The 144,179-nt window shown below is 37.5% G+C and overlaps 1 protein-coding gene across 1 annotated transcript; it reads left to right on the top strand.

The window, feature by feature from the left end:
* Positions 1 to 43,660: 43,660 nt before the first annotated feature.
* Positions 43,661 to 131,194, top strand: LOC131077921 (uncharacterized). The gene is made up of 5 exons (XM_058015512.2): positions 43,661 to 44,518; positions 46,646 to 46,734; positions 102,942 to 103,053; positions 104,354 to 104,406; positions 130,853 to 131,194. The coding sequence occupies exons 1-5, from the start codon at positions 43,759 to 43,761 to the stop codon at positions 130,994 to 130,996; spliced, it is 1,158 nt and encodes a 385-aa protein (XP_057871495.2). The 5' UTR covers positions 43,661 to 43,758; the 3' UTR covers positions 130,997 to 131,194.
* The last annotated feature ends 12,985 nt before the right edge of the window (positions 131,195 to 144,179 follow it).

Here is a 144,179-nt window from a genome sequence, read left to right as displayed (position 1 = left end):
TTAGCATCCTTGTACACAACATGACCCATTTGTGACACCATATGACCGCTTAGGACACTATATGGTGTCGTTAGGGGTCATATGGTGTCATGTGACCCCATAGGACACCATATGACCCCTTTTAACATCCTAGTACATGACATGACCTCTTATGACACCATATGACCTCTTAGGACACTATATGGTGTCATTAGGGGCCATATGGTGTTGTAAGGTGTCATATGGTGTCCTAAGGGGTCATATGGTGTCATTAGGGGTCATATAGTGTCCTATGACCCTTTAGGACACCATATGACCCCTTTTAACATCTTAGTACATGACATGACCCCTCATGACACCATATGACCCCTTAGGACACCATATGGTGTCCTTAGAGGTCTTATGGTGTCCTAAGGGGTCATATGGTGTCCTATGACCCCTTTTAACATCCCAGTACACAACATGACCCCTTGTGACATAATATGGCCCCTTAGGACTCCATATGGTGCTATTGAGGGTCATATGGTGTCCTAAGGGTTCATATGGTCTTGTTAGGGGTCATATGGTGTCCTAGGACTCCATATGGTGCTATTGAGGGTCATATGGTGTCCTAAGGGTTCATATGGTCTTGTTAGGGGTCATATGGTGTCCTAGGACACCATATGACCCCTTTTAACATCCTAGTACATGACATGACCCCTTGTGACACCATATGACCTCATATGGTGTCGTGTGACCCCTTAGAATACCATATGACCCCTTTTAACATCCTTGTACATGATATGACCCCTTGTGACACCATATGGTGTCATCGAGGGTCATATGGTGTCCGAAGGGGTCATATGGTGTTATATGACCCCTTAGGACACCATATGACCCCTTTTAACATCTTAGTACATGACATGACCCCTTGTGACACCATATGACCTCTTAGGATACCATATGGTGTCATTAGGGGTCATATGGTGTCCTAATGGGTCATATGGTATTCTATGACCCCTTAGGACACAATATGATCCACTTTAACATCCTAGTACATGACATGACCCCTTATGACACTATTTGACACCTTAGGACAATATGATGTTCTAAGGGGTCATGTGGTGTCCTAAGGGGTCATATGGTGTCCTAAGGGGTTGAATATGGTGTTCTAACACATGTGTGGACCCTTAGGACCCCATATGACCCCTAATGACACCATGTGACCCCTTAGGACACCATATGACCCCTTTTAACATGCTAGTACACAACATGACCCCTTATGACAAGAGATGGCCCCTTAGGACAATATGATGTCCTAATGGATCATATGGTGTCCTAAGGGGTCATATGGTGTTCTAACACATGTGTGGGGCCTTAGGACACCATATGACCCCTAATGATGTCATATGATCCCTTAGGACACCATATGAACTATTTTTACATCCCAGTACATGACATGACACCATATGACTCCTTAGGACGATATGATGTTCTAATGAATCATACGGTGTCATAAGGGGTCATATGGTTTCCTAAGGGGTCATATGGTTTTCTAACACATGTGTGGGCCCTTAGGACCCCATATAACCCCTAACGATACTATATGACTCCTTAGGACACCATATGACCGCTTTTAACATCTTAGTACACGACATGACCTCTTATGACACCATATGACCCCTTAGGACAATATGATGTCCTAATGACCCCTTACGACACCATATGACCCCTTTTAACATCCTAGTACATGACATGACCACTTATGACACCATGTGACCCCTTAGGACAATATGATGTCCTAATGGGTCATATGGTGTCCTAAGGGGTCATATGGTATTCTAACACATGTGTGGGCCCTTACAACCCCATATGACCCCTAACAACAACGTGACCCCTTAGGACACCATATGACCCCTTTTAACATCCTAATACATGACATGACCCTTTATGACACTATATGACCTCTTAAGACAATTTGATGTCCTAATGGGTCATATGGTGTCCTAAGGGGTCATATGGTGTTATAACACATGTGTGGGCCCTTAGGACACCATATGACCCCTAACGACACTATATGACCCCTTAGGACATCATATAACCCCTTTTAACATCCTAGTACATGACATGATCCCAGTCATATGTTGTTCTAACACATGTTTGGGCCCTTAGGACACCATATGACCCCTAATGACACCATATGACCCCTTAGAACACCATATGACCCCTTTTAACATCCTAGTAAACGACATGACCCTTGTCATATGGTATCCTAAGGAATAATATATTGTTCTAACACATGTGTGGCCCCTTAGGACATCATATGACCCCTAACGACACCATATGACCCCTCAGGACACCATATGACCCCTCAGGACACCATATGATCCTTTAGGACCATACGATGTCCATATGGTGTCCTAAGGGTCCATATATTTTTCTAACACATGTGTTGCCCATTATGACACCTAATGACACCATGTGACCCCACAGAACACCATATGACCCCTTACGACACCATATGACCCCTCAGAACACCATATGACCCCTAACAAAAATATTAATAATATATTTTAATATTTAGATTTATATATTATAGTATTAATATATAACATATTTATTATATATTAATATATTGAATATTAATATATCAATATATTAGTTATTATTATATTAATATATTCATATATAATAACATACAAAATATTATGACCGAAGAAGATACCCAGAGTGGAAAAGGAAAAGGAGAAGGAGGTGTAGTCCTATCCTGAATCCAAGAAATTGTCCTTTTTTTCTAGACAATGGTAGTTGGAGTGATTCAGTCTCCTTTTTGAAAGCGAGAGGGTTTTTTTCGAAATGGGTTGGGGAATGGCTTGTGCTTAGTCGAGTGAAGTAGTGGTGTGTAGAAAACTAGCCCTTCAAGCTGGAGATTAAAACCATGTGGAATGGCTTCTTCCTAGGCATTGCGGAGGATGGATCTAGTAAAAACTGGGTTTTTTAATAATGACCCCTTTTTCATGGGAGACAATGATTCATTTGTGAAGGAATGGGAGATGAACTTTAATCCATTAAAAGCCCATCTAGAAGACGTTTCAATTTGGTTGAGACTTTACAATCTCCCGAGGGAATATTGGAATGAGGACACATTTAGCACTATTGGTAACAAGATAGGGTTCTACATTAAATCAGATGAAGAGATAAAAGAGAAGGATTTCAACATGTATGCTCGCATCTGTATTGGATGGAAACCACACTTTCCTTTACTGTCCATCATCGAGATTAACACTAATGAGGGTTGCTAGAGTCAACAAATTGAGATTGAGGAAAATATGAAACATTGCAAACTTTTTAAGAGAAATGGACATTCGACTGATGTGTGTCTAGTTGATCACAAGGGTAAGGCAATGGATGGTAATGAGGAGAGGGTTGTGGATCACGTTGTGTAGGAGGAGGTTAATACTATCTAGAGAAAGAAGTTGGCAGATGGGGCCTCGACCGCATCTAGTCTTGTTCAAGATAACAAGATCAATGAGGGGAGTCAATTAGACCCAAATGGTGAAGGACTCTTGGGACCAGGGGCTAGTCCTGTTATAAGTAAGGCCAAAGTGGCTCATATAGTAGAGGAAGCCCAAGATAGGGTGGAAAAAGTCATGGAATCATTGGAAGCGTCTAAGAAGGATCACACCGAAGGTAAGGATGGCCATGAGGAGACTGGTGGGAAGAAGGAAGAGGAGGGGGGAGTCTCAAGTAAGACCAATAATGACTCTAATGGTATGTATTGGGAGGATGATGAGGATGAGTGGGTAATGCATGAGGAGGAGGGCATAGTGGGAGTCCGTATGATTAATCAAACAGATTCACAGATCTTGAAAGCCTATTTGGGGGAGAAGAAATCCAGGGGGTGGAAGACCAAAAGAGTTTGACTTTGACTGGCAATGCTAGGCAGTGCCAAGGGTCAATGTAAATTACCAGTAGGGAAGGTGGCCACCCTTCCTAGAGGGAAATGAAAATCATAAGTTGGAATGTCAGGGGATGCAATGCCCTTGACAAACGTTGTTTGATCAAATGTGGTTGTGATCAAATGAAGTCGAAGTTATTTTTCTTACAGGAAACGAAGTTGAGTCTGAAAGAAGCAAGCACTTGGTTAAGGTATTAGCAGTCATGGGAAGCGATTTTTCCAGAAACAAATGGCTTTGTTGGTGGTCTTAGTATCCTTTGGAACCCGATTTCCTTAAAAGTGGAATAACTAATCAATGCTCAATTCTAGCAACTCTGCAAGGTGCATTCTTTTAAATTAAATTGTGATTTCTTTGTCTTAAACGTCTATGACCCTACTAAGGCTCATTTCCAACCAAATGTTTGGCGAAAGTTATCTCTGATATTGCAAAATTTGGTAAATGAGATGATCATCTTGGGGGTAGATTTTAATGCAACTTTGGAATTGGCAGATAAGGTCGGGGAAAGGTGGGTTTTAGAAGCTCACGGGTGGAGTTCCAGAATTTTATTGTGTCTAATGGTTTGAAGGAATTCAAAACTAGGGATGGTGTCTTTACTTGGACAAACAAAAGGTGGGGGCCAAATCACATCATTAAGAAATTAGATAGATTCTTTGTGGGGGGCAAATGGAACCAGAGAGCATTATTGTTTGAAGCTATTGTTAAGCCAATTGTTGCCTCTAACCACTTTCCAGTAGTACTACTTGTGGTGCTCGATACTGCACCTATCAGATATCTATTTAAGTTTGAGAAGATGTGGCTACGGGACAAAGGCCTCCCAGATATTGTGAAGCAGTGATGGGTTGAGGCCCCAAGGATTGTGGGAACTCAGGCTTTTATATTTTTCAAAAAGTTACAGTTTGTGAAAGAGAAGTTGAAAGAATGGAACAGGGTTAAATTTGGAAACATATTTTCTGACAAATTTGTTTTGGAGTTGGAACTTGTTGGGGTTTAGGTCACCATCATGAATCAAGGTATGATAGAATAAACCTTTATTAAGGAAAAGTTACTAAGAAGCAATATGATGAAATTCTAGTTAGGGAAGAGTAGTTTGGAAGCAGAAGTCATGGGAGTGCTGGTTAAAAGAAGGGGATCGTAACACCAATTTTTTTCACGATTCAGTCAAAGTGTAGGGATCTTGGAACAACATAATGACTATTAGAGAAAAGAATAACTTTATGTTGGAGAAGGCAGAAGATATCAATAAAGAGGTGGTAGCCTTCTTCCAAGAGCTTTTGAAACAAAACGAGGAGGTGAATGTTTAGAAGCAGGAGGCGTTGTTGTCTCATATACCTCAACTTATAACTGATAGTAAAAATTGGTCCTTGTGCAAACCGATCAGTATGGAGGAGATAACAAAGGTTGTGTTATCAATGCCTGGAGATAAAACTCTAGGTCCAGATGGGTCCCCTGCTTTCTTTTTTTAGAATTTTTGGGATGTGGTGGATCGGGAAGTTCTGCAAGTAGTGAAGGAGTCTAGGGTTAGTGCTTATGTGGCCAAGGAATTAAACTGCAGTTTCATTGCTCTCATCCCCAAAGTTGAGAAAGTTGAGACCTTTGGTGATTTTTGGCCTATATCCCTTTGTAATACACTATACAAAGTGATCACAAAGGTCATCATGGACAGGGTGAAACCAATTTTGAAGCTAATCTTCTTAGAAGATCAAAGTGGTTTTGTTATGGGTAGATCAATTATGGAGGGTATTATCATCACCCATGAAGCTATTCATACGGTGAAGAGAGAAAAGGTAGACCGCGTGATGATTAAATTAGATATAAGGAAAGCCTATGATATGGTAGATAGATCCTTTTTGTTGTGGGTAATGAAAAGTTTTGGGTTTGCTGAACCTTTGTTGAATTGGGTGAATGCTTGCATTGAAGGACCTTGGTTTTCAGTTTTAGTCAATTAAAGTCCTCAAGGTTTCTTCCAATCTTCATGAGAGCTAAGGCAGGGGGATCCTTTGTCTCCTTTCTTTTTTATTATCTTGGCGGAGGCCTTGGGGAGACTTATTCAGAGCTTGAGAAGTAGTGGTAAGTGAAAGGGTATATGCATTGCTACTGGGGTGGTCAGACATACACCTACTTCTTATCTTTTTATTGAAATTTTAGTACTACTACATTGAAATTTTAAATTTTTGTCAAATACAATTTTTTTATTCAGAAAACAACTAGCTTAGAAACTACATTCAATTTCTATAGATTCTTTTCTTAGAGATTTTTAAAATAATGTTCATAACTTATTCAAATTTTCATGTCAAGTTGCATAACTCTGATTTTCTAAAACTTCATTGCCACTTAAGGGCCTATTTTGGCCCAACATGATCTTGCACATACCCAATCTGGTGGGTTAAAATGTAGTCTGGTATTCACTCTTGTCAAATCTCTTATGAACCTCTCTTCTTCCAGATCATTCACCGGTAGATTTTCTCCTTCTTCTCTCGCCACCTCTTCTTCTTCATCATCGCTTACATCTTCAACATGTCAACCTCTTTTGTAGGTCATTTCAACAGCTTCCAATTGGACAACAATTCCTCTTAACATTTCCATCACAAGAGGGTTTGCATTTCCACACACTCCACCACCTCTAACATTTCCTCTTTGAGTCATCTTTACGCAAGTCCTCTGCAACTACAGGTCAGATCCTCAATCCGCTACCCCACAAAAAAATCCTTACAGGACTCCACAATCTCTGGAATGAAAACTCACTCTGATACCACTTGGTGCAGTCACGGAAAGAGTGAGTCCTCAAAGAGAATAGTTTGGTCTGTGCAGCAAGAGTAACACAATAGAAGCAATGCGATGTGATAGAGACAATGTAGAAACATACTTTATTGTATCAAAGAATTCAAATACAACTGGCCGAGAACATGCAAGCTTACAAAATTTGGCACACAAACTTGATTACAAACATGCTCAAATATAGTATCCGGGCTCAAGAAAGAATGCGAGCCAACTCCGAACCTTCTCACCTTTAGATTGATCTTTTATATTTGTCTAACTATATCTAACTGCTTGATTATATAATTGATTTATATGATATTCATAGCTCAAGGATGATCTGCATCAGCCTTGTTGGCAACAATGCAACAAAATAATAGCGGGGGGTGAATCGGTTTGCACAAAAAAATTGTCTAACTTAAACTCAAATTCAGATATGATTAATAATAGTTAAAGAACAAATCATAACCACATCAATAACACACATAACACCAATATTTTTGACATGGAAAACCCAGTTAAGGGAAAAACCACGGTGGGAACCTACCCACAATGCGATAATACCCTATTAGAAGTATATGAAATATTACAATGGGGAATGCACATGCATTCAGGCACACTGCCTAGAGCTCATTGCTCAAACACAATAGCAAAGATGGCTAAAACTCTTAGGAAGACTAACTATCTTACAAAAATATTTGGATTACATCCAGAAAATCATGAATTGACAGAATAACATCTCCTCATGCCTAGTTACCATTTCGGTTAAGCTCATATACTGCTCTGCTACACTTCTTCACACTTCTTTTTCACTACTGAAAGATTAAAACATTATTCGCACATTAAACACTCTTACTAATATTGTAGATACAACAGATACATCCACAACAAGATATTACATCAATTTATACATATCATCAACCTATATTTCAAGGTCGGCTCAACCCTCAACACAAATTACAAAACATATCCACACATGCTACAATAACACACGCGGACCAAAACAATATCGGCTAAGACATAGTCTGGACCCAAATCAATTCCTTGAACATGAAACACCTCCAAGAATTACACCATGAACATCAACACGCTACAATCATCATCAATGTCACATAACACAAAGAACACCACCGGATCAATAAAATGATCAATAACACGCATAACGATCAATGTAGACCAACAACACAAATAAAACATGATCTAGAAGCATCCACAAGCAATGTGAATTACCACAACAACAACAAAAGCATCACCACTTACTAGAATCTTCATCATCATTACACCGTACCTCAAGAGCATACGCTAAAATGACTATCAAACTGAAAAATTCACTTGCAGACCTCCAAATCATGAACCATATGAATTAAGGACACACATGAATTTCCCAAGCACTGCCAAATCTGCAAACTAAGATATTGCAATTTCAGAGCAATGCGGAGCAAAAACTAGAACACTGAACACCATAAACAACTGAACAACTAGCCTCAATACTAGACCTCATAAATCGACCAAATCACCATGTGGACCACATAAACTTCTGTTGAATCAACTAGAGATACTTATCATAAAACCCTTTTATCCACAACAACTCATCTACAACACACTATCCAAACCGACTCATTTAATATGACTGCAACACTGGAACACACAAAGGAATATGTTGACATCAGTGACAAAACATTATTCTAGCAAACTTCTCAACAATATCCAACAATCTCCCCCTTTGGTTTTGATGGAAACATTTGAATGTGAAAAATAATTAATGCAAACAAAGAAAACAACAACCAAGAATCTCCCCATACAAATACATATATGTTCTCTCTCCCCCTGAGATTAGTACATGATATGACAATTATTCACATGACTCTCTCCCCCTTTGACATCAATTCTAAAGGCACATATTGCACAAATATGTCAATAACATCCACAACTTTGAACCTTTGAACCACAATATTGACTACTCCCCCTGAGTAGCATCCACCACTCATCAATCTGAACGTAAAGATATCTCTATGAAATCCACCAGACGGATGCAACTCAATGCATCTTAGTTCTCATCGGGAGGGGCAATTACCCCTAACTTCTCTCTAAGATACTCAAAGGTATCTTTAGGCAAAGGCTTCGTGAAGATATCTGCAATTTGTTCCTTTGTAGACACATACTCCAATCTAACTTCCTTCTCATTCACCTTCTCTCTCAATAAATGAAACTTGATTGATATATGCTTAGTCTTGGAATGCAATACCGCATTCTTAGAAATTTTGATAGCACTTGAATATTCACAATATATAGCAGTAGGCACATCTTAAACAACTCTAATATCCTTCAACATTTGCTTCATCCAAATTACCTGAGTATAATTGCTAGCAACAACAATGTATTCAACCTCTGCAGTAAATAAAGAAATGGCATTCTACTTCTTACTCATCCATGAAACCAATCTCTTTCCTAAGAAAAATGCACCACCACTAATACTCTTATGGTCATCAACATTGTAATGCCCCGCCAGGAAACCCCTAAGGGTTTAGGTTAAAAACACTCGAATAGAGTGTAAATATTTTTTTTTTATAATAATTAGGAGCGTTGATGAAAAGTTACAACATTAAGATAATTAGGAGTTATCTAAAACTTAGATACCATAGCGGAAGGCTTAAACGAACCTAAGGAGTTTCCCAACGCGATTACATAACCTTACACCTAGCTCAACTTGCGTTAATTGATCCATTAAATCTGGATATCTTAATTGTGAGATAATGCATAAGACATGATTATATATATATATATATGTTCAATGATATGACCTCTTAGAATTTTAGGAAGCGTCCATTGACTTTGGGAGGTTAGGAGGCCATCGTGAGGTTATCTACTCAATGCACATTAACACCTATTTAATTTAAGAGGCCTCCCTTAGGGTTCAATGTGATAAATATAACAAAGTTCATTCATTGGTTTTAAGATAACCACCCACATTTGATATCTTTCTTAAATATTAAAAGTTTGGTTAATAAGATGAGATACATTCATTAAGGATTAAACTGCAATTAATAGAGTGTGGTCCCTTCATTTAATTTCATGCATAGCCAACTAATGAGTTGTAGTTCTTTTATGGAGAATAAAATGTGAGTAGCCATAGAATTCATTGAAGTTTTAATAATGCTAATAGATGGCTAAATTCATTAAGGTGAAAATGTATTAGGACCACATGAGTTCATCCTTTTAAATTAGAATATAGTTAGCAAGATGGTATTCATCATTACAGGATTAAAATATAAGTTCGTAGTGACGTTCTTCCATTAGGATTAAAATATAATTATCTTATTGCATGTCACTCCTTTTTAATCACATAAAGTTAATATGAAGAGATACTTTTGGCTATGATTAAGATACATCACTATACGAATATTTCCCCGTTTTAGTTTCATTCTTAGTAATCATAAGAGATCCTTTTATTAAGGTTATAATATGGATATCTAGTTGAGTTCACCCGATTATCAAACTAATATGGTAAGGATGATTTGTTGAGATTTAAAACATGAATTAGTTGAACAAATTCATCCAATATAGTGTAACATAACTAACATGGCGTTACTCATTTAATAAGGTAAGAGGGTAAATGCCGATATGATGTACGTCCTTTAGATTTCAATCTAGGAATTAAAATGTTAATTCTAACTTTGGTTTCCATTCTCATTTGTTTGATTTACATGCTTAATAACAAGTTAATCCAATTATGTAACCTAGCAAGATTCTTTCCACTATTACTACTCTTAATTCACATTATCAAAATACTTTTTCCATAATCTTAATTACAATCTTCCATGAACCTGATTACTACATTTGCCAAGATGAATAATTTTATGCACTTAGAATTAAATTCGTTAGTTTTTCCATCATACACTTATACAAGATAACAACCATCCATGATAATTTAAAGCATGAAACATAGGAAGCTAAAACATCGCATAACACAGATATGATCTCGGAGTTCACCCCTAAAGGGCTACATCTCCGAGTCTGCTCAACTGCAAGACCCCTTTGGCAATTAATATCGTTAGGAATACATAAATTACATGTCTTTTACATCTTTGCCACTTAGGCGGATACCACCAATTTACAAATGACCACTTTGATCCCCAAATCCTAATTGACTTCCACGTAGAGGCAGAACCAACAGAGCATGCAAAAAGGAAGTACAAGGTCCATTGCCCAACAGTACCCTATTTAGAGACCTAAGACTTAACAGGTGTCCCAATGACAACACGACAGGGTCCAAACAAATACATCAAGGTTTGCCATCACTTTAACAAAGCAAATACAAAACTTAAACTTATAACTTTCCAAATCGATACATTGTCAAACTTCCATTCATTCTACTAGCATGTCGATGAAGTAATAACAAAATATACAGAGATAATTTAGATTCAAATTTCATACTCTCCTATACTTTAGTTTCCATTTCTAAAATTCTCGGAAGATCTTAATCATTCAAATCGAAAGACAATGCTTATTTAAAAGAAATACAACGTCTTATTAAAATATATTTCATAACGTTAGCAATGGTGTTTTATTTCAAAGGACTCAAATACAGACAATATTTGATCTCTTCTCCAAGGATACTTCCCTATTAGATTTGGTTCCAAAATTAAATGTAACCAATATAAATTTAACAATACATGACTAATGAATTTTTTATTTTCTTAAATAAATCAACAAATTCATATATACACAAACTTCTTGTTTAATATATATATATATATATTAGCAATATTTAGCGAATTAAAAACTAATTTCAAATAAAATAAACCTTTCTACAAATACACTACAAAATCCTTTTATACATACCCCATGGCATATATTATAATATATTTTTTTGTTTAAAACAAATTATATATAAAAAAAATATCATAAAACAATTTTTATTTTATTTTATTCTAAACCTACCTACGGGCCCCACCTCCCATCTCGGGAGTGGGTGGAACCCGCACGCAGGTCCCTGCGGCCCACAGCGTGGACGCAGGTTCCTGCGAAGCCACACTGTGGACGCAAGTTCCCTGCGGCCCACAGCATGGACGCAGGTCCCTGCGAGCCACACTGTGGTCGCAGGTCTCCCTGCGGCCCACAGTGTGGACGCAGGGTTCCCTGCGGCCCACATTGTGGTCACAGGTAGACTGCGAGCCACAACAGCGCCGCGGGGGAGGGGCGGGTTGAGCTTCGGCTCCCCCCCCGAAATCCTTATTTTTTTTATTTTTATTTTGGTTAATATATGATCCGACTTACAGTCGGATTTAATCATTAAAAATCTTCAAAAAAAGAAGATATATATATATATATAAATAACGAAATCTCCCATCATTTTTTTTTTTTACAGACCCATTCATTTTCCAGATTTTTCCAAAATATTCATTATGGGAAGAATATTTCCTCATCAAGTTTAAAACCACAAAATCTATTAACAAACAAGAATTTGATCCAAGAACTACCAATGTTTTCAAAACTGAATCCTACATTTAAACAACAATCATGGAGGTTTTGGAGCAAGAAATCTTCAAGACAAATTTCGGAGATATACCCACAATTTTAAAAGCAACAAAAACGGTGCATTCGAATCCTACCTCCAAACGCATTCCGGGAAGAGTTTTGATGAAGAGCTCCACCTGCAACTCCAAGCAAGAGAACTCCATTTTCTCCAACATTTTTCCCACCTCCATTTCCAAAAAGATCCCCCCAAAAGAGAGAACCCCCAAAATGTTTTAAAAGCTAGGTTAAAATGAGAAACCCTATTTTTGCCCTAATTTTCAATTTCGAATTTAGGCATTTATTTTTAAAATAAAAGAGAATGAAAAATGGAAATCATTCCTTTCCATTATTCAATCCTTCTTATTCGTTTTTGTTTTAAAATTAAAAAGCTTCCATTTCTTATTTAACTCTAACTTTAAATTTCTTCATATTACTTTAGCCAACACTTTATATTTTGAACTGTTGACCAAGGTAGGGCATTTTGATTAATTTAATTTTCTAAAAATCAAACTTTTATACTATATCAACTTTACAAGTAAAAAAAAAGAAAATAATTTTCTTTTAAATAATAAAATTTATCCTTTCTATTCCAAAATGCGAAAATGATGAATTTATTTCTATTTCCCAAACGACTTTAAATCTTTCCTTTCTAAAACGCATAACTCATTAAATCCGTTATTATTAAAATTAACTATTAAATTGACTCGCTATAACATAATAAAACGACCTTTTTGAATAAATGGCTAATCTAATGAAAGAGTCTTATTTATTCTAATTTCTCAACTACAAATGCGTAAATGAGCACATTAATCCAAGTTAAATACCTTAAGCTTGCTACAATAATAATTAAAGCAATCTCTTTAAATTATCGATTAATCATATAAAAGAATCTACCTATTTTTATTTTTTTTAAATTACTAATGAGTACCTCTACTCATTAACTTGAATTAAAATACTTAGGATAGCAAACTCCACTTACCTCGCGCAAGGCACGCAAATCGAGGAAGTCCACCAAATCACATGACATGCAATCCAATGAAAAGAAAGAGACCCACAAACCACACATGCGATGCTCACCTGACCATGGCTAAGGCAAGACAAGAGTTTAATGACCCCCAAATCCGAATTCTAAGGATGAAGGAGGCATACTCAACCTTGCAAATCCCAAAGGAGATGAACCTCGCCTTAGGCGGTGTCGTGCCTGCAATCTCCTGCACCCATGAATCACGCAAGCATACATATACATATACATATTCAATGAAGGCGTTAGCTCAAGATTTTTCACAAGAGTTAGGAAAACACTTACTTTTACACAAGAATCGACGCAAGAGCACAATGATAAATTTGCACAATTATTTATATTATCTAAACTACACATTGCATCATGGTTAACCTACCATTCAAGAATGCCACATAGGAAGTCAACCAAGGTCAAATGGGTATTACAAGTCCGACTAGGGTAGGGGCATTACAAACATCACCTGCCTAATCAACATCAGTAAAAGCACTCAAAGTAAAGTCATCATCTTTAGGATACCACAAACCAAAATCAACTATCCCTTTCAAATATCTAAATATCCTCTTAACAACTACAACATGAGATTCCTTAGGATCAACTTGAAATCTAGCAACAAGACATACAACATTCATTATATCCGGCCTAATCTGAGTCAAGTAAAGAAATCCACCAATCATAGACCTATATCTCGTCTGATTTGCTTTCAGAGAATCGTCATCCTTTTCCAACTTATATTCGGTCACCATAGAACTACCAACAGGCTTAGCATCATCTAAAATAAACTTCTTCAACAATTCCTTTAAATATTTAGATTGATATATAAAAAAACCTTTACCTCACTGTGTAATTTGCAATCCTGAGAAGAATTTCATCTCACCAATCATAGACATGTCAAATTCATTTGGCATATCATCAGCAAAATTCTTGCACAAAGTATCATCTCCACCAAAAATAATGTCATCCACAAATACCTGAACAATCAAATTATTATCATGATCAATCTTGAAGTACAAATTACTGTCAGCAGTACCTTTATTAAATTCAAGCTTCATCAAATACCTATCCAATCTGGTATACCAAGCTCTGGGGGCTTGCTTGAGTCCATACAGTGCTTTCTTTAATCTACAAACCATATCCTTTTCATCTATCAATTAAAATCCATCTAGTTTTTCAATATAAACTTCTTCTTCCAACTCACCATTAAGAAAGGTTGACTTGACATCCAGCTAATAAACATTAAAATCTTTGTAAGCAACATAAGCAAGAAATAATCTAACAGCTTCAATTCTAGCTACCGGAGAAAAAGTCTCCTCAAAATCAATACCTTTCATCTGAGAATATCCCTTACAAACAAGTCTAGCTTTATTCCTAACAGCTTCACCTTGTTCATTCAATTTATTTTGAAGGACCCATTTAGTTCTAATTACATTCTTATCCTTAGGTCTGGAACCAAGAATCCATGTATTATTCTTTTCAATTTGATTCAATTCTTCTTCCATTGCTTTTACCCAATTTTCATCTTTGCATGCTTCATCAACATCCTTAGGTTTAATCTTAGAAATCAAGCAATACTCTTCAGCAATTCTTCTTCTAGTCATCACACCTCTATTCTTATCACCTATGATCTGATTCTCTGAATGATTCAATCTTACATACCTAGGAGTCTTAGGATTTTCTTGATTTTTGGACTCTTGAACTCTATCTTTTGCACTAGCATTTGCACCTTCTCTTTCATTCATAGGATTTTCTGGAACACTTTAAATTTGATTCTGGGTCTGCACTTGCTTTCCCTTATCTAAACTGACATCTTGATCATCCAAATCATATCTGCAGGATCTGATCTATCTTTCATTGCATTCATCAACTTTCACATTAGCACTCTCAACTATCTTCCTCAGTCTCTTGTTATAACACCAGTAGGCTTTTCTTTTAGTAGAATAACCAAGAAAGATTCCTTCATCACATCTAGCATCAAATTTCCCTAGATCTTCATCTCTTCTGGTATAGCATTTACTTCCAAAAATTCTAAAATATCTAATAGTAGGAGCATGACCAGATCATAACTAATAAAGAATCCTACCGGTATCACCTTTAATGTTCATCCGGTTAAGAGTATACATGGAAATACTCATAGCTTCTTTCCAATAGATATGTGGAACATTTCCTTCAATCATCATGGTTCTAGCAGCTTCCTGAATTGTCATGTTCTTCCTCTCCACAACACTATTCTGCTAAGGGGTCCGCAGAGCAGATGACTATCTCTTCACCCTATGCTCTTCACAAAATGTATTAAATTCACCAGAAGTGAATTCACCACCTCTGTCAAATCTCAAACACTTCAGCTTCAACCTAGTCTCAGTCTCAACCATAGCTTTGAAACTCTTGAACTTCTCCAATGCTTCATACTTCTCCCTTAAGAAAGTAACCCATGTCATCCTTGAATAGTCATCAATCAGCAACATGAAATACATGTCTCTCTGCAAAATTCTCACTCTAGGAGGATCACACAAACCAGTATGTACAAGATCCAATAATCCAAGAAGTATATTGTTTTCTTTTGAAAGTAACTCTTGTTTGCCTCCCTAATTGGCATTCCTTACATACTGGATTAGAAGGCTTTACCAACTTAGGTATATCTCTTACTGCTTAAGTAGAACTTATCTTAACCATGAAATCAAAATTTACATGACACATCCTTCTATGCCATAACCAACCTTCATCAATCTGAGAGATCAAACAACTTTTACCACTGGCATTCAAGTGAAAGAAGTTACCTTTAGTCTTTGTACCTAATGCAATCTCAATTCTGGAACCACTTAGGATCTTACACTTACCATTCTTGAATTGCAAATCATATCCCTTTTCAACCATCTGTCCAACACTTAAGAGATTATTCTTTAGACCTTCAACATATAAGACATCATTAGTATTATGCTTACCATCAAGTGAAATAGAACCTCTACCACAGATTCTACCAACTTTGTCATCACCAAATCTTACTAAACCACCATCATACTTTTCCATACTCACAAACTTACTCTTATCACTTGTCATATGATGAGAGCAACCACTGTCAATAACCCATTCATCTTTCTCTTCAACTTTAGAAGCCAACACTTTCTCCTCATTAATACAACTAGTAGAATCAATAGTAATCGAATCATCTTCCTTGATAGTAATAAACACCCATTCATCACCTTAATTTCTTTTGTAAGACTCATCATTTGTCACACCTTCATCAACAACATAATAACACTTCTTCAGATACTTAGGCTTGTAAGGCTTAAATAGTTTCTTAGAAACTTTTTCTCTTTTCGAACACCTTGAAGAAAAATGTCCTATCTTGTTACATGAAAAACATTTAAGAGGCAATGTATTTTCACACTTACCTACACCTTTAGGAAATCTTCTGGCAATCAGGGCTTCAAGCTCTTTTTCTTCTTCTTCAAGTTCTCTCATCTCCTTCTCATATCTGGACACCTTTGTAGAAATTTATCCTGAATCATACTTCAGCTTCCCGAAAATAGTAGATTTGAATTTAGATTCAAATATAGGAAGAGATTCACCAAATTCACTCAACTCAAAGGTAGCAAGCTTTCCAATCAACATGTCTCTAGTCACAACAATCATCGTCTGGATCTCCTTAATAGCAACAACTTTATATTTGTAAGAAGGATGCAAGGATCTCAACACCTTAGCTACAATCTCTTATTCTTCAAACACTCCACCAGCACATATGATATTCAACATAAGCTCATTCACTTTTTGCATAAAGGAGGTAATATTCTCATCTTCACCCATCCTCAACATCTCATACTTTCCCTTCAAGCTCTGTAGCTTAGCAACTTTCACATGAATATCACCTTCATACAAAGTTTTAAGTTTCTTCCAGATCTCATGAGTAGTCTACAAATCCATTACATTAGTCATCTTAAAGTCAGACAAGGCACTCAACAATGCTTCCTTCACCCTAATATTATATTCAACTTCCTTAATCTCATCCAAAGATGTAGGACCATTCTAAGGAATATTATACACATTCTTAGTAATCTTCCAATAATCTTCATCAATGCATATCAAATGACACTCCATCCAGTTCTTCCAAAGAGAGTAATTCGTTCCATCAAATCTTGGACTATCCTTCTTGTAAGAAAAGGTTGCCATCCCGAATCTCCTCAAATGGCCAAGCTAGTTTCAGAGGATCTAGCTTTGATACCAATTGTTGGCAACAATGCAACAAACTAAGAGGGGGGTGAATTAGTTTGCACAAAAACTTTACCTAACTTGAACTCAAATTCAAATCAGATTAATAATAGTTAAAGCACAAATCAACACCGCATCAATAACACACATAACACCAAGATTTTTGACATAGAAAACCTGGTTAAAAAAAAAAACACGGTGGGAATCTACCCACAATGAGATAATGCCTTATTAAAATTATATGAAATATTACAATTGGGAATGCACATGCATTTAGGTACACTGCCTAGAGCTCGTTGCTCAAACACAATAACAAAGAGGGCTACAACCCTTACGAAGACTCACTATCTTACAAAAAGATTCGGATTACATTCGAAAGATCATAAATTGATAGAATAACATCTCCTCATCCCTGGTTATAGTTTCGGTTAAGCTCATAGACTGCTCTGCTACAATTCTTCACACTTCTTTTATGCTATTGAAAGATTAAAGCATTATTCACACATTACACACACTTACTGATATCACAGATACAACAAATACATCTGCAGCAAGATATTACATCAATTTATACATATCATCAACCTAAATTTCAAGGTTGGTTCAACCTTCAACACAAATTACAAAACAGAACTATGCACGCTACAATAACACATGCAGACCAAAACAATGTCGGCTAAGACATAGTATGGACCCAAATCAATTCCTCGAACATGAAACACCTCAAAGAATTACACCACAAACATCAACACGCTACAATCATGAATGTTGCATAACACGAAGAACACCACCGGATCAATAAAATGATCTATAACATGCACAACAATCAATGCAGACTAACAACACAGATAGATCATGATCTAGAAACATCCACAAGCAACATGAATTACCATAGCAACAACCACAACATCACCACTTACTATAATATTCATCATTATTACACCGTGTTGGAGTAAAGGATCACTGAGAGTGGGGTGAATCAATGATCTATCGACAAATAATTTTTCTGACTTATACTCAAACCATCAGAAGCATATGCAAGAAAGTAAAGTTCAGAAACACAAGATAATCAACCACAAGATCATAACATCAGGATTTTTACGTGGAAACCCAAATGGGAAAAACCACGATAGGATTTGAAACCACAATTCCACAATGGCCAGTAGCAAAACAATATTACAAAAGGGGAATGTACTAGCATTCAAGCACATTGCCTAGAGATTACAGCTCAAGATACAATAGTCCAAAAGGCTCACTATCTTACAAATCATTTACAATGATGAATTACAATTATTGAACTCTAAAATAGCATCAAACAATGTTTGGATGAGTTTCGATTAAGTGCATAAAGTTTGACTATACCACCTCTTCTACTCTGCTCTATTTTTTGGCTCAGTTAGCTACTAGATGAAAATGCGCCAAAAAGGATTTTTCGATCACAACTCGCTCATACCACATCATATCATACACTAAAAAGATCTTCTACACTGGTCTTATATATCTGCAATCACAAAATAAACAATTATCAAGTCAACCTGTAGTGTAACGTGTAAACATGAGTCAGCTTGAATTGGATCACCAAAAGCATATGTGAATCACCCAAAAGATGATAAAATGATTTATCTATGTCGGTCCTATCATCCCATGCATAAATCTCACCATCACAATCATCGAAAAGTTTCCAAACCAAAACTGCTCTGCTAAACCTGAAATACCAGTAATCTGTCACCGAATCACAATAAATTTTGGGTATCAAAATCCTTGATTGTCGGATAATATTTCCAAGGAGAGTTGCCATCAATGACAATCCTAGACCATTATTCATGCATCAGTATCCACCGAATGAGTGTCAAATGCCAACAAACTCCCCCTTTGGCATTGTTGGCAACACTCGTGAAAAATGACTAAGTGTTGAAACCTGTATACCGAATCAAAATTTCTAAGGCTCCCCCTTAGATCAAAAACTCAAAAAACCTATAGCAACCTATCAACCCAAAAAATTGTATCCTTCTATACATTTTTCACTCTGCTCTCCCTATTTGACAACAATGCCAAAGATGGGGTGCTCCTCAAAAACTTATGTACAAGAGTGTATAGTGGATATACTATATACACTTGAAGATATGTGCAAAAATAGTCTTCAAAAATCCTAGGTGAGTATCCCACCCATTCTTCAAGTTGTCCAAAACTGTGATGAATGCACTAAAAACATAGGCATGAATCTCCACATCCTTTAATTTAGTTGGAAGAAGTTGTGCCATAGCCTTCATACAATCTAGTTTATTATTTAACATGGTGTCCATCTGGGGAGCAATCAGGTTTCGGAATACACCAACTCTCCTCAAAATTTTCTTTATTTGCATTAAGGCTCGAGATTTGATCATTTAGAGCCACTACTTGCCCTTTTATGATGTTGGTTAGGGCTACATTTGAGTAAAATGACTGTGAAATTCCAAGTAGCTTACCCTAACAAATACCAATCTGCTTATCTATATCAACTGTGAATTTGGGCAAAATAAGACAAGACTTATATATCTTACCACCTTCAGTCAATGCTTCTGAGATTGTTTGCAAACCCTTGTTTAATCTCACTCTGTCATCCTCTATCACCTTTCAGAATGTCTGCATATGAACCTCCTTAAATCTATCTAATACCCGCTTGGTGGTAGACTTCTCCAGTGATTCAAAATTGGTTTTAACATTATTAATCAATTGCAATAATTTACTAGAGGCGTTAGCATTTGGATCTAGCTACAAGTCAGGTACTACCTTCTGCAGAATACCTACAGACATCTTAATTAACTTCTTGTCCTCATTCTCTGAATTTACTAAGTCTCGACTAGCTTGAGCCTGGACTATTGCAAATACCATTAGCCTTTTTGTCGAGAACATTTGTCTAATATCAATAGGTTTGTCAAAATTAATAGAGATTTGTGGAATAATTATTTTCCCTTTGACCTTAAGAGTGTCAATTGTTGTGACTATTGGGACATTGACAATGATCTGCTCTCCCTTCTCTTGTACCTTATCCTTCTTTACCTCTTCTTTTTCCTGCAACCGGTTATTGCTTAGTAAGAACTTCTTCTTTATCCTTTACTTGTGCACCGGTGTCACCACTTGGTGCAGTAACATCCTTAGGAGTCTCTTCCCCTTTCATCTACATTGTGTCTGAAGGATTTTGGCTATTTGTAGCATCAAGGGTTGAATGGGTCTGGTCTATTGGATATGAGGTGCATCCTTCTGAGATTCATCTTCATTGATTGGTACCCGATTGATCTTTAGAAACTTTCTCCATATCTCTTTTGTTTATTTTCTCACTTCTTCAACCTTACCAACCATAAGCTTGTTCACTCTACTTTTGCTTCTGAATTCCTTCCAGTTGGCCAACTCCATAAGTTTATCAACCTCTTCTTGAGATATGCAAGCACTTGTGTTTATCAATTCTCGCTCTTTCATTTTATTATCTAATCTTCTTGTTGTTATCCTCCTAGCATCAATAATATTATACAAAGCTTTGGGAATACTGTGTTCTAGCTCAATTAATGACTTGTTGAAGTTATTCAGATGCAACACAACAACTTCCTCAACTTCCCTTTGCTCATTTTCATCAAAATCATCATAGTATACACTGATATTCTTAAGATTACCATCCTTAACAATTTCATCAGTTAGTTCTTTTATAGTTAATGAAGCAATAAAGGTATATTTGCCCTCTACCTTACCAGATTCAAGGTCCTTATCAAACTATGTTCTTAGCCTTCTTCCTCTTTTAGGCCTATCGGTTAGAGAGGGTTCTGATTTTGACTTCTTGCTTTTCTCACTACCGGACTGAGGTTTCCTAATTACTCTGACAAATTCACCTTTCTTCTTTGCTTTCTCTGCTTCCTCATCCGACTCGATCTCAGAGGCAACAGGGGATACAACTACATAGGTTCTCTTTGGTTTCTCCTTCTGCTTCAAAACTCCTTTGTCAGATGAGCTTTGACCTGTAGAAGGATTCATCAGAGTAGGGGAAGACTTGGTCTCCTTAGGCTTTGCCTTGGAAGAAATCGGTTCAGCCTTAGGCTTCTTTTCTTTTTCCATTTGTATCACCTTCTCCCTCTCTTGCTTGATTTCCTCTCTAGTGAATCCCATCTGCACAACCACTTCTTCAACCATTTTGGATACTTTTTTTTTTCTTGTCAGCTGGGTGAACTTCTTGTGAAGCTCCATATCTTTCTCCTTGAAGGTGTCAAATCTTGGTTCATTCGAATCCACTGGTTTGGTCAGAAGGTGTTGAGAATAGACCTCAAGTGTTTGCACATCAACCTCATAACCCATTCGCAAAATCTATACAGACCCAGGCTCTGTTGCCTTCATATGGCATTGGCCCTTGTCGACCATGAAGCAGATAGAGTTTTTATACTTCTCCACCACTTTCTTAGGAATACTTTCCCTATCCTTCATTTTGCCTTAGAAGATTTTGAAAAAGCTCCACAGAGCAGCAGTTTGATTCTCCCTATTTCCCAGTCTCTGCACGCCTTTCTTGATTTGGGTGGCCATCGATAAGTCAAATTCCCATTGAACTCTCCCTATTCTGGGAATCTCATTCATGAAATAAAGTGCAAGACAGATGATTAGAGAACCAAATTTAAAAACATTCTTCTTATCTGTTTTAATCTTCTTTAAATTGCTGAGAAGTTTCAAGAAGAACTGAACATAGATCATGCTACACATTTTCTTTCACCATTTGATAAGCTGCATAAATTGTTGTACTGGAGACAAAATTCAATCTTCTAGATTGGTAAACTTTATATATGATGATCATGGATGCAAATATCACATATGTTCCAAAATATCATCAATTGTCATATATTTGTTATCAAATTGCACACCAGATAGCTTTGTGATAGTAGGGTTCGTTACCTTCCTTAAATTAGGTTTGTCATCGATTTGATTCAGGCAAGTGACTGCATGGATGGCTTGCTTGGTTATTTTGTAAGGTTTGTCCAGCCAGATAAACTCATCGTGCACACGGCTTAGAATGTATCTCACCCACTCATCTTCATCGAACAACGAGAAATGAACAATTTGCATGAAACCCTTCCTCTGCAACCAAGCATATTCCGTTTTGAGATTTCCATCTTTGTCCCAGAGGTTTTTGTTATAAAGTTCTAGGATCGCCTCATTTCTGATATCCTCAATGTTGCAATGAATATAAGCTCTTACATTATCAACATGCAGAACTTCATATGGTACAAATAAGAAAGCACCATTCAGATCGTCCTCTACTGACTTAAATGGATGTTTCTTGAATTGGGGCCTCGCTCTTTCAGAAACCTCGACTACCTAAGGTGTATTAATAGAAGAATATGCCATTTTGAGAAATTTAGGGTTTAAGATATGCCTCTGTAAATACCTCATGTTCCTGATGGATGCATAATAACCTTTGTCGGATCACCTCAAAGCTTTTGATCACCTTGGAAACTGGTTCGCCTCGCTCTGATGCTTTAACTCTTCACTCACAATGTGAGAAATGATTCACATTTTCCCTTTTTAACCTCGCAGCCCTAATTTTAAGTTGACATAAATGTACTGGTAAGGTTCAACCAGATGCCCTGTTTAGCATAAACCATTCAACCGGATTCAAAGATTGATATGAAGAATTCTAGATAATCATCTGCAATCAACCATGATCGATCACAGATCTCTCCAGTGGGTTTTGCAAGTTTTGTATGAAAATGCCATCCCCTAAGGCCAAAAGCCTAAGTTACCGGATGAAGATCCTACATCGGATTCGGGTGCAGATCCACTATCTGTCTTGGATTCATCTTTTCTAACCCACATCTTCTCATGCTTGTCTCTGATCTCTTCTACCTTCACTTTGCCTTTCTCATCTGTTTTGTATTTGTTTACCGGAGCATTCTTGCTTTTGCAATACTTTGCAATGTGATCAGTTTTGTTGCATGTACGACAAACAACATTTCTCTGCATAGGTCTGAAATTCATCTGATTTGGTCTCATTATGCACTGGTTAGAGATATGTCCAAACATCCCACAAGCATAACATCTCTTATTATGAAAGTTATTCAAAACTGCTCTGCACGTGTTTGACTTGTGGCCAAAATTATTGCATATGAAACACTAACCAATAAAGGTAGGACCATTGTTCATATTATTCATTCCATTATTCATCCTACTTCTGCATTGATTCGCCATATGACCAAATTTATTACAAGTAAAACATCTACCATTGAATTTATGAGCATTAGGTTGTCTTACCGGAGGATTTTTGTTCTTCTTATGATTAGTTTTTGCATTGCCTTGTCCAAATCCAGAGGATTCTCCCTTCTCAAATCCAAGTCCTCTCATGTCCTCTCCATGTCTCTGACTTTCCAACATCTCATCAAGCCTTACTGAGATAGCATTGAATTTGTCTTTATATTCATTTGTAATAGTTGTTAAACAGTTAAAATAACCGGAAGACAATTGAGAGGGGGGGGTGAATCAGTTGTCATAGATTACCAGAACCATTAGCAATTTAAACTTTAATACCGGAACCCAAAATATTAATATCAGAATAGAAGTTAAACCAATTAAGCATAAACAATAATCACAGAATAAATACCATTCACATAACACCAATATTTGTACATGGAAAACCCGGTAAAGGGAAAAACCATGGTGGGAAGCCTACCCACAGTCAGATAATACTTCTGCAGTATGTGAATTACAATTGAGGGGCCTACACTTGCAGGAAGGCCAACAGCCTAGAGCGCACTACTCATCACAAAAGGAGCCTCACTGACTACATAGAAATCTAGACTACAATCCAGAGAAGTGTTGAATTGCAAAAGATAGCATCTTCGATGCCTGAATCCAGTTTTGATTTAAGCTCAATATTGGAGGATTGAATCCTCTTACATAAACCCAATTTGATCTCCAATGATCGACCAACTCCTCTGCCTGAATGATATTACATTATTCGCACATTACATTCCTTGACCATGACCTCTAATAAATACTGTGATGATCTAAAATGAGATCTTACATCTATATATACAAACCCTCAACCATAAACAATTAGGTTGGCCACCAGAAAATAAACCAATTACATAATTATAAACCATGTCGGCCTTAGACCAAACAAATAATATCAACACATAAGACATCCCAAAAATACATCAATAGGTCCTATCCACATGTTACATTAAAGTCGGTCCATAACCTAGATCAACCGAGACCCAGTATAGGTCCACACGCTATAGCAATGATCTCCATCCACCAAGTCTCAAACATGATTACCAACAGCATCCTAAAACTCCACCAGAAGCAGCACCAACACCACTTATGCAATTCATCAAAGATCTCCACCAAAAGCTCCGTCGGTGAAACCCTCGTCGAAACCAGAAACTAAGCTCTTAAGCAAGCAGGATAGCATCAGATCACCAGACCAAAACCAACTATCCATATATGAGCATGAGTATCATGAACAAGCCAATTCCATCACCAAACTATACCGGATCATACCGGATCATGTCAGATCCAAGTTAACCATAAACCACTCAACCTACCGAGACCATAAGGGTGCCAGTAAAGCATCCAAACAACTAGTGTTGGCATCAATGACAAAACATCAATGCAACACATAATCAATTCAACCAAATGGCCAACAATCTTCCCCTTTGGCATTGATGGCAACACTAGATGTGAAAAATATCTAAGTACCAAGAAGTCTCCCCCAATGGAAGATAGCCAACAATCTCTCACATACAACTCTGAATATCAATAGCTCTCCCCCTATGAATAATATCTCTGTAAAGCTCTGAATTTCTCCATTTTCTTTTTCACGTCAATATCACTCCCCCTTTGACATCAATGCTAGAAATCTGACAAAAATATCAAAGCAAAAACATAAACCATTGAATCACAAAGCTAACTACTCCCCCTGAGCAGTAGCATCCCACATCAGTGCTGGAATGAATAGTATCTCTGATAATGCATGTCGGACTGATGCCAAACCGCATCAATCAAGTCTCTACCGGAGGGGCAAAAACTCCCAATCTATCTCTCAGGTACTCAAATGATTCCTTGGGCAAAGGTTTAGTGAAAATATCTGCAATCTGCTCTTTAGTGTTCACATAAACTAGTCTAACTTCATTTGCTTCCACCTTCTCCTTCAAAAAGTTATACTTGATAGATATGTGTTTTGTTTTAGAATGAAATACCAGATTCTTTGATATATCAATAACAACAGAGTTATCACAGTGAATAACTACCGGTGCATCACAATCCACCTTTATATCCTTCAACATTTGCTTCATCCATAAAACTTGTGTACAGTTAGTAGCAGCAACAACATACTCAGCTTCAGCAGTAGATAAAGAAGTGCATAACTGCTTCTTGTTGATCCATGAGACCAACTTCTTTCCAAGAAAGAAAGCTCCACTGGAAGTTCTTTTCTGGTCATCAACATCTCCAGGCCAATCAACATCTGTAAATGCACATAAAGTAGAGTTATCATCCTTAGGGTACCACAAACCATATTCTGATGTACCTTGCAAGTATCTAAAAATCCTTTTCACTGCCATCTCATGATTTTCTCTATGATCACTCTAAAATATTGAAACAATACAAACAACATTCATAATGTCAGGCCTAGTCTGAGTCAAATAAAGCAAACCTCCAATCATAGATTTGTATCTTGTAGGATTTACCGATGCAGAAACATCTTTTCTTGTCAATTTCTCACTTGTAACCATAAGAGTACTTACCGGTTTAGAATCTCCCATACCAAATTTCTTCAACAATTCCTAAGCATATTTAGTTTGACAGATGAAAATACCTTTGTCAGTCTGAATAATCTGCAAACCTAAGAAAAATTTCTTCTCACCAATCATAGACTTCTCAAATTCTTAGAAAATTCTATGCATAACTTATCTTCACCTTCAAAAATAATGTCATCAACAAATACTTCAATAATCAATATATCATCATTAGTGATCTTATAATATAAATTACTGTCAGTACTGCCCTTAGTAAAACCAAGCTTCAAAAGATATTTATCCAACCTTGCATACCAAGCTCTAGGTGCTTGTTTCAATCCATATAAAGCTTTCGTTAACTTGCAAACCATATCTGTATCATCTGATAGTGAAAAACCATTAGGTTGTTCAATATAAACTTCATCATCAAGATCCCCATTCAAAAATGCACATTTAACATCCATCTGATAAACCTTGTAGTTTTTATAAGCAGCATAGGCAAGAAATAATCTTACAGCTTCAATCCTAGCTATAGGTGCAAAAGTCTCTCCATAATCAATTCCTTCTTTCTGAGAATATCCTTTACAAACCAATCTAGCCTTATTCCTTATAACTTGACCATCCTCATTCAATTTATTCCTAAAACTCATTTTGTTCCAATAACATTTTTATTTTTAGGTCAGGGAACCAAGGTCCATGTGTTATTTTTCTCAATATGATCTAATTCTTTTTCCATAGCTTTCAACCAATGTTCATCTTTACATGCCTCAATTATTGATACCCGTTCAACATGTGAAATTGAACATACCTCATTAGTTGTCAGTCTTCTTCTTATCATCACTCCATTGCTCTTATCCCCAATGATCTGATCTTTTGAATGATTCAATCTCACATACCTAGGAGTCTTCCGACTTTCTATTCATCTTCCCTGTTCTTCAGTTACTGTAGAGTTCTCTGATACTACCGGAGTAACTGGTTCAACTCTTTGTTCCGATAAAGGTGCTATCGGTTAAGATATAATCATTTCCACTACCGGTTCCTTCTCATAAACTCTTATTTGACTTTTGTTCAGCTCATCTACTTTGACATTATCTCTCTCCACAATTCTCCGCAATCTTTTGTTATAACATCTATATACTTTGCTTTCATTAAAATAACCAAGAAATATGCCTTCATCACATATAGGATCAAATTTCCCAATGATATCATCTCTCCTGATATAACATTTACTACCCAAAATTCTGAAATAATTAACTGTAGGTGTATTGCCAAACCATAATTCATAAGGTGTCTTACTGGTTTCTCCTTTGATATGTACTATGTTGAATGTATAAACCGATGTACTCACTGCTTCTCTCCAGTAGATATGAGGTAGACTAGCTTCCATCATCATTGTTCTAGCAGCATCCAAGATAGTTTTGTTCTTCTTTTCCACAACTCCATTTTGTTGAGGTGTCCAGGGAGCATAAAATTGTCTCCTTATACCATGCATGTCACAAAAGTTATTAAACTCACCGGATGTGAATTATCCACCATGATCTGATTTCAAAAATTTAATCTTCAATCATATCTCAGTTTCCACTTTAGCCTTAAAGATTTTAAACTTTTCAAATGCTTCAGATTTTTCTTTTAGAAAAGTAACCCACGTCATTCTAGAATAATCATCAATGATTAGCATGGAAGATCTATCAGCTTGAAAACTTTTAACTCTAGTAGGGCCACACAAATTAGTATGTATAAGATCAAGAACATCATTTGATTTATCTTGTATACTCCTAAAAGAGGTTCTGACTTGTTTACCCATTTGACATTCTTTGCATACTGGATTATAGGGCTTCATAATCTTAGGTATATCCCTAACTGCCTTAGTTGAACTGATCTTCACAATGCAATCAAAATTCACATGACATAGCCTTTTATGCCATAGCCAACTCTCATCAATCTGTGTAATCAAACATGTCTTCTCACCGGAGTTCAAATGAAATATATTACCTTTTTTTTGTGTACCGGTTGCAATCTCCAAGCCAGATCTGTTAATGATTTTGCATTTTCCATCCTTGAACTGTAATTGAAATCTTTTATCTACCAATTGTCCTACACTCAAAAGATTATGCCTCAAACCTTCAACATAATAAATATTGTCAGTATTGTTCTTACCATCCAATGATATAGTTCCTTTTCCTTTGATCATACATGCTTTGTCATCTCCAAATCTAACTAGACCACCATCAATTTCTTGCAAAGATGGAAACTTCCCTTTATCTCCAGTCATATGATGTGAACAACCACTGTCAATTACCCATTCATCCTTGTCTTCAATTTTAGCAGCAAGTGCCTTCTCTTCAGGTACATTCTCTTCTAGTGTTGGATCATCTTTCTTGATAGCTAGGAACATTCGTTCCTTCTCATTGTCAGATCCACTAGCAGAGTCTTTTGTCGGTTCATCATCAGAATCAATAATGCCTTCCTCATCCGCTATGTAGCCTGATTTGTCTCTGTTTTTCTTGTATTTATACTTGTTCTTATATTCAAGGTTAGGCTTAAATGATCTTCTAACTCTTTCTTCAAATCTTGAATTTCTTTTAGAACATCTAGATGCAAAATGACCAATCTTATTACATGCAAAACATTTAAAAGGTGCTTTACCTTCATACTTACTTCCTACCGATCCTTTAGGTACTCTTCTAGAAAATAGTGCTCTAAGTTGCTCAAACTCGACATCTTCTCTTTTCATATCTTCTAATTCCTTTGCATACAAAGCTTTCTAGTCTTGCTTACCGGTTGTAGATGTAGATGCATGAAAAGTAGGTTCAAACTTCACACCTCCAGAAGGTCCAAATTCTTCAAGCTCAAAAGCAGATAGTTTCCCAACCAAAGTATCTCTGTTGATAGATGTATTAGCCATTGTTCGCAACTCATTAATAGCAGTAGCCTTCATTTTATAAGCCAGTGGTAGGGCTCTCAGTACTTTAGAAACAATTTCATCTTTGCTCAGAGTTCCACCACAATATTGAATTCCCATAACAATCTCATTTACCCTTTCCATGAATGCAGTAATCCTTTCATCTCCTTTCATCTTCTTCCATCTTCAGGTTTTCATATCTCATCCGGTAACCATCAAGTTTAGAAATCTTCATAGTAGGGTCACCTTCATTAAGAGTCTCCAACTTATCCCATATAGCCTTTCTAGATGATTTGTTGGTTAATCCCATTATTTGTTGATCAGAAAGTCCACACAAGAGGGCTTCTCTTGCTCTACAATCATTCTCAAGCTCCTTGTCTAGGTTTTCCGGAGGAGAATTGCCATATCCCAAATTATAGGGTGTGACACCATTCTGTGTGATCTCCCAAATCTCTTTGCCAAGAAATCTCAGATGAGTCTCCATTTGAATCTTCTGTACTGTGTAATTTGTTCCATCAAGCCTCAGAATATCCCTTTGAAAGATAGTTCCAGAAGAAATGGATGAACTTGAATTGTTAGTCGCCATAGGATCTTCCTCAAGCGGTTAATCTTTCTGCAGAGAGGACCAACTCTCTGATACCAATTGTTAGACAGTTCAAATAACCAAAAGACAAATGAGAGGGGGGGTGAATAAGTTGTCATAGATTACCGGACCATTAGCAATTTAAAATTTAATACCGGAATAGCAGTTAAACTAATTAAGCATAAACAATAATCACAGAATAAATACCATTCACATAACACCAAGATTTGTACGTGGAAAACCCGATAAAGGGAAAAACCACAGTAGGAAGCCTACCCACAGTCAGATAATATTTTTACAGTAAGTATGTGAATTATAATTAAGGGGCCTGCACTTCTAGGAAGGCCAACAGCTTAGAGCGCACTACTCATCACAAAAGGAGCCTCACTGACTACATAGAAATCCATACTACAATCTAGAGAAGTGTTGAACTGCAAAAGATAGCATCTCCTATGCCTGAATACAGTTCTGGTTTAAGCTCAATATCGAAGGACTAAATCCTCTTACATAAACCCAATTCGATCTCCAATGATCGACCAAATCCTCAGCTTGAATGATATTACATTATTCGCACATTACATTCCTTGACCATGACCTCTAACAAATACCATGATGATCTACAATGAGATCTTACATCTATATATACAAACCCTCGACCATAAACAATTAGGTCGGCCACTAGATAATAAACCAATTACATAATTACAAACCATGTCGGATTTAGACCAAACAAATAATATCAGCACATAAGACATCCCGAAAATACATCAATAGGTCCTATCCACACGTTACATTAAAGTTGGTCCATAACCTAGATCAACCGGGACCTAGTATAGGTCCACACGCTACAAAAATGATCTCCATCCACCAAGTCTTGAACATGATTACCAGCAACATCTCGAAACTCTACCAGAAGCTGCACCAACACCACTTATGCAATTCATCAAAGATCTCCACCAAAAGCTATGTCGGTGAAACCCTCGCCAGAACCAGAAACTAAGCTCTTAAGCAAGCAGGATAACATCCGATCACCAGACCAAAACCAACTATCCAAATATGAGAATGAGTATCATGAACAAGCCAATTCCATCACCAAACTATATCGGAGCCTACCGGATCACGTCGGATCCAAGTTAACCAGAAACCACTCAACCTATCAGGACCAGAAGGGTGCCGATAAAGAATCCAAAGAGCTAGTGTTGGCATCAATGACAAAACATTAATGGAACACATAATCAATTCCACCAAATGGCCAACAGTAGCAAGTTCATTTCTTAGGGCAACAATATGTCTCTCAATTTCTTAACCATTATTCCTTGATTGTGTCAACTCAAGCTTCAAGTGATCATTCTCATAGGTAAGCTTGAAGCATTCATTTGCTATGTCCTTCAATGATTTAGTCAAATTCTCTTCATTCTTCTTCCGGTCTTCAATCTCCTTAGTTAGCTTCATCACAATGGATTGCATCTCATTCTTCAATACATCATTCTCTCTAGAAAGCTTGTCACATTCATCGACTTCGTCCTAATTTTCCATGCTTTGATCTTCTTTCTCCTTTAGCTTGTCCATTAGTTCTTTCCTCTTGTCTCTTGAAGTCTTGACCTGATCTTTCAAATCATTAATGAAGTCTTCAACTTCATTTAGGTTTCTCTTTAAGGTTCTTATCTCATTTCTTGCTACATCAAGATTCTCAAGTGCCACACAAAGTTGTCTCTCAAAATCGGAATCCATTGATTCAATCTCCTAAACCTTCCTCAAGTGGTTAGGCTTCCTTGGAGGAACTAGGCTCTGATACCAATTTTTGGAGTCAAGGATCACTGAGAGGAGGGGGGTGAATCAATGATCTACTGACATATAAATTTTCTAACTTATACTAAAACCACCAGAAGCATATGCAAGAAAGTAAAATGCAGAAACACAAGATAATCAACCACAAGATCATAACACTAGGATATTTACGTGGAAACCCAAATGGGAAAAACCACAGTGGGATTTGAACCCACAATATTATTCCACTATAGCTAGTAGCGAAACAATATTACAAAAGGGGAATGCACTAGCATTCAAGCACACTGCCTAGAGCTTACAACTCAAGATGCAATAGTCTAAAAGGCTCACAACCTTACAAATCATTTACAATGATGAATTACAATTATTGAACTCCAAAATAGCATCAAACAATTCCTGGATGAGTTCTGGTTAAGTGCATAAAGTCTAACTGTACCATCTCTGCTACTCTGCTCTATTTTCTGTCTCAGTCAGCTACCATATCAAGAATGCACACGTGAAACTATGCCAAAAAGTATTTCTTGATCACAACTCATACCACATCATACCATACACCAAAAAGATCTTCTACACTAGTCTTATATATCCACAATCACAAAATAAACAATTATCAGGTCGTCTTGTAGTGTAACGTGTAAACATAAGTTGGCTTGAACTGGATCACCAAAAACATATGCAGATCACCCAAAAGATGATAAAATGATTTCTATATGATGACCTATTATCCCATGCACAAATCTCACCACCACAATCACTAGAAAGCTTCCAGACCAAAACTACTCTGCTCAACTTGAAATATCGATTGTCACCGGATCACAATAACTTTTGGGTATCAAAATCCAGGATTACCAGATAGGATTTCCAAGGAGAGTTTCCATCAATGACAACCTTAGACTATTATTCACACATCAACATCCACCGGATGAGTGTCAATTTCCAACACACTGAACCTCAAGAACATACGCTAAACTAATTGTCAAACTAAAAAATTCACTTGCGGACCTCCAAATCATGAACCATTTGAATTAAGGACATACATGAACATCCCAAACACTACCAAATTCGAAAACTAAGATATTGCAATTATGGAGCAATGCAGAGCAAAAACCAGTTTACTAAACACCACAAATAGCTAAATAACCAACCTCAATACCAGACCTCATAACTCGACCAAATCACCACGCGGACCACAAAAACTTCTTCTGAATCAACTAGAGATATCATAAAACCCTTAATCCGCAACAACTCATCTACAACACATTGGCCAAACTGACTCATTTAATCTGACTGCAACACTGGAACACACAGAGGAATATATTGACATCAATGACAAAACAACGTTCTAGCAAACTTCTCAACAATATCTAACAGGCCCAAGATGAAAACAATTGCCGATGAAGAAGATGCAATGTGTAAAACAACAAGGTCGGCCTCAACCAAAGGAATCCCTCCGAAAGATACATAGTATGAGGTGCGGACCTAAAGGAAGGTCAGCCACAAGCCAAGGAACGTTGGAGGTAATGAAATGAAGCTCCACAAGCTATGGAAATGATCCACAAGATTCTCCATTAGCAGATAGGTGCAAGTGGTTCCGGTGCTCTGAGCTAGAAAACTATCTTAGATTCTAAAAGTGATAACTTGCCGAAAAAAGATCCAAACGTCCCACGAACTTAGGATGAGGTAGGTGAACATGTCCACAATCAAAATCCAGTTCCACAAGATTCGGTGTGAAAATGCAGTAAAACACATAAAGAAATGCTGAAACTACGAAAAACAAAAAGAAAATGTTTTTGGGTTGATGCAAGATTGCCAAGAACCGGGGATGCTCCTACATCACACACACACACACATGTACACACACACACACACACATATATATATATGCATGTATGTATACGCGTGTGTATGTATGCATGTATGTATGTATGTATGTATGTATGTATGTGTGTATACATATCTATACATACATCCATGTGTATACATATATGTGTGTGAATATATGTGTGTGTGTGTGTACATATATGTGTGTGTATATGTATATGTATATGTATATATATATACATATACATATATATGTATGTGTGTGTGTGTGTGTGTGTGTGTGTGTGTGTGTGTGTGTGTGTGTGTGTATTAATACATACATACATACATATATGTATGTGTGTATTAATACATACATATACATATATATATATGTATATGTATGTGTGTATTAATACATACATATACATATATGTGTGTGTGTGTGTGTGTGTGTGTGTGTGTGTGTGTGTTGTGTGTGTATATATACATATATATATGTATATGTATGTGTGTATTAATACATACATATACATATATGTGTGTGTGTGTGTGTGTGTGTGTGTGTGTGTGTGTGTTGTGTGTGTATGTATGTATGTATTAATACACACACACACACACACACACACACACACACATATATATGTCTACATATATATATATATATATATATATATATATATATATATATATATATATGTAGACATATATATATATATATATATATATATATATATATATGTATATATACATATACATATACACATACACATATACATATACATATACACATGTATATGTATATACACACACACACATGTATGTATATATATACACACACACACATATATACATATACATATACATATACATGTCTATATATCTATATATATACATATACATACACAATGTATATGTATGTGTATATATATATATATATATATATATATATATATATATATATATATATATATATATATATATATATATATATATATATATATATATATATATATATATATATATATATAGACACACACACACACACACACACACACACACACACACACATATGCTAACCAGGCATTGAGAGGAAAGGAAGAAATGAAGGGAATGAATGAATTTTACCACCCACTAAATTAATCAGTAAATTAATAAACCCCCATAGAATTTTAGGGGGGGGCTTTAGAATAGTAGGGGGAGAGCCCTACTATTCTAAGGGGCATGCAGAAGCCATACATTAATGTGTTAGCCCAAAACATAGAAATGATATCCATAAGTCGACCACACAAACACTCCTTAACCAAATGTGTCCAAACATGTAATAGGCTAGGCTCTATATCCCACTCACTACTCCAACTACAAGCCTTTGCCACATCAAACCATAATAGCAACCTAGTTAATTAACTAGCATAGTGACCCTTCTATCAATTCAAACTTTTTGCCTAAGAAACATCAATTCTGGAAACTGGAATATGATAAAACACATGTAGACATACTCTCTTTTCAAACCACAAAACATAACTCTCAAGTTCATGAAGAAATGCGATAACAAGTTACTAGAACAAGCTCATTGTTTGGGTAACTTGCGTCAAACATTTTAGATTGGACTTCTAAATCACTTCTATTGATATGAATAGATGCAACATGATACCATAGACATTCCTCAACTGAATTAATTACCATAGCTAGCCATAATACTTTCGCAACTCAAAATGCACCGATATGCCACGACAATATTAAGCATTCTCCAAACTTCAGGATTCCATTGCATTAATGACAAAACTGACTAGCACACTTGATACTCCTCTAGCATCAAGGACAACACTCCTTTGACATGAATAACAACATATATCCAACACATATAACTGTTTTTGTGGGAAATTAGTGAATGTTTTGGCGCATAGTAAAATAATACAATAATATTCTTTCTTCCCCTCTTTACAATGTATGAAATCTCATTAGTAGGATAGTCAAATGAAATGTTTGTATAGATGGAATGTAATGTCTTGATTTTGTATTTGATTATTTAACCTCAATAACTTCTATGACCATTATTTTATAAGTTTTATGAAAGTCAAAATAGTCTTCTAATGTTCTTATTTTAGAAATTGTATTTCCCTTATCTCGGGATTCAATTATCATAATGAATGATTTTTTGTCACATGAATGTTATTTTATTTTAAAATGTTAATGTTAAAGTTCAAAAATAAAATAGACTGCTATATTTTAAAAAATTTCATACTAGTTAATGTAATTGCACATTAATTCTAGTTGACCTTTTCCAACCTCAAATTCTATTGGAATGATTTATAAAATCATGGATAGTTAGGTAATTAGTATGTGACACTTTGTACTAAACAAAAATTGAACAAATTGGAATGTTTTTAGTAACTTTGATTGTTAAGGTTTTGATTGGTTGTGTCATCCATGGCATTGAGATCTTAACTTCTCCCTATTGTTTGACATCCTTATGTATTTTGTGCATTGTAGATGTGTTTGTTGGCATTATTTGGAATGGTAATACTAGTATGTGAGATAACTTTACTTCATTAAAATGTTGTAATTGCTGGACCTCCGACTACTTTCTGGTCGATGTTTGTTCCTCGAGCAATGACATGTAAGGATGTTAAGCACATTTTCTACTGATGTGTTGGAGAGTGATGTGGCGATGAAGTGACACACACATTGGTCGAGGACACCAAGCACATCTACAGATGGCTTGGGTGGTGATGTGAACAACTTGCATTTAATGTGATTAAAGATTTGGCTTCCCTTAAGCATGTTTGGTGTTCCTAGCCAGTGTCTTTCACTTCCATCATCACAAATGAAGTTCACATTTAATTTTGGGTTTTCATTGTGTGCATTTTCGTTGTGCCTCTCATCGGAAACAAAGTTCACAATTAATTTTGGGTTTTCATTGTGCTTCTTGGCTTCTTCTCTGCATTTCAATTTGTGAAAGCTCTCTCTTCTCTGTGTGTGTTTCGATTTACATCCACAAACTTGTAGGCAATGGGTGTTGCTGGAGAAGCGAGGTAATTGTATCTTTCATGTTTCAATTGGACAAATGATGTAATTCTATCTTTTGTGTTTCGGATGCATTGTTCTGCTTGTGCGGATTTTTTAAGAATTTTTGCTTTCTAGATATTATTATGGATAGATTATAATGAATACATCACTTTGATTATGTCTTCTTCATTGTTGATTAAAAGCCATAAAAATAAATTTTTGGGTTTTCATTGTGTGACTCGGCTATTCTGTCGTTTAATTAATTTAGGTTTTTTATTGTCTATATTTTGATTAATTTAGGGGTTTTCATTGTGTCTATCACTTTATTCTCTGCCCTTTAGTTTGGGAAATGTCTCTCTTAGTTCTCTGTCTACATATTGATTTTGTTGTGATTGTGAGGACTTTGTAAGCATATCTGGTTTATACTTAATGTCTTGAGGGTTTTGTGGGTTATATAATTTAAAAAATCATGGTGATAAAAAAATTATAAAATATTTTTTTGGAGTTTGATTGTTTGCATTTTCATTGTGTGTTTTGGTTACTCTGCCACTTAATTAATTTAGGGTTTTTATTGTTTGCATTTTCATTCTCTGTCTTCGCTACTCTATCACTTAATTAATTAAGGGTTTTCATTGTCTTCGTTGGGTGCCTCGGTTACTCTGTCACTTAATTAATTTAGGGTCTTCATTGTGTGTGATTTACATTGTTTGTGTTTTCATCGTGTGTCTCGGTTACTCTGTCACTTAATTAATTTACATTTTTCATTGTTTGTGTTTTCATTTTGTGTTCACGCCACTTTGTCACTTAATTAATTTAGGGGTTTTTATTGTCTATGTTTTCATTGTGTGTCTCAGTTACTCTATCACTTAATTAATTTAGGGTTTTCATTGTCTGTGTTTTCATTCTATGTCTCTGCTAATTTAGGGGATTTCATTGTTTGTGTTTTTATTACGTGTCTCGTCTTGTTCTTCGTACTTCAGCTTCATAAAGGTATCTCTTGGTTCTTTGTCTACATTTTGGGTTGGAGCTATATCCTTGCAATTAAAATGTGTTGTTGGAGAGGTAAGGTAATTCTATCTATCGTGTTTTCAATGCATTGTTGTGATTGTGCCGACTTTGTAAGAATCTTTGGTTTATGCCTTTATATAGCTGACAGCTTGAGGGTTTTATGTGATAAAAATTAAAAATCCTTGTACACAAAAGGGCTAAAAAATTACATTTTTGCATTTCATTCTCTGCATTTTCATAATGTGTGTCAGCTACTTTGTCTCTGCAATGCCTAGAATCAAAATTGACAATTAATTTTGGCTTTCCATTGTCTGCATTTTCATTGAGCCTCACCTTGTTCTCTACATTTCAATTTAAGAAAGGACTCTCTTGGTACTCTAATAAAATTACCATGCTTGTTCTTCAATGCTTAATTCATACAGTGAAAATACTAATATCCACCTTACTTCTTTGTTTTATGGTTGGCTATAGTAGTTTGTGTCGAAGGCTTCCTGTTAATAGCTTTGAAGAAAAAGTAATGAAAAATAATAATCTTCTTTGTTATTGTGGCATAGTGCTTGCATTGTTCCAATTTGCAAACAAAATTCAATTGTTGTGGGTTGGAGAATACTTAGTGCTATGTTGGCCAACCCAAGATATGTACATGCTTCACAACACAACTTTGTAGAGATGATTATTAAGTTAATATATTGTCTTGTCTTGGATCTTGCAAGCCATTTGTCAGTTATTGAAATATAACTATATGAATGTGTGTGTGAATCCGATTGTTTATATGCTTATGGATATACATAGCTAAATACATGTTAAGCGTAGACAAATGCATCCATTTAGGTATTCTCATAAATGTATTGAATTTTTTTTAAAAATCCCATACATAGGCATACACATGGCCATGCATATAGCCATATTCGTATTTGTATTCATATCAATAGAAAAAATAATGTTTTGCCCTCTACTACCTTTGTAGGATGCATGCCAGTATGTTTCCTTTTGCACAGATAAGGAAACTCGTAGATATATGTATGTGTGTATAAATATATGTATGTGTGTTTGAATCTATTTGTTTATATGGTTCTTCATATACATAGATAAATACATGTTAGGCATACACATTCACACATAGACACATATCTACCTATTCTCATATATGTGTTTCAATCAATAACAAAAAAATAAAATTGTTAATTTCTATTGTGTTGGTTGGATGCGTACCAATATGTGCATATACATAAGCATACACATATACATGCATATACACATATAGGCCATACTCATAAATGTATTGGAATGAGCATTGAATTCAAAAGAAGAAATTCCATACACAGGCACACCCATACCTATACATATAGGCATACTCATATATGTATTCAAATTGACGTAAAAAAAATTGTTGTCGCCTACTGCCTTTGTAGGATGCATGGCAATATGTTTTGCATATATGTACTTGTGTATAGCTAAATGTATGTGTATGTGAATCTATTTGTTTATATGCTCGTGCATAGACCTACTCTTTTTGTAAAATGCATAACAAAGTGTTTTCTTTTACATTGATAAGGAAAGTCATGGATATATGTATGTGTGTATAGCTATATGTATGTGTGTGTGAATCTATTTGTTTATATGCTTGTGCATATACATAGTATGTGTGTATAGCTTTATGTATGTGACCGTGAATCTATTTGTTTATATGCTTCTGCATATACATAGATAAATGAATGTTAGGCATACACATTCACTCGCACAGAGCCATACTCAGAAACGTTGTGAAATAAAAAAAGAAAATATGCACATAGGCATACACAGACACACATATATAGCCATGCTCATACATGTGTTCCAATCAACAAAAAAAAATATAATACACCCTACTGTCATGGTTGGATGCATGCCAATATGTGCATATACATAGGCATACACATACACACACAAATAGACATGTACATATAGGCCATAGTCATAAATGTATCAAGATGAAGAACAAAAAATGTATGCACGGGCAAACATATACACATGCATATAGGCATACTCATATATGTGTCTAAAAGAAGCAAAAAATAATAATTGTTGCCTCCTGCTGTCTTTGTGGGATGCATACCACCATGTGCATGTACATAGGCATATACATACACATGCACATATCCATACTCATAAATGAATCTTAAAATAAACAAAAAAAAATGTATATATAGGCATATGCATATATATACATAGTCATACTGATATATATGTTTGCATGAAAAATAAATTCTTTGCTGCCTTCTACTGTCTTTGTAGGATGTACAAATGCAACCAAAACTGATTGCACATGTAATTCGTTCCATAAATGCTGGAGATGATGTTTCATCCCCAGTGGTTTAGATTTTATCCTTTTTAAAATTACTTACTGATCAAAATGAGGATGAGCGGTACAAAGTTGTTCTTTCTAATGGAACCCACATGCAATTAGGCATGATTCCACCCAAGTACAATGATTTATTCTTCTCAGAGACTCTAAAAGTAGGATCCATAGTGTCCTCGACAAGCTATGTATGTAGAAACGTCCCACATTCAAGGTAGGTTGCTCCATGTGCTCTTTGGTTTTTCTCTATTCCTTGTCCATTTATGCTTGCACACCATACATATTATTAAACATCTATTTTTTCCTCCTAATGCAAGACTATACTTGTTTTCAGTCTAGATGTCAAAATTACAAAGTGCCCTTTACTTGGAAGCCTTAGGTACCTTTTTAAAGATCAGGAGGATCAAATGTTGGGATCAAGCACACCTCCTCCATCTAAATGATTCCTGAAATTTGGCATACACTTGCCTCCTACACAAGATGATAAGCCTAAAAACATTAGCCATATAAAAGGCCTAAACCCTCATCAAAATAAATGGACAATTAAAGGCCGTGTAACAAGCAAAAAAAGTGCATCAATTTAATGGGAAGGTATTTAGCTTTGACATGATTGACACTGAAGGGACATAAGTTAGAATAACTTGTTTTAATGATATTGCATGGTTGCATTATGACAAGGTTGAAGTACACAAGCTGCTCATGTTTATGCATTTTTTTACATGACACAGAGTAAAGCTATAATTGATTTTCTTATACACATTTGTTTTTGATATATATTTGTTCATCCACGATGGTTGAAACAATGCTACGACTCTATACTACCATACCACAAGTGAAATGCTTGTGATTTACATACGTTTTATTTCTTTTACTTATGTATTGGAACATTTGTTTCAGTTTGAAAAGTTTCTTCATTAGTAGGCACTATCTCAAAGTGCTCATACATTGGGTTCTTTGGAAGTTATGCATGGACCGATTAATGGTGCCCCACCTACACCCTAGGTAGAGTTGTTCCCCATCATCGTTCTATGCAAGTACATAAGTTGTTCACATTTAAGCATTTTTTACATGGCACAAAGTAAAGCTATAGTTGATTTGCTTATAAATATTTGTTTTTGATATATGTTTGTCCATCCATGATGGTTGAAACAATGCTACATGTCCTTTCATTACTACTGCACAACCAATAACCTAGAATTTTGAGCGACCATTCTATGTAATTTCCCTTCACTTCCACAGTTTCAGTTATATTCTATTCCATTATTTATATTTGCTCCAATAATAGATGAACTTTTAAATTATTTGCTCATTTTGAACACTACCATGTTTTATATTCCTTTCATAGCATTAACATGTGTAATACATATCTGCATTGTCACACTAAGATATCAAATCAATACTACTTTTGCCAAACCAATCCTCTTTAATACAAAGACTGATATCAATTCTTACCACAACTTTTCACCATAAGTACTATTTTATCTCAATGAAAAATTCACCCCCCATCAAATTTAAATCCTTTCATTCAACATCACCTTTTACATATTGCTATCATTAGGTATCTTTTTCAACTTACTATTTCTCAATGGCTTCAAGATAGGTTTTGCATTGCATTTCTTCCAAAGGTTTCACAACCAACACTCTTAACCAATGCTTCAAAAACTGTAAGGCTTCTACTTAATGAGCATTCCTACATATATTTTGAATGTGGATGTTTTAGTTTGCTTCAATTAATCCTAGTGGCCTTTGTTTGTAGATACACAAAACCATTCGTTATGCTCTTGCCACCAAATACACAATGTTTAACACTTCTAGTTGTCACATTATTACTCCCACTGCTACTATTGGTAAAACACATTGCTTAACATTTTTAGTTTCCTCATTTGTAACAAACATATACTTGCCATCTTGTATTACAAAAAATACTAACATTTTGTCATGACAACCACAAGGCTCATCACTTTAAGCTCTTCATAGTAGATACAAACATTAGGCACAAACTAAATTGCATTGGAGTTACAACACTTGGATAGATGATTTCCTTGATATGTGTAATTGTGGATACTTGATTTAAAATATTCTCTATGAGAACCATGTTTCAATCAAAGTGTATGTTACTATTCACGAGCTCATATGTACAAGAGCGTAGAGCAATGTATATGATTAAAATAAAAATAGGGCATATTTATTCCATACATTTATACACTACAAATGTTAGTTGTATTCAGTTCAATGTTCAGGCTTCAATGAAAATTATTCCAAAACATGCCCCCAACATTTTGTAAGAACTTCTCCTTTGTATATGGTGTTCAATGACTTCAATTTTTTGTATTGACAATACATTTCCCCTTTGCACTTCAGTTTCCCTTCGTCCATCATTGAAAGTATTATAGAATCCTGCAGATTCATACTATAAAGATAACACGTTAATGGATACACCACGATAGTACATAAAATATTTTATCATAATTATCTTTGTTTGTTAAATTCATACTAGCCATTTCAATAGTAGGTTCAGTGGACTGCTTACATGGTTTATTTATTTTCCTCCCGCTTGCTTCACTCTACTCTTCTACCTTGATGTATTTCCCTATTGGCTCCCTTTTATTCATCAACTATATTGTAAATGACAGACGTGCCTTTTCCTCGTCCTAATCTTGTAGCTTTCATATCACATTAATCTAATTCAATTATTTGTGGAAATTAATACAGTTCCCTTCTTCCTCATACATACAACTGTTATTACAAGGGAGATATTATTCTTTTGTGGCAGCGTATTATGATTTCCAAAGGCAACCATAATCACATAGATTTCTCAATGCTCTACCAACTTCACAAGAAGAAAACCCACTTGTTGTGTTGGATCCGAGAAAGTGATCCTACCAACGCTAAAATGTGATTGCTTTCACTTCAAAATAAACATTTAATAATTTGCAAAAAATGACTTTAGGATAAACTATTTTTAATGTGTCCAATTGTTATTAAGAAAGAAAAAACAATTCAATGTCCACAATTTATAGCAAAAGGCAACCCACCGAATAATAGTATCATTGTGCTTGTTAAGTACACTTTCAAATTGTTCGTACAAAACTATCCATTGAGGTCTATCACTTACAACTTATGTAGTTTTCCCTAATTCATAGTTAACTAAAATTTACAAAAGAATTACCTTGTCCATGAATGATTTCAATCACAAACCTTAAACATCTAAAGGACATACATGAATTGTTCTTAACTTATAAACCCTTCCGCCAATTTAATTCCAATAAATAAAATAGTATAAAAGTTGATTTTTTACAAATCTTTTAAACAACCAATTCAACATATATTCCCATTCTACACAACTAATACACTACTTAAAAAATATATATACTTACAAACATAAAAAACTAAAAAAACTAAAAAAAAATGCTGAAATTTAGTGAATAAATTGACTTAGCAGATCCCATGTTTTAAAATTTCATGTTATTTTGTTCTCTAAATAATCCTAGAGTACATGGAAAGGTAGATAATTTTGAATGGTATGATGAGGTGTCAATAGAAGCGAAGCTACATTTGTTAGGTTGTGTAACTCCTGCAAAAACCACCATCCTTTCAAATCCATCCACATGCTTATATATGCATCTGCACACCATTTTCCCCTCCATAATTATTTTACTAACATAAATAAAAATAATCACAAAAAAGGTCTCTAAAAATGCATCTAACTATTAATCTTTTAATATTTCACATTAATTTGTTTTACCTTTTTTAATTAAAAAAATATTTATCTTTACTTAATCTTTTTTATAATGATTATTTCTATTTCAACTTGTAATATTATAGCTTGCCAATTTTTCAAATACAATAGGCATAAGAACAATATTTTCGATTGACACATTATACACTTATAATAAAATAAAATAAAAATTATTACTATAACCATGCAAATGGTAGTTATATTTTATTTAAAAAATACAATGATGAAATCTGTTACTTTAAAGGTAATTTGAATTCAACTCAACCATCACAATCTAAAATAAAAAATAAAAAATAAAATTTTTAAAATATAAAATAGAAATGTAAAACTATGGCCAAATGTACACTTCTCCCCGTTAAGCACAAAAAATTCAGTTTTCTTAGAATTTCATAGACCTTCGGCTTCATTATGTGGAAAGCATAAGACGGATCTCGCCCAATGGCGGCGTCTGTAAAAAGATGGCGAAGCGTAGTACGATCGACTTCTCTCAGTTACCCTCTAACTCTGCGCAGGAATTTTTCAGCTTCGTCAAATGGAAAGAGGGCTCCTCCTTTTACAGAGGCGGAGGCGAAACCGGGAGCAAAAGAGGCGGAAGCAGAAGTGCCTTCGTCTTCTTCACTGTTGGAAGAGGTGAGGGCCAGTTTGCGGAGATCCTCTTTCACTCGTACCTCTCCCTCGCTCCCTCCCTCTCCCCCTCCCTCTGCATCAGTCGATGAAATACGGAAGAACCCCTCTGAGTTTCGTTCCAAGTCTGCTACACCCCCCGGGGACGGCAGTAAAGAAAGGTTGTCCTTCGAAGCAATCCGCGACAGCCTTAGGCAACTCCGTAGCAGCGGGCCCGAAAAACCGAAGGTGAATGAGTCGGCGGGATCGTTTTCTCTCAAGGCATTTGGAGAGAGTCTGAAACTACAGCCCTCCAGTTCCCCCCTTCCTTTGGCCAGGGATCCTCCTCGCCCTTCCAAAACCGACTTCATGAAGATGTACAGCTATGATGAATTAGGGGCCAGACTGAGGGAACTCCGTTCCCCGAGCGAGAAGGGCTTTTCTATATCTGAGCTTAATAATCGGCTGCAAAAATTGCGTGAGATGGAAGAAAAGGAGTCCGAGTCCAATATAGGTGGAATTTCCTTCAAAGATTTGAGGGAGAGTCTCGCTCAGCTACGCAAGTCTTCTGAGTTATCTAATAAAAAATCCTCATGTAAGTCGCTACTCAACTTCTTTTGTTTCTTGATATTTATTTAGTCTCCGGTTTAACCAATCACAGGCTAATGCAAATCTTATTCATCTGAATCTCTCTTCTGAATGCACACTCGGTTCTGGTGCTAAGGGGAGGCTCGGTGCCAATGTAGTTCCCTAAACAGCCATATGTCCATACTGTCAAATGAAATACTTGAAAGAAGACCCAGTAGTTGTCCACCCTAACATTGCGTTCTTAATTCTTAATTGTAGCAGTGATTCAAATAACTTATAATTTTTTTAATGTACCTTACATTGACAAGTTCAGTATTTAAGCCATGTACATCAACTTACAAAAGAAAGGACCCAGTAGTTGTGCACCCTAACATGCATAGTGGTGAATGAAGTGATTCCTATTTTTCTTATAGCACCTTACTTGACAAGTTCAGTACTTAGCCATACATCCAAAATTTACATCAATTTATAGAGGAAAAGATCCAGTAGTTGTATGCCCTAACATTGCACTCTTTAATGCACATTGCGATTCAAATGACTCCTATTTTTCTTAGAGCCCTTACTTGACAAGTTCAGTGATTAAGCTATATATCTGAAATGTCAATTTGAATACATTATCTTATAGAGGAAAGGACCCAATAGTCGTGCACCCTGACATTGCACTCTCAATGCACATTGGCGATTCAAATGACTCCTATTTTTCTTATAGCCCCTTACTTGACAAGTTCAGCACTTAAGCCATATATGATATATCTGAAAAGTGAAATGTCAAATAAATTACGTCAACTCATAGAGGAAAGGACCCAGTAGTTGTGCACCTTAATATTGTACTGTTAAATGCACTATGGTGATTCAAATGGCTCCTATTTTTCTTAGAGCACCTTACTTGACAAGTTAAGTGAATAAGCCATATATCTGAATGTCAAATGAATACATCAACTTATAGAGGAAAGGACTCAGTAGTTGTGTACTCTAACATTGCACTCTTAAATGCACATTGGTGATTCAAATGACTCTTATTTTTCTTATAGGGCCTTACTTGACAGGTTCAGTACTTAAGCCATATATCTAAATTGGCAAATAAAATACATCAACTTATAGAGGAAAGGACCCAGTAGTTGTACACCAAACATTGCACTCTTAAATGCATTGTGGCAGTTCAAATGACTCCTATTTTTCTTATAGCACCTTACTTGACAAGTTTAGTACTCAGGCCATATATCTGAAAAGTCAAATGAAATAAATCAACTTATAGGGGAAAGGACCCAGTAGTTGTGCACGCTAACATTGCACTCCAAAATGCACATCAGCGATTCAGATGACTCCTATTTTTTTGCGTCACCTTACTTGACAAGTTCAGTACTTAAACCTCAGGTGTGAGGTCATTATGTTTTGGCTGAGGTGTCATAATATACAAAGAAAAAAGTTAGTGGAATAGTTGTGCATTAAGTCATGTCTTTTTTGTGCAACTATGTGGTACTGTCATCACATGATTTGTTTACTTTTTCTGAGATGACTTGTTTTAAAGAGTTTATTTCATTTTATTAGTCATAAGAGTCACACTAATAACTTTTACATGACTGCTAATAACTTTAAAGTGATTACTAATAATTTTGAAGTCTCAATTAATAGTGCTATAGAGATAAGAGAATTGGTTTTTTAATTCCTTGTTGCAGCCACAACTATTGGAATGAGCTCAACTACTGGGTTATTTTTGCTTGATTATCATTTGACAATTTGAAGTCAAGGTTACCCTACACAACTACTGGCAGTCTTCTCCAACATCTAGATGCATCTAAACCTTCATCTGTGACCTCTAATCATGATCCCTCACCTGCATATTCCATGTTGATCAAATCATAAACTTTGTTTCTAGTTGTTGGTTATTGTTTTTCCACATTATGTAGAAGAAACATAATCACAAAACCTGAAACTCTTTTGTTCAGGTTAATCAATATAATAACCTGGTCTCGATCCTCAGCATACTTTTCTTGTTCTCAAAATGAATAAATAGTAAACCCTAATCCATTTTATTCTGAGATCAATGCTTTCTACAAATTTCAAAATCTGTTATTGATTTTCAAATGTTGATTCTGATATTGTAAATTCTAATCTCATTGCTTTATCATTGTAGTGCAGAGGCTAGCTTTGTTGGGTCAATTGGGTGGGAAACCTACACCATCTTACATGACTGCACCTGCAAAGGATGAATTGGTTCAGCGGGTATTAGTTACCATCTTTATTTTACACTGCTTTCAATTGATATTAATGAACTATATAGTTATACAGTGTTAGGAAGTTACTGGTATAATCAATAATTTAAAAATGCCTCTACAGCATCTTGAATTGTTTTTGAGTTCCACAACTGAGAAACATGGGCTCTCTAGATATGACTGAGAATACTTATAAGATGAAATTCCTAACTATTGTCGCTCACTGCTTTCCTTATAACAAAACATATTTGAAATGATATATCATATGACAGAGTCTAGCATTTGTTTTATGTAATGGAAGATAGCAACTAATCCATAAACGTTACAATTTATCTTGTACTAGAAAGCAAGTACGTACATTGCTATACAATGGAAGGTTTATTTTATAGAGAACATGCAGGAACTATCTGTATAAATCATATGTATTATCTATTATGCGAATACACGTGGAATATGTTAAAGTTTTGGATCTGCACTTATGTTTATTTCTATCTTCTTTATCTGGTTTTACAGCGAGAGTACATAATGCAACTGGACTATGAGACAAGTGTGATATTTGGATATATAAGTGGGGGCTCTATTTGGATCTGTACCCTTTAAATAGGAAGGAGATTTGTAGTTGCATTCCCATCATTGGAAGTAGCTACAACAATGGATATTCTTCCCCAAAATGAAAAATTGAGATTTGGAAAGAGCTACTGCAGTGAATACTTGCCCCCAAATGGAAAACCGTGAATTGGAAGGAGCTACCACATTGAATACTCAATCCTAAATGAAAAACTGAGACTTGAAAGGAGTCACCACAGTGAATACGCACTCCCAAATGAAAACCCAAGACTTATTTAGCATCGAGTGCCCTAAAATATGTTGGAGAAGTACAACTAATAACTAAACTGATATTCATATCTAAGCTAAATTGAACTATACCAGTGATCTGGGTGAAAAAGACTATAGCTTAATACATATAACTGCTATTACCAATCCATATGAAGGCATAAATGCGTTTATAATAAAACCACAGTAGTTCTCTTTAAGGGTCATTTGAATGGTCCTTTAGACATAATTTGCTTATTAGTTGCTATGTTGTGGTATAAAATAAGAACAAAAAGATTGCAGACTAACCATCAAACACATTTCTGAAAATACCATCTACTGATGGTCGTGACTGATCCGAGGAATCTATCAGCATCTTTGTTAACATATGGCGATTCTTATGATTGTGCTTAATATGGCAAGTTAAGTTGTACAATATTTGCAGAATTTCATGCTACACTGGTCATATTATTCTTCTGACCATTCAATGTTTCCAAGGATTCCTACCTCCAGAGCCTGAGAATTCAATAGCAATACTTATTGCCCATTCTTTTCCAATTTCTTTTTCTTTTAATTAGGATATTTGAAATACTTAACCATAAATCTAAACAAGCTTGGACGTAACAAAGAATCCCCTACGTTGACTAGGAATTTATCCATCTACTGGTTTTGTAGAGGTTGAAAAGTTTTTCTTGCACTGTCTTGATCCTTAAAATTTATGTACAACTAATCCCTATTATTAAGACTTACTTGCAGGATATGGTCTGTGTTAGGTTTAGATAGTGGGGGTGGCATTATCTTTTGTTAGTCTTCTTTCTTTAGCGAGATATTTTAAACTATAACTGGTAAGTATCTTTGGCTTAGCTCAACTATTCATTGCATCCCTGTTATAAAAAATGAGACCAAACTTCCAATGTTGCTTACATGAATTTCAGTAAGATCGAATCCCTAGTTCTTCAAAAAATCAGTTCACTTAAATAGATATTCATCTTATAATTTAGAAGTAGCATTCCATATATATAGTTAATTTTACAGCAATTGTATAAACTATAACTGGTAACTATCATTGGCTTAGCTCAACTATTCTTTGCATCCCTGTTATAAAAAATGAGACCAAATTTCCAATGTTGCTTACATTAATTTCAGTAAGATTGAATCCCTAGTTCTTCAAAAAATTAGTTCACTTGAAATAGGTATTCATCTTATAAATTAGAAGTAGCATTCCATAACAATAGTTAATTTTACAGCAGTTGTATAAATATTTCCATTAATATCATTGATCTTATTCATTAATACATGTTATCATTTAGTATCACTGCTAGTGTTTAGAATTAGAAACCACAGTATTGTATTGCAGAAATCAAATAAAGTTTCCAGAAAGGACTAATGGCTAAATACCAATTCTTCAAAAAAGCTATGCCATCACACTCACAAGGAATCATGGAACTTATATGAACATGAACGATAAATGTTAATGTCCTTAATATGAAACCAAGAAAAACTGCCCAAAAATAAAATACACAGAGGGTGCAATACATACACATATAGATCATTCAATTCATTTTCTATGTTCATATAAATGAAGTTAAGGCTTTGTGTGACATCAGGTGGTCAAGATTTAGTTTTTCTGGGATCCACATTTACTCTTGTCACAACAGTCTTCATGTTGTTATGTGGCCTCCATTACATTATCTTGTTTATGCATTTATCTTAGCTGCAATAAGGTCAAAAAGCAACATCAAGAATGTTGAACATAACATTGGATCCTTACAATATAAGTAAATAGACATTGCCTTTTGTTTAGCATAATGGAATTTAAGAAAGATGGTGGCATACAGTAAGACTTTTGTATCACAGTCTCTTTGTTACTGAAGACATAAGAGCTCTGCAATGCATCCAAATACCCATGATTCTCATGGTCAACCCAAAATCTAATTCTAATTTAATTCTTCTTCAGTCCCATACATAATAATAGCTTACTTTTTGACACACAGATGGACTCCCCATGATGGTTAAACAACAATCACTAATGATCTTAGAGCCCCCTTTTGTAGTCTTAATGAAGTACCGATAAATATTTACACACACAGCTATTGTTCTTAATAAATGACAATAATATTTCTCTTTTATACCAGTTTCCTGATTTATTACACTAACCATAACTTGATGCTTATAGGATCTGTTTATACAACTGTAATGTCCCCTACTAGGTTTAGGCCTGTTTAACTATGATTAATCTATTTCAATATATTTATGACTTCAAACCTTGCCAATTTCCATCTCTAAGGATCTGTTGTTGAAATGTGGCGACTGATCAGCAAAGTATTGTACACTCAGCACGTATCCTTGTTGGGGTCCGGGGCCGGGCCGGGGTTTGGGGGTGGCAGCCCCCAAAGCGGGTGAAGCCCGCTACGAGGGTTCGGGGGCCCTCGAGAAATTTTTTTTGCCGTTTTTTTTTTTGTTGATGAAAACCGACATTGTAATAAAACCCTAAAAAGGCCGACTTTGTTTGTTGCCCTAAAAATGCATGTTATAAGCGGCTGTGATGTTTAAGGCATGGTAAGGTTGATGTACTATTTTTGCTGGATAATAAGAAAGATTGGACGGCTGTGTATGGTGGACGTAACCCATTTTGGGTGAACCACGTTAAATCTCTTTGTTATCTGTGTCCTATTTTATTTCTTTATCTTTTGTATTTAAATCTGCATATAATTGTTAGTTCATATTTGCTTCGGATCTGCTTGAAACCCTAACAATTGGTATCAGAGCGAGGTTTTCTGTAAATTGGCAGGACTTTCAGATTTGAGTGGGAGCAATGGAGGATTCCAAATTCAAGGTCGGAAAGTTTAACGGCCAAAATTATCAGTTATGGAAAATGCAGATGGAGAATTACCTGTATCAAAAGGATTTGTGGCGGCCATTAGAAGGAAAGGCAAAGAAAGCGACCACAATGTCAGATGAAGAATGGAACATTTTAGATAGAAAGGCACTGAGATCCATTCGATTGTGCCTTGCACCGTCTGTAGCTTTCAATATAACAGAAGCAAAAACGGCTGTAGATTTGATGGCGACATTGGCTAAGTTGTATGAGAAACCCTCGGCTTCGAATAAGGGATATTCTATGAAGCGTTTGTTTAATTTGAAAATGAGTGAGGGAGGATCTGTAGCGGAGCACTTAAATGAATTTAATACAATTACCAATCAATTGTCTTCGGTAAAAATTACCTTTGTAGAAGAGGTTAGGGCTCTTTTGATTTTATGTTCTTTGCCAGAAAGTTGGAATAGCTTGGTTATGGCTGTAAGTAACTCTGTCTCTAGTAAAAATACTTTGGTATTTGATGATATTGTTGGTGTTATCCTAAGCGAAGAAATGCGAAGGAAAAACACAGGTGAGACTCCAACATCATCGGGTAGTGTTTTGAATGTGGAGAACAGAGGAAGATCAAAGGAAAGAGGAAAAAGCCCTTGGAATGAGAAGTCACGAGGGAAGTCAAAGAAAGGACGCTCTCAATCTAGAGGAAAGAAAGATTGCTGGTACTGCGGAAAGCCTGGTCATCTAAAGAAAGACTGTTGGTCTCAGAAAAACAAAGGAGACAAAAATGAAAATGACAGTAAGGAAGCTAATATTGCAAGTAATACTTTACAAGATGCTTTAATCTTATGTTTGGATAATGTTAATGATTCCTGTGTAATAGATTCTGGGGCTTCATTTCATGCTACACCCCATAGAAAATATTTTCTACATTATGTTCAAGGTGATTTTGGACAGGTATATTTGGGTGATGATGAGCCCTGTCAAATTGTTGGAAAAGGAAAGATAAAGATCAAGTTGCAAAATGGCAATGATTGGTTTCTGCAGGAGGTAAGACATGTTCCTAACTTAAGAAGAAATTTAATTTCTGCAGGGCAACTAGGTAGTGAAGGTTGCATAGTTACCTTCTCAGACAGTATTTGGAAGGTTAGTAAAGGATCATTAGTAGTAGCTAAACGTGCGAAGGTAGGCACATTATATTTGTGTACTAGTAACACTTACTCTACCTTATCTGCTACAGATAAAGTTACTGTAGGGACAACAACAATAGATGTTGCAAGAACAGATTCGATAATGTGGCACCATAGGCTTGGGCACATGAGTGAGAAAGGGATGAAAATCCTTCACTCCAAAAATCTATTGCCAGGACTAAAGAAGATTGATTTAGAGTTATGTGAAAACTGTGTTTATGGCAAATAGAAAAGAGTCAGATTTCTCAAGGTTGGGAAGGAGAAGAAGAGTGAGAAGTTAGAGCTTGTGCATTCAGATGTATGGGGACCGGCTCAGGTATCATCTCTTGGTGACTCTTGTTATTATGTTATTTTATTGATGACTCAACCAGAAAAACATGGGTATATTTCCTAAAGCAAAAATCAGATGTTTTTGAAACTTTTAAGAAATGGAAAGCTTTGGTTGAGAATGAGACAGGAAAAAGGTTGAAGTGTCTCAGATCGGATAATGGAGGTGAGTATTGCAGCAAGGCATTTGAAGATTACTGCTCCTTAAATGGGACTAGAAAGCAGAAGACAGTTCCAGGAACTCCACAGGAAAATGGTGTGTCAAAGAGAATGAATAGGACTATCATGGAATGCGCGAGGAGTATGAGATTGCATGCTGGATTGCCCTTTACATTTTTGGGCAGATGTTGTACATACTGCTGTCTATTTGATAAATAGAGGACCTTCAACCCCTGTGGATGGTGGTATTCCAGAGGAGGCATGGACTGGTAAAAAGGTAAATTATTCTTTTCTGAAAACCTTTGGTTGTGAAGCTTTTGTCCATGTTGATAAAGAAAACAGAACCAAGCTTGATGCCAAATCTCAGAAATGTACCTTCATTGGATATGGGATAGATGAATATGGCTATCAGTTATGGGATTTTGAAAATAAGAAAATAATTAGAAGTAGAGATGTTATATTCAATGAGAAAGTTATGTATAAAGAACAAATGCAGGAAAAGAAGCATGAACAGGACAAGCAAGAATATGTGGTGTTGGATGAGATTCCTGAAAATGAAATGCCACAGGTTCCTGATGCTCAACAACAACAGAATGTCCCACAAACTTCTGCAAGTGTTAGACGTTCTACGAGGTCAAGTAGACCCCCTGAAAGATTTTCTCCTTCTTTGTATTCTATATTATTAACTGATTCTGGTGAACCAGAAAAATATGAAGAAGCAATGCAGGTGGATGTCAAACAACAGTGGGAGCTAGACATGAAAGAGGAGATGGACTCCTTGATGAAAAATAAGACTTGGGACTTAGTCCCTTTACCTGCAGAAAAAAGAGCCTTGCCTAACAAATGGGTTTATCGGTTGAAGGAGGAGGAAGGAGGTTAGAAAAGATATAAGGCCAGACTTGTGGTAAAAGTTTTTGCACAGAAAAAGGGTATAGATTATGATGAAATATTTTCTCCAGTTGTAAAAATGACTTCAATTAGAACTGTACTTAGTCTTGTGGCTGCAGATGATTTACACCTTGAACAATTAGATGTCAAAACAGCTTTTCTCCATGGAGATTTGGAGGAGGAAATTTACATGTTGCAACCACAGGGATATGAGGTCAAAGGTAAGGAGAACTTGGTGTGCAGGTTGAAGAAAAGTCTGTATGGCCTAAAGCAAGCACCTCGACAATGGTATTTTAAATTTGATAGTTTCATGGTTGAACATGGTTATCATAGATGTCATTCTGATCATTGTGTATATTTTAAGAGATTTGATAATGGCAGTTATATTATCCTGTTGCTTTATGTTGATAACATGCTTGTTGCTGGGTCTAACATGCAACATATAAATGATTTTAAAGAGAAATTAGCCAGGTCATTTGCTATGAAGGATTTGGGTGCAGCTAAGCAAATTCTCGGTATGAGGATTACATGGGACAGGAAAAATAGAACCTTGAATTTGTCCCAAAGTGAGTATATAAAGAAGGTGTTGAAAAGATTTAACATGCAGGATGCAAAAGCAGTTAGTACACCTTTGGCTAGTCATTTCAAATTGACTAAGGAGATGTGCCCAAAGGCACAGGAAGAGGTTAATAAAATGTCTAACATCCCGTATTCATCAGCTGTTGGCAGTCTGATGTATGCAATGGTATGCACAAGGCCAGATATTGCACATGTAGTGGGAGTTGTGAGCAGGTTTATGAGTAATCCGGGTATGGAACATTGGAATGCTGTGAAATGGATTCTTCGGTATTTGAAAGGAACCACTACGAAGGCATTATGTTTCAAAGGATCTAATGCTGCTCTTAGTGGATTTGTTGACTCTGATCTGGCGGGTGATATTGATTCATGGAGGAGTACTACAGGGTATGTTTTTACTATAGGGGGAATTACAGTCAGTTGGATTTCTAGGCTGCAAAAGGTTGTTGCACTTTCAACCACTGAAGCTGAGTATGTTGCTGCTACAAAAGCCAACAAGGAGATGATTTGGTTACAATGTTTTTTGGAGGAATTGGGTCAAACACAGGAGGATCGCCCATTGTATACTGATAGCCAGAGTGCCATTCATCTTGCGAAGAACTCTGCTTTTCATTCAAGGACAAAGCACATTCAGCTCAGGTACCACTTCATCCGGACTGTTTTGGAGGAGGGTCAGTTACGACTTGAGAAGATTCACACAAGTGAGAATCCTGCTGATATGTTCACGAAGGCAGTTCCTTAGGAGAAGCTGATTTCTTCATCAGTTTCTGTTGGTCTTCTTGATTGATAATTGTGGAATGTATACCAGTCAAGTCCCAGTGTTTTTTCCAGCGGATGTTGCATGTACAGTGGTGTCGTGTAGTTTCAGTCTCCAAGTGGGAGATTGTTCGGTGTGGAGCCTGATCAGTCTCTGTTGTGACCATTTCACACATCGCCCCATTGCAAATGGGGATCCCTGCTTTTTGCTTTTTAGGGTTTGTTTTCTAGGTCTTTTAAGGTTTTGTCTGTTAGCCTTTGCATTTTGAGTGTCGCCAAGGGGATCTCCTGGATAGCAGGTTCTGCTTGAGTTAGGTCAAGTTGATAAGTGATGTCCTGATCCTGAAATTTGGCTAAGTCTGAAAGTCCTGATCCTGAAATTTGACTAAGTCTGGAAACTGAAAAACCTCAAAAAACTAGATTCTGCAATATAGCTCCTGGAGGTCTGAAACCTTGAAGAAAATGATGAATTTTGGCCAAGATTAGGAATTTCGCTCCTGACCCTCTCCAAGGGTCCAAAGCGAAATTCATTGTAGATTTCGTTTGCCAACTCGCTTGAATTTGAAACCTTGTTCCTGGCTTTGAAAATGATCTTACCTTGCCCTGTGAAGTGGTTTGAAACTAAAAGATTGAGCAATTTAGCCTAGATTGTAAATTTCGCTCCTGACCCTTGCTGAAGGTCCAAGGCGAAAATGTGGTTCAAGTTTATTTCTCGCTAATTTTGGCTAACTTGTTTTGTGCAGGGTTTCCCGGAGAGAAGATTGGACGTTACTGGATGCATTTGAAAGTTTGAAAGTTTGAAAATTGTTGAATTTTGGGCAACAAAGATAATTTCGCCCCTGACCCTTACTGAAGGCCCAGGGCGAAATTCTCCATGAAGGTCATTTTTAGCATTGTTGTGGTCAAGATGAGGTATTAAAGGCAAGAGGAGCGGTGGAATGAGCATGATGAAGCCCCAAACCCGTTTGAAGACCAAAGGATGAAGGAGTTTTGCCTAGAGAAGGCAAATTCGCTCCTGACCCTCTCTGAGGGTCCAGGGCGAAATTCTTGTGGACACACTATTTTATCCCTTGTTGGATATAAAAACCTATTCATAGCATGAAACAAGATAACATCTTCCTTAGCCAAGGAAATTTCGAGATGAAAAGTGAAACAATATTTGATCATGATGGCAAAAAGCGCTCCTGACCCTCACTGAAGGTCCGGAGCTTGATTTTCAAATTTGCGCTATTCTTGCAGGATCAAAGTGATTTTATGATTGGAAGAGATCAAGGAAAGCATGTTCTATCCGTTGAATATAATTTGAGTGGTCAACAAGGAGGAAATCAACCCAAATTTGCAAAAGCGATCCTGACCCTCACTGAAGGTTTGGAGCTAGATTCTAAAAGTACAATTTTCTTGCAAGGACAAAACAAGTTTTGTGATTAAAATAAATGGAAGAGGGTGTGTTCTATCCGTTGAAGATAATTTGGAGAAACAACAAGGCATGGATAAGCTTAAATTTGCAAAAGCGCTCCTGACCCTCTTTGAAGGCCCAGAGCGAAATTCTCAAAAGTTCATTTTTCTTGCAAGGTCAAAGCAATTTTTTGGTTGGAATGGATGCGTAAAGGTATGTTTTACCCATTGAAGAAAATTTGGAGGACTAACAAAAGATGGATAAGCTTGAATTTGCAAAATCGCTCCTGACCCTCTCTAAGGGTCCAGGGCGAAAAAGGAATAAATACACTTTCCTCCTAAATATCAAATGAAATCAAACTCAAAATTCCAGTTAAAAATGCCATTTAAATGTCTAGATGAGGTTTTGGGTGGAAAAAAGGAGGTATGCAAGGTCTAGATTGAAAAATGGCTCCTGGCCTTCACAAAGGGTCCAGGGCGAAATTGATGATATCCTTCATTTTTTGCATTAATTGAACGTCGACATTCCTTGAAATTCACCAAAATCTGCTAACTTTGGGGCATTTGAAAAAATTAAAATTAAATTGGCATTAAATAAAGACATTTTGGCATTTAATAAATTGATTTTAGGCCTTAAAAAATCGAACTTTTATTGTGAAGGCATTTAAAATTAAATGTGGAGCGCACAAGGCCTTATTTTCACTTATTTTGCCAAGTCGGCCCCCCTTTTTTTTGGAAATTTATTTATTTTTAACCTCTTTTTGCCAAGTCGGCCTAGAGGGAGCAAAGGGGTGAGCGCTCTATATATTGGAGGTGTTTTTTTTTACAATTCAAATCATTCAATCATCCTTTCAAGTGCGAATTTGGAGAGCTAATTGAAGGTGCGAAATCTAGCTGGAGTGGAGCGAATTTCTACTAAGTGTGGAGACTAAGGAGGGCGAAATTCATCTTGAAGGCTTTTGGAGAGGTGAATTTCTTGCTAGATTGGAGGATAATTTCCAAATGTTTTGAAGGTATTTGAAGGCGAATTTCTAGATTTTTGAAGAGGCTAGTGGAGTTTATTCTTTTCCAAGCTAGAGGAGGCGTAATTCATCCAAGGGAGGACTATAATCTAAGCTTGTCCATCAAAATCTGGTTTTCTTTCATCTTTTGCCAAGGTTTTGTAGTTAAGCAATCAAAGAGGAGGTATGAAGAATCATTTTTGAAGTTCTTATTCAAGACTTATTGTGATCCCATTGCAATTTTGTAAAATCTAAGTTTTGAAGATCCAAATTCCATTCATAATTAATTTGAAAATGTATAGTTCTGGATTTATCATGATTTTTTTAAAATTAATATCTTAAGTTTTACCTTTGAAAGGTCTTAAATTTCATGCTTTGAGGTTTGATGCTCAAAAGACTAACTTTAATATTTTGTGTAGGCATCAAATGGAGATCCCTAGTTGGAAAATCAAGCCAGATCAAGGGCGACCTCTTCCAGTCAAGCATCGACAAGGACGGCCTTCTTCGATCCGGCATCATCAGGAATAACCTCTTCCAATCCAGCATTCCAAGGCGAGGTACATTATCATCCTGCACATCAAAGACACAAGAAGTCAGAGCAAAGGGTTCGTTGAAGGAGCAGATAGTTCTAGAAGAGTTAATTAAAGCTAGCTTCTCAGCAACATCAAATTGGCATCAACCAAGTGTCAGACGAGGTGGCATCCTAGTCATCACTTCTCCAATTAGATTGGTCCACCTCAGCATGTCCAGATTCAATGTACCTAACTCATGGGAGGTGGCACAAACTTCGATGTACCTACCCCAGCTATCTATTGGTCGAATTTTCCAGAGAAGACATGTGTCCTAAAGATGCAATTTTATCATTGGTCAAGCATTAAATGTTATGTAATGGTTGTAACAAACCCTAATTAGGGTTTTCATTATTGAATCTTGGCCATTGATCTCGAATTGATCTAAGCCATCGAATTGTATTGAGGGCACTATATAAGCCCTGACATTTCATTTGTAAAGGCAGTTAATAAAGACAGATAGAGAGTAGTTAGAAGGTGATTAGCTAGTGGATAGAATAGCAATTAGAGTAGAGTAGAGAGAGAAGGCAAAGATTGTTGCCAAGATGTTGTTGTAAAAGACTTGTAAAACTTCATTGAAGAAATGGTGAAATTTATGGGTTGATTCGACAATTTGCATGGTCTCTATACTTCTCATATTTGATTTTATGTTATTAGATGAGTGGAAGAAATGTGCTTGATTGATGGTGAAATTCGTATATCCATACTACTAGCAATTTGTTGATTGCAGACTTGCCTTGTGTAGTCAACTGGAATCATTCAGCTTAAGCTTAACTTCAATTGTCGCTTCTTCATTGATATGCATCAGCCTGATGGTGTCTATGCCTGCAGTGATGATTTGAACATCATAAAGCTTTCCTTTGAAGATCGCACTAACCTTGTGGAGATGGTCCTGGGATGTCAAAACAAGACTTAGTTAGAATTCCATCAAAGATCATTCATTGCTCTTACATTCGTAGTATTAGGATTAGATCCTTTCCTCGCCCTCATCTTTTTTCCTTTTTTCAAATCAAAGCTAGTAAAAGCCTATGTTCCAGCAATATTAAAAGCAAATCAGATGTTCAGTCACCAAGTGTAAGTCCCCTTGTGATTCCAGCAAAATCACATCATACCACAAAGAGCTTATCTACACGTAGAGATCCTACAGCAAAGAACCTTGAAGTCATTCCGATTGATCCTTTTTGCGACATCTTCAGCATTCGGAGACTTTACTCAAGAGAGGATAAGGTACCCTTTAGGTATTTTATTCTGTGTTTGATAGTGTACAAAAAACATGTCAACAGTCTCCAAGTGGGAGATTGTTGAAATGTGGCGACTGATCAACAAAGTACTGTACACTCAGCACGTATCCTTGTCAGGGTCCGGGGCCGGGTAGGGCCTCGGGCAGGGGTTTGGGGGCGGCAGCCCCCAAAGTGGGCGAAGCCCGCTACGGGGGTTCGGATTGTAATAAGCGGTTGGGATGCTTAAGGCATGGTAAGGTTGATGTGCTATTTTTGCTGGATAATAAGAAAGATTGGACGGCTGTGTATGGTGGACGTAACCCATTTTGGGTGAACCACGTTAAATCTCTGTGTTATCTGTGTCCTATTTTATTTCTTTATCTTTTGTATTTAAATCTGCATATAATTGTTAGTTCATATTTGCTTCGGATCTGCTTGAAACCCTAACATCTGTTTATACGCTCTTGTTACTATCCTGTCTTAAGGAAAAAGGAGATGATTATGTTGCAAAAGTGCTTAGATGACAAAACACAATAGGTTCCTCCAAAGTTTTCAGATCCAAGCCCTTACTCTATCTTGGAACCATGCCCTCAAAGTTTACGGGACGCTGATCCTTACCCTATCTTGGGAATCATCCTAGTGGCTGGATTTAGACTGCACCTCTTTGGAAACAATTCAGTCCCTTCTTCTTAAATACTGACATTAGTAACAAGAATTAGACTATAAGTATACTAACTTCTCATGTATTATGAATATATATATGAAATTAAGTATGAGTGTCATACATATTGCAGTCTATATTAATATTACTGTTAAATTCTGCATAAGAACATTATCAAGTTTCATATATTAAGCGTACATATTAAGCACATCCCCATGCATACCACCAAGAACAAGGATGTTACTGCTTGTGTCTTTATAACAGATCTGATCTGATCTGATCGATGGTGATGTCACTGGATCCTTTTGATTCGTTTCCTTTATATCTCTCAATGTGAGGGAGATGTCACACCTCTAAATCATGTATGCCCTTTGGCAAGAGACACACCCTTTCACCATTAGCACCCTTTGAAAGAGTGCAACTCTTCATTATTTCTGCCCTTTGAAAGGGACACAATCTTTCATAATCAGATCCGCACTTCTGATTTCCAAATTATCCTTCTCTCAAATGAGGTTCTCTTCTCCCTTTTATATCTCATTGTTGAGGGAGTCACAACTTTTCCTCCCATGTCTTTTGACCATTCATTAACATAAATAAATTTTAATTAATTATATTTAATTATATTCTTTTATATTTTAATTTAATTTTTAATATTTAAATTTTATTATTATTATTTATTATTAAATTCTATTTCAAAGTGGGGACATTACAACAACATTCAAGAGGAAACCTTAATATTGGGTTGACACAGTGTTGGCCTCGTTTTTGACCTTGTAGCTTTGACAAATGATACAGTAATTGGCAAGGGAGGTTTTTGGTGCAATATTCTATGGTACACTTTCTGGGAATGACGTCGCAATCAAAAATACTTTCAAGCACTTAATCAAGGTTAACAAGAATTTCACAGTGAGGATTGTCTATATGGAACAGCCTGACTGGAGAAACCACTTGATTGACATACCAGACCAAACATTACTCTCTAAGTGGCAGAAGGTTTTGCTATACCTGCAAAGGACTTGAAGTAGAATTTAGGAAGCAAATAGAGATTACAAACAGTGCACCTATACAACAACTGCTTAATACTGTTACACATAAGTGGAGGAAGCAGCTTCTGGAGAATTTCATTGCCAAATGATGGATATGATACATCCAGGAGTTATTTTCATGCACAAGGTAAATTTGGAAGCAAAGATAGAATATGTCATGATCCAGAATTATAAATTCCTGCAAGAAATATTTTCAAGTAAAAAATCATAGTTGCACGGAGACCCGTCTCCGACCCCCTGGGATGTGTCTCAGAGATTGAGACGTCTCCGAGACGCGTCCCAGTACTGGAGACCTTACCTCAGATGTCTCCAATTGCAGGAGATTTTAAACTGCGGTCTCCGGAAGACTCTCGCTGTCTCCCATGCAAAAGGCATTGACTCCCACATAAATGAAACAAAAACCCCTAAAATTCAAAAGTTAAATGCATCGGAAAGCAGTAAAATAAACACACCACAGAAGAGAAAACATAAGCCAACACAAGGCAGGAGTCAACGTGAGCTAACAAGACGACAAATAGTTGCTATTCAACTATTTGCAATTTGATGCAAAACTCAAAAGATATTCATATTTTCTATATTCTTGTTCTTTTAATTCCTTTATGTAGACTTTGCGGTATGCATGATGGGGATGAATTCTATTAGATCCTTGAGAGTTGGGAATTTTCCGATGATATACATTTTCTTTCTTCATTCTTGTGAGTATATCTATATTCATATTCTTATATATATAATCTAAATTCACATTATCATATATATAATCACATATAATAGCAAAAGGATTTGCAGTGTTGAAATATTCAACTTGTTGGTTTGGGCCGTTGCTTTCAATTTCCTTATACACTGTCTATATTTATAATTAGTTTTACAAATATACACCTATTTTCAGATTTTCTATAAATTATTAAATTTTTTTAATAAAAAAATGGCATCTCCAAGTACCCCCGTTTCCTATTTTGAAAAAATAGCTGTACGAGTACTCGTACCAGTCTCCGGAGCCTCCAAGTACCCCCGTCTCGGTGCAACTGTGTAAAAAATAGAGAATGCTATTGGCATTAGGTTGAAATTCAGAATAAAGATCAAGCGATGTTGGAATAGAAATTCCAAGTCTATTCCAAGAATTTCTTATGTGCTCACTTTTCACTTTTCAGCACATGGAAGTTAACAAACTTGTTAAAGGTTGTTCATTGGATATATATTGTCCATTTAATGCAATGATCACAGGAAACACACAAAATGGATTTAGTTTAAAGGGAAAAATCTTCAAGCAAATATTGTTGTATATCAAACTATTGAATTGGCTGATTGGCAAGTTCTGTAAACATCTGTGCCTCCAACACCATATTTGAAATGTCAAAAGGCTTTAGAAACTTTTAAAATTATTGGTGGTTTAAGTAGTTAGTAAACCTTATACAATGCCAACATATCTGCATTGTCTATCTGTCTGAAAAGGCTTATAAGACTTAACAATGCATTGGCATTTTAAGAAATCTATGAACCTATCAATTGGCCGATATCATGGTTTTCATAACCATATAGAAAAATGACACCTTTTTTTGTCTTCACACTGTTGAGAAATTATACTCAATAATGAAACTACATATAGGGTTGAAAAAGCCTACTTCAGAGATGGCCATTGTTGGTTCCTCTGCAATGCCATCAAAGTCAAGTAATATGTTCGCAGGATTGAAAATGCTTGATTCAGAAGTGGCCAATGGTCATATCTTTTCAAACACAAACAACAGTAATGTGCCATCAAGGTCGAAAAATCCCAATTCTGAAGTGGTGAATGTATCACCTCTTCAAATCCTTGCATGCTACACCCTTAATCTTAGAGTATACAATGGGGTAATGAGTAGTCAGCTTGTGGCTACTTTAATTCTTAATTAAGTCATATTATTATTGTTTTATTTTGTTTAGTTATTTAGGTCAGCCTAGGGCTTATATGTGGTTATCTAAGTTGGATTGGGTGATATCCTAGGCATAAGTAGGGAACACAAAGAGGCAGTGTGTCACAAAGAGGCAGTGTGTCTTATTTGATCATCGGATTGTGAATTGTTTTCTCACTGGAGATGTTTGGAGGTTCGCCCCCTCAAAGTGGCTTGTTATTCTCACCTATTATCAAGTATTTGCAGAATATTTTATATTATCTTCATCTTTTGTGCAAGTTATTTCATTACATTGCATGTCAATTAATGTATATTCAATGGAGGATAATATAAAGAACAATCACAGTATTTTGAGATTGGAAAGAAATGGAAACAGCTCTTGTGACAGTTTAACTTGTACTTGTGTTCTAAAAAATGATGAAGCTTGACAAGCTCCTTCCCAACTCTCAACTTCATGGCCTCCACAAAGTCCACCAAAGCAAAGGTTAGATCACACAGCAGTCTAAAGCAGAGCTAATGGGGCTTATGAAGTGGTTGATCCAACCGAGTACAATTTTGTTTGCAAGAAAGATGTAATCACTGCAATGGCAACTAATGATCTAGAAGGAAGCCCTTTTGCAACTCTGCTTCAATCCAGTTCTACTTCACCAACAAATGCAATTTAAAACAACCATTGAATTTGCTGATTGGCAAGTTCTGTAAACATCTGTGCCTCCAACATCATATTTGAAATGTCGAAAGGCTATAGAAACTTTTAAAATTATTGGTGGTTTTCATAACCATATAGAAAAATGATACGTGTTTTGTCCTGTTTTGTCCTCATTATCCTTATGGCTCTAAGCCACAACAATGCCAATGTTTAGTTTTGTTGCACTTAAAACATATATTGACATTTGCAGTTTTACAATCATATCCTGGGTAACAGTAAAGTGACAACTTGCAGTTATCACAACCCATTTCTAGCATAGCTTGGACAGAAAAGTTGTTAGCATTTTATTGAGAAGGGTATGAGGTTTGCAGTAGGGAATGACAATGAGCTTCCAGACCATGGGGATTTGGGACACATTCTAGAAGAAATAAACGGCTTTATGGGAAAGTTACTAGAAAAAGTTGGCAAAAGGAAGAAGTTGGATGCCCTAGGACTTCTTGAGTTTGACAGTGACTGTAAGTGCATGTCGGTAATAGTTAGTCCTGATAATACTCTGAAATTATTGGTGGAAGGTGCAGATAGTTCTATGCTTAGGAGTTAGGATTATAGACAAGTCTTTGAACACTAATTTGAGCATGGATGTAGAGGGATCATCCTCTAACTTGATATCTTCTGAGAGAGCCATGTATGTAATTATTCATCACAGGGTTTATAGACACTTGTTATAGGGGCTATGAATTTCAGTGTTGAAAAATATGAAGATTGGCATCATCACTATGAAGAAGCAAACAATGCATTAAAAGGTGGGCAGAATAGGTTGGTAAATATTGGGATGATGTGAGAAGCTTCATCTAATGTGATGTAGGAATGAAGGGTTCTTTTGCTACATGCTTAGCTGTGTTGTCTGACTTGTATTAAATAAATATGTAAGCCCTATCACAACATCAATTGTATCACTGCACGTGACGGATTTAGAATATATGATCTCGTTGTATATAATTCTAAGCACAAACAGTTGAATGGGGAGAAGCTAAGGGATGAATGTAATGACAACCACAACTGTAATTGTTATTTTAAAGGTAAGTAAAAGGATTTGGCCCTACATTCATTGAAATTTAATCTTTCTTGGAACGAAGACATAGAACCGTAATGTCCCCATCCTAGTCACAAGCAATGGTTTGAGGAGTTGGCCTATTTTTGGACCCTTGTAGGCTAACAGGGTATGGATAAGGGGGTCAGTGATGCAATATCTTGAGGAGTGGTCAATCTATTTGTTCTAGTTTAGTGTTGAGTTCAGTTTTGGTCTTCATTTCATCAGTTTCTGACATCATATGAGGATTTCCTATTTTTTAGGGAAAGACTGCTAAAAATAGACATGGTCCTATTTTCACTGGCATGGCGAACTGTGGCCCCACCTTCTGACGGATTCAGTTTTTGAGCGATAATGAGGGAGATATGAATTTTTAAGTGGTTCTCGCAGGCAATTAATGTTTTAATGAAATATTAAAATAAAATCATAAAATGCATCACTTAAATTTATTTAAGTGAAAATTCTATATCTCCTAAGTTGGGCATCCCTTTTAGGGTTAAGCTGGGAACCCTAAAAGCAAGTTATATTTTTTAAAACCCTAATTGCTGAAAATTGTACCTTTTGGGTATTTAGGTGGCCAAGATGAAATTAGACCTCATTAATTGATATTGAGCATTTGACATTTCTTTTGAGCACTTGGCTATGGCGGCCAGGGTTTGGACCTGTTTTGGAGAGCGTGCATTATTTAGAATTCAGTAGCTTTGAGATTGTGAAAGATCAATCAAATTGTTGCAGCTTGGTTGGCTTCATTCATAAGTCAAATTGAATCAAATTGGGGCAGATTTGGCTTCTTACAAGGCAGATTTGTTGTAGGTTTTCTATTTGCTGTTATTGCTGATAATTTCTTGTTGTTTGGAAGCCTCTTTTCCCAAACACATAGCTTGCTCATTTATTGGCGTCGTCTTCTCACTGTTTGGGTGTCTTATTATTAAATAAGAGCAGAACTGAATTGTTTACAGAATAAAAATCAGAACTTTGTAAGTTGTTGGTTTGAATCTTTTAATTTCAATAAATTGGCTAAGGACCTACGGCTATGCTTCTAAATTCTCCAATTTATTATTTTAGCTGATTAATTTCATGTATTCTTTCAATATGTATTGAAAATTAAAGAAACCCCTTCTGCAACTTCTGTCTATTTCTGAAAGACCATCTCTAATAATAAAAAACACAAAAAAAATAATAAATTACAGCAGATTGAAGAATTGCACCAGCAAGGGTTCATCACAAGAACCTTGCCACAATTCCACCCTAAAGTCTGCAACAGCACCGCTTTCCAGCCAATACATACAAACAGTTTAACAGAGTACCTCAACAGTCATATGCCCATCAGATTTCAAGGAAGACCCAGCATTTTATTATAAAGTCAGTTTTACTAATGTTTGAAACCCATTTATATTAATGAATTCAATATGCATGCTTATAATAAGATTTTATAATATTATTGTAAATGTTTTATTAAGTTCGCATAGGGGCAGTTATATGGACGTAAGTACTCTTCTTCCCTATATATTGTAAAGGCTAATCATTGAAAGGGTTTTTCTCAGCAGGACTTTTGATTTACCTACATTAAATAGAAACAGAAAGAGTGTTTAGACTTATTCTTTTGAAATCAAATAAAGAACATTGCTGGTCTATGAGCTTGTGTGTTTGCCTTTACTGGTATATAATTTTCTTATGTTAAGTTTGTAGCTTTTCTTTGAATATTCTTTGTGATGAATTAAAATTTGAAAATAATCATTCTCTTTCATTTACTACATTTATCCTATATGCAATAGTGGATGGAATAACAAATTTATTTTCTGATCTAAGAGTCTGAAAACCTTAAATGAAAGTATCTTATGTTGGCTAGCATTTTTTCTTGCAAACCCTAGCTGCAATGTGTTCTCTCAAATAATTTATATAAGGGAATTAAATATTTGTGTTTATTCTCTTTTATTAAAAACCTTTGTATTTTTTGAAGAAAAACTAGATCATGGCTTATCTAAGATTTCTCTTTATTTATTTTTATGTCTTTCCTGCTCTCTAGTTAAAAGCATAGCCTAAAAACACCAAAACCATCATATGAGGGAGCTGATCCTCTCAAACATGGAAAATCACTAATCCAATAGTGATTTCTCCACTATGGTAGGCATTTTTTGCTGCTCACTAGGCGAGTGATGCTATTTATAGCAAAATATTGCAGCGACGTTTACCAACAACAATGACCAATGCTATTTCAAAATGAACTCACATATTATTTATCTTCAAACTGCAGAGTGCTTATATCTGTGACAATGAACACAAGAGGCTTGAATTCACATGACGGAAATGTATTATCATAGGTTATCCTGTTGCTCTCCAGCTCATACATTTCAAAAGGTCTCAAGAAACCATGCATACAATTGCATAATAGTAGATAGAGACTCATAATGATCTCAGGTTCAAATGTATAGTGCCTACATTTTATCATTTAATAATTCCAACAAATTATAATGTCTGCTTCTGGATTAACTCTAGAATTTGCTCTAGAATTACAATTCCAATAAAAACAAGAGATGGGATACGGTTAGAGATGTATCTTTACCAGGTAAGCTCCCCTTTTTACAAGATAAAACCTGATTTACATCCACAAAGATAATGACTAATGTTAATATCTGTCTGATATAATGAATCTGGATCTGATTTATTATAGGCCTGATCCAGTTCGTACTTGCTGCTCCACAAGAGTCTTTCCTTTGATCTGTATTTGTATCCCTTTTTACTGATCACTCCGGATGCTTTTTATCCTGCTTGATGCCTTCATTTGGAGGGTGATAGGTTGTACTTATATCCTCTTATTGGGTGGAGAGGTGTGTCTCTTCCCACAGTGTTATTTGCAAGAGTTGTCCAGTGTTCATTTGCAAGAGTTCTCCCTTGGCTACATGCTTCTTTGTCCTTGTTGTGACCATTTCACACATTGCCCCATTAAAATGGGGACCCCCTCTTTTTGCTCTTGTTTTGCCTGTCCTTCTCTCTGCTTTAGGGTTTTGAATTAAATGAGTGAGTCATCTGGATTAGGGTTAAGCCTTAGGGTTTCCTTTGATATTTTCAAGCCAAAGTCCAGTCCAATTTTGACAGATTATTAAGCACCCTCGCATTGATTGCAATTTTGAATTAGCTTGAGTCTGTCAGGAAGTCAAGTTTGTCTCAAGATAGGTCCAGTTAAGATTTTGAAGGCAAATTCAAGTTGGGTCTCAGCATTTTAATGATTAAATTATACATTTTGTCCGGGTGAATTTTGACCAAATTTTTGAAGGTTTAGTAAATGGCCCCTGGCCTTGGAGATGACCTAATTTTGCCTTGTCAAGTGATTTGAAGACCTAAATTTTGATATTTTGGCCTGCAGAGGTGAAATCGCCCCTGTCCCTCATCCAGGGACCAGGGCGAAAAGTGATATTTTATGCATCTTGGTTATTGACTTGTTTAATTTGTTTTGTGTAGGGTTTCCAAGAGGACAAATTGGACGTAAGTTGAATATTTTGAAGATTTTGAAGACTCAAAAATGATGAATTTTAAAGTTTAAGACCAAATCGCTCCTGTCCTTTACTCAGGGACCAGGGCGAAATGGTTTACTTAGGGCATTTTGGGCCTTAGTTGATCAAATTGAAGCATCAAGGACGCAATGAAAGATGAAATGAGCATGAAGGAGTATCCGGACTTCGTCGTTGGCAACGAAAGATTGAGTTTTGTGCTTAACAGGACAAAATTGCTACTGTCCCTCACTGAAGGACCGGAGCTTGTTTTTCAAAGTTACACTGTCCTTGCAGGACCAAGACAATTTTTTTGATTGGAAGAGATCAAGGAGGGCATGTTTTGTCCATTGAATATAATTTGAGCAATTGGCAAGCAAGGAAATATGCTAAAATGACAAAATCGCTCCTGTCCCTCACTGAAGAACCGGAGCTTGAATGCCAAGTTTGCCCAATCCTTGCAAAATTTAAATAATTTCGTGATTTGAGAAGGTCAGGAGAAGAATACTTTGTTCATTGAATATAACTTGAGCCGTCTACGAAGTTGAAAATCAACCCAAATTGGCTAAGGTGCTCCTGTCCTTGACCAAGGGACCAAAGCGAATATCAAAGGTAGCTCCTGTCCCTCTCCTAGGGACCAGAGCGATTTTCCCTCAAGACATGTTTTTGGCCAAAGTAAAGCGAATTTCAAGATTGATATGAAGGAAAGAGGACATAGTCACTCCATTTGAAGATAATTTTGAAGGTTGCAAAATGCAAAGTGAGCCCATAATGGCCAAGGCGCTCCTGTCCCTCTCCAAGGGACCAGAGCGATTTCCTCATAAGGCAAATTTCCCGCAAAGTTAGAACGAATTTTATGTTGGAGATGAGTGAAAGAAGGCACAATCAACCCGTTGAAGACAATTTTGAAAGTTGGCGAAACACAAGTGAGCTTATAAATGCAAGATCGCTCCTGTCCCTCTCCAAGGGACTAGGGCGAAAATGGTTCTAAAGAGCATTCATTCAAAAAATTGAATAGATCAAACTCAAAGTCACGAATGAAAACCCCACTTTGGATGTAAAGGAAGAAATTTCGAACGTAAAAGGCAAGAAGTCTGAGGTCTAGAATAAAATCGCTCCTGTCCTCCAGTCAAGGACCAGGGCGAAATTGCTTTAAAACAAGTTCTTTCCAAAGATGAAATAAATTAAACCCCAAATGCCAAGCAAGAATTCTATTTTGGACATCCAAGATGAGACTTGGAACGTGAGAAGCGAGAGATACAAGACCGAAATGAAGGGGCGCTCCTGTCCCTCTCCAAGGGACCAGAGCGATCTTGTTAATATCTATTGTTTTCCATTATTGGGCGCCAAAATCATTCAAATTGCATTAAATGCCAAGTTCGATAAAACCTTGAAACATTTTGAAATTAAATTGACATTTAATAAGTGCGCATGGTATTTATTAATTAATTTTAGCCTTTTAAAAAAAATCGAAATTCAATTACAAAGGCATTTAATTAGTTAATTAAATTATTAAATGAAAGGAGTGCGCTTGGGGTTTTATTTTAAATATTTTATAAAGGTCGGCCTCCTTTTTATTTAATTTTGCTTATTATTTGCTTCATTTCCACCAAGTCGGCCTATGGGAGAGTATAATGGTGAGCGCCTATATAAGAAAGGTATTGTGAAACATTTTAATCCATCATTCATTCATTTGTTTAAGTGCGATTTGGAGAAGCAATAGAGGGAGCGAAATCTCATTCCAAGGAGAAGTGCGAATTCTCATCCAAGAAGGAGGGCGAACTTTGTTGGAGGCTAGAGGAGGAGCGAATTTTCCTCAAGGCGTTGAAGACCCACAAGGTGGTGAAATTGATGAAGGAAGCGCCTTTGCTAGAGGACTTCGATATTCATTTTGCCTAGCAAATCTCTTAATTTTTGCATCTTTTTTAGAGCTAGTTCTCCAAGAAGGGTATGGTGAAGATCTTCCTAGCCTAATTTTGAATTTTGAATTTTGAATTTCCAATTGCATAATCGTCATATTTAGGAAATGATAATTCAAAGATTTATCATGAAGTTTCCTAAATTTAAAGCTTAAACTTAATCTATATTTTTTACGTTCCAAGGTATATTGCTCATTATGAAATGTTGTGTAGGTGTCAAGATGGCGACCCCAAAGCCAGGAGCATCCACCAGTCGTCCAGCCCTCATGAAGGAAGATCAAAGGAATGAAGAAATGGAGACCAAGATCATGTCAAAATGGAGCAACATTGGAGATACCAACTTGGGAAACTTCAGTGTGAAGAAGTTTCGAGAGGTCCCTTACATTGGAAAGCCATCACCTGTCGCAAGGAGAATAATTGAGAGTGGCATCATCAAGGCGGCCGACTTCCCTCCAGCAGTCCAGTGCCATGAGCTGATGATCGAGTGTGCCCGCCATTATGACCCACAGTCAAGATCGATCGTGTCCAAGGAAGGAAACACTTTGGCTTATCTTTCAGATGAGGCTATCAATGAAGCTCTCCATCTGCCAGAACATAAAGACATGATTTACAAAAGCTTGGAAGGAGCTAGATCCATGTACGAAGATGATCCAGACACTTGCTTGAGCATCATCAACAAGAATTGGTTACTCAAAAGTCGTCCAAGCCTGAGCAAGATTCCCAACACACCACATAGGATCGACTTCCAGGAGGAGTATAGGGATTTGATAACCTTAATCAATCGAGTTACAGGGGCTCCTCAAGCCTTCTATTTTGAGAAGTGGATGTTCTTCTTCATCCAAGTGATAGTTCAAGGAAAAGGAACAATTCATTGGGCTAGAATTATTAGCTATTGCTTGGACGTACAGTTGAGAAGACTGAAGGCTACTAAATCCTTCCACATGAGCTCGTACATCATATATGCCTTGATTAGGAGTTTTGAATATGCAGGACTACCTCACCACCGAGCAGGCATTGGATGAGGCAACTGATTCATTTGAGGCACTTAAAGATAAACTTAAGGAAGAAATGGAAAAGAGTAGAAAACTTGAGAGAGAGGTCAGTGCTTGGAGAGGCTACTTTAGCCACCTCAGTCAGCCTTTGGGACGTCAGGATCCAGCAGTATCTCCTGTGCAAGCACTTCCCCTTGAATCAGTTGGTGAAGCAGAGAAAGTTAAGAGCTTGGTCCAGCTTATGAGCTCTTGGATTGACAAATCCCATACAGTTGCTGTTGAGTTTGCAACAAGAATGATGCAGACCATTCATCGGGCTATCCAGGTCCTTGAGATCATCCACAACCTAATGATAACAGTAGCCGCCTTTGCTCACACTAAAGATGTTATCATTCCTGTTCTTCAAGTAATCAGGCAAACACCAAGAAAGATCTTAGCACAAGAAAAAATAATGGATGGAGGATGCAGGAACGGGGCGGGTTCATCTTTTCCTTGGGAAAGGACTGAGGAATCCCTGCTGTGTTCTTGATGTTTCACTTCATTGACCTTCGGATTGTCATTCTTTGCTAGGTCCTCCCCTTTTGAGTGATTGGTCTTGTTTGGAGATTTCCCTTTCTTGACCACATCCTTCTTAACGGCAACCTCCTTTTCTGGAAGAATCTGACTAGTGGTGAGACTTTCTTTGATGGCAGGTTGAGTTTTCTTAGTCTCGCCCATTTTGAGTAACCCGCTCCTCCATCCATTATTTTTTCTTGTGCTAAGATCTTTCTTGGTGTTTGCCTGATTACTTGAAGAACAGGAATGATAACATCTTTAGTGTGAGCAAAGGCGGCTACTGTTATCATTAGGTTGTGGATGATCTCAAGGACCTGGATAGCCCGATGAATGGTCTGCATCATTCTTGTTGCAAACTCAACAACAACTGTATGGGATTTGTCAATCCAAGAGCTCATAAGCTGGACCAAGCTCTCAACTTTCTCTGCTTCACCAACTGATTCAAGGGGAAGTGCTTGCACAGGAGATACTGCTGGATCCTAACGTCCCAAAGGCTGACTGAGGTGGCTAAAGTAGCCTCTCCAAGCACTGACCTCTCTCTCAAGTTTTCTACTCTTTTCCATTTCTTCCTTAAGTTTATCTTTAAGTGCCTCAAATGAATCAGTTGCCTCATCCAATGCCTGCTCGGTGGTGAGTGGACCAAGCTCAACGGTTTCTACATCATACTCTTCTGCAAGGATCTCACCTTCGTACTTGTCCACTGCCGGTGTAGCTATCTGCAACTTCCTGGACCTTGTTTCATCTCTGATCATCTTGGACATTTTGGTGGCCTCCTTCTTTTCTGTTACTCCCTGAGAATCTCCAACAAGGCTATCTAAATCAATCACATTATCTTCGTCCTCGATCACAATTACCCTTGTTAACCTCTCCTTCAACCAATCTGGAATGGCGGACCTTGTCTCTCTAACTTGTATTTCTTTAGGTAGTGGCTCTTCTTTTCGGAGAGGAGACGTCGCTTCATCGTCGTTCCGGTCTTCATGTAGCTCATTGACCTGGGGAGATTGACTTGATGAACGTTGAGATGCCTGTCCTTCTTTAGGTTTATCATTCTGAACCATTGACTCCATAGATTCCTCAACTTCAAGTGTCCTCTTCTCTTGTCGAGAAGATGTGCCGGATGAGCGATCTCGATTGGCCTCTTGCTTCTTCTTGGAAGATTCTCTTTTCTCAGGTCTTTCCTTCCTCTTCGCACCTCTATGATGAGGATTGCCTTCACTTACGCTTCTGGGGTGAGGATTGCCTTCGCTTGTGCTTCTAGGATGAGGATGGCCCTCACTTACGCTTGTTCCTTCTGCCGACCTTTCCTCCAAAGTAAAAGTCATTGATATATTTTGCTCTCTCAACTTTTGATGTTGCATATCAACCCATCTGCGAGTACAGGACAAAACTGGAGCCATCAAAGTTTTCAAGTCCACAACCTCAGGTTCATTCCAATCTATCTTTACTGCCTTGTCCTCTCTATCATAAGAGGATTGGATATGTGCCTTTGTGGTAGTGTCCGTGATCCTTGATGAATTGAAAAATCATTTGTTACCTTAGAAGATCGCATCAATTTCAGTTGGGTTGTTATTTCATGGCAATATTGAAATTGGTAGAATCTTGCCAAGACTAGCCTACATTGGGTCATTCATAGGATTAGATTAGAATTTATCCCTTGTAAACTCTACCTTTTGATCTTTTTGAGAACTTGTTAGCTTTAGGAAATTTCTGTTCCTGCAAATCGGAGGACGTAAGGCCCCTTGATGAAACAACATTCACAACGACCACTGGTGCTTATCCACACGTAGAGACCCTACATAAAAGAACATTGGAGTCACCCTGATTGATCCTTTTTTGCGACATCTTCAGCAATCAGAGGCTTTATTCAAGAGAGGATAAGGTACCCTTGGGTATTTTATTCTGTGTATGATTGTGTACAAAATACACGTCAACAGTCCTTAACTAATCCTTGGGTGATTGCACCTCTTGGGAATTAATCTCTAGACTACTGTCATGCGATCCTTGCTATTCCTTAGTCTAATATCATGCGATCCTTGCTATTCTTAATTCATTCGATATTTGTGCTTGGATCTCTGCCTGTTTGTTGATGTGGGTTCTGGAAAGATCACAGGTCTGTAACTCATCCGTGAGAAAATCGTGAAGTCTTATCACTAAGATAATTTTTTGTTGCTGCTATCTTCTACTCATGATGGGGTTGTGACAGTCCACCCTTTCCAAATTTGCTTGCCCTCAAGCAATGATAATTTTTAACCAAATCTTTGTGTATGCGAGGGTTTCAAATCATCTCTTGGGGATTTGTAATTCTTATATCCTCCATATGATATAATTAACTTTGGTAACCTTGGTATTACCCTAAGTTGCGAATTTGAACTAAAACTCACAACAACATAATCTAGAGTTGGAAATTGGCAAGGTTTGAAATTTAGGAGTCTTCCATATATTAAGATGAAGATTAGAAGCATGACACATCTATGACCTAAAAAAACTCTTAGTTTTTCTCATATTCTAGGTCAACCAAAAATAGAAATCTCATGATGATAGGAATATGTTTATAGTAATCATTGGGTTAGACATACTGGAAACACATCGGGTATGAACCAAACATGGAGCATACACATAAAAACACGAAGCATACACATGAATACATGCGGACATAGAACATACACACAAATACACATATTGCTAGATCCCTTCTCATTGACTAAAATGCATCCATTGTTTTATTTTTACCTTGCAGGCTAGCAGAATCAAAGAAGAAAGAAAGAAGTATTTGGATCTGCAAAATGCAAGTGTATCAAAAGGTTTGTTAGGGGCTAGGAAGGGGGCCTGACCTTGCCTTACCACTCCCATGAGCTGGGAAGGGTGCCTAACCCCACCTTGCTGCTTATAAACCACTTAGAGTCAGAAAGAGGGTCTGACCCCACCTTTCTGCTTCCATGAGCTGGGAAGGGGGCCTAACTCCACCATGCTTCTCATAAGCCACTTAGAGCTAGAAAGAGGGCCTAACCCCACCTTTTTGCTCACATGAGCCAGTAAGGGGGCCTAACCCCTAGATTTGTTCCTCCACAAAGCTCCATTTGTTTATTGTCCCTTCTTCTTTCGATTGGGTTCTCTTAAGATCTCCTTCATTGTACCATGTTTTCTTGCTTGTGTTTCCTTTTGCTTCTTTGTTAGACATTGCCTCAATATTACGCATTTGCCTTCCTTTCCCACATATATGTCCTAGCCTCCATTCTTCCTTGCATTTGAAGCACAAACTTTTTCCTTTTGGGTCTTCTTGTCATCTTTTAAGTTTTTCTTGATTACAATTGTGCCCATGTTCCCATTTTCCCTTGCATCGGAAACATAATCCTTTGTTAATGAGCTCCTTTCTTTCATTGTAAGATAGAGGGGGATGAGGTTTTTGTATGAATGTTAAAAGGTTTATTCTTTGTATGGTATTTGTCCTTTGTGGGTGTGATGTCTAAATTTAGTGCCTTTTGGATTGCATCCTCAAGTGATGTAGGATCGAGGGCACTTACCAAGCTTTGGATAGTTTCTTTTAATCCCTTGATAAATAGGTATGCGAGTCTTCTTTGAGACACCTCTGGGACCATGACTAATAGTTTTTGGAATTCAATGGCATACTCTACTATGGTTCCATGTTGTTTAAGCTGTGTTAGTTGATTAAAGTACCGTTCGAATCTTGTGATAAGCCTTTGAGTGAATTCATCGTAAGTGGTTATGTGTTGGTGGCCTTGGGTAATAAGGCCATGATGCCGCCAATCATGTGCAATCCTTGTTAAGTGGAGTATGGCAAATTTAATGGCCTATTCTTTTGGTCATGCGGTGGAGTGAAAGATAGGTGTCCATTTTTTGGACCCATGAACGTGCCCTATGGATCCATCAAAGTTGGGAAGGGTCATTTTGCTTATCCTTTCTTTTAAATCTTTATCAGGTTGCCCTCTTCTCTTATTAGGGGCACTTCGTGTTTTAGCATCATAATAATACCTAAAGGAGACATTCCTCCTAACTTCACGATCTAGAGTATGTTAGTTTTAGTACTTTCAGATTGAATAAAACTCAGAAAATCAGAATTAGTTTTAACTAGGCTAATTAGATTTATTGTTTTCCAGATTTAAGCATAGTAAAGGAAATGAATGCATAAAGACAAAGCACAGTTACCTTGGGAAAACCTCCTAGGAGGAAAAACCCAGCCAGAAAAGATCCTCAGATCTGATTATGGTTTTGAATTCAACTGATAATTACACACTTATCTGGAGTATAGATGTTGCAGTCACAAGGAAGATGACATAGAAGTCTACACAATAAGTTTGCTAATGGAGATCATGATTTGCAGTCCTTCTAATCTGACTTGCTGTGCGTAACAAGGGTAACAGCACCTCTCAAGTAGCTCGCAGTCCTTCTATAGGGTTTGTTTGGGCCTTCAATGGAGTTCTCTATCTCTTGGTGGTGATCTGCTGCCTTTGATGAAGTTCGCTGTCTTCTATTAATGATCTGCTGCCCTTTAATGTAGTTCGCTGTTATCAACTGCCTTGAATATATATTTCGCTTCCTTAGAATATATTTCGCATCTTCTTGCAAAACTGAATGAATAATGTTATGTGAAGTATATGCTTTATTTATAGGAGTAGCAATACTTCTTAATCATGTCGGCCTTCTTTGCAAATTAAACATATTAATTTATTTAATTCCTTTTAAGCGAAATGGATAGGGTCGGCCCTATCATGGAGGCGTGTTGGGTTTGGATGTAGTGTGGAGACCTTTTAGGTGGAGCCGAGAGGTATGGGGCATGGCCCTATATGTTGGAGAAGGGGTTGGCCCCCTTAGGCGGATTCCAATGTTGCCCAAGGCAATTGGAATCCGCCAGCCGTAATTACAAACAACAGAGTATGCTTCCACAATTTCATCAACATTATCAATGGTTGGATTATTGGCTTCTTCCTCTACTATGTGTTCTGAAGGGAGGTTTTGTTGGCGTAGGGGTTGATACCAGTGTTCCATGGAAACGCGTTTCCCCCTCCTAGGCCCAATTCCCCCTGTCCTCGAAGCTCGTCCCCTCGTCTCCCTGTCCCCAACGGCCGTGGAACATTGGTTGATACCCTTGTTGGGATGTTGTTATTTTTAGAGTGGTTGGAGTTGGTATCTGTTGATGTGTTTTTCATGCACATGCGAACACAGGATAAAATACCTAGAGGTATCTTATCCTCTCTTGAGCAAAGTTTCCTGACTGCTGAAGATCTCGCCGAAGGATTAGTCGAGGCAACTCCAAGGTTCTTGTATGTAGGTTCTCTACTCGTGGATAAGCTCTTTGTGGTATGATGTGATTTTGCTGGAATCACAAGGGGACTTACACTTGACGACCTAAACGTCTGACTTGCTTTGAATATTGCTGGAACACGGGATTTCACTAGCCTAGATTTTTTGAAAAAAGGAAAAAAGGATGAGGGCGAGGGAAGGATCTAATTCTGATACTAAGAATGTAGGAGCAATGAATGACCTTTGATAAAATTCTAACTAAGTCTTGTCTTGACATCCCAGGACCATCTCCACAAGGTTAGTGCGATCTTCGGAGGAAAGCTTTATGATGTTTAGATCATCGCTACAGACATAGACACCATCAGGCTGATGCATATCAACGAAGAAGTGACAATTGAAGTTAAGCTTAAGCTGAATGACTCCAGTTGACTACACAGGGCAAGTCTGCAATCAACAAACTGCTAGTAGTATGGATATACGAATTTCACCATCAATCAAACACATTTCTTCCACTCATCTAATAACATGAAATCAAATCTGAGAAGTATAGAGACCATGCAAATTGTTGAATCGACCCATAGATTTCACCATTTCTTCAATGAATTTTTACAAGTCTTTTACAACAACATCTTGGCAACAATCTTTGCCTTCTCTTTCTATTCTACTTTAACTGCTATTCTATCAACTGACTATTCACTTACCATCAACTATTGACTAACTATTAGCCTTTACAAATGAGGAGCCAGGGCTTATATAGCGCCCTCAATACAATTCGATGGCTCAGATCAACTTGAGATCAATGGCCGAGATTTTACAATGGAAACCCTAATTAGGGTTTGTTACAACAAACTCAATTCTGGCCAATGAAATAATTGCATTATTTGGACACATGTCTTCTCTGGAATATTTGACCAATGGATAGTCGGGGTAGGTACATCGAAGTTAGTGCCATCTTTGATGAGTCAGGTACATTGAATCTGGACATGCTGAAGTGGACCAACCCGACTGGAGGAGTGATGACTGGGATGCCACCTTGTCTTTCCTTCAAATGTTGGACTCGAAGAGGTCGTCCTTGATGGGGCTGGGCTGGAGAAGGTCGTCCTTGTTGATGCTGGGCTGGAGAAAGTCGTCCTTGTCCTGGCCTGGTCTTCTTTCATCTGCCAAAACAAACCAAAAGATGATTAAGGACACATGATAAATTCATTTCAACATAGCATTTTCAACTTAAATCATCAACAAAAGATATTAAAATGAAGTTAGTTCAAGACTCTTTCCAGGGACAGGCCCTATAAGAATTTTGCCTTGGACCCTCTGGAAGGGTTAGGAGTGAATTTTGCATTCCTGGCTCATTTAGACCTCCTTTCAACGTTACCTCACAATTAGCTCCTCGCCTGGCCCCAACAAGGTGAAAAATAGCAGTTTCAAAGGATTTCGCCCTGAACCCTTTGGAAGGGTCAGGAGCGATTTTCTTGATTAGGCCTCAATTACCCCATTTTTTCACTCAAAAATCCTTCGGAAGGTGAGCATATGCTTGTTTTAGTCCAACAAAGTCTAGGGATCCATCCTTTTAGCTTCTCATAAGGGAAAAATGGTTGATTTGGAGAATTTTGCCTTGGACCCTTTGGAAGGGTCAGGAGCGAATTTCTCTCTTTACTTGTTTTCCTTTACTTCAACTCATCTTGCAAGGCTTAAACAACCTCTCTCCAGTCTTTTCATGCCTTAGAAATCAAAATCTTGTCTTGACACAAAGAGGAAATAGTGAATTTGATGAATTTCGCTCTAGACCCTTTGGAAGGGTCAGGAGTGAAATTCACTTTTTTGCTTGCCTATTCACACTAAATTTCACTTTCTTCACTTCACTTCATCTGGAATCCCCCATATTGAACCCACTTCTCAACTTGGCAACATTGGTTCGATCTTCACAAGGCCCAAAAAGGAGAATTCGCTCAAGAAACTAGCCAGGGACAGGACCTATCCAGAATTTCGCTCTGGACGCTTTGGAAGGGTCAGGAGCGAAATTCCAATTTTAGCTTAAAATTTGCATCTTTGGTGGATAAACATCTTTCCAAGGCATTCCAAATAGCTTCTCTCACCCTAGTCTAGGCCTGACTTAGCACAAAATTTGGAGAAAAGGATGGTTTTAGTGTTTTTCGCTCTGGACCCTTTGGAAGGGTCAGGAGCGATTTTCAAGTTTTGAGCATGTTCTTCCATCCTTTCAACTTCAATTCACCTCCAAGGCTAAGGGCACATTGCCTCACTCCTATCTAGGCCATAAAAATCAAAATTTTAACTTGTCTTGCAAAGAAAGTAGGTGATCCTAGGATTTTCGCTCTGGACCCTTTGGAAGGGTCAGGAGCAAATTTCTTGGTTTGGGCTAATTTCCATCATTTTCAACACCAATCAACTTCAAAAGGCAAGAGCATGTCTCCTCGCACCCATCCAAGCCATGAAAACCTAACGTTTGACTAGACTTGCAAGGAAAATAGGTGGTTTCAAGATTTTCGCTCTGGACCCTCTGGAAGGGTCAGGAGCAAAAATCACTTTTTGGCTCAATTCCTTCAAGTTTGATAATAATTGACAATTTGGAGTCATTCCTAAGGCCTTCTTTAATCATGATCCACACTAGATTTGGCATGAAACTAAGGGAAAAGATAGGTTTTGCACAATTTCGCCCTGGACCCTTTGGAAGGGTCGGGAGTGAAAATCTCATTCTTGACCCAAAATCATCATTCTTTCAACTTGAAACTTCTTTGCAAGGTAGAATCTCATCCTTCATTGCCCTAGGAACAAGGTTTCATGTCCAAGAAAGGTTAAAAAGTAGGCTTATAAGGAATTTCGCTTTGGATCCTTTGGAAGGGTCAGGAGCGAAATTTCTTTTCCTGGCTAAAATCCTTCATTTTCACAGCTTCCAAACATTCTCAAAGGCAAGATCATGTCCATTTCCCCTTTCAACATGCTTTGGACATCACAATTTGGTCAAATAGGGAAGGAAATGAGGTCTAGGAGGATTTTCGCTCTGGACCCTTTGGAAGGGTCAGGAGCGAAAATCATGATTTGGGCTTGATTCTTCCTTTTTCCAACTCAAAATCACCTCAAGAGGTAACTAAACATCATCCTTCACCCAAGGGATAAGGTCTTAAGCCAAAACAAGGTCAAAAGAATAGGCTTGCAAGGAATTTCGCTCTGGACCCTTTGGAAGGGTCAGGAGCGAAATTCACCTTCTTGGCTAGAATCCTTCATTTTTTCAAAGCTTTCAAACATTTCCAACGTCCAAACATGTCTACTCTTCCCTTCAAAATGCCTTGCAAATCAAAATTTTGTCAAATAAGGCCAGAAATGAATCTTAGGTTGATTTTCGCTTTGGACCCTTTGGAAGGGTCAGGAGCGAAAATCTTCTTTAGGCCAAAATCTTGTTTTTCAAAATCAATCAAACTCCCTCTCAAGGCAAAAACATACCCATTCATCTCCCATCAAGCCAACGCCTAGCCAAAACAAGGAGGAAAACAAAAGTTATAAAGATTTTCGCTCTGGACCCTTTGGAAGGGTCAGGAGCGAAATTCCTAATCTTGGCCAAGATCCTGACTTCATTTTCACATTTCTTCATTCAAACAAGCGTTTTTTCCTTCATTCAAGCCTGGGAATGCGTTAGTTCTAGGTTTTGGTCAAAGTAGAATGTCCTATGGAGAATTTCGCTTTGGACCCTTTGGAAGGGTCAGGAGCGAAATTCGCTTTGGACCCTTTGGAAGGGTCAGGAGCGAAATTTGACATTTTGGACTCTCTGTCAGGATCATTTTATGGAATATAACATTTAAGTATAAGAAAGAAGAAAGATTTTATATTCCATATATACTTTCAGGATGTTTGAGAGTGGTTTCGGACCTCTAGGAGTTATATTGCAAAGTTTAGTTTTTAGAGGATTCTTCAGTTTTCCAGACTTAGTCAAATTTCAGGATTAGGACATTCCAGACTTAGCCAAATTTCAGGATCAGGACATTCCAGACTTAGCCAAATTTCAGGGCATTTGAAGATCAGGATGACATTCCAGACTTCATCACTCACCATCTTGACCTAGCTCGGACCTTCAAGAATGATACCCACTCACAAAGCAAGACACAATTAGCAACAAGAGCAAAACCAGGCCATAAGGAAGACTCTCAAAGAAACCCTAATTGCCTTGTGGACTCACCCTGGCTCAAGCAAAGCCTACCATCCTATTGATCCCCTGGCGACACTCAAAATGCAAAGGCTAACAGACAAACCCTAAACACCTAGAAAGGAAACCCCAAAAAGCAAAAAAAGTAGGGGTCCCCATTTGCAATGGGCCGATATGTGAATATGTCACAACAGTATCCCTCCCATTGGTCTGGTTGGGTCGGGAATTATTGTTATGCATATTTTGGATGGCTTGGAGGAGAAGTTGGGTCTTTCTCTTAGTTGGCTCCATGAGAGCTTGAGTGGTTTGCTCCATGAAGGTCCTCAATTCGTTGACCATTTGTTCACTCATTGTGTTGTTGGTGGATGGAAGTTTCTTCTTTTCTCTTTCCAAGGCCCTTTGAGCCCTTTGGCTAGGTTGCATCAACTATCCTCTGTCCCTTAGGCTGGCAGGAACGGTGCTCTGATACCAATTGTAATGTCCCCTTTTGGATTAGCCCTAGAATTACAATTCCAATGAAAGCAAGAGATGGGATATGGTTAGAGATATATCTTTACCAAGTAAACTCCCCTTTTTACAAGATAAAACCTGATTTACATCCACAAAGATAGTGACTAATGTTATTATTTGTTTGATATAATGAATCTGGATCTGATTTATTATAGGCCTGATCCAGTTCGTACTTGCTGCTCCACAAGAGTCTTTCCTTTGATCTGTATTTGTGTCCCTTTTTACTGATCGCTCCAGATGCTTTTTGTCCTGCTTGATGCCTTCATTTGGAGGGCGATAGGCTGTACTTATACCCTCTTATTGGGTGGAGAGGTGTGTCACTTCCCACGGTGTTCATTTGCAAGAGTTGTCCCTTGGCTACTTGCCTCTTTGTCCTTAACTAATCCTTGGATGATCACACATCTTGGGAATTAATCTCCACACTACTGTCATGCGATCCTTGCTATTCCTTGGTCTAATGCAATGCGATCCTTGGTACTTCTTTGTTCATTTGATATTGTGCTTGGATCTCTGCCTGGTCGCTGGTATGGGTTCTGGAAAGATCACAGGTCTGTAACTCACCTGTGAGAAAATCGTGAAGTCTTATCACTAAGACAATTTTCTCTTGCTGCCATCTTCTACTCATGACAAAATTTCTCATGCGTGGAGTGTACTAAATCAGTGTACTCAACTGTCAACACAAATGCATTGATGAAAATTCTCTAAATGTATACAATTTTACATAATTTCGGTGTCTAAGAAATTGATGCATAAGACCCAAGACAAATAAATTAGTCAAGTACTCATACCAAAACAATATGAATCGGATTTTTGCTAGATGTACCTATCTCCTTGTCATAGCGTGTGTATTGTCGTGCTCAACACTTGTGATCTAGGTAGGGAGAAAGACCATCAAATGGGTGCTTTTCTGCCAACCACAGAGCAATGGATTCCCTCACATATTATCTGATGAGAATCTTGTGAGGAACACTGAAGGGGAGACATCAGGGGAAAATGATGATGCTAGTGTAAATGCAAACTCATACAAGATACAAGGAACCAAAAAGCATAATGCATGACAACATAAATACAAGACTGCTCTGGCCAAAGAATTATTGGATGCTTTAGGATCTGTTCAAGGTAGATAGCAAATGCAAAATCTCCTATCAAAAGTTGGTAGGAAATACATGTCTCCTACTTAGAGTTAAGCAACAAGCACAAACTCTCCCTACATTATTTTGGATTCTAGGAGAGAACTACAAAATAATGAACACGTTTCTCAAGCCTGTAGAGTTGAATTGCAAAATTTTAGTGGAATTGAATTAGATGACCCTGCCATCTTGTATTTGTTCAAGCCATTCTTCGTCATCTATCTCTAAGTGATACCTTGGGTATCAGAACTGAGGGATTAATGAGATATTCTTAATCACAGGATTTATCATGCGACAAATTGGATATTTAATTTCATTGTAAGACTGGCTGGATTAATGCTTACATCAAAATTGCATGTTGGATTAATGCTTACATCAAAATTGCAAGTTGGATTAGTGTTTAGATCATAAGACAAGGGGGGTCAATGCTTACATCATGCGGAAAATTGGAATACTTGTTCATAGGAGAGATTGGAGGAATAACTTAGTCCTTTTATATGGTAGCATTATACCCAATATATAAGAGTTTGAATTGGGAAGACAAGGTAATTAAAAATTTTAACTTCAACCTACAAGCTCATGGGCAATACTACCCTTGGTTCCATTTCTTATGGCAAGGCAAGAGTACTTAATATGAGACTCAACCCTTCATTCTTTTCTCCATACCGACATTGAAAGGATTCAACAGAACTTAGAAAGTTGGAAATGTTTTTAAGGCCTTGGGAATTGTTGTCATTGAATTTAATTGATCCCAAGTTCAAAATTCACATCATAGACCTAGTGATATGGGTCCGGTAATTTATCATACCCTGAAATAGCATATTGGGCTTCTTTTCCTCTGACAATTAAACCAGTTTGGAATATCTTGATTCTTTTTGGGTCTATTTTGATATCAGACCTCAAAACTTGAAATTTAGTGACATTCTCCTCCAATCGAATGTTGGATCCAATTTTATATTAAAATACTTTGCATAAAATATTTGGGATCCACCATGGTTACACATGTTTCAATAATACATATTCAACGGTTGGTAGTTGGTTATAGAATTTCTCACGAGTCTTATCTTGAGTCACTGGGGTTTCTCTTTTTAGTGAACACAATACTATAAAAATTGGGCTCTATATATTGAATCAAGTCTATTACATATTGGGCCACAAAACTTGAATTTGGCACTTACCTTCTCTGGTTTAGGATTTTGGCAGTTGGTACAATAAAGTAAGAAGTTGTAGAAAGCAAATTAAACATAACAAAGGCTTATGCGGGATAGATATTGTCTTTACCACTAGAGCAGAGCTCAATAGCACATGATGCAATAATCAATAGAAGGAAATATGCACATAACATTCAAAGTTGAACAAAGACAAGACTGAGAGTCAACAAGACAACAACTTGCTTCCTATTAAGTTCATTGATCAATCAGCTACTACATGATTACGACTCTGAAAAACGTACATAGAGGTTCCTTTGTATAACAACAAAGAGAGAGAAGAAGAGCTAACACATTAGGCTGAAAAGCTCAATTGTGTAAGTAGAATTTGAGAATTGACTCTTACATTATGCTCTGTAGCTCAGCTGTAAAAATTATCATCTTCGTATGAATGGGAACATAGGTCTATACTTATAGAGAAAATTTCCCAGCCCACAATGGTTTAACAACCCAAAATTACATTTGAATTTGAAATTGCTAGAGGAAAATACCTCTTTGCACATTTTGGCGCTTTAATGGTTCTTGTTGGCAGTTGGGTGTAGCTGCAAGGTCGTTTGATACCTGGTTCATGAAGTTTGCTGCTCGCTATTGCACTCTTGCAACCCTAGTACAGATTTTGGCTTTTGATGCATGGTCCTGCCTTTGTGGAGAATTTGAATTCTACATGTGAGAGGGCTTGCCTTTGTACTGTAGTGCTATAGACCTTCTTAGGATGGCAAGGTTATTAAGATTGTGCCCCCTAAATTTAACAAACTTATCCGGGCTTTAGAGACTTGGTGAGAATATGTACAGTTTGATCCTCTGTTGGAGCATACTGCAGCTGAACTGTATTAAGATTTTATTTTCCAAGTTAATAATTAATGCTCAATCGTGTAATACTTTGTATTTTAGAAACTTTCTATTTTGTAAATCTTTGTAATCCATTTATTGAGCATACTTGCTCATTGTTAATATATCAATTAATTTTTTACCAATTACGTTTTCTGTAATATGGTATCAGAGTGCACTGTTAAATTTTTTTTTCGTTTTTCTGAAATTTCTTTTCAAGAAATTTTCTTAGTTTTGAAAAACGTTTTTTGAACTTAGATTTTCAAAAGGAATTTTTTTTTGGAACTCAAAAGTTCTTTTTGCGGGATTTTTTTTTGGTTTCTTCTGGCGTGCTTACTTTTGCGTGGATCATTTCTTGTGGCCTGTGCGTTTTTTCATCACGCGATTTTTCGCGTTTTTCTACCGCGATCTCCCATGTTTGTGTTTTTGCTTGCGTGTTGGATATTTTCGGCGCCATTTCTTCTGAGATGACTCTGCTCGCGCGACGACCTTTGTCTTCTGCAACCTCACCCGCGTCGGCTCTTTCGTGTCCTCCTGTTCTGTTTGCATCTTGTGATTTTGAATCGCAATTTTTTCTGTGCGCCACACGAATTTTTTCGCGATTTTTGGCTCTTTTCTAGCGTCGACTAGGGTCTTCGGCCTCTGCAGATTTTTTTTGGTGACGACTAGGGTTGTAACCCCTATTTTTTGTGGTAAATATAATTTTTTTGACAAATCCGACTAGGGTTTTATCAAAATCCTTCGATTTTCTAGTCGGAATAAATTTTAAACCACAAAGTCTTGGTGGGTTTTTGGAGACCTCAACTGGGTCGTTGTCAGATATTTCTGGGTGCATTGTTTTTCGTACCTCAATTTTTGAGCTGTCGGATTTGCATTCTAATTTTAGATACCTTTGTGTTTTTTGAAAGCTAATTTGGTTTGTCAATTTTTTTTGGGTCATCCACAATTTTTTCTCGAAATCCGTGCCAACAGTACTTCGTCTTTTTCTAAGTCTGTACCTGATTCTGCCTCTATTTCAGATTCATGCCTTTTCAGATTTTCTCATTTTCTGTGCATTGGGAAACATGCAAGATGGCGTCATTGACCAACTTGATGTTGGAAGGCAGTCAGCGATTCAATGACAAAAATTATAACACCTGGAAGCAACGCATGCTGACTATTTTCGAATATCGCCGCCTAGATGATCTGGTTTTGGGAAAAGAATCTCGTCCTTTTGTAGCCAGATCAGATCAGGACAAATTTGATGATTGCAATAGGGAAGCTGTCATGCTCCTTTAGCTCTCTGTCACAGATGACCAACTACCTCAGATTCCTTCTGGCAAGTCAGCCTCAGAAATTTGGAAGCATCTGAAGGAGTTGCATGAGACATCCGATAAAAGCCGAGCATTCTTTTTGAAGAACCTGTTGTTCTCCATCATGATGGATGAACGCATGTCCTTACAAGAGCATCTCACGAAGATTATGGACATTCGAGATCAACTCGAAGGTATTAGTCGGAAAATGGAGGAAGAGGATATGGTAGTCATAACCTTAAAAAGTCTACCAAAATCCTACGAGCACTTCATAGAGACTCTCAACATTACGTCTAAGAATGTTGATATGAAATTTCTAGAGTTGTGCACCAAACTTCTGCAGCAGGATCGTTGGAAACAACAGTTTGGTAGTGGTGCCACTTCATCCTCCTCAGGGCAAGCATTTGTAGCCAAATCCTTTCACAAGGATAAAGGCAAATCTCAGTCCTCTCAGCAGAAGGGCTCCAGCCAGTCACAGGAAGGTTCGAAGAAGAAGAAGGTTCAATGCAATTATTGTCACAAATATGGTCATATGATTAAGGATTGTCGCAATTGCATAGCTTCTGAACAATGGAAGCAGGGAGGGTCTCAACCTAAAGCCAATGTTGCTGAGCACACAGAGCAGATAGAGTCTGCCTTTTACGCCTTCATGGCTAAAAGACTTGCAGACCACGTGAAATCTTCTGATTGGTATATTGATTCTGGTGCTTCTTGGCATTTCACTCACAGGCGTGATTGGTTTACAAAATTCTCTTCCTATATTGATTCAGTTATTTTTGGAGGAGGTGAAGAGTATATCGTTGTCGGCAATGACAACGGTCAGATACAGTCTAGTGGGAGGAATCTCATATTCCTCAATGTGTACTACGTTCCTGGCATGGAACTAAACCTTCTCTTTGTGAGTCAGATTATGCGGCATTCTCCTCAGCTTGATGTCATATTCAGTGCACATAAGTGTTCGATTGTGGATCGTGCGACACACACTACTGTTGCCGTTGGTATTGAGGATCATGGTCTTTACAAACTTGTGGATTCATGTGATTCTCTTGAGCATGCCTTCGCAACAAATCCTCCTCTATCACTTGTCTTTGGCATCAACGATATGGTCACCTGAACATTCATTACCTTGCTCAAATTGTTCGGGAAGATTTAGTACATGGCCTACCTGAAATTCAAACTCAGAATCAGCGAGTTTGTGAAGCTTGTTAGGCTGGGAAGCAACACAGGACACCGTTTAAGGATGGTGACTCATGGCGAGCATCTAAGGTACTACAGTTGGTCCACGCTGATGTATGTGGTCCAATGAATACTCCTTCTGTTACTGGGTGCAGGTATTTCTTACTTTTTGTTGATGATTTCAGTTGTAAGATGTGAGTGTACTTTCTTAAACATAAATCAGATGTGTTTCCTGTATTTCAGAAATTTAAGGCCTTGGTAGAAAAAGAGTCTGGTTGTTCTATTATTACTCTTAGGTCTGATAATGGGGGGGAGTTTTGTTCTACTGCTTTCTCCACTTTCTATGATACACATGGCATAAAACGTCAGTTAACCACACCCTACACCCTACACCCTACACCCTACACCCCTCAGCAAAACAACATTGTAGAACATCGCAACTGCACCATTACAGAAATGGCTAGGTCTATGTTGGAACACATAAATGTTCCTAAGAAGTATTGGGCAAAAGCAGTGTTTACTGCAGTCTATCTCCTTAATAGGTCTCCCACTCATGTTGTTAAGGGGAAGACTCCTGAGGAAGCATTGACTGGTCGCAAACCCAGTATCAGCCATTTGAAAGTTTTTGGCTCTCACATATGTTTGGATTCTAGATGCCAAGCACTCCAAGTTGGATTCCAAGAGTCAGAAGCTTATGCTTACAGGATATAGTGACAACCATAAGGCCTACTGGTTGATTGATGTAGTACTGATCATCTCAACTTCAGTCGTGATGTTGTCTTTGATGAAGATCGAGGACCGTTTCAACTTTCCTCGTCTGAGCATAATTTTGAGGATCGGCCTTTGAAGGCTTTTGATTTAGGTGTTCGTCTTCCATTTGGTTCACCTGATGGGAGGGATGATGCAGATTCTGTATTTGATGATGCACCACCTGAATTTCCTCCGGATGATGCTAATCTTCAACCTGTTCCAGATCCTCTTCCACCTCCAGTTCCAGTTATTCCTCCTCCATCTGATGTTGGCACATCTACTCTCCGGCCTAAGTGGTGGACTAAGACCATCAGTGATCTTCATCCTGATGAGCTTATTGAGGGTAGATCTTCCAAAAATAAGGGCAAGCAACAAAATACAGTTAACATTGCTCTCATGGCCAACATTCATAGTATTTATGAGCCTCAGACCTATACAGAGGCAAAAGGGATTCTAGAGTGGGAACATGCAATGGATGCTGAATACCAGAGCCTTCTAAAGAACAACACTTGGGTTCTCTCTGATCTTTCTCCAGGGAAGAAGCCCATTAGCTGCAAATGGGTCTATAAGGTCAAGTATCATGCAGATGGTACTTTGGATAAGTACAAGGCCAGATTAGTAGCTCGAGGATTCACACAGTTGGAGGGCATTGATTATGAGGAGACATTTGCTCCTATTGCCAAGATGAGTACCATTCGTCTTCTTCTCGCTATTGCAACTCAGTTTGGATGGAAAGTCCATTAGATGGATGTTAAGAGTGCCTTCCTCAACGAGGAATTGTAGGAAGAAGTCTACATGATGCAGTCTCCTGGTTTCAAGGTTGTCGGCAAAGAACATCAAGTATGTAGACTCGTTAAAGCACTCTATGGACTAAAATAGGCTCCTCGAGTGTGGTATATTAAAATTGATCAGTACTTGGTTGCTCATGGTTTTCAGCGTAGCCCTTCTGACAGTAATTTGTATATCAAACACTCTGGTAATGATATTCTCTTTCTTGTTGTCTATGTGGATGATTTGATCATTACTGGCAGTTCAACACATTTGATTGCAGAAATCAAACAGGACTTGTGCAAGGATTTTGATATGACAGATTTGGGGCTTCTCCATTATTGTTTAGGTGTTGAGGTTTGGCAGACTGATAGTAGCATTTTTATTTCTCAGTCTAAGTATGCCAGGAACTTGCTTGACAGATTTCGAATGCAGGATTGCAAACCTACTTCCACACCTATAGAGACATTGATTGAAGTTGTCAGCCAAGTCTGATTCTCCTTCTGATGAAACACAATTCAAGCAACTAGTGGGCAGTCTCATCTATCTTACTCCTACTAGACCTGATCTCAGTTTTGCAGTGAGCTACATTTCACGCTTCATGACAACCCCCAAGGTTGATCATTGGGTAGCAGCGAAGCGTGTGCTGCGTTATGTGAAGGGCACCTCTGATTATGGACTTCTTTACACTAGGAGTCATGATCCTAGACTCAGTGGGTTCACAGATTCAGATTGGGCAGCTTCGGTTGATGACAAGAAATCAACCTCTGGATATGTGTTCAGTTTGGGATCCGGTACAGTCACATGGACTAGTAAAAAGCAGCAGGCAATGGCTCTCTCCTCGACAGAAGCAGAGTATCGAGGAGCAGTTAAGGCAGCATGTGAGGCAGTTTGGCTTCGCCGGATGTTTGCGGATATGCAAATATCTCAAGCAGGTTGGACTCCCTTGTTTTGTGATAATTAGCGAGTGCTCAATCTTGCCAAGAATCCTGTCTTCCATGAAAAAACCAAGCATGTGGAAACTCATTGTCACTTCATCAGAAAGCTTGTTGAAGATGGATCAGTTCAATTGCTGTATGTTCCAACAACGGAGCAGACAACAGATATTCTCACCAAGTCGCTCAGTCCAGATAAGTTTGCTAGATTTAGGGGGCAGCTTGGTGTCGTTGATAGATTGAGCATTAAGGGAGGGTATTAAGATTATATTTTCCTAAGTTAATAGTTAATGCTCAATCGTGTAATATATTGTATTTTAGAAACTTTCTATTTTGTAAATCTTTGTAATCTATTTATTGAGCGTTCTTGCTCATGTTAATATAACAATTAATGTTTTACCAATTACGTTTTCCGTAATAAACTGATCTGTCTTCTCCTAGCTTGTAGATGTAGTGACAATGAAGCTCAACATGCTTTGTACGTTCATGGAAGACTGGATTTTTGGCTAGTTTGAGCACCCTTGATTATCGGTGTACAAGGGAGAAGGACTTGTTTGAGTCATTTGCATATCTGAAAGCATCCTTTGTAGTCAAATTGCCTCACATGCTACCTTAACTATTCCCCGATATTTTGCTTCAGTCGAGGAAAGAGCCATTGCTCGTTGCTTCTTGCTAGTCCATGTTACAACACCTATACCCAAACTGAATACATACCCAGATTTGGATTTTCTGTCATCCACTGAACTTACCCAATCTAAGTCTGTATAACCAATCAGCTTTGGATCCTTGCACCTGCTATACAAAATGCCAAAATTTGAAGTGTCCTTCACATATCGCAGCACATGCTTTGCTGCAACCCAAAGATCAGCTTTTTGGGCTGTCATGAAGCGAGAAATGTAGCTCACGACTGAGATCAGGTCTAGTGGCAGTGAGGTAGATGAGGCTGCCCACTAGTTGCTAGATGAGGCTGCCCACTAGTTGCTTAAATGATGTTTCATCCGCCATAGGTGAATAAAAATTGGCTAACGACTTCAGCCCTTTCTCCATAGGTGTGGAAGTAGGTTTACAATCTTGCATCCAAAATATGTCAAGTAGACTTTTGGCATACTTAGACTGTGAGATAAAAATACTGTCACCAGTCTGCCAAACCTCAACACCTAAGCAATAATGGAGAAGCTCCAAATCTGTCATGTCAAAAGCCTAGCACAAATCCTGTTTGATTGCTGCAATCAAATGTGCTGAACTGCTAGTAATGATTAAGTCATCAACATAAACAACAAGAAAAAGAATATCATCACCAGAGTGTTTGACATACAGATTAGTGTCAGAGGGACTGCACTGAAAACTGATCAATTTTGATGTACCAAGCCCGAGGAGCCTGTTTCAGGCGATAGAGTGCTTTCACTAATCGACAAACCTAATGTTCCTTTCCAGGAACCTTGAAACGAGGAGGTTGCGTCATGTAGACTTCTTCCTACAACTCACCGTTGAGGAAGGCACTCTGTTTACATCCAAACTGGGCTGGAATAGCAAGAAGAAGACTAATTGTGCTCATCTTGGCAATAGGAGCAAAAGTCTCCTCACAGTCAATGCCCTCCCATTGTGTGAATCCTCTAGCTACCAACCTTGTCTTGTATTTATCCAGAGTACAATCTGCATGATACTTGACCTTGTAAACCCTTTTGCAGCTGATAGGTTTCTTCCCAAGAGGAAGATCAGAAAGGTCCCAAGTGTGATTCTTCAGAAGACTATGGTATTCAGCTTCCATAGTCCTTTCCCACTTAGGAATTCCTTTAGCCTCTGAATATGTTGGCCATAAGAGCAAAATTGACTATGTTTTGCTGCTTGCTTTTTATGCGAATTGATTTGCCCTCAATGAGCTCATCATCATGAAGAGCCTCGATAGTCTTGGCCCACCATTTAGCCCGAAGAGTAGAAGTACCAACATTTGGTATAGGAGAAACATCGTTTCCTAGAGGTATTGGAACAAAGTCATCTAAATGCAGATCTTGAGGAAAGTCAGGTGGCACGATATCATGCATAGGAGACTCCCCATCTTCAGTGTTAGAATGATCTGAAGCCCTCCCATTAGGTGGTCCTAAGGAAAGACAAACACCCAAATCAAAAGCCTTCATAGGCTGATCCTCAGGATTCATAGTAGTAGAAGAAAGAAGAGGACCAGTAGTTTCATCGACTACAACATTACGACCTACTATGAGACAACCTGTCTCCACATCAATTAGCTTGTATGCCTTGTGATTGTCGTTGTAACCAGTAAACATAAGTTTCTGGCTCTTGGAATCCCAACGTCACGACCTAATATGAGATGACCTGTCTCCACATCAATTAGCTTGCATGCCTTGCGATTGTCGTTGTAACCAGTAAACATAAGTTTCTGGCTCTTGGAATCCAACTTGGCACGCTTGGCTTCTGGAATCCATACATGAGCAATAGAACCAAAGATTTTCAGATGGCCCAACTTAGGCTTGCGTCCTAACTAGGCTTCTTCGGGAGTCATCTTTTTAACAACCTGTGTAGGTGACCAATTTAGAAGATAGACCATAGTATAAATTGCTTCAGCCTTGTATTTTTTAGGAACATTTGGATGCTCCAACATAGAACGAGCCCTTTCAATAATGCTGCGATTCTGATTTTCAACAACACCATTCTGCTGAGGTGTGTATGGTGTGGTAAGTTGGCGCTTAATGCCATGTGTAGCACAAAAGCTGGAGAAATCAAATGAACAAAACTCCCCCCCATTATTTGACCTTAGAGTAACAATCTGAGAACCTGACTCTTTCTCAACTAAGGCCTTAAACTTCTGAAATGTACTGAACACATTTGATCTTTTCTTAAGAAAGTACGCCCACATTTTTCTTCTGAAATCATCAGCAAACAATAAACCCACTAACAGGAGTATTTAATGGTCCACATACATCAACCTGAACCAATTGAAGTACCTTGGAGGCTCAACAAGAATCACCATCTGAGAATGGTGTCCAATGCTGCTTCCCAGCCTGACAAGCTCCACAAATTCCGTGATTTGGAGTTTGGATCTTAGGTAGACCAGCAACCAAAACCTCCGGAGATAATAGAGAGAGGTAGTGCACATTCAAGTGCCCATAACGTTGATGCCAAAGATTGTTGAGGGAAGTACTCCTAGCTGCCATGGTGTGCTCTTGAGAATCACTTGAATCAACAAGTCTATAAAGACCATGATCCTCAAGTCCCATAGCGACTGTAGTGCGAGTCTCCCTATCAACAATGCTGCAAGTATGGGAACTGAAAACAATATCCAACTGGGGAGAATGTCTCATGATCTGGCTAACTGAGAGAAGATTAAGTTCCATGCTTGGAACATAGTATACATTGAGAAATGTCAAATTTCTCCCTCCAGAGTGAATATGTACGTTGCCCTTGCCGACAACAGTATACTCCTCTCCTCCTCCAAAGATCACTGAATCGAAGAACGGTTCAAATTTTGTGAACCAATCCCGACAATGAGTAAAATGCCGAGAGTCCTTGAATCGATATACCAAGTAAAGGCGTAGAAGGCAGATTCTTTCTGATCAGAGTGCTCTGCGACATTTGCTTTGGGTTGAGACCCTCCCTTCTTCTTTTGCTTAGAAGTCAATCAATTGCGACAATTAGCCTTCATGTGACCATACTTTTGACAATAGTTACACCGAACGTTCTTTTTCTTCTTGCTATCTTGAGAAGGACCTGAGCCCTTTGGCTGAGAAGATTGACCTTTCCCTTTGTCCTTAGTAGAAGATTTAGTAGAGAATGCCTGTTTTGTGGAGGATGAACTGACATTACTACCAAACTACTCTCTCCAACGATCCTGCTGTAAAAGCTTGTTACATAGATCTAGAAACTTCAAATCAACATTTGTTGAAGTAATGTTGAGCGTTTCAATGAAATGCTCATAAGCTTTTGGCGGACTTTTCAGAGTAATTACGACCATATCTTCTTCCTCCATTTTTTCAACTAATAGCCTCCAATTGGTCACGAATATCCTTTATCTTTGTCAGATGCTCTTGAAGAGATGTTTTCTCGTCCATCATGATTGTGAAGAGCATATTCTTGAGAAAGAATGCATGACTCTTATCTGACGTTTCATGGAGATCTTTCAGGTGCTTCCAGATCTCAGTGGCTATCTTGTTGAACGACACTTGGGGCAACTGATCGTCAATCACTGAAAGTTTGATGAGCATCACTGCTTCACGGTTGTGCTTGCCATACTTGGCTTGGTCCTTTCTGGCTGCCGTGGGTCTAGTTTGGGTGCCCAAAACAACTTGATCAAGGCAACAATATTCAAATATCGTTAGCATGCAATGCTTCCAGGTATTATAATTGTGCCCATTAAATTTCTGACAGCTTTCAAGCATAATATTTGTCAAATATGCCATTTTTCACGATTTTCAAGAAATCGCCAAAAACAACAAAAAAATGGCATAATTCTCGAGGCAGCAAAAAATGACACAAATGTCGAGGCAGAAAATCTAATGCCTAGATCCCAAGGCACACTTTCCGATGTACGGATTTTTGTAAACCCAAAATATTTTAATGAGGACCCAAAAAATATGAGCAGGCCCAAAAAATAATTTTTTTTTGAATCAAAGGGGTAAAAACTTTATTGAAACACAGACACAAAAATTACAAGGAAGGCCCAAGCCTCGAGGCTCCAAAAAAGAGCCTCAGGCTTCGACCAAGATCAACCAACATTATTACTATCCATATCCTCGGCAAAAATCTTTTGCAAGACCTCACAGTAATCTGGGGAAAGATGCTCCCAACCTTCAATTTTCTAATCACTGTCATGTTCCAAAGCCCACTTAGCCAAACAATCAGCTGCTCTATTCCATTCACGAGGAATGTGGATGAAGGACCCCTGCTCCATTAAAGATCTAATTTGAAGAATCTGATGAACAATCCCTGCCAGTTGCCAATGAATCCCACTCACCTTCTTCTCAGTCAACAAATTCACAATAATTTGTGAATCCGATTCATAGATAACCTTCCTTCTACCCAACTCCCAAGTCCGCTCCAGGGCTTAGAGAATAACAAGTCCCTCCATAAAATTATTAGACTGCCTCCCTTTATGCACCGAAAAGAAGAAAACCACCTCCCCCAAACAATTCCTACCAACACCACCAACCCCTGCAGGGCCTGGGTTACCCCTGGAGGAGCCATCAGTGTTAATTTTGATAATCTCATCCCGGGGGGGGTCTCCACCTTCCCACCCTTTGGACCTTCTTCATAGCACACCTACCTCTTCTGACACAAGCGGAGGTGGGAGACAACTCCTGCCAGCCAAACCTACTCACGATATCCGCCTCATCTCTATCCAAAGGAAAATTCACCTCACATTTAGCTTCCACCGTCTCTCGAATCATAACCATGATTCTATTCCACACTTGTTGCACTAACAGTTTGGCCTCACGAAAGATCCTTCTGTTCCTCTCAAGCCAGATCTGCCAAAGAATGAAAATGGGCCCAATATACCAGACCGTCTGGAGGAAGGGGGACAAGATAGGAGGTCTGCCCAAACTGCTCCAAAACTCCACTAGAGAGTCTGCGTGAACACAAGGACACTTCCACACCCCCCACCAGTAATGCCAAATAAGCATATAGAGAAGGGGCATCTGAAGAACAGATGTGAGGAGTCTTCCTCCCCATTACCACACAAAGCACAAATTGAAGGCCCCAAGAATCCCCGCTTGCGAATGTTATCCCAAGTTAGGCATCTATTCAAGGCCAGAGTCCAAGCGAAGCAGTTGCACTTCGGCCAAGAAGAATTGTTCCAAACCTGTTTCCACCAGTGCGCCTCTCTTCCCTCCAATCTTCGGTTCAATAGTTCCCTGTATCCACTAGCTACAGTAAAGACGCCCTTAGGATTCGGAGACCAGGCAAGTCCATCCCTACCCTTGATGCCACTACAGTGTCTACTCGCCAGAATGCCTTGTAACTCAGCACAATCCTCCTCCATCCCAGCAACCGACCACTCATTAGGATCCTTCCACCGCTCCATCTCTAGCCACCCACACTCGTAAACAGTCTTGAAATCACTCACCCTTGACCACCTTGCCTCCAAAAACCTTTGCAAAGGTTCCCAAGATTAGGAAACTGATCAAGGATGGGGGGAAACCCGTCCCAAGACTCGTTCTAGAAAAGGACTTCTTCCCCCCTCCTGCAGATCCAAAAGAGACATTCCTTAATGAGAGAGGCCCCCTTCTTGAGAGTATACCAAATCGTAGAGCCTTTACCCTCAAGCGGATATCTTGGGACCTCCTGTACAGGGATCCTCTGCATATGTTTGAAGGCCAAAATCTTAGCCCAGCCACAATCCTGCTCTACACACCACCTCTAGTACAATTTAGCCGCTAGAGCCTCCCCGAATAGAATAGTCTGCCTTAAACCAAGCCCTCTCGATTGCTTTGGGCTACATACCAAGACCCAATTGACAAGGCTCCATTTGGACGAGGATAGATTGCTTGCCCATAAGAATTGCCTTGCCAAAGAGTCCAAGCCCTTCAAGAACCACTTAGGAGCCACTTGAAGCATACATCGATAGATTGGAAGAGCCTGAACCACTGACTGAATCAGTTGAACCCTCCCAGCAAATGACAACCATCTATGAGTCCAATGTTTAACCTTCGAGCGAAATTTATCCAAGATACCCTGCCATGACTCCCGAGGAGGGTTACCAGGAGAGATAGGAATACCCAAATAAGTCAAGGGCAAAGAGCCAACTTGGAATCTCAAGATAAGAGCAATCCTCCTTTGAATAGTTCTGGGGGTGTTGAAGAAAATGATAGAAGATTTATCTTCATTGATCAACTAGCCCGAGGCCGCCACATAAACGTCCAAAACCTTACTCAGATTCGTAGCTTCTCTGATCTGAGCAAGTCCCATCAAGGCCGTGTCATCAACAAATTGCAAATGAGACTGCGGCTGCAAGTCATTACCCCAGCTGCAACCCTGAATACTGCCCTGACCCACATTATGCTTGATTAGCCTCCCCAGGCCCTCAGCCAGGAGAATGAATAAGTAAGGGGAGAGGGGGTCCCCCTGACGAAGGCCCCTAGACGCACCAAACAACTCAGTATGATCCCCATTGATTAGCACTGAGAAAGAGGTGGACGTAACTCCACTCATAACCCATTGAATTCATTCCTCAGCAAAGCTAAAAGCCCTAAGGATCTTCTAGAGGAATGACCTACGAACTCTATCGTAAGCCTTAGCCACGTCCAACTTGATAAACATAGCTTTTTCCTTGAAGGTTGCCATAGAATGAATGGTCTCCGTAGCAATGACCACACCATCCAGAATTTGACGCCCTTACACAAACCCGCTCTGTTCCTCAGAGATAACACCCCCCAGACACTTCTTCAGCCTCTCTGCAATTAGCTTAGAGATAATCTTATAAATCACATTGCAAAGAGATATAGGGCGAAACTAGCCTAACCTGTCGGCCCCCTCACACTTAGGGATAAGCGCAATGAAAGTCGCATTCAAGGCTCGAAGCATCTGTTTATTCCTTTGGGACTCTTGGACTACTTCTAGTAAGTTCAGTTTGATGATATCCCAGAACTCTTGAAAGAATTCAACCGGGAACCCATCCGGTCCAGTGGCTTTTCTTTTCCTCATATGAAAAACAATCCTCTCGAGTTCTTCCAGCAAAATAGGGCCCATAAGCTGCTCATTCATCTCCCCAGTAACAAGAGGAGGAATGCAAGCAAGAACCTGGTTCTCCTCCACCGATTCCCCCTGAGAATCCTCATTGAAGAGGGATCGGAAATACTATAAAGCCTCCCTAGATATCTCCTGCAAGGATAATAACACCTCACCTCTATCATTGACCAGAGCAGGAATGGAATTTCCATGACGTCTTGCTTTCACAGAGTTGAAAAAGAAAGTCATGTTCTTATTGCCCGCTTGAAGCCAATCAATACGGGCTCTCTGTTTCCAGTAAATTTCTTCCCTAAGCTCCCATTCCTCTAAAGCCTTGACAACCCTCTCCTCCCTAAGCAAAGCTTCAGACAAACCATGCTCTCTGATTTCACTAGTGATGCCATTTAACACTGTTTGGGCAGCTTTCTTAGCGTGAAAAATGTTCCCGAAACCCTGCCGATTCCATTGTTTAAGCTGGAACTCAACAAACTGCAGCTGCTTGGCGAAAGTGTACATAGCAGTGCCAAAGGCCGGCCTCCCCTTCCTCCACCATTGCTCAACAAGAGCTGGCAAAGCAGGATCCCGAAGCCACATAAGTTGGAATTTGAATGAAGGAGAGCGAGCAACCCAGGTAGAAGAAGAAACCAACTAGATAGGCCAGTGGTCTGACCCTCTCCAGTCAAGAATCTCAGAACTTGTGGACCACCCCCCACCAACCCAAAAACTAGAAACCAGAAATCGGTCCAACCTCTCTGCAATCCAACACTCCCCCACTCTCCTATTGTTCCAAGTGAACAAACCATTACCAGGCTTAATGTCAACAAGTGCAACGATGAAATACTATCCTGAAAAAGGAGAGAAGAGGGCTCCAACCGCATGACACCTCCCTTCTTCTCACTCAACTCAAGGATAGCATTGAAATCTCTCGCCATAATCCAAGGATGGAAAGGGACCAGCCTTCGCATACAAGAAATATGACACCATAAGTTCTGTTTGACCTGAAGATCGGTGGGAGCATATATATTAGTAAACAAAATAAGATCTCCGGTCTCAAGACTTGAGGCAACCCCGGATAGTGAAGATCTGGAAGCCACCCACTAGACATGGCGAATCCTTGAAGGGTTCCAAAGACAGGCCACCCCTCCAGAGGAACCAACAACCCCAATACACTGACATTCGCCTCGCCCCTAGAGCTTCTGCACCAGACCCATCATACTCTCCACTGAGAGTTTAGTTTCTTGCAAGAACCGGACATCAGGTGAATGATTCCTAATCAAATCCCGAACAACCTTTTGTCTAGGGCCGCTATTCAAGCCCCTTACATTCCATGAGAGCACAATCATTTAGGAGGATTGGAAAAGTGAGAATCCAAAGTCTTTATTGATCCCGACTCAACCAAATTTTCACCCATCAATTTGATTTTATCCAAATCCTTCTTTCTGCCAACCTTTGAGTTCTTCTCCGTAGCACTTTTCTTAATATCTTTCTGATGCAGACCTAGGTGAATGGAAGACTTGTTACTTTTAGACCCAACCGGTTCCAATTTCAGGGCTATCAGAGAGCCCTCCCCCCCAACCAAATTCCTCTGAACCAGGAATGATTCCCAACTGGACCCCTACTGTCTGATCCATCTCCATTTGCTGGCTTCCAATCACTTGCAAGGCATGGGTAAAATCCTCAATACCTCTTTCCAGACCCCCCCTGATGCATCTTGGTCCAAAGGAGTTAACCCTGGGTTCACTTCTTGATGGCTAAGGTCGTCCAAGGCCTCAAATCTATTAAAGGTATCCTCCTCCTGTCTCTCCTGTAAGGACCTCTTTTGTCCTCGATTCCTGTTCCTTGTCTTAACTGAGACAAAACCATCATCACCCTCTACCTCGGCCGACATAGTAGCTTTTCCTTTATCAGCCTTATCTTGACTCTGGGCCGGCTATTGAGGTTGGCGTACCACCGGTTTATATCTAGGGCACTTACGCTGTAAATGACCATACTCATGACACATACGACAACGAAAAGGTAAAGTCTCGTAATCTAGCTGCTGAACCAGCTGTTGAGGTTGGCGTACCACTGGTTTATATCTAGGGCACCTACGCTGTAAATGACCATACTCATGACACAGACAACAGCGAAAAGGTAAAGTCTCGTAATCTAGCTGCTGAACCCATGAATAAGAGCCCGCACACATATCTATAGCATCTGGCAAAGGTTTACTAAGATCAATTTCAACACAGATACGCACAAAGGTCATTACCTTTCTCCCTAGGGTTTGTGTTGAAGATCCCACTGGCTTCCCAAGCAGTGCGGCCAGCAACCGTAGCACATCCTCTCGACAGCATTCCACAGGAAAACGTGGCAAACGAACCCACACTGGAACCCTGTTTGGGAGCTCCTTCGAAGGTTTAAACCCCGCATGCCAAGGTTTGATGAACAGCCCCGCCTGGTTGTAAAAATACGGGCCTCCTTCAAAGACCCTATTGCGATCCTCGGTGCAGTTGAAGGTAACCATGAAATAGTTATTTGCCAACATCATAATCTCCATTTCCCCTTCCAGAGCCCAAGTCCTCTGCGCCCAGTTTTCCAAAAACTGCAAAGATACCCTCATTCCCAAAAACCTGCAATAAAGCGAGTGTTTTGAAAAGTACTCAACGTCTTCAGCTATCAACTCAGGAGGAATAACCAGCTTCGGTCTCTCATTGCATCTCTCCAGGCAACCATTAATCTTCATAATGTGAGAACTACCAACAGTCCCCGATCCCAATTCAGATGAGAAAAGGTTATGGTTAAAAGTCTTCGTACTCTGGAATAGGGGTTTTGAGCCCACCGCAGCGCGAAAATCCATGGCTGGAGGTACTTGCGAGTCCTCACCACCAACACTCGTCATCGGAGATCTGAAAAATTATACAAGATAAAAAAAATAAAAAAAAGGCCCACACCCCAAAGGGCCACTCAGGAAAGCACTGAACCCGCGACCCCACCCTCCCAAGCCCATCGTGAGAGGGAACCTGCTGAAACCCCTGTCCCCCTGAATGCCCACGGTACGTAGCAGCCCCAAAGCCCAGTTGCTCGCAGTGACCGCTCCACCCGCAGCCTCCCGTTTCACCCTCCACTCCCTCCGCCGAACCCTGCCCAGCCCCGCCTGCAACTCCACACCCCCGCCGTGCCTGCACTTGCCTCCCCCCGACGACCCACCTGCAGCTCGGCCTCCCTCGAGCTAGGGCATCGAAGCCCTAGCTCGGCCGCCCGCGAGAGCCCGCACGCATGCCATCCTCAACCTCAACGTTTTTTCCGGCCCAGAAAATATTTTGATAACCTAGAAAATTTTTAGTTTTTTTTTATATCCGCAAAAACTATAGAGGGTTAAAATAGAACCCTCGGATGAAATTCATAGCACCCAAAAAGCCCTAGCTACAATTGTAATAGAATCTGAACAGAGAAAAACACAACCAAAAATAAAACTGTTGCCGCCAACAATCCGCAAAAATAACAGAATCATTAAAAAACCCTAGGCCGGAATTGAAGGTCATAAAAAATGTACTGTAAATTGTGCCCTAGCCACCGCGTAAACGGGAAACAGTAGAAATCGCAAAAAAATATTTGCAGAAAATAGATCGTGTGCCCAAAAATTCGCGACCTGGATTGTTCGCAGGTTTAGAACCCACGAAAAACATAGAAGAGGAAATTGTGATTCGGAAAATCTGTGAAAATTGCGAATGAAAGTCTGCAAATCGTCAGCCAAAACATGGAGAAAGAAGGGCACGATTTTAACAAAAAAGTTGCGCAGCTAGCAAAAAAACTTCATGCGGGTCTAAGCCAGGAGGTCGCGTGCTTGAAACAAGTGATCCTCACACACATCAAACACGGTCTATGAAAATTTTCTTAACCAGAAAAATCGTTTTTCAAAAAACTTTAAAAGTTTCTTTCAAAATCTTAGAAAAATGAATTTGTGTTTTCCCGCTCTGATACCTTGTAAAACAGAATTAGACAATGTTAATTGTATTCATTCATTAACAAAATGAGTCTAAGCTCATTATAAAGAAAATAGAAACAAGAAGTTTCTAAAAGAAATTAACTGAAACAACTGAAATTAATACAGAAATAGAAACTAACTAACTAAACTAAAGATGATCATCAATAATATAGATATTATTCTAACAAGGCAATTAATACATTTGTATAGCTTGTTTTTACCTCTTTGAACAATTGTTGGGCCACATGTTGCAACGTTGGAGCTTTTTAGTGGAGGTTTTATTGGCTTTTTGTAGAAGTATCTTGAACCATTGTATTAGATCAGGTTTGGAGCATTTGGTGTTTGTTGGGACTTAGAGAAATTCCAGAACTGCATAGAAGCATTCAAATTGCAAAGTGATTAAGGCGGGATGGTCTGCCATTTTTGTGGACCATTCTTATTGGTTGAATTGCAATGCAGGGTGGATTTTCTGCTTGTGGTGAAGCTTTTACTACAAATCATCAGTGGATTCTACTATGGATCACATGCAGATAACCTTGTGAGAAATGCACTCATTTTCCATGAACTTTTGATTTTGATCCTTGAGCATTTTTGTATGAAGAGGTGGAGATTTGGTTCTTTGTGGTTATTACGGATTATAAGGATTTGAACAAAGAAGATGCAATCATTTCACGAAGTATGTAAAGGTGAAAATTATAATTAAGTGCCTGGACATAGCCTAAGCCTAGCAAATTGGTGATTTGCAGGTCATGTCTAATGTTGTCCACATGATTTCATTGGTCACTAAATTAAAGAGTAATGGGGTTTCTAGAAGTGTGCACAAGCATAATCTCACAATTCACACTTGAGAAGTTGAATGTGGCCTTGCAAGAATTGGAAAAATTGGTCAATCAATTAATAGGATATAGCAGGGAGCATTGTTGTATCCTCCACTCTCAAACTATATGTGCCCTTGTTCAGAAAAAAAAATTACCATTGTGCTTGAGTTGCAAGATAGTATCAAAGCCTTCAATGATAAGATTCAGGACATCAAACATCCTATGACAGAAATAAGGTGCAGTAATTGTTAGAGAGTGAAGAGAAACGGCATGACATCAACTAACAATTTAGTACTGATGCTGGGAGAAATAAAGCCTTTGCAGAAATATGAAGAGGCTTCAAGACATAATGTAAGATCTGGCAAAGGATAATTTTCCATATCATGAGGCTGTTGGCTGAAGTGCTAAGTTTAAACTTATGGACAGAAGATATGTTGGGTGAATGAGAGATTATGGAGAGTGTACTGCTCGGCATCCCACTAGAGTGAAGACTAGAAATAGTGCTCTAGACGGAGTGGAAATGGTGAAACTCAGTAAGGGTGCCACAACCACAAGGCCCCGTGTCATTTACTTAAAGAGGTACACGTTGTTTGATTGCTGATAATAACTGCAAGTTTTGGATAACAAATCAAGTTCAAGATTATTTTAATAGGAGTAAGGGCAAAGAATATAGTATTTTAAAAGATAATGCATGGTATAATTTAATGTATAAAAACATGTGACATATAAACCTGCAATGTAACGTTATTTTGTGAATCATAAGTTGATTGATTACAAAAGTAAAAAGGTAATGAAAAATTAGAGATAATGTGTGCTAGAAAGAGATAACTCTTGTACTATTTGAAGAATAATTGGAAACTTCATATAGTTTACGTCTTTTCATCACATGCAATCATCAAATGGAATTGTGTTGAGATTTGTATGAATAAATTTGTTGTTTCAGTTTGTTTTGTTCTCTTGTGATTAATGTTTTTTACGCTTATGGGAAGAGATTGTAGCACTTAGTCTGAATTTAGGGTAGATGCTAAAGTAGAGCTAACACTTCAACATTTAATTCATGTCCCAATTCCTCTAAGTGATGTGTTCTTCACAATTTTTTAATCCTAATTCTTTGGCATTCATATACAGTGGTTCAATTTTGTTGGTGTCTGCTAAATCTCTTATATTTGGTCCTTTAGTTCTTTTATTAAACATGCATTCTTCTGAGACATGATCGTTAGAAAAAGCATTTTATCTACTGAGAGAAATTTTGCATTATAGTTAAGAAAAACATTGGAGAGATCTGAGAACACAGGTTTAATTCTTTCCTTCTTCCTCTTATATTTTATTAAACACTTTCTACAAGGATGTTGGATTAATCACGTCTTTCTAGAATTCTGCATCTTTATCAATGTTTTATTCTCAGAGTTACCTGCAAGAAGAAAATACAGTGTGTTTATTAATATTAATTAATGCAAAAAAGGGAAATTTGATTGGAAAATTTGTCAACATATTGAATGAAATTAATCTGAAAGATCAAAATTTAAAGCTTTGTTAGACTTTGGTGATTCCTAGGAATTTTCACAATCAGCAAAATCTAATAAAGGCTGACATTTTCCTATCGTATATTTGGTTTCAGAATTTTTTTCATGCTAATATTTGCAAGACAAGGAATAGATGCAATTGACTCTCAGGGTTTGTATTTTTGCTAACCATGAAGTATGTGTCAAGATGAAGAAAATAGAATGCAGCTTAAGTTGTATCTTCTTTTGCAGTATTTCCATCCCGATAATATGTCTGCAGAGGAGAAGCTCAAAATAGAGCTGAAAAAGGTCAAAGAAGATTTCAAAATTCATGAATCAGACTGTGGATCATCTCGTGTCCAAGGTATATACACACTTTAAATTTTTATTTCCATGAAGCTTGTTCCTTTTACTAATTATTACTGTAGATCTGCTTTGTATGATCACAAGAATTCTTGGCTAAACATCCTTTTCTCTGCATACAATTTACCAAATACTTACCTTCATGATTTTACTACATTTATATATTGTGAACTATTGAGAGATGATGACTGGATATTATTTTACATTTTAATGCACTCTTGTATTTTTGGTCCAAATTGTTTTTGGATATGATTGATGAAATGATGTAGTAACGAGAAAATTTTGCCATTTAAACCCTGGAGTTTTACTTTGCTGGTTGTACTTTCTTGGCAAGCATTAATGCCTATTTAGAGTTAGCACTCATAAAAATCTTTTTTTTAAATGGATTCAAATAAGGCATAGTAAAAAGTGCAAGTCAATGTTTGGAGGAGGCTTCGAACTTAAACACTGGTTTGGTAACAAATTGTACTCAGTCAAAACTATTTTTGGCCAATTTCTGCTATCTAATGTTTATTTGGTATTATATAAGGTGTCAACAAAATGAGCCCCACACTTCTGGGGATATGTTTTGGTTTTGCCAATCAATCCAGGAGCTTGTCTTAGATTTTGTATTATAATTGTGTCTCCTTTGGATGGTAAAAATTCTTTTTAGCCAATTTGTCCTATTAATTATTTATGTGATATTATATATGATATTAAATATACAGATCTGACATCTTTTTTGATTTTTAATTTAAAAATATAAACTTATCTTTCTTAACTTTCTTGTATGAATTGCCCATTTTAGCATCGTGAACATGTCAATTGGAATGCTTAGTTATATTTCCTTTTAGCTTGGTGGTTATGTGCCATGGTTAGGAAACAATAGTTCATAACACACAAGCACAAATTTTAACACAAGATCCCATTTATGAATCATGTTGCTTACTCCAAATTTGTTTATGCACATAATTTGGATCAAGACTGTAAGACATAACTGAACTTGAAAGTCCCTGACATTTGCTTTTAACTTTTTCTCTTAACAATCTTGTATGGATTATCCATTTTAGCCTCATGGACATTCTCCTTGGAATGCTTGGTTATATTTCATTTTTTGGCCTTTTGGTTGTGATGCACTGTTGGTTTGGAAGCAAGGCTTACATGTGTACAAATGTTAACACAAGAACCCATTTACATGTCATGTTTCTCACCTCTTCAAATTTGTTTTTGTCATATATTAATTAAATAAAGGTTTATAAGGCACTACTATACTCCCAGGTCCTGATGTTTGTTTTAACCTTTTCACTATGTTCAATTCACAGTTGCTCAACTTACGACAAAGATCAAATACCTGGCTCAAGTATTGCATAAGAAGGTACCTTATTCTTCCTTTGGATGGCTCATGCATTTCCAAAGTTGAAAACTTAAACATTGTTTGACCATAGCATTCTCATTTGCTGATTTACAATGTGCCTTTTCTATAATTTGAGTTGTTGCTGTTTCTATATTTGAGCATCACCAATTTAACTGCAGTTATTCAACTCCACTTTACAGATCAATAGACACGTGTCAGGTGTTTGTTGCTTATCATTACAGGAGACAATTTATTTATTTATTTTGGTCTATAAGAATAGAAAGATAGTGTTTGATATATAGATAATAGAATTGTTTCTTTTGATTAATGTGTTTATAATGGGAAGATTTTGGAAATGGAAAGAATGTAATTTCTTAGGTTCATTGTTTCTGCAGGTTGCCTCCTCAAAGTAGCTATGCTTTCTTTTGTATTATTTTAGTGGTCTTCTGGCTTTATCTAAATTTCAGATCTATGCTATTCTGCATTATTTTAACTTTTTCTATTTATGTGTGGAATGATTGTTTTCTCTGGTGTTTTTTAAATTGTGGGTTCTATAGGGGCTCACTACCATGTGAAAAGCCATCTTACAGACTAATACCACCATAAATCAATTTAACAGATTGAAATTAAAGGAGCTTGTTGAGGACACAAGCCAGTCTGATGCAAAATTAATCAAACTATGTAAAGCTAAGAAAGCTGACTGCAACATATACTGACCCAAAACCAATTACAAATAAAAACTAAAACAAGGACACCGAGAGTCTAGAAAGATCCCCAGTTTTACTTCAATACCACCATCATTATCATTCACATTTGTAACACCTGGCTCAATAACTGCCCAAAACACACCCTTCTTTGATGCCAACAGTATGGTAAAAAGATTTGAGACAACGAGGTTGCCGTTCTGGGAGATATCCTAAGATTATCTACATATAATGCTCAGTCAAGACTAAGCAGGGTCAAATCTTGTAATGTCCCTGATTTGGCTGGGTTGGCCAGCCCTAATTTCATAAATAAATAATAATTAATTAATAAATAATTATTAATAAATGAAATTATTAAATAATTCTAGTAATGGCCTTTAGGCCAACTTTCCCAGCTTGTGGTGGTTTGTGTCTTGGGCCGACTTGCATTAGATAAACATTTTTAAATATTTTATTTTATCCTGAAGGCAGACTTGGATGAAATATTATTAGGCCGGTTTTCTAATCTGGCCAACATTGAAAGATTCATGTATTTATAGGGGTCATGGCTGGAGTGAAGGGAATTGCTGGGATGGTGTGAGGGTATACAAGGAGCACGGTAAATAACAGTGCTTGTGCTTTGGAATGCAAGTCAACTGCCATTGACCCGCCTACAGACTGACTGACGATACAGGGCATCGAGGGGAAGGCGATCGGTCAGAGGTCTGAGGAGTGCGACCACACTGTGCAAGGATTTCCTTGCTGTGTGTCTGGCGACAGCAGCAAACTAGGTCTAATAGTGACTCAGCTAAGGAGGTAGCGGATTTTCAAGTCTCCTGCATATTTCATCAACAGCCGACTATATCTTTAAGAGTATGCAAGTTCTGTGGCACATGGAAACAAGTACAAATTCTTATTAAATCTGTATATCTGGTTACAAACAATGTGAATAAAGATAATATATTTGCAAACTTCTGTATCGCCCATTTCTTTAACAAAACATACTATGAGTTTTATGTATTTCCTGATATGCTACAGTTTGTTTGAAGGCTGTTATAAAGACTTGTATTGAAATTATTGCTTCAATTGATTTATTCTTTAAGTCTGGGCTAGTATGCTCTTTGGCATCTTTCAATGGTATCACTGAACATTATCTGAAGATGGTGTTTGAATCTGATTATTGTGATCCGAGTCTTTCAATCTCTAAGTTTGCATATATACATTTTTCCTTCAATCTTTAGAATACTATTGCAAATTGTTGTTTCATTAGCTGGTATATTTCAGTGGTATCAGAGCCACCTTCCTACCAGCCTGTGAGTGGTTTTGCAGCCTCGTGAAAAAACAAAGCTACGGATCTAATACCATATGAGAACTAGAAGAACCTGCTAAGGAAGTGGCCATATGCCACACCAAATATATGAAATTAAGGCCAGCCATCCATCAATACCCGACCTTTGCTGAATATTTTGAGCTTCAAATGAATGGGCAAAGGAGAAGGAGATATGAGGAGCAGCTCTGTAAGGAGAATTTCTATTGGAATGATTGGATCAGGAAAGGTACACATTTGAAGCCATTAAAATCTTTGAAGAATATCTAGAGCTGCCTGATCAAATTAAATCGGTTTTTTCTTTTGATGATTATTTGGATATTTGGATTGGATAAATCCAAGAGAAAGGGAACTTTATGACAACATAAGACGGATGAGAACAGAAGAGAAAAAATCAGCAGCAGCAAAAGTGGAACCTGAAATGATGAAGAGTACATGAGCACAAGAGGAGGTCAAGGAAGAATTGATAGTGGAGCAGAAAGAAAGGTTAGAGTCTCAAGATGACAAGCTAGAGGAGTCCTCAATGACAGAAGATAGTAATGTCCATGAAACCTCAGCCCAAATTCTAGGTATGGACATAATTGCATCTTGTAATGATTTGCAGTATATGAGAATGATTGGTCCGTGCAATACAATGCAAAATATCAGTTGTGATGTTGAGATGGTTGGTTTGTTTGAGATTGAGGGCCATGAACAAGAACTGTAGGTTTATCTAGGAAGTACCATGGTTATGCACTTTGAGTACACGGAGTTGGACCAAGATGTAGAACACAGAAGTACTACTGAGAGGGTGGGGGTGGGGGGAGGTGAATCAGTAGTACAAAAGACTTAACCTTACTTAATAACTTTAAACTGTTAAACTGAAAACTGAAAGATGTAAAAGATGCAGCAACTGAGAATGAGAAAGATACAACAGTAAATACACACAACACAAGGTTTTTATGTGGAAACCCAGTTTGGGAAAACCACGGTGAGAAATGCTGCTAGGATCTACTGTCCTAATCCGGCCTCACAAGTAAACTGATTACAATTCTCTGAGGGCACCAACCCACCAAATCTTTTCAGTATAAGAGCAACAATTCTTAGGGCACCAACCCACCAAAGATTCTCCAATCTTTCACAAACTTCGATTAGTCTTGAGCACCAACTCAAGAACCTTTCAACACCAACTTTACAAGAGAATTTTTTTATTACACAGCTAACTTTTATTGATCAAATATACAAATCTGCTTCTGTGGTCTGAAACATCAAAAATGTCTAAACAGTGAAGCAATACAGAACAAAATATATTTTAATCTCTGCAAATCAATATCTTGAAATATAGAAAGAAAATTAAAGTCTTTCTGTGTAACCATGAATGTCTGAAATCAATTCTGTGTAACCATGAATACCCAAAATCAATTCTGTATGCAACAAAGTCTTCACTATTTTCAGGAATCCCTTACTCTGCACTTTAATCTCTCACAACAATGTCAGTTTCTTCAAATTCACGTTTTTTACTAATCTGAAGATATATCAGCTATGAAACATAAACATGCTTAATATTAAATACATTTCTGTAATCACAAAAATATACCTTCAATCAGCCTTGCAATCAATGTCTTTCTGCACTATAATCACAGAAATATTCTTTCATTCAGTCTCTACCAGCTTTGTATCAATGTCATCTCTGCACTGTAATCATTTGGAGTTACCACCGATACCATATGTATTTATCATTTCCAACACTACCATCGATGTCTTCTTCAATTCTTAAACAAGATTTCCTTGTCCTTATTAAAAGTACGGTTGTTTAGTTTTAACTGTATGAACAGTTACAACCGATACTTTAGCGGGTACAACCACTAACCACTTTGAAAGTATATCACTAAAGATATAATTTTAAAGTGCAACGATTTTCATTTAACAATATAAGAAATAAAGATAGTTATCAGTTACAACTGTAAACTGATTTGTTGTCTTTAAACAAATACAAAAACAAATGACAGTTTATTAGCTACAACTGTAAACTTTGAAAACTGATTTATGATAGACAACAAATTAGAATCCAATTTGTAAGAACCAAATCACTGCTCTTGTCTTTTAATACGATATTTATTCCAATTGAATAGATTGCTGATTGCTGTTGTAGAGTCATCTCACATGTTGCTGAAGAGAAACTTCCTGACTTGAAAGACACAGATTTTGTTCTTCGAGTACAGAATGACATGGTAACGTCCTTTTACAGATTCTGTATTGATATATGTTATTTTATCAATATTACTGATGTCTTCCAATGATAGATACATCTGACAGAATTGGATGATGACATCGATGACAAATACGGCAACACAAGAAACATTCACACTCCTTCGTTCCAGGATTGATAAGACCAGTGTTTGAGTTCGGAAGAGAGATGTTTATCTCAGAATAGTGCAGTGGAGTGGCGGAGTAGTGATTCTGAGGTTGATATGGGATCCGGGCATTCAATTTTGGTATGCAGGTTTAGATTGCTCGAGGACAAGCAATCTCTGGGATGGGAGGACTGTAATGTCCCTGATTTGGCTGGGTCGGCCAGCCCTAATTTTATAAATAAATAAATGATTATTAATAAATGTGATTGTTAAATTATTTTAGTAACAGCCTTTAGGCCAACTTTCCCAGCTTGTGGTGGTTTGTGTCTTGGGCCAACTTGGATGGAATATTATTAGGTCGGTTTACTAATCTGGGCTCACATTGAAAGATTCATGTATTTATAGGGGTCATGGCTGAAGAGGAGATCAAAGAATTGAGTGTCTTCTGCATTAAATGAATGCAATCTTCCTCTGGATGCAAAACTGGAAGGAGCCTATTGATGGGAGAAATCCCCATCTGCAGTGATTATTACCATCGCCATTCTATTCCGCCTAACATTCCAGGAGATGAAAACTGGGACGATGTGAGGGTTCACAAGGAGCACAATAATTGATAGCGCTTGTGCTTTGGAAAGCAAGTCAACTGCCATTTTCCTGCCTACAGACTGATCAGCGATACAGGTCGTTGAGGGGAAGGCGATTAGTCAAAGGTCTGAGGAGTGCGACCACACTGTGCAAGGATTTCCTTGCTGCATGTCTGGCGACAGCAGCAAGCCAGGTCAAATAGTGACTCAGCTAGGGAGGTAGTGAGTTTTCTGGTCTCCTGCCTATTTCATCAACAGCCGACTATATTTGTGAGAATATGCAAATTCTGTGGCACATGCAAAGCATTACAAACTCTTATTAAATCTGTATATCTGGTTACAAACAATGGGAATGAAGATAATATATTTGCAAACTTCTGTATTGCCCATTTTTAAAAAAAACCATACAATGAGTTCTATGTGTTTCCTGAGTATGCTGTAGTTGGTTTGAAGGCTGTTACAAAGATTGGTATTGAAATTATTTCTTCAACTGATTTATTCTTTAAGTCTGGGCTAGTATGGTGTTTGGCATCTTTCAGTGGTATCACTGAACATTATTTGAAGATGGTGTTTGAATCTGATTATTGTCTCTGACCATTTTGATTTGAGTCTTTCAATCCGAGTTTGCATATATACATTTTTCCTTCAATCTGAAGAATACTATTGCAAAAATTTGTTGTTTCATAAGCTGGTTTATTTCAAATCTTCAAGGCTCATCCCAGCTGAGGCTGACGGAGGAGGCATATCAAGACCCAAGAACGTCAAAGCCACCCACACCAAACAAGCTGCCACCCATGACCAGTGGAGAAATTATTGTTGGAATCATTGTCAAGAGAACCTATTCTTAACTACATCTTTGATACACACTTCCAATTTAGAAGCAAAGTCTGCCACAATGGACTCTTCAGCATGCAGTGTACCAGTGCTCTTGAAGCTATTTTACAAAGCATCTCATTGATGAATGCCAGTGTGCAGAAATCATGAATTTTGAATGTACACTTTAAGTTCCTGATGAGAGACAACACTGTGAAAGGAAGGTCATGTCCTCTCCTTCCCTTTGCATCATGTTAAGCCATGCTGAAATACAATCACACAGTGGCTAAGGCAACTTCTGCAAGAGCCAACCATGGGAAAGAAAATGAGATATGTGGAGATTTAAAACGTCCTCGCACAAGCCTACACAAGGCAGAGTGAATGCACACTCCGAATTATCATCAATACACATCAGGGAATGAGATGTTATGGTAGCTGCAGCTGCCGTAAATCAAATCCACCCAAGATTATGCTGAAATCGTGGTTCTAAACCAACTCTCTGGTGAGTGGAAAGTAGGGGTCGATAGTGATAGAGAAGGAACTGGATCTGGTGTTAATTTTTCATCAAGATGCCAATCACTTGACTTGAAGCTAACTTTGGTGGAGAGGGAATTGCAAAACTCCCGCATTAGTCAAACCACTGGCAGCTTGGTTGCTTTCTATGTAGTAATGATGGTAATTAATAACCAAAAAACTTGCTGCTAACTGTCTCACTTACTCTAAAACACTGTTAAGCTTCCAGTTGACCATCCTGCCTTTCACACAGTCCTCAATAATAATTTTTGAATCACTTCCTATCTCCAAACATTGTACCTGCAAGGTGTAAGCTAAAACACAAACCTTCAAGAAGAGCTAGATCTTCTGCTTTATTGTTAGATCTTGAATTGAGGAAGAAAGAATCCCCTTTTGAGAAGACACTTGAAGACGATCAGAGAAGTGTGTCAGCTCCTGCTAAATCAGGATACATTTTCTCAGTTCATAAAAAATAAATTTGATGAAGCCATCAGCAGGAGGAAGCCATTTGCACTCTGTCCAGGATTTCTTCTTACCAGTCACCCCATAAATGGGGGTTGTGTGGAGTGATTGTTATCATGGCTGCATCTGTTATTTTGTTGAGGAAATAATTACATGTCATTGTAGTGGCTTTTTAGGCATATTGGGAGAAGCTTTTTCATAGCGTGGAATTACTTTGCGTATTTTTACTTAAAGAAGACACTTCCTCTTGTTGTGGATTTCTAAAGTAATCCTTAGAGAGGTCTCTGCCAATTGGTCATAATATAAATTCAGAGCAGTATTGGGGAGATACACCTTCAGAAACATCACTTATCAGAACTCTGCTGTACTGCCTTTTTTTACAGTTGAGATAGTAGTGGAAGAAATGGAAATCATTATGTTTTTCAGTGCGTGAGAAAATCAAGTGTTATTTTTTTTGCAACTGGAAGCGAATTTCCAAATTTAGTTTTTGACAATATATAGATTTTTATAGAAAGAAGTTCAATTAGTACATGTTTCCTATTTTGGATGAAAAGATGTTAGCAGTGGTTGTTAATTTTTAAAAGTGACTGTTCTTATGAGATGCTAGGTTATTGGAAAAGGGGTTTAGTTGAGATCCTTATAGTAGAACATGAATATCTTCTTAACCAGAAACAATAAGTAAAAGTAGAATAGTAGAAACACAAGATATGTAGTGGAACATAATCTTGTTGTATCGCTCCTTCAGCTGCTTTCAATGAATTTCAAACAAGCTCAATGACAGAGAATTGCATATTGCAGGAAATGGAGTGAAGAAAAGCAGTGTATTATGTATATAGGCATAAGATATTATGGGGTGATGGGTATGCGGACATGTGACAAACATCCAAAGTAGTTAAATGGAGTGATTATATTGGCTTATGAGTCATCCTCTGTTATGATTAGTAGTTTATGATTCTGTACTAATATTAGCAGTGGGAGACCAGGAAGTGAATTTCATTGAAATCATAGTTGGAAAACTTGGACTTGGTGGCCCAAAATGAAAAAAAATAAAATTTACACCTAAAAAAACAGAAACTAATGTATTTAGAGAGAGGATGAGTCTATTCTGATCATCAATTTCGTATAATTCAAAGATACATGTCACATGACCCTCAAACTAATAACTTATGATTTCATTTTTGGACTCAAAGAGGTTTTTATAGGAGTCGGGTGAGCTTTTTACATGGCTCAGCCAAGACTTGGCAAGTACTGGGTGAGTACTTGGTAGATGTTCAACGTGCATGTCAGGTCAACTTGGCTTGTTTTCCATATGACTTGTGAGTTGCATCAGTCCATGTAAGTTTTCCATCTATGATTGAAATCATTTTGAGAGAAATCTTGTATATGAAGATTATATTCTATTTGGTTGGGATATCAAGTTAGAGATATTGTGTAGATTGCTTTCTTCACTAAGGATTATTGTATAGTGTTGCCCTTCCCTAAGGATAATTTTCTATTTCGAGTAGTGTATATTAGGTTATCTTGCCCCACAAACATATCTTGCATTATGTGATCTCTATTTTGTTGCTATGTATTGTTGTTATTATGTATATCTGTTATTGGCTGTATGAATATTATCAGGACCAGTGAATAAGAAGCAGGTAATGAAGATGAACAAGGGTGGTGAAGGCATGAAGAAAAGATGATTTTGACAAGGAAATGGAGATAAGAGAAAGGGGAGCTCTTTAATAAATTGAAATTGAGGATGTTCTAATCAAAGAGAAACAACAACTGCTGAAGGATAGACCCTTGATTGGAAAATTTGTACATGGCTTAATCAAAGCTTGTCCTCAAGATGGTTGAGGAACATCTTAGATGTCCTTGATTTTTGAGAAGTTAATTGGTTGCCCCTGCAGTTTTGAAACAAGAGGGGGATGGTGATATGTGGAATAGGGCTTATGATGCATCTACATGCAACCTTGATTAATGCTAGTGAGGTTTGTTTTGCTTCATTTGAAAGAAAATTAAATTAATGAGATATCTAAATACAAGGCTTGTCATAGCATGGATATTAACAATGATCAAAGATAAATGGAATAATTCAAGAGATGCCATAACCACTCTTTTACAGAAGTATGATGGTTAATGGAGAATGTCTATCAATTATACAACTTTGAATGAGATAACCATCAAGAACTTGCACTCTCTTCCATGTTTAGATGATTGAATAGACCAATCTAAGAATCCTAAAATCTTCACAAAATTGCATATGATATTTGGCTATCATTGAGCAACATTATAAACAAGGCAAGTTTTGTATGAGTGACTTGTCCCTCCATTAGTATTATGTAATACTCTAGCTACTTTATCAAGGTTGATGAATGGTATTTAAAATTATCATAAATTCTTGTGATATTATATACTTGGATGATATGTTGGTTTTTAGCAAAATTTATGATGAGCATTGATTAGTGTGTAGCCACACAAGCCTTATTAGAATATTTAGTTATATTTAGTCAACTATGTTTAGTTGTTCTATTAATGGTCATTTAATATTTATTTATTTATTGTTTTTTTAACACTTCTTTATTAGAAGGCATATTTAGCTTTTTAGCTTCAGTTAAACTGTTTGTTTCTGATCATGTATTTTTTTTGGCCAACCTGCATCTCTCTCACATGGATTTACAATCTTGCGACTAGTTTTCAGGTACAGTAACTATTTTTTTGTGGATTTGTGACTTCTGCTCTGCAACTAGTGTGTTCGCGCATTTTTCATGGCATGTTTTTGTGAGTTCTTTGCGTTGTTTTTTCTTGCGACAGCATGCTTTTTCTTTTTTGGTGGGACGACGGATTGGTGTTCGTTTTTTTAATGACTTTTTTTTGTGCAGTGTCTGATTTGTGATTTTTTTTTCGGATTTTGGGGTTCTTTTTTGCGTTAGAATTCTGTCTTTTTTTTTTTGGTTGCATCGTGATTTTTTCGGCCACGTCTTGACGATTTTTTGCTACAGGTTTCACTTCGCAACTTTGCCGACTAGGGTTTTACAATTTTTGTGATGGGTTTGGAAGATCATGGTCGTGTTTGTTAGGGTTGAGAAAAAAATTATTTTGCGTTTTTTATATTTTTTTCTCCTAAAAAAATTATTTTTGGTTTTTTATAATTTTTTGTCCTCAAAATTATTTATGGGTGTTATAATTTTTCTCCACAAAAAAATTATTTGTATGGGCTTTCTGATTTTTCTCCACAAAAAATTATGGGAGGGTTTTGCTTGATTTTTCCCTCAAAAATCAGGGAGTAATGTTTTACCGCATGATGTCTGGTGTTTTGCTGTGCAATGTTTCAGGGTTTTGTTCGATTTTTTCCTCAAAAATCGTGTTGGGTTTTCACGATTTTTTCCTAAATATTTGTTTGTGGGTTTTCACGTTCTTTTCCTAAAAAAATGTTTCTTGGGTTTTGATCGATTTTTCTCCTAAAAAATCATGTATCATCTGTAATTCGTGATGTTTGCGTGGGATTTTGGTTATTTTGGGTTTATAATTTTCCCTAAAAAATTGTTGGTGGGTTTTACTGTTTTTTCCACAAAAACCTCAGTTTTTAGGGTTTGACGGTTTTTTCCACAAAAATCGTGCCATTTTGCAGTCTGTTTTGGGTCACACTTGAAGTTGTTGGGGTGCACATTTGCAAACATGGTATCTTGTAGTCTGTTTTGGAGTTGTTGGAGCAAACAATGTTCAGTGCTCATCTTCAAAAGTGTTTTGCGATTTTTCGCTTAAATGTTGTCTATTGCTCTTTGGAGGGTTTATCGATTTTTCCTCAAAATCGTGGTTTCAGGGTTTTTTTTGTCTTAATAATTCGAGTGTGATGGTTCTATAATTCACATAAGGAGCATTACATCAGGTTGGACGGATTTTGGTATTCTTGGTCATTAACATTTTGCAGATCTTGGGAGGGTCTCCGCAACAATAGAGTGTTTTGAAGAAGGGGCAGCCTTCTTTGCATTTGTGACCAAAAGACTTCAAATTGTCTTCTGTAGGGTAGTTGATACACCTCAGATTTGGTCTTAGCTTCCTAATCTATTTTGTGGACCATATTGTACACATTTGCATTTCATCCTTGAAATTGAAGGTATGATAATGAATAGTTGAAGGCAAACCAATTTGATGTGTTCAACCCTTTTTGGTCACAAGAATTCTCATTCTTAGCCTTGCTATCTGTAACACTCAATTCTACTCGATTCATTTTTGTTTAAATAGAAATAACAAATAATTGTTCAAAGTCTTTTGCTCTATTTATGATTGTATTTTGGGTCATTTGTGTTTATTTTTTGGTTTTATGATTTATAAACCCATGGACCACTTGGGATTTGGATCATTGGTATTATGGTAGCGATTTTCAGATGTCGAAACAAATGCGTGCGCAACAACAAAAGGAAGGTTGCCTACTTGGTTTGTTTTTTGAGTATTTGGACAAATGTTATTTATTTATGCCATACAGAGTGAAATGCTTACAAACATAGAGCTCAATCTTTATTTCTTCCTCGTAGGCCAAACATCCACACAATTCTTACACTTGCTGTGCCTACTCTACTAGATCTTCAAAGGGTCGAGTCTTCTTCAGTGATTGAAGATATTTTTCCTGTTCTTTAACTACCCAAACTTCAATTCGTTTTTTTTTTGCCTAAATTGGTCTCCTCCAAAAAATGCATCCATCCATCTTAGCTGATGCCTTGTCCCATTCTCTGTTCTGCTGAACTCAAAACTACCTCCCTGTTACCCTTTTCCACCATTGCCCCATCCAAATTATTCCTCCCTGCCAATGACTTTTCATAACCGAATTTGTATGAGGAACAAGAAGAAACAAAACGTAGGCAACCTAACCAAAAGAGAACAAAGATTGTAGCAAAGAAAAACTTTGGAACAAAGCACACAAAACCTATCAAGGGAAACAAAAACAAAGAGGGGTCGATGCCCCTGCATCAGGCTCCTCGGGTGAGATGTTTGTGAGCATAACTCGCTAAAGGAGCTGGGTAGTAGAACTATACTTTCAAGCTATCATCAACTTGCAGCATGCCCCCTATGCTTGGTAACAACAACCCTTATCAATTTACTTCTTTCGTTTCTTTCAGCATGCGAGTGAAATAGTGCCTCTTGTACATGGTGAGATGAATTCTGGTTCTTCATGTTCACTTGTGGATCCATTTCCACCTTGCATTAAACTACTCCCAAATGCTCCCTACATTTGCTGTCCAAAAATTAACTCCTTGATTTGTCTTCTTCCACTCAACATTTTGTTCTTCACACCACATCTCATCACCATTAACATTTAGCCGTAATTCTACATGGAGTCTCTCATTGTGCACCTTTCCCATTCTTTGCCTAGGTGACAAGAATCAATTCCATCATCAGTATGAACAAAATTTGAGAAAGTACCCATGGGGTTACAAATGTTTCTTGTCTCCATAGTTGCACTACACTGTTTGGCTCCCTTATACCTCTCCTCTGCTGCAATGTTTGCCCCACTTCCTGTCAGTTCAAGCCACTCTTCCTCAACAGCTGCAATTTGAAGTAATAGATCATCTTCTATATTTTGGTTTGTTGTCTCCACACTGTCCATGAAGATTCTTGACCGTGTACTCATCCCAAAACTGCTGGTGGGAACTTTCTTGGATTTCTGTTTCTTCCCTAAGACCAATTTTTACTACTGCCCCAACACGTGCTTCTTGCTTATCTGCTGTAATTTGGCTATCCCCTTCTCTTGTTGGCTGTCCTACATGAAAATCAATGCTGTTCACATCCTTGCAACATTCAAAACAATGAAGAAACACCTTCTTGGTTGCTGCTGCAACTTCTTTCTCCACACCATCTACAAACTCTTTCCCACTTACTAACATTGCCTTACTATTGCCACTATGGCTGTCCTCTTTTGGCTCTTCTAAAGGCAACAAAGTATGTTTGGTTCCATCCTTCTCAAAAACCATCATGCATGACATTTCGGTCAAACTGCCAAGGTCTACCAAGCAACACGTGACATACATCCATAGGCATGATGTCACACACCATACTATCCTTATAACTTCCTATTTGAAATCCAACCAAAGCTTGTTCATCTACCAATAACTGATGCCCCTTTTGTAACCAAGAAACTTTGGAAGGTGTAGGATGCTAATTCTCTTAAGACCTAGTTTATCGATCATTTCAACAGCCACTAGATTATCAGTACTACCACTGTCAATAATCAGTTTGCAACACTTACCTTTGGCCTTGCATTTTGTCTTGAATAATGCTCTTCTTTGTGTTGGTTCTTGACATTGCTTTGGTGGCTTCAACAATACTTTACAAAAAGACTCTCTTGTCTTAGGTTATTCAGTATGATGAGAAGGTGATCCCACACTTTCTTGATATGCTTGCACGAATCTAATTGCTTCTTTCAGTCCTCGTGCTTCCTTCATGCAGAAACTCAGTACACTCCCAACTTTTGTGGCCAACATACTGATTGCACTTAAAACTAAGTTGCCGATACGGGTACGTGGGTATGGTATGCTGGTACGACAATTTTTTTTGGGGAGTTGGGTACGTTTAGGTACTGTTGACATGTTTTTTATGACAACGTCGAACACATAATAAAGTTAACGGTCACCTTACTCTCTCTTGAACAAAGTTGAACCGTATGCTAAGATTGCAAAAAGATCAAACGACTAACTCCAAGGTTCCTTTATGCACGGACGTGACTCAGTTGGTGGATGTGTTTCACTGTTAATCCAAGGGGTCTTACGTATGCTCACAAAAGATTTAAACAAACTTGTAGTTCAAGGGATTCAAGTCGCGAATGATTTATCAATAAAAGCTCATTATTTTTATTTTTTGGATTAAGATATGCGACAAGTAAAGAGGAAAGGGTTAAGAGAGCTATGCTAAGTTTAATCTAAGCCTATGAACAAAGAGACGAGATCACTTGTGCAAAATCAAACCACGCTTCGCTTTGCCAACATAGCACAACTACATGAAGGCAGTGCAATCTTTAGGGATTGTGAAATAAATTTTTCAGATCATCAATGAATGCCATCAATTCGAACAACATCCACCCGATAATCAAAGTTAAGTCCACACATAAAATAGGCTCAAACTAACCTTGTATAGTCGGCAACAATCAGCTGCAAACCAAAGGTATGAGCACAGACTTCTCAACAAGCAATCTAATTTAAACGAAGAGAGTGAGGCCATGCAAGTCTTAAAACAACACAAGAATACACCAACAATCGAACAATGTATTAAGTGATTTGCTTCAAAACTTATAGCAACAATCTCTGACAACAATCTCTCCTTTACAAATGAGTGGGTCACCCCTTTATATAGGCTTCAAGCCTTGTCTACATGCAAAACCCTAATTAGGGGTTTTCCCTAAAAGATTCCCCACACATGATGCAACAAGGTGGGAATCTACAATAAATACCCATGATGCCCATATACAATTAATTCCAGCCCATTACAATTGGTAACTAAAATGCAATAAATGCATCATTTCCCACTAAATTTGCCCAACATGCATTGAATATTCCTCCATGCACAAATCACCCCATCATGTCGTAAATGCACCGTCATCTCCACATGCGATGATTGCATGCAAAAGGAATCTGCCAAAATGCCTTAAATGTGATGGTTGGATGCGAAAGATGCTCCATTAATTCTTCATGTGTTGACCTTGTTGCCACTTGGCGAGAAACTCTTGGAGACAGAAAACTTTATCTGGGAAGAATTTTCTTGAGATTTTGAATTTTCTTTGCCTTGGAGAAGATTTTTTATCAATTCTGCACATTTCCTATTTTTTAGGAAAATTTTCAAATTAGGGTTCCAGGATCCAGGAGAGAGGAAATTCTCTCACATATCCAAATCTATCATCCTTTTGAAATTCGGATGATTTTTTATGCCCGAAAATGGATTTTTCAAATTTTTTCTTGGGGGGAAATTTCTTGTTCAATTCATATCCTTGATTCCTTCCTTGCCTTAGGAATTTTATCTTCAATTCATCCTTGGGTGTGATTTCTTCCTTGCTTGGAATTCCATCTTGAAGGAAGGAATTTCCAACACTTAGTCAATTTTTCACCTTTCCTGGAATTTTGTCCCAAAGGAAGGAATTTCCATCACTTAGCCAAATTTTCACCTTTCTTGGAATTCTATCTTGAAGGAAGGAATTTCCAACACAACGCCAAATTTTCACCTTTTCCAAGAATTTTGTCGTGAAGGAAGGAATTTCCATCACTTAGCCAAATTTTCACCTTTCGTGGAATTCTTTTTCTTGGGTACAATTCTTCCTTGAGGAAGGAATTTTTTGAATTTTGAACCTTTCTTCCTGAACCTTATTTTTACGTCTTGGTTCCAACCTTGGGCACATTTTGGAACTGGAGAAGAAATTCTAGAAATTTGTTCCTTGAGGAAGGAATTTTTATGCTCTTTGAATTCACCATGTCCGCAGGGAGCTTTTTTGACCAAGTTTTCACATCTTCTATTTTTTAGGAATTATTTCCAAATTTGAGTTCGAGGGTCCAGGAGAGAGAGAATTATCTCACGAATCCAAATCTGAAAAAACATTGAAATTTTGATGAATTCTGATGCCTTAAAATGGAGTTTTAAAAATTTTTACCAAAGGGAATTTTTGCTTTCTCTTTTCATCCTTTCCCTTCAATTTGCTCTTTGCCTTGGAAAATTTTCACCTTCTTGACTTGGGCGTGGAATATTGGTCATGAAGGAAATTTCTATCTTTCACACTTTTCCTTGATAAGTTCATTTCGGCACCAGACTCCTACCTTGGGCGCTGTTTCTCCTTGGAGGAGGAATTTTGATTTTCGAACATTTTCCATAGCAACCTCCTTTTGGCGCCAAACTTGGCACTTGGGCGCTAAACTCACTTGATGAAAGAATTTCACCATTTTTCATTTTTCCTTGCCTTAGTTATTTTGGCGCTCCTCTTGATATTTGGGCACCATTTCACTGTCAAGGAGGAATTTCATCATTTTAATATTTTCCACGCCATCCTTGTTTTGGCGCCCTTGATCTTCCTTGGGCACCAAATTCACTTTAGGCAAGGAATTTCCAATTTAACCTTTTCCATGGCATACCCTTTTTAGCGCCCTTGACCTTTCCTGGGCGCTAATTCCACTTGGCCATGGAATTTCGTGATTTTGGAGTTTTCCTTAACCCCTCTCTCCTAGCACCCTTCCAGGACTTTGGGTGCTAAATGCTTATGGTGATGGAATTTCAAGTTTTTTAGATTTTCCATGGAGACTTGGATTTGGCGCCCTACCTTGGACATGGGTGCCATTTTCAATTGATTGTGTGTTGTGATGTCTTCACACATCGCCCCATTGCAAATGGGGACCCCCACTTTTTCGCTTTTTAGAGTAGAAGTTTTGCCTAATTTCCTAGTGTTTGCCTTTGTCGATGAGAGGGTTTTTGAATTTTGAATAGGATCGCGTGTTTAAAATGTCAAAATGTTAGAGTGATCCTAAGTTTTGCCTAAGTCTAGGGGTTGCCTGAGGGTTTTGATTTATTCTTGCTAAGTGTTGCGTTGACATTTGAGCGTTAGTGTGTTTGTGAACGTCCACGTTGGTGATTTTTGAGTGCCAAGGTGTTTCAGGACCTTTAGGAGTTGTTTTCTTGCTCCTAGGAAGTTATTCAAGTCGATTTTGCACTTTATCCCAATAGGTTTCCTTGTTTTCGCTCAAATTTTTGGTTTTGAGTGGAAAAATCATCATATTCTGGATGAAATCCCATATTCTAAGGGTCAAAAGGTCAAAATTCCACACTAGAGGTGCTTTTCCCCTCATATTCCTGACTACCCATGATTTTCCCCCACTTAAAATCCAGACTGGACATGGATTTCCCTTGGAATCCAGACGTGCCCCATTTTTCCACCATTGAGAATCCATACTAGGGTTGATTTTCCACCAGGATGATTAAATTTTGCCTAAGTGTTGGGAATTTTCCCAACTACCTTCGAATTTCCCCTAGGGAGTGTGGATGAAGTTGTGGATGACTTAAGTGAGGATTCTTGATGACTATCGATTTTCCACCAGAGCTTTTCATGACGGTTTTTTGTGGATTTTAGTACAGACAAGTGCAAATTGAAGATTTTTGAGTCCGGAATGCTATCCCCATTTTAATGATTTTTAATAAGTTTTCATTGGGATTTTTATCCCAACATGGGGCGATTTTCCTCCCAAGGGTCAATTTTGATCTAAATTTTAAAATATTTTAATAAATGAGCCTCATTTAATTGTTTTTGATCAAGTGTTAATGATTATTTAAAAAATAAAAAAAACAATTAATAAATGATTTGCAATAAGAATTTAATGATTAGATACTTAGATACCTCATTGTCTCTCATTTGTAAGCGAGAGTTTTTGTTGAATTGTTGGTATATGCTGCACTATTTGAATCCAAATCATTGTTCAATTTGTTGGTGATTTTGCTCTTCAAATGTTGTTTTGCATTCATGGTTCTCAATTCCTCCAAGTTAGATTAGAATTTGTTTTCATGTTTGTTAGATTGAGTGGAAGATTTGTTGAATATATTTGTGTGGAATCCTTAATCCATACCACTAGCCTCTTGCCGTTGGTAAGTGCGCCTTGTGTGGTCAATTGGAAATTTGAGTAAGCTTAACTTCAATTATTATGCATCCCTTGACAAGCGTCAACTTGGATGGTGTCAACGTTTGATGGTAATAGTTTGAAAATCAATAAGTATACCATAGATGATTGCACTAAGCTCGTGTCAAAACCTGTTTGTGAGACCTTGCCTAGTTCGATTCCACTAAATTTGTTCATCATTTCCTACATTCCTAGGCTTAGAATAGATTTCCTGAACCCTATTCCTTTTGCCCATTCTTTAGTAAGTCTTAATTCCAGAGCTTCATTGCTAAATCCTAATCCATGATAAGATTGAGCATTCATGTACAACGTAAGTCCCCTTGTGATTCCAGCATTATCACATCAAACTATTGAACTTATCCACACGTCAAGACCTGACATTTCGTAACCTTGGAGTTGTCTCATTTGATTGCGAAGCATAGCATATGAGAGGCTTTGTTCAAGAGAGGATAAGATATCTTTGTATTTTATTCCGTGTTCGCATGTGCATAAAAAACAAAAACATCAACATGGTGGAATTTTGATTTCTTCACCCTTTCCTTGACTCTTCCTATTTGGCGCCCATACTTGGACCGAGTGCCATTTCCTCATGTCCAAGGAATGATGGATTTTTCCCTTTGATTGCCTTTCAGACTTAATCAAAATGTTGCTCAACCGCCATATTGGGATGTCATGTGTGAAATTGAAGTGCTTTGTCATGCCAGACTTCTAACTTTTCAAGTTTTCCACTTCTGGGATGGGCATCCATACTTAGCCATTTTTTTGATTAGTGGCGTGCCTCTTCAAACTTTCCGGATTTAGACAATTCTTCAGGAACGTTCAGTCTTCAGTGTCTGCCTATGAAGAGCCTGCTAAAATAGACTTTCCCAAAGTAGTAAGTGTTTTAAAATGTTTTAAGGAGATTTGGTGCGATCTCAAACTTTCTCTAATATATATATATGGGTGTATGTATATTTATGGGTGTAAATATATTTGGATGGATATATATGTGTGTGTGTGTATATATACACATACACAAACACATACATACATTCATACATACATACACATATACAGACATACACACACACACACATATATATATATACAATCATATGTAGGTATGTATGGATGTATGTATGTATGAACGTATGTATATACATATATCCTTGAGATAGATATATTTATATATATATATATATATATTTACATATATACATAAATATATATATATATATCTATTCACATATATATATATACATATTTATTTAGATATAGATTTATATATATATACATATACTTTCAAGCATATATATATCTGGGCAAGTTCGGATCCTTGCAGGCTTATCTTTAGATTGAGATTCATTTCTATTTGCTCAAATCCTCTAAGCTGCTTATCCATATATTCTCAGAGCTTTTGTTTAGATATTCAATTATTTATTTAACCTTCTAGGAATATCTCCTCTTACCTCTCACCTTCATTCAGATAGGTTTTAAAGATTCATACAGATACTTTGTGATTTATCTGACCTCATTTTCCCCTTCATACTTGGCTACACCTAAATGTAGCCTTATATTGTCCTGCTGCCCTGTCTAGATAAGCTTGAGGACTAGCAGGAGACTAAACCATACATCAATAAGTTTAGGTTTAGAAACATGATTTCATATTTTATCTAAGTATGCGGCATGGATATAAAGCTAATATTATTGATGTAAAGGTGGCCTTCCTCTAAGACTTAAGCCTACCTAGTTATTTACCTCAATATTTTTCATCTCCCGAACCCCTATAGCTGGAGAGCTTCAGTTGCCGTATGAAATATTATTGCCGGACATCATACGTTAGCTTCCTTTCTCGATCAAGGCCTTTTGGCAGCTCTTTGCAGAGTCGAGTTTATGTCCCTGCAGTGATGGGACAGTTGAGGTACCCTTCGCTTGATGGCTGTAGGCGTTAGTAATAATGATCTTGCGCCTTGAAATTTGCACTCCATGCTTTGTATTTACTCTTTAGTAGTTGCTCATTATGCAGCTTTAAGAGTGCGAGTCCTATTTTAGAATGCTGAGTTTTCTTTCTGTTAAGCTACAATGAATATGACGCTCAGGCTTTTGGGGCTGAAACGTCAGATGGCCTTCGTTGGTGAGATTAAGGACGAGAGGCTGAGAGGTATTCTTGTCCAACAGAACCCTTTGATCGTTGGAGCGGTAATGAAATTTCTAGGGAAGGATTTCATAATGAACGAGGACCGAACCAGAGCAAACTCGGATATTGCAGCCATGTTTTTAGCCCTGGCAATGCATTTTGAGAAGGATAGGGACACAATGGTGAAATTATGCAAGAAGGTCTTCATTAAAGACATTCTCGGTGAATTAGAACGGGTTATGGTCAATATAGATGAAGAACTCACAGCTCCCAAACCACGGGACTATGATATCCTTATCAGAAAGAATATCCCAGTTCCTCGCTCCCCTATTTTGGTGATTGAAGACCCGGTGGCTTTCGAAGCTCTGCGCTCTATCAGAAGCAGGAATATCCTATTTCTCTCTTGGATTCTCCAAGTTAAGAAACCGCCACGTGAGATGTGGCTGCAGAATTATCTGGAGGCGGAGAATATCACGATCATCCCTGATCATATGCCTCTCCCTCGTTCCCCTGTTGTCCTTTCAGCCGATGCACCAGAGAGCTCTGGGCTCACCCCCCCCCCCCACAAGCTGAGCAAGAAAGGATGAAGGCCTTGTGAAATGGCATTCTTCGAGGGCGAGGTTACGTTATTAGAAATAATCCTTTTTGTTTTAGCAGTTATAGAATACTTAGAAGCAATACGCTTTACAACCTTTTAATCTTTTGAATAGGAATGCTGCATAGATGATCTTTCAATACTTTCCCGATGGACTTGAGATGGTTTTGCCTCTTTGCTGTTTTTTGATTCATGAAGACATGAAGCTATATTTCCATAAGTAATATATAGATATGTGATTATGATTATATAAAGGTATAGTGTGGATCTTTCAATCTTTGTTTTCCTTGAAGAAATCTGCTTTCCTGGGTCTTTCTCATGCTTCAGGCATAAATATGGGGGGAAGTGTTAATTAAGCTTTGAGGCTTCGATTATAAGGGTTTTCACTCTAATACATCTCCTTTTATTGGTAGTCTCAGTCATAGTTGAAAATCTCGGACTCGCCTCGGACTCGGCAAACCAAAATTTTGGACTCGGACTCGGACTCGTGAAAGACTCGCGAAAGACTCGGCAAAGACTCGGCAAAAAAAAAAAACCGTAGTTTTACAAAAAAAACATAAAGAAATTAATGCATTTAGAGAACATAAGTGCCATAATTGAAACATTACACATGTCATATGATCTACAAAGTACAAACACGCAATATTTGAAATTTCATCATTCATGGCAGCATATTCAAGTTTCAAGTTTCAACTCTAAAATGTATAATACTATAATGGCAGCATAAGTATATAAATGTTCACAAAATTACATATAATGATATGTCCAAGTCCAACTACAAATGTGAAAAACAGCAATGTGAATGAACAAACCAAAGAGAAGACTACATCTTCCTCTTTGTATTTTTCCTAATATAGCTCAATTTTTCAGGCCTTGAGCTAGAAGTAGTAGCAGTGGGTGTTGTGGTATCTAAATGGTGAGATTATTCTTCTTCAAAGTCAAAGTCCTCATCATCATCCTCATCTTCGTCCTCATCTTCGTCCTCATCTTCATCCAATCTTGCTCCTTCTGCATCTTGTGCTGCTCCTCTCTCTATTTCTGCAATTTCTTCTTCGGTAAGGAGGACATCATCACCATCATTTTGTTCATTCATGGTCCAATCACCATATGGATCAATTTCATCCAAGTCAATGGCCTCATGTGAAACACCCTCCACCTGTCTAACTCGAAGGCGAAGGTTGTATCGAACAAATACTAGATCATTGAGCCGCTTTTGTGACAATCTATTTCTCTTCTTTGTGTGAATGCTTTCAAAGACACTCCAATTTCGTTCACACGCAGAAGCACTGCATGGCTGAGACAAAACACGGATAGCTATCTTTTGAAGATTAGGCGTGCCGGCACCATAATTCTCCCACCATAAATCTACAAAAAACATTTAGAAATATTAGAATTGAGAAAAAAATGTAAGAATCAAGTTTGTAGGTTTTTTCTTGCACTATTGAACTAAGTTACTAAATTTTTTACCTGGTTGTTGTTTTCCTCTCCTATCAATTGCTAGTTGTGATGAGAAGAGTCTCCCCTCTGCACTTTTGTAGATCTTGAACAATGAACATTTCCAAATTCAGAAATAGATACTAGATAGTCAAAGTGTCAAACTCAAATTCAATAATGAACATTTCCGAATTCATAAATAAAGATAGAGCAATTGTAAATGTCAAATCTCACCTCCAACTCATCAAGAACCTTGTCTCTCAACTCAGGATCAGGTGTCATCTTATCAATGCATGTAATAACACCTGCCATGACCTCCTCATCAGCCCTAAATGAATCAGAGAAGTAGAATTTCGGGTTCAAAAAGTAGGCGAAGGCATGTATCGGTTGGTGGAGTTGGTTTGTCCACCTACGATCAATGATGCGCCAAAAGATTTCACATTTTCTTGCATTTCCACGATAGTAATGTGAAATGGCCTCTTTGGCCCTATCCATGGCCTCATAAATGAAACCCATTGGCATGCCCTCTCCATCCACCATACGAAGAACCCTCACCAAAGGTTCTGTCACCTAAAAAAATTAAAACAAATTTTAAATTAGTACAAAATCAACCCCTAAAAAATAAAATCAGCAAATAGACAAGATTGTATAAACTTTACTTTTGTGTTTGTTACTTACCGCAGTCAACTCCTCTCCACTTTTATTGAACCCTTCATCAAAAACAATGCTCACAATCTTCTCTGCTTCAGGTCTTTTGGAGTATGCAGACCCCAACCAAGCATCTGACACAAACATCTGCTTAAGATGAGGAATGGCACTAAGAATGCTCTGCAAAGTGATGAAGTGGCTAGCAAATCGTGTCACTCCAGGTCGCACAAGGTCCTTGCCATTTGTGTGTTTTCTCATCAAAACAAGCACCCAAGTATGGTTGTAGATGAATTTGGTGACACTTTTTGCATCTTCAACCACCTTCTTCACCCATCCAATCTTCCCAATGTCCTCTAGCACCAAGTCCAAGCAATGTGCAGCACAAGGACTCCATGTAATCGAAGGATGCCTCTGCATAAGCATTCTACCTGCAGATACATATGCAGCTGCGTTGTCCGTGATGATTTGGACAACATTCTCAACTCCAACTTCCCGAACCACACCATCCAACAGATTACACAAAGTCTCTGCATTTTTTATTTCATTTGAGGCATCAACAGATTTTATGAATACCATTGCACCATTTGAAGCCACCAAGAAGTTGAGAAGAGTCCTATTCCGTCCATCTGTCCATCCATCAGATAAAATGCTGCATCCTTTTCTCTTCCAATACCTTTTCTGATCATCAACCACACCTTCTGTATTTTTCACAGCTTTCTCTAGCAATGGCCCACTGAAGTCATGACCTGTTGGGGCCTTAAACCCCTTACCCGCCACTGTACATGCATTAACAAAACTTTCCCAATACACATTGTTTGCTGCATTGAAAGATAGATTATTGTAAAACCAAAAGTTTGAAGTTGCTATCCGTGCTTGTTCATGCTTCTCTCTATTCCATCCTGTACCTTCAAGTGAAGGTTGTGCACCTGGAACATTGCGTGGTACAAAAAAATTAGGGTCTGATCTAACAGGAGTGCCACTAGCCTCACCCTCATTGTCACCAAAAGATGAAAGTGATTGACGACCCCGACTGTGACCAATGGGACCCGAAGTGGACAATGTGGGATTCATTGCAGCTGCCATGGCTTCTCTTGTTTTTTGCCTTTCTTCCTTATGCATATCATTCTCAGCAAGAATGGCCTTCATCTCTCTAATAATTTCAGGAGTTGATTTGGGGCATGCCTCCACACCATATCCAGGTATTTGTGCAAGGTGGTATTTTAATCTATTGATTCGACCAGTCATCCATTTTGTGCATTCGGTGCAAGTGACCTCCCCCTTTTTGCTTCCTGCAATCCCATATTTCCAAGCTTTATCTCTTTGTCTTCCTGACCTTGGGGTTGTCCTTGGAGTTGAACTTGCCATTGCTGATTTAACATAAAAAAAAAATCAGCAGGGTTTTATGGAAAATCAACAAAAAAATGACAATGAATCATTTGGGAAAAATAGCATTCAAAAACAAGAAAAAAAAAAGAGGAAATAACTTAGGAAAGAAAATAGAAAAAAATTTGGCAGCATATCCCCTTGTTTTTCAAGATTTTTTTCAGTTTCAAAACAATGAAATGATTCAAATGAAAAAAAAAAAGAAAGAGAAAAATCCTTACCTAGATCTCTCTTGCTGATTTTTCCTTCTTCCCTCTACTCCTCCAAACCCTTCTAACCTGCTCCAGCCAAAAAAAAACCAAAATGAAGTCAAAATTTTAAAAAAATATGTTTTTAACCCTTACGGGTGCGTTTTTCTGGGCCCGCGAGTCCCTGTGAAAGACTGGCGAGTCCGAGCGAAAGACTCGCGCGAGTCTGAGCGAAAGACTCGCGAGTCTTTCGCAGGGACTCGCTTGGACTCACCTCGCGAGTCCTAGGCGAGTCGACTCGCGGCGCCAAAGGACTCGCGAGTCCGTGGAGAGTCCGAGGCGAGTCCGCGAGTTTTAAAACTATGGTCTCAGTTACCAATAGTCATCCCAGGCCCTTCATGAGTACAATTTTGTTCTACAAATATTCATATATATATATATATACATATATACATATATATTCATATATATATATATATATATACATATACATATTCATATATATATATATATACATATATATATTCTCTGTTATCTTTCAAGAATATTTATAAGCATTAACCTATATAACTATTTTTACATAAAGTAAGGTAAAATTGTTCATGTCCATTTTTTCTTGCTCCGACCTTCTTCTAAATATTGAGTCCCCGATGCATACTTCATTCCTCTCCCACCTCACAATCTTATTTTCTTACCTACAGTTTTAATAGGGTATAACTCTTGATAGCAAAACAATGTCTTTTTTGCAAGAGATATTCTCGCCACTAATTGTTTGATCATACTGGTAATTCAAAGTAGATTACTAAATCTAGTAAATAGGGTTTTATCTATAGTTAACAGTGATTGGAGTAAAATAGTAATGTATCGAATCCTAAAAACAAATGTTTATGTAGACATATTTTAGCATTCTGTTTTGGATACCCAGTAATTCGAATTTTACTTTAGATATTAGCAAGCATCTGAACGCATGCATTAACTGATATTTACTTACACTGATGGTATATATTTTAGAATACAAATCAATGATAGTAACTCTAGTGCCACTTGCTGAAGTTCTATATTTTGCTATCCGCCTGTCATATCTTAAGACTATGGTTTAAAGATGGCTAACATGCAAAATTCAGGGTCTGGACAGAAATTTATATCCAGCCAGGCATAATCATACTCCGTCATCCTCTCTGCTATAAATTTATAAATTTATAAGGAAAGGGAGGTGGGACTGACCGAATCCCATTTACCTACTCTTGTTATTGTAGCCTGGATCTCATCCTTCTCAAGGATCGCATCCAAGAGCATTAACAAGAATTGGTAAGTTGGAGACTCCTTATTTGGTTGGGTTTTGGGTTGATCATGATTGGGCCTAAGATAAACGAATTTGGAAACCCGACTCAGTTTTAAGTTTTATATCTCTTATTAACGATTTGTGAGGACAGGTTTCACAGGATAGTTTATTAAGGTATCTCTCTAGCTCTACAAATAAAATTTCATTTATGATAATGGACTGATCGATACTAACAAATCTGCCTAGTGTTTGAGTAACTAACCATGCAGGCCAAACAGGTATACCCCAAGCAATTAAGGGATACTTATACTACCAAAGACAACTTCAGAGCCATGCAGGTGGAAGTTAAGGGACAAATGATTTTTGAAACTTGTAAATTAGGGCTTGTAAGGGAGGGGTAAAATAGAAACACCCCCTCCTGATCACCTTGGCCCGGGGTGTTGATGTATTAAAATCTGGAATTATTGTATATTAAGTCAGGACTAGCTGGACTGTGGTCCCGGGCAAGGCCGGAGTTTTTCTCGCCTCCACTCTTTCCTACCAGCGCCTGCACGAGTGGAGTAATGTAAACTTCAAAATAATTAATAAAATTCTTGGCCTTGGCCTCTTATCGATCAAAAAAAAAAAAAAAAAAGTGACATACATTTAATATGAAATCTTAAGAACCAAAATCACAAAAGTAAATTTTTTAATATGCCTTCTTGTGTTGAAAGCATTACCAGTCAAGTCTGCGAGGGACAAAGAGCTTCGATGGCGGTACTGCGTGGGAAACAGCGGTGACGGGGCAGGGGTTCACACTCACAAAGCACGAAAAAATAGCTTCAATGCCGGGCACGAACATATACCTTCAGTCACGCGACAAACAAAAAGAGCAAAAAACCCTCAAAACGGACAGACATGGCTGATCAGGGAGTATTCGGCGACCTTCAAACCTCTGAGAAATCCATCAAAACCTCGACATATATACCCTAAAAAATGCTAACGTTTCTGCCATACGAATTTTACACGAACGTTTCTGCAGACACCCGCGACCCAGCAGTTGCCGAATTTATGGACGAATTTAAACGATTTTTTTATAAAAGTTTGAAATTCGATTAAATTCGAACCTCACCCATGAAAATCGCCGTATTCTGTGACTTAGCTTGTACCTATAAAGAGTTTCGAAAGTTGGCTTGAACATTTAACTGAACACCTATAGAGTGTTTTGAAAGTTGGCTTGAACATTTAACTGAACATACAATGGACTATTTCTTGAAAGGATTCTGTAGTTATTGTATTGTGGGTGTTTGATAGTACTTGATGGAATAAACATATTTGTTCTGGGGGATTATTGCGAGGAGGCAGCTTCATTCTATTTTAATTGCTCACAAATATTTCATAGTGTGCTACAGTTGTGCTTTGGATTTTTTTATTTCCATTGTTTTTCGACAAAGATTTTTTTCATATACTAACATGTATGTCTTCCTTTTGTATTTTGGTTAAACCAGGATAAGCATTCTCGGAAGGGACTTAATGAAATGATTCAAAGACGAAAGAAACTGCTTAAATATCTTCGACGCACTGATTGGGATTCTTACTGCTTTGTTATTTCTAAACTTGGTTTGAGAGACAATCCAGACTACAAAACATAAGGCTTTGTTCTTATGTAAGCTCCAAGAGAATAATGCATCAGGCAGGGAGAACTGGAAGTTAAATTAATTCGATTTTGTTTATACTGGAAAGTACCCATTTGCTAGTGCTGGAGAGTAGAAGAAAATCAAATGTACAAATGAGATTATTCAATTCCATGAATTTTTTTAATCAAAATATGCAAATCTAACTACTCCCAATGGTCTCTTTATCTTTTTATCTGGTTTATTGATTAGAAATTATCTGGTCTAGCTTTTGTTTTACATAACTTTGCTGTGGAACCTAATTACAGTCTTCAGGATGAATAAAAAAATCATTAACTTATCATATTTTGTTGATGGGAGAATGATCAATGTTTTGAGAGTGAGTTCTATAAAGTATATCATTGTTCTTATGTGGTAGCTGCAGAACCAAGTGATGCGAGTTCACAGAATTCCTTCGCATTTCTGTAAATTGGCTTTATTTTCTCTAGTTTGAATTCGTAATGCAGCATTCCCTGAAAATTTTGGTCATTTTGTAGTTTTGAATTGAGGTAATATTTTTTTCTTTATCTTTTCTTGTTCTATTTGACAGGTTTGAGTGTCTTTGACAAATTATTTTGTTAGGAGACAGTTCTAGGGCCACCTTGGTCCGTGCATCACATTTCTCTATTCACTCCTATTGCATTCCTGCATTCCCAATTATTGCTTGCTACGTGCAGCTCTATATTAAATAACCATACTTTTTATATTCTTACTCACAGTGCCTGGAGAATGTTTGGAAGGTAGAAGATGTTCTCAAACATGATTTCACAATTCAAGTTCCATGGGTCATGAGCATGACTGAAATGAGAACTTCTCTGGATCTGATTTCTACAGTCTCTGTGGTAAACTAGTTGCTAAAAACGTTGTCATATGAGGTTAGGAAGAAGCCACTGAATAAAAGTCTAGAAAATTTGAACAAAGTTATTCTCCAAAGAAATTTTTGTGATTTGAAATCAATTCTTTGTCCAAACTGCCAGGTCCGTGGTTATTTGTTGGACCAAAATCCTTCACAAACTTGCATATGCTCTCATCCATTTTTGTTTTCCCACATCATTAGGTTGGGTTGACTAACTAGTAAAGAAACCTGGTAGGTGGCTTGAAATTCATTTTCTCCATCACTGAAACATGCCCCTCTTGTAATGCCTCGTATGCTCAACCATGCAAGCACAATCCTTGAGTTAAATAAACACTTTCCTTGCGTAAGTTTTTTTTTTTCAAGTGGAAAATTAGAATATTGGTGGTGATGCAAAGTTAGTGGGATTTTACTCGTGTCTTTTACATGTAGTTTAGTCTTTAGTCTGTGCTTTTCTTGTTTTATGGTCTTATGTTTTCTACCAATGTTTTACACTTCACCTGATAAGAATCAACTAAATTTTGTGATTATTCCTCATGGATATTCAGACATAAGAACCAATCCTATAGGGTTATCATTATTCATCATTTAGTGCCTAAAAGTAAAGAGATGGTGAATCCAATTTCTCTTAGTACCTTATCTTTTTTCTCTTAAACATTCTTGTATATTAGATAATTTGTGATGGGTTATAGGTTTACTTCAAATTAGAATCTTGACCTCGAAGATTATTTAATTATAATTGTCTTGATAATACGATGCAGGTTATCGATAGCGATCTCGTCTTGCGTTGATCTTTTTTACTAATTTCTTAGTGTACGTGATATTGCTGTCTTGTGTTGTCAGGTCTCACTACTGTTTATGTTTGGATTTTCAAATGGTATCACAGCAATTGCCCATAGAAGGATATGCAACACAGATATAATCTAATATTTAAGTAAATGTCTTCTGAGTTTTCAATAACCTTTTATTTTTGTGACATTGTATGTTTTCATGGGTTTCTAATCTTCTAGGCTTGACTTCCCGAAGGGTTATTTGATTCTGCAAGTTTAAATAGCCAAAACATAGGTTCTTATATCTGAAGGGACTAAAGTTGAACATCGTTATGATTTAGAGCAACAATACATGTAACAATGATATACAAGCCGTAAACGAAAATCTGAAACCAAGGTAGAAACATACACTATAATTGTGGTAGAAACCAAGGTTCGAAAAGATATGGGGATTGAAGAGGCTCCTTCTATTTCCCGAGCCAACAGTTATGTTGGCCGTTAAATTCATCCTTGGCAATGGGCATATTAGCAGGGAAGAATATCCGCGCGACAATACCAGCATCTCATCTCGGTTTGTCGCTTCCCTCATGGACCTAAAGCTTGACAAACAAGTAGTCTGGACCTTCGCCAAAAGGCTATTTCCTAGTGACATCTTGCTCGAATTGCAAGAGATTTTCAACAAGGCGCAACATGATTCTGGGGCCCCTTGGCTGAGCGAGAGAATTCTCTTCAACGTTCCTAGTGAGCTAATAAAGTACTACCCTTTTCTGCTCGATGTTACTGGCAAGGACCTTCAAAAGCACAGATCATTTGCAGGCATGGGTCTTAGATTTCTGAAATAGCGTTTTCTGGGGGAAAATCCGAAAGATTTGGGCAGGGAGGAAGAGCTTCTAGAATTTGCTAGACTTAATGGTGTCTTACCTTCAAAAATAGAAGTGGAGGAACCCCAGGTAGAACAGAGCGGGCAAGGTGGTTGCAGAGGCTCGGGTCGCAATTCTGGTCGGGGTAGGGGTCGTCCTCCGAGTAGAGGCGTTGGAAGAGGCCGAGTTCCAAAGCCTCCATCAATGCCAGTAGAAGATTCCTAACCAGATAGGTGTTTTAAGTTGGGGTTTTTTTCATTTTGAGGTTGTTTCAGAGCCTTTAGATGGTTTTTAAATTTCTCTGCTAAAACAAAACTTTCATAAAAATTCTGCTATGCTTTCGTTTTCGTAGCTTTAAACTCTGATAATAATTTTGAAACCTGATGAGGTTTCTTAAGGTTTAATGTTTACAAGAAAAACTTTATGGCCATTCCGAGCTCAAGTTTTTTTTGAGGGCTTTGGAGTTGGTCTTTCCTTTTTGTGAATACTTAGGGATATAGTCAACATATTCTTGTGATTTGGTGATGCAGATAATTATTTTGGTGATCCGGTGATTGCAGTGACAATGTTACAACAATATCAACAATATCATTACCGGTTAATTGACATCAATGACAACATAACATATCATTAATGCAATCTTCATGCAAATGCCAACAGTTTCATGATGCTATGTGGTGATTTGATCGAGTTGTGGATTCTAGTATGGAGATTGGTTTTCTGTGTTCAGTGTTGTAGTGTCCTGGTGATTGATCCGTTGTGATATAGTATGATCATATCTTTGGTTGTGGATTTGGGAGAGTGTTTTAGATGTTCGTGTGTATCTTTATTTTAGATGGTTCGTGATTTGGTGCTCCACAAGTTATCATTATTGTTCGAGTTGCTGTTGTTGAGTGTTCTTAAGGATTAGTGTGCTGATTAATGAAGATTTGATTAAGTGGTGTTGGTGTAGCTATTGCAGATGGTTCTAATGTGCTTGTTGGTGTTTCTTAATCGTGTCCTATTTGTTTTGATGGTCCACATTGTTCATTGTGCATGTTATTGAAGATCTTATGGGTCTGGTGATATTCTTTGTGTTATGCGGTATTTTCAGTGGTATAGCGTGTTGCAGTTGATCTTGGTGGGTTTTTAGTGGTGTTGCATGTTCGAGGATTTGATTTGGCTCCATGCTATAATGTCTATGGCATTATATTGGTCTGGTGGTTGATTTATGTATCGTGTGATGTAATTTTATAATTAGGTGTTGAGGATTTGGCCTACCTTGTAGTCAAGGTTGATGATTTGTATAAATAGGTGTTATATTCATGTAATTTGGGTATTGGTGTTGTGTTTGCTTTATCAAAGAGTGGTGTATGAGCGAATAAGCGAATTCATCTTTCGGTGTGGTGTATTGAGCAGGGAGTGTTGTAGGGTAGACAAATGAGCCTAACCGAAACTGTCAACAAGAATTAGGAGATGTTATTCTTTTAGTTCATCTTAACCGAATTATAGTCTGAATATCATTGTAAGGTAGTGAACCTTCCCTGAGGGTTGTAACCTTCCGGGTTATCATATTTTGAGTAGTGAGCTCTAGGTAGTGTGCCTGAATGCATGTGTATTCCCCATTGCAATATTTTCACATACTATTGCAAATTATCATCTTATTGTGGGTAGGTTCCCACTATGGTTTTTCCCTTAATCGGTTTTTCCATGTCAAAATCTTATTTTTATGTGTGTTGCTGTTATTGTATTTATCTTTGTTCTTACTACAGTTGATCATATATGAGATTGTGCTTAAATTATCTAATTCGGTGAAAACTGATTCGACCCCCTCTCAGTTTTCCTTCATTGTTGTTGCCAACAATCAGTATCAGGGATAGATCCTCCAAAAGAATCTTGATCGCTTGAGGAGATCTAGGATGGAAACATATGTGTTCAAGAATGAGAGTTTGAGATTTGATGGAAGCAATTATACTGTATGGAAGGACCAGATGGAATTTCACTTGAAGTGTCTTGGAGATGATTATTGGAAGATTACAAAGAATGTCTACAATGTTCCTCAGAATGGTCTGGTTACTGCTAATGAGATCAAGGATGCTGAACATAACATAAGAGCTAAGGAAGAATTGTTGAGTGCCTTGACCAATTCAAAGACGACTAATGTGATGGGTCTGCAGACTGCACATGAGCTCTGGAAAAAGTTAGAGATCTTGTATGAAGGAGATGCACACGTTAACGTTTCTATGTTGTAGAGTTTGAAAGCGAAGTATGAAACATTGAAGATGAGAGAAGATGAGAACATAACATCCTTTATCGCTAAAGTGAATAAACTTGTTATGAACATCAGATGTGTCAGTGGAACTCTTGAAGAATATGAGATTGTTGCTAAGGTGTTGAGATCCTTGCCTCCTACTTACAAGCTTAAAGTAGCTCCTATTGATGAGATCCAAAGTGTGACTACTGTGACAAGAGACACATTGGTTGGTAAACTTGTTGCATTTGAATTGAGTGAATTTGGAGAATCACATGGTAAATTTGAGACTGCATTTAAAACCTCTGTATCTGGGAAGCAAAAGTATGATTCAAGAGAAAGTTCATCTAGGGTTTCTAGATATGAGAGAGAGATGAGAGAGATGGAATAATAGGAAAGGGAGTTGGATGAGCTTGAAGCACTTATTGCTCAGGTATTGCCTACAGGAGCTGGTAACTATGATGGAAACGTACCTTTGAAATGTTTCTCTTGTAATAAGATAGGACATTTTGATTCTAGGTGTCCTTAGAAAATGTTTAGATATGATAAACATGATAAATATGATAGGTTTGATAAGAATGATAGATATGAAAAGCATGATAAGTATTATAAGACCTATAAGCCTAATCAGAAGCACAAATATCAGAAGAGATGTTATTATGCTGTTGATGAAAGTGTGACTGGTGAAGAGTTTGAGAATGCTAATTCATAATAAGAATTTGTATTTATTGCTATCAAGGAAGATGATTCGGTACCAGTGGATTCTACAAGTTGCATTGTTGAGGAGAAATCTTTGGCTGCTAAGATTGAAGAGAAAGATGAATGGGTAATTGACAATGGTTGTTCACATCATCTGACAGGTGATAAAAGAAAATTTGTGAATATGGAGAGGTATGATGGTGGTATAGTGAGATTTGGAGATGATAAAGCTTGTGTGATTTGTGGTAGAGGTTCTATTTCTTTCAATGGTAAGCATAATATTGATGATGTCTTATATGTTGAAGGTCTGAAGCATAATCTGTAAGTGTTGGATAGATTGTTGACAAGGGATATGATTTACATTTCAAGAGTGGTAAATGCAAGATTATGAATGCCTTCGAAATAGAGATTTCATAAGGGACTAAGACTAAAGGTAATATCTTTCACTTGAATGCCAGTGAGAAAATCTGTTTGATTGCTTAGATTGATAAAAGTTGGCTTTGGCATAAAAGGATGTGGAATGTTAATTTTGACTACATGATAAGGATAAGTTCTACTCAAGCTGTTAGAGATTTGCCTAAAATTGTAAAGCCTTCTAATCCGGTGTGTAAAAAATGTCAGTTGGGAAAGCAAACAAGAACTTCATTCAAAAGTAAGCTATATACATCTAATGGTTTATTGGATCTTGTGCATATTGACTTATGTGATCCTACAAGAATAAGAAGCATGCAAGGTGACACATATTTCATGTTGTTGATTGATGACTACTCTAAAAGGATGCGGGTTACCTTTCTAAGGGATAAATTAGAAGCACTATAGAAATTCAATATATTCAAAGCTAAGGTGGAGACTAAGATAGGGTTGAAGCTGAAGTGTCTGAGATATGACAGAGGAGGAAAATTCACATTTGGTGAGTTTGATACATTTTGTGAGAGGAATGTAATTAGAAGACAATTATCTACTCCTAGAACCCCTCAGTAGAATGGAGTTGTTGAAAGGAAGAACAAAACCATTTTGGATTTTGCTAGGACTATGTTGATTGAAAGAAATATTGCACAAACCTTTTGGAGAGAAGCTATTAGCATTGGTGTTTACACATTCAACCAGGGGCATATAAAAGGTGATTCCGGTAAGTCTCCTTATGAGTTGTGGTTTGGTCATGTTCCTACAATAAGATATTTCAGAGTTTTTGGAAGCAAATGCTATATCAAAAGAGATGAGGATATTGGGAAGTTTGATGCAAGATATGATGAAAGAATCTTCTTGGTTAATTCTACTAAGAGCAAGGCCTACCGATGTTACAATAAGAGATTGACGAAGATAGTGGAAATTGAAAATGTGAAGGTTGATGAATGCCATGGAAAGAAGATCAGAGCGCGTGGATATGAGTTTGATGATCAAGATATTGTTTCAAAGCCTGTGCAGACTGAGATCTTAATGCAGAATGCTTTGGTAGAGATAGTTAATCCGGATATTGCTGCTGCTGGTGAAGAAGTTCAAGAACTTGAGAATCAAAACTATCAGCAGACTCTAAGGTATGGGAGACTAAATCATTCAAAAAATCAGATTATTGGTGATAAGAATAAAGGTGTAATGACTAGGAGAAGACTTGTTGCTGAAGAGATATGTTTGATTTTAAATATTGAACGCAAAGATGTTGAAGAAGCATGTAAAGATGAGAATTGGATAAAAGCAATGGAAGAAGAGTTGAATTAGATTGACAAGAGTAATACATGGTAGCTTGTTCCAAGACCTAAAGACAAGAATGTGATTTGCACTAATTAGGTGTTCCAAAATAAATTGAATGAAGCTAGTGAAGTGGTTAGAAACAAAGCAAGGTTGGTATGTAAGGGATGTTCTCAGATGGAAGAAATTGACAATGAGGAGACCTTTGCTCCGGTAACTAGAATTGAACATGTTGGATTGCTGTTTATAAAAATTTCAAGGTATATTAGATGGATGTTAAGTTAGCCATTTTAAATGGTGATTTGGAAGAAGAAGTCTACATTGAGCAACCAGATGGATTTTCATAATCAGATGAAGAAGATATGGTATGTAAATTGAAGAAAGTATTGTATGGACTTAAGAAAGCCCATAGAGCCTAGTATGCTAGACTGGACAGATATTTGATGAAGTTGAGATTTTGTAAAGGTACCATTGATACTGATATTTTGATTGTTGAAGGTTTTGTTGATGATATCATTTTTGGAGGAAATGATGATTTGAGTATGAAGTTTGTTGATGATATGCAAAAGGAATTTGAGATGTCTATTATAGGTGAGATGAAATTCTTCTTAAGATTGCAGATTAGACTGACAAAGACATTTTCATTTCTCAATCTAAGTATGTGAAGAAAATTCTTGAAGAAGTTTGGGTTAGCTGATTCTAAACTTGTTGGAACTCCTATGGTGACTGGATGCAAGTTGTCTAAGAGTGATGAATCTCATAAGTTAATCGAACTTTGTATAGATCTATGGTTGGTGGATTGTTGTACTTAACTCAAACTAGACCAGACATCATGCATGTTGTTTGTCTTTGTGCTAGGTTTCAGGTTGATCCTAAAGAGACTTATGTTACTGCTGTGAAGAGGATTTTCATATACTTGAAGGGGACAATTGACTATGGTTTATGGTATCCAAAGAATTGTGATTTCATGTTATGTGCTTATACTGATGCTGATTGGGTAGGTGATGTTGATGACCGAAAGAGCACTATCGGCAGAGCTTTCTTTTTAGGGAAGACGCTAGTTTCATGGGCAAGTAAGAAACAAGATGCTATATCTCTATCTACTGTTGAAGCTGAATACATTGTTGTTGCTAGGAATTGTACTCAGGTAGTTTGGATGAAGAAAATGTTGACGAACATTAGAGTTATTTATGATGAGCCTATTGTTATATACTATGACAATTCAAGTGCTATTAATATTTCAAAGATTCCGGTATTGCATTCTAAAACAAAACATATATCAATCAAGTATCACTTCTTGAGGGAGAAAGTCAGTGATGAAAAAGTCAAATTGGAGTATGTATCTACAAAGGATCAGATTGCAGATATGTTTACTAAACTTTTGCCTGTAGATATATTTGTCTATTTGAGAGACAAGTTAGGGGTCTCTACCTCTCCTGATGAGAACTAGATGCATTGAGATGCATCAACCCAATGGACTTTAGAGTCTTATGTTCTTATCCGGGTTGATGAGTTGGTGCTGCTAGTCAGCCAGAGTAGTCAGTGAGTGGTTCAGATGTTCAGTTGTGAGTTTATCCTAAGGAGGAGAGATTGTTCTTCTTAGAGGGAGAGAAGCATGATTTGCATTTTGTCTTTGACATTGCTGTCAAAGGGGGAGAGAAGCATGTGAAAAATTGCCTTATTTTTTGGAGCTTTGTGTGCATGATGGAGTTTGTTGGTGATGATTTATTCCTTTGCATTGATTAATTTTCACATTCATATGTTGCCATCAATGCCAAAGGGGGAGATTGTTGGAAATTGCTGATGCTAGGATATGTTGTTGTCATTGATATCAACATATTCCTGTGTTTTGGTGTTGTAGAGAATTATTTTGGTGATCCGGTGATTGCAGTGAGTTGATGTGCTGAATCAACTAGAGATAATTATTTATTTGTTTCATGATGCTATGTGGTTATTTGATCGAGTTGTGGATTCTGGTATGGAGATTGGTTTTCAGTGTTTAGTGTTGCAGTATTCTGGTGATTGATCCATTGTGCTCTGGTATGATCATATATTTGGCTGTGGATTTGGGAGAGTGTTTTAGATGTTTGTGTGTATATTCATTTCAAATGGTTCATAATTTGGTGCTCCGCAAGTTATATTTCTTGTTCAAGTTCTTGCTGTTGAGTGTTCATGAGTATCAGGGTGTTGATCGATGAAGATTTGATTAAGTGGTGTTGGTGCAGCTATTGCGGATGGCTCTAACGTGCTTGTTGGTGTTTCTTTTGTTTTGATGGTCTGAATTGATCATTGTGCACATTATTGAAGATCTTATGAGTCCGGTGGTATTCTTCATGTTATGCGGTATTTTCTGTGGTATAGCGTGTTGTGGTTGATCTTGCTGGGATTTCTAGTGGTGTTGCGTGTTTGAAGATTTGATTTGGGTCCATGATATGTTGTTTATGGCATTATATTGGCCCGGTGGTTGATTTATGTATTGTGTGATGTAATTTTATAATTAGGTTTTGAGGGTTTGGTTGACCTTGTAGTCAAGGTTGATGATTTATATAAATAGGTGTTATATTCATGTAATTTTTGTATCAGTGTTGTGTCTACATTATTAGAGAGTAGTGTATGAGCGAATAAGAAAATTTATCTTTCGGTGTGGTGGATTGAGCAAGGAGTGTTGCAGGGCAAACATATGAGCTTAACCAGAACTGTCATCAGGTATTAGGAGATGCTATTCTTTCAATTCATCTTAACCAGATTATAGTCCGAATATCATTGTAAGGTAGTGAAAATTTCCTAAGGATTGTAGCCTTTCGGGTTATCATATTTTGAGTAGTGAGCTCTAGGCAGTGTGCCTAAATGCATGTACATTCCCCATTGTAATATTCTCACATACTACTATATAGTATCATCTTATTGTGGGTAGGTTCCTACTGTGGTTTATCCCTTAACAGGATTTTCCATGTCAAAACCTTGGTGTTATGTGTGTTGCTGTTATTGTATTTATCTTTTTTCTTGCTGCAATTGATCAGATATGAGATTGTGCTTAAATTATCTAATTTGTTGAAAACTGATTCACCCCTCTCACAGTTTTACTTCATTGTTGTTGCCAACATTTATTCTCAACACCCCCTACTCATTGGTTTTTCGAAGGGACTTACAAAATATTTCTTTGATGAGACTTAGTCTTTTTGATGGGCAACAACTTAACAAGATTTTTTTACATGCAAAGATCAAAATGAGGAACAAGATCTTTTCTAAGACATAGGAAGGGTGAAGGGGTTTTGATAGATAAATGTGAGAGGAAAAATAAAAAATCTTAACCAGTGACTTGACTATTATACTAGGAAAGTATCATATGATGATTAATCACCATGAATTTTCAATTGGCATTGTCTTAAGGTTTAGGGTTTTGAAAGTTGCCAATCACAATTTTGTAATATATGTTTTGCAGGTTCCAATAGTGGCTCCAATTGAGGATGAATGACTATCACACATTTCAAGAATCCAAAAAGAATCTTTGGGACACAAACCAAATTTTTTGACAAACAACTAAGATATATTAACCCAAAAATCAAAACTGGAAAAACCTAATCTATTGCGCATGGAAATAATCTCCTTTTAAGTAAAGAAGTGCTTCAAAAATTGTCCATGCACTAGCAATTCCATAATTTCACCCACCATGTTTTGCAAGTAGTATGATTCTTTTCCACATTTGCCTGTGATAACAAATGAGCCCAACCATAGAGTTTCAAAATTACCATGTTTTCTTTTATCTTGGCTCCGAGCATTCCACATGTGAACCATATCATCAACCTAAAATTTTCTATCTTTGGCCTTATCAAATAGGTATTTCATTTGTTGTTGCATTTTTGCATTCTTCCTTTGTACTTTAGTCCTAATATCATCCAACTCTACCAATTTTTCCATCCTTTCCTTTGTGGGTTCAGGGATGTCTAAATCCTCCTCTAAGGTGAATTTGTGCACTAGAAAAATATTATGCATTGGAATTATAGCTTGAGTTTTATAAAACAATTTAAAAGGAGACTGACCAATTGTCTTTTTGATAATTATCCCATCTTCCCATAAAGCTAATCTCAACATGGAATCCTAGACCCTTTTGTTATTTATAGCATTCTTTTGATTATTTTCACTATAGTCTTATTGATTGACTAAGCTTGACCATTACCTTGAGGATGGTATGGTGAGGTGTATGAGATCATTATGCCGTAAGATTCACAAAATTTCTTGAACTCATCAGATTTGAAACACAACCCATTATCCATGATCAATCTAACAGACACCCCAAAACTTGGTAATGATGTTTTATAGCAAGAAATTGATAACTACTTTACTGGTAGTGTATTTAGTTGAGATTGCTTCAATCCATTTAGTGAAATAATATGTGGCCACAAGGATCCACCGATGTCCCCCACTTGATTTTTCTGCTATTTCACTTATAAAGTTGAAACCCCATTGGTAGAAAGGTGCTTTGGTCTGCAAAGGTCTAAGAGGCAAGGGTCTTTGGTTTTTAAACTTACTTGAAAACTTTTGGCAACTTCACACTTTCTAACATACCTATGAGTATCAACAAAGAATTTTGGCTAATGGTATCCCACTCTTAATATTTTGTGTTGTAGTCTTAACTGAAAAATGTCCTCCATAGACACCTTCATGCATTTCCTTTAAAGTTCTTTATGCTTGTCCTTGATCCAAGCATAATAGAAAAATACCATCTTTATCTTTCCAAAATAGATCATCGTGTATAAGCACATATTTTGATGCTTGAAGCTTTAGAGTCCTTTTTAATTATCATTTAGACCTTTGGGGTACTTCATGTGTGTGAGAAAATACATTATCAGTTTACCATGGATTCATTTAGATACTACATACCTTATCCTCCTTTGTATCAACTTGATTTACTTGTGCAACCTCTACGTTGGATTGTCATCAACTTTTCTAACCCCATTCCCCTTACCGATTTGGTGATCTAAATTTGGATGTTAAATTCTTGCATTCTGTTTATCCACCCGCACCTTCTACCAATGGCTTTTGTCTATGTATAGACACCCTTGACTGTTGCATTTGCCACATAAGCGACCACTCATTCTCCTAATAAATAAGTCCTGAATGCTTTGACAACATTTATGAGTGCATAAGCCTATTTCTCAATGATGTCATATTTTAGTCTAGCTACCTAGAGTGATTTACTGAAAAATGAAATTGATCGTTCACACCCCTCTTCATTCTTATACAATATGACAACAACAACAATATAGAAGGAGGCAAATGAAAAATCTAAAAAGATTTATCAAAGTCTAGTGATTTTAACACAAGGGTCTCCTTGATGGTTCTCTTGATAACCATAAATGCATCAAGTGCTTTATATGTCCAATCTTACTTTTTTGCCTTCTTCAACATCTTAGCAATTTGGCTTTGCAATCTCAACAAAATTAGAAATGAATCTTCTAACAAAATTTATTTGCCCAAAGAAAGATTATATAGCTTTTACTATTTTTGGAATTGGAATCCTATCAATCGTAGCTACTCATTTCATGTAAATTTTGACCCCTTCCTTAGAAACAATATGGAATAATAGTTTACCTTCAATCACAACAAAGTGACATTTCTTATGGTTCAAAGATATGCTATACTCAAGAGCTTTAACACATATATTCTCTAGGTGCATGCAATGATTTTTTTTGCCTTTGAATATGCTATCAAATCATGTTTGTAGACTACCATGGTTATGTTTATCAAGTATGCAAAGGCTACATCCATAGCCCTTTAAAAGGTTGTGCTTGCATTTGTGAGTCTGAATGGTATCCTCACATAAATGTAGGTACCCCATGGTGTGGTAAATTTTGTTTTGTATTGCTTAGATTCCTTGACTTTAAATTGATTATAACCAAAAAATCTATCCATCATGGACAACAACTCACATCCTATTACCTTTTGCAACATTACCTCCATGTTAGGTAGTGAATAGTCATTCTTAAGTGATGAAATGTTCATATTTGGGAAGTCGACACACAACCTTATATCACCATTTTTCTTTATTATTGGTACCAAATTC

This window comes from Cryptomeria japonica, chromosome 6 (assembly GCF_030272615.1).
Source record: "Cryptomeria japonica chromosome 6, Sugi_1.0, whole genome shotgun sequence".
NCBI lineage: Eukaryota > Viridiplantae > Streptophyta > Pinopsida > Cupressales > Cupressaceae > Cryptomeria > Cryptomeria japonica.
The sequence above is the reverse complement of the archived record's forward strand: the minus strand, read 5'-3'. Positions and strand labels throughout refer to the sequence as shown.

What these genes read in the sequence shown, in the direction of transcription:
- LOC131077921 (XM_058015512.2), top strand. Translation starts at nt 43,759, where the DNA reads ATGGCGGCGTCTGTAAAAAGATGGCGAAGCGTAGTACGATCGACTTCT. An exon ending in ATCTAATAAAAAATCCTCAT is followed by an intron (nt 44,519 to 46,645) that starts GTAAGTCGCTAC and finishes TTATCATTGTAG; the next exon opens with TGCAGAGGCTAGCTTTGTTG. An exon ending in TGGATCATCTCGTGTCCAAG is followed by an intron (nt 103,054 to 104,353) that starts GTATATACACAC and finishes TTCAATTCACAG; the next exon opens with TTGCTCAACTTACGACAAAG.